Below are 105,106 nucleotides of genomic sequence, written 5' to 3'. Positions count from 1 at the left end.
CAGCTAAATGCTACTAGAAGTACAGATGTTTCAACATCAACTGTTCAGAGGAGATTGCGTGAAGCTGGCCTAAATGGAAGAATTGCTGCAAAGAAACCATTGTTAAGAGTGCAGAACAAGAGGAAGAGACTTGCCTGGGCCAAAAAACACAGAAACTGGACTTCTGAGGAGTGGAAGTCGGTCTTATGCACCGATGAGTCAAAATTTTAAATATTTGGGTCAAACCGCCAAGTATTTGTAAGACGAGAGAGGGTAAGTGCATGAGTTCTGCATGTGTGGTTCCCACTGTCAAGCATGGAGGAGGCAGTGTCATGGTCTGGGGTTGCTTTGATAGTGACAGAGTTGGTGATCTTTACCAAGTCCATGGCAAGCTCAACCAGCATGGCTACCATAGCATACTTCAAAGGCATGCCACTCCATCAGGATTACGGCTAGTTGGGCAGTCCTTCATTCTTCAGCAAGATAATGACCCGAAATGCACCTCAAAGTTGTGCAAGAACTATCTGGCAAAGAAGGAAAGTGAAGGACAACTCAATCTAATGACCTGGCCTGCCCAGTCTCCAGACCTCAATCCCACAGAATTTGTATGGGACGAACTGGACAGAAGAGTCAAAGCAAAGCTACCCACAAGTGCCCTACATCTCTGGGAATTGCTGAGAACAGCTGGGAAGATTTCCTGCTGAAAAATGTTTTCTTGAACATTGCTTTGAAACTCCTTATGTTTTGTTTTGTATATTGTAACATGTGTTTTCATTTTCAAGTATTTACAGAAACATTGTCAATTATGAAAAAAACCTAGTTTCCAGCAAGTGTACTCAAACTTTTGACTGGTACTGTATATATATATATATATATATATATATATATATATATATATATATATATATATATATATACACACACACACACACACACACACACACACACACACACATATACACACACACACACATATATATATATATATATATATATATATATATATATATATATACATATACACATATATATATATATATATATATATATATAGACACACACACACAGACACAGAGTAAACCTCGGTTAACTTAATTTAAAAAAAACATGAAGTAAAAATGAAGGGATTATGAATTTACATTTTCTATTGATTTTTTATTTTAGTTTTCACCATTAAATGTCAAAAATGTTTTATTTAAAAAGAGTGTGTTTTGAATCATGAAATATGGTCACTATATGGTATCATTAGGTTATGATGTGTGGTGGCACATCTTTGTAAAATTACTACCACTAATGTAGACAAATTAAAATATAGTTGTATATCAAACATAAAGCCAAAATATCAAAGTATTCGGCACTTTTTACCTGAAAAGTCACATGACCACAATACATGCATATTAGGTCAGAGGTCAAAGGGAAATTGTTTTCTATATGAGAAATGTAATACGTGGTTACAGAAAATATAACTCTGTGGTCTGTTTGTTATATAGTTTAGCCTTATACTTGTGTTTTTATACTAAGTGTTTTTTGTTGTTGTATGGGTAGAAAAATCCTCCTACATTGAAAACCGATTGCCACTTCACTTTGCGGTAATAACCTTACGAAATACACATGAAACTACACATTGAAATAGTTTCTGTTCTTCTAGAGAAAAGAGTGAAATCAATCACCTCTACCATCCACAATGTAGTTACGATAGCCAGACAGTAATAGCAATACCTTACATGTGCAGTCAGTGGGCAAACAGGAAATACCCCGGATTTTCAAGCCAGCACTGACAAAATCTTCACAATTACACATGGGCCCTCTCAGGATGCAACTATATAAATGTTGTACTTACTGCTTGTCTTTGGCTCGGTGTAGGTCGGGTTGTCTTCCACGGTGAAGAGTTGAGGCACACATGCAGCAGTGCCGAGGCCCTGGCCCAGGTAAGAGGCTGCAGAGTAGTACGAATGCATCCGGTACTGAGGTGTCATGTTGTGGCTGGACAAACAGCTCTCATTGTTTTGCATCTTCATAGAAAACAAGTGTAAGAAAGCAAAATCGTATTCATATTAGTTAACAATACATTTATTAACCATTCACTGCACGCACATTGACACTGCTCCTAAACCCACATGGACACATGCTTCTAAGAACCACTGCAGTGATCTGATGCATGACTCTGTTGGTTGGTGATACATCTAAGATGCAGTACAGTTGAATTATATTTTTATACTAAAACAGCTAACTGTTATATAAATAACATCCAGAAATGGGGTTGTGTTTGTGAACAAAAACAAACAGTTGATCCACAGATTATCCATCGCATCTATGCGCGGTGGAATCCATATTTTTCAGGCACACATTTTATGAGTCAGCCCCTGGGTTGAAAAGGTTTACGTTTAATGAAACTTAAAATTGATTCTATGCTAGCTGTGACTGAATTCACTCAAATGTTTAACTCACGTTTGCTGTTTGTTTCCCTGTAGGATTTATGTTACTAGTATGGTATTGTGTGTTGAGTATTTGATTATGTTATGTGCCGAAAAGATGACATTCCTAACAATTAGAATTGTATTAGCTACTGATAAGTTACAATGTGGAAATAACCTAAAATATATTTCTAATACATTTGTACAAGAAAATCATTTTACGTAGAAGTAAAAAAAAACATTTTATAACACCATCAATTGTTTACTGTTACTATATAATACTGACCTCAGGGACACAAAACTAATTAGATGAGACTTCTTTCTAAAGCCCTTTTCTAGAAACTTAAAAGAACCCCTATCAAACACAAAGCTATTGTTATAGACCTGAATGTATTTTTAATTCATGTTTTACAGAATTTACTTTCTGTCAGGCAATATGTCATCTTTTATTGTCTGTACGATCAATTCCCTTCATGACAGCTTTATAAAGTGTTATTTAACAAAACTGGCTTTTAATATTATTTATGTTAAGTGTAGTTGACATTTAAAACATTCCAACTAAATGAACATGAAACGATTTTCAGTCAACAAAATTAAATCCAAACTTTTTTGTTAGAATGAATAATTGACCTGATTGAAATCAAACCTACTGTACTGCAGGTGCCCAGGTCAGCATCAGTGCTCTAGTCTATTAACTCAACCTATTGGCTTGAGCCTACCCCAGATAATAGATTTACAATTTACAGGGATATGAGCCAGTTTAGGTTTTACTGCATGCTTACAATAATAGAGTAAGTCACACATTTTGGTTTGTCTCACTGACCTTCTTAAGGTTTTTTGTTCAGCAGTTGGTTATAATTTGTTTAGTCCTGACTGCAATTTTACCCTCTTTCTAACATATCAAGCTCATGTTGAGTGGACTGGTGCAATACACAACACCATGAAGGACGGTGATTAAACAAAACGTTTTTTTTCACATTTGTTTAAAGAAATGTATCAATAGCAAGCTTCTGAATGTTGCCTTTTCAAATAGATTTTTTTTTAATTAATTCGTTGAATTGCATTAACAGTGTGATCATAATACCTTTTATGTCTGGATTGGGATAAATCCAGTTTTACAGGTGAGTTCAAAATCAGGAGGTTGCTGTTGCTGGGATGCAGTTTTCCAGTAAATCACAGAGCAGGGAGATTCTGCATTACTTCCTACCTACCTGAAGGGTTCTTATCTGGCACCATCAGCTGTCTGGATTTTGTACACTACCCCTATATTTTCATTTTCTACCTGCATTCCACCAAGGTTCTTCAAAATGATTCTAAACGGTGGAAGATTTGTTCCAAGATACAGAGTTTATGCAACATGCGTGCAATGTAAACATTTAATATGGAATATTCATAACAAGATTTAAAAAAAAAAAACAAAAAAAACCTCTCAAATGATTAATAAAAATGAAGTATAAAAGGCGTAGTTAAATCTTCATTGTTTTATTTTGTGGTCCTGCCTCTCAGCATGAGGACACATCTACGTAAAGCTCTGTAATGTAATTTCCCACAGTAAACTGTTGTCTGGGGAAGATGCATACCCTCGTATATCCCAGTCTCTGGCCAATGACAGACTGTCCAGAGGTGTCCAAACCATGGCTCATAAGCCGCATGTGGCTCCCGGGCAGTTCAAGCGTGGCTCCCGGTGAAATACTGGGTGACACACACTTTGCAGTTCAAATGAACTGAAGAAAGAATAATAAATGAAATGAAAATAGAAGAGAGAAAAAGTATTATTCTTGTTCTCTGTATTCATTCATGTTTATTATTCTTTCTTGTCTCCCCTTCTCTACCATCAGTTTCTTTGAGCCTGCATGTATGCTGCAAGTACATTGGGTCACTTGATGACCTTTGACACCGTGCACTGGCACATGCATATTTCATGCACCTCGAGTGAAAGCCGGATGTCAGCTGAAAGTCAGTTTCATAATTTTGAATTAAGTGCTTGTTTGTTTTGTGGAGACAATGGCACTGAACAAACCATCCACAAATAATAAGCCAAAGTAAGAGGCTTTAAGCCAGAATGGGAGGAAATGTGCTTTCACTGAAAACAGTGGTAAACCTCTTTGTCTCACCTGCAACAAACCGCTTACAAACTGTAGTCTGTACAAGGCGTGCAACCTCAAACGTCATTATGAAACAAATCACAAAAAATTTTCATCTGAATATCCTCCTGGGTCAGACTTGAGGAGAAACAAGCTGTCCTCTTTAAAAGCACGCCTCAGCAGTCAGCAGATTCTCCTTTTGGTGTTCAATAAAGAAGCTGATGTAACCACTCAAGCAAGTTTTGTATGGCATGGAATATCGCTCTTACCAAACAACCTTATTCAGATGAATACATTTTGTTATATATTTTTATGTTGAGAATGCATGTTTAAATGTTATACTGCAGGTCTAAAATGTATTATTATATTTAGATATCTTACGTCTTGCAATGAGCAGGTACTGTAATCCCGTTCAAAATAAATCCAGTGCATTTGTCATCCACAAAGCTCTGAAAAATATTTAATACATCCAGCAGACAGAAAAAAAGCTATTTTTTTAAAGCGAGCATTCAGCTCTTCAAGGGAAGAGCTTGTCAAAAAAATCCTTACAAAAATGTGTCTTTCTATTGGTGTTTTTGGTGAAATCAGGAAGGTTATCATATTTTGCTACATAATAAATTAATTTTATTTAAAGTGCATAATACACACAGTATAAACAGAAATAATGGAAAAACGCCATAGTGTTACATTTTAAGTTTAATACACTGATCAATGAAAGTTACATAGAAACTGTAAGGTGCAATGTTCATGTGTATTTCTATGCCATGAAGATAACAAATACTGTACTACACAAAGTAAGTGCAAGGTTGGCCCTTATCACTAGGGGTGTCAAATTAAATGTGTACACACTGCATTTTTGTTTACAACAACTAAATGTTTAGCCACTCACTAAAAGTATGTTATTTATTTGCTTGATTCTTACTTGGAACAGCTTATACCATTGAACAGATGGTGTATTGCTTACAATTGGTCTCTTAATTCTGCATCTTTGTAAATTTGCCAATGCGTAAGTGTTTACTGCAGTTTAGAGCACACGCACGTTTACAGATATTTGTAAATATGGAAGGCTTACCATACAGATTCAGAGCATATTCACCTTGCTTCAACAAATGTACTGTGCCTAGGGACTGTTCAATTTGTCCACTCACCTATCTGGCTATCCATTGTTTTTGTAATAAGCATTTTGAAATTTATTATCAAGACAAACAATTGACTGCTAAACCTACAAATCACTATTGCTGCACAAAACGTATCACCATAAATCAATCTCTACAGTTTGTTATTAATTGAAGTGAAGAACTGAAATGTTAATTTGATTTTTTAAACAGTTTTCACATGCAAGCATTTTCTAGTTCAGTAAACAGCTAAGTGTAAAAGTTCTACTTCTACGACATAAATATGACAAATATCTGAAGCTTTTATTGTGTCCTCCTCCCTGACAGACAACATAATTAACCTTTGCAATTCTGTTCCAACCTGCTATTGTCTGAAAGGCAGTGACCCAAGAGAAAATATGTTACCATCAGAATCTCGACTGCTCTGACACCATGAGATATGGCCCTATCAGCACAATCGGAAAACAGAACATTTAGATTAGATCCTTGAAGAAATAAATAATTAATTTGTTTCACACATGAGCTCTCTGCTACAAGGGGATACCTTTTAACATAAATCTACAAAATTAATAACCTAAGATATGAGTACATATCTACCAATCTCAGGGCAGACAAAAAACAACCTATTGTATAGAAAACTTTTTTTATTTTATTTATCCTATGCATGCATTCTAAAGTCCTGTCACTACATTCTAGCTAGCCAAGAAGCACTACTTTAAATAGTTCACCAAGTAGCCAAAGTGAAATTAGACATTATATTCATTCTGTAAAAGTCACAATTTATGTTTGTATTACTTCAAATGAAAGAAAAATATTAACATAGGATTAGCGCAGTATGTCATTTTATTATAACCCAGGGGTGTGCGATTTTTGCAAAAAACTTCTTGTCCAAGATACAAAATGCTAGAAAAATCTAGCATTTCAGCATCTTAGGTTTCAGTATCGATTACTGTACATACCATGATTTTAAAGCACAGCATTACCTGAGAGCATACTAAATAGCTTTACATAAATAGCTTTACATATATATATATATATATATATATATATATATATATATATTTTTTTTTTTTTTTTTACAGAACATGCTGATGAATTGACACAGATCTATCTGATGGTGAACTTCTTCACGTTACACACCCGTCAAACCATTTAGTATAAAATCAAAACCAGACACAGGATTTATAAAATTCTTTCTGATCCTACTTCCTGAGAGTTGTGGCTATCACTGAAATGTTTACAGTTTGTAGGTAGGAGATCACTAAATTACAATTATGGAGATATTTCTAAAGTACATTTTAAAATGTATTTTTTACATTCAAACTAGGTAATCATATGGTATATTTCATCAGAGTGAAAATGTTATTCTCTTAATAATCTTCAGACACTAAGCTGTTTAGAAAGGTATAATACGGTACACTTTCGGTGGATATTTGTCTTTATACACAAGCCAAAAGTCACGTTATATCAGTCAGAGGTCAAACAGGTAGAATGTTCACCGAAGAAGAAGGGTTAAAGGATTGGTTTCTAAACTACATTACCCAGAAGACATAGAACATTGTAGTAAAATAAACAAGCACAGTAAATATTAGAAATGTACAGAAAAGCATTATACTAACCACTATAAACTATAGTAAATACAATGTCCCATAAAGTTCAGTCCTGTTAATAATGTTACTGTATTTTCTGCACTGGTACTGTGCACAACACATTATATATTTAATTCTAATAGTCCCTATTCACAAATCTTTAAATAATGTTTATTTAAGGACTGTTTTTGTTTACAAACATTGTATTAGGTTAAACAGTGTTTCACGAACCTCAAACTTGGTTTAATTAATCGGCTTTAAAAAAACAGTCCTAAACAAACATTTCTTAAAACAGTCCTTCAAATGTTTTGGGGCCCTATAGTGCATTTCTTAGTGGCCAAACACATCCTTTTTACCAGTCTATGACTCCCTATCTACACTTGAGCATGCTTTGCATGGAACTGATGTTGGGCGCTGCACTATAGCCTTTTGTATATGACTACTAAACACTGTAATCAGATTAAACATCTCATATTACAGCATCATGTCTTAGAAACTAACAAGAATGCATGTGACAGCTCTTAATCTACTATGTCCAAATTACCCAGATTGGATAAGGGTTACAGAACTCCCAGTGGCAGAATTAGTTACCGTTCTGCATGGAGAAATACTAAAAATGTAAACACTCTACAAGGGGTACCACACCATGAAGACACACCCACCTTTCCGCTGTGTTCGTCCAGTCAGTCGGAACGGTGGCATAACCGCCAACACGGTGCATTACCATTCTGTGAAAGGGAATCTGACCTTGCCAGTTAAAACAATCCTGCCAACCAAAACAATAAGGCTACAGATTGACATGAGCCACTATCAACAATTTGCCATTACATTTAATCATGATTTCAAATAAGAATTGTGCAACAGACCTGTGTGTGACCCATCATTGCCATCCTAGTAGTTGGCACACTGCTGATTTCACACGTACTGCAGTAGCTTTTACATCACAGTTACTACCACAAGAATCTTAACTTCCTTCTACTTGAATATAAACTTTATGGGATCCATAACTAGGTTCTATTAAAATAAAGTTAACAAAAACTACAAAAGTAACATGTCAACAACAGACAAACGTAACGCACTGACAAAGACTTCTTGTTGAAACGCTTTTCTAATTGCATAGTTAAGTTTCTTTTAGTTCTACAGTATCGCTTCATGGGATATATGTTTCACTAACCTGGCCACAAAAATAAAAATACAGAAATAATAAAACACATACACATTTAAGTATATGTATATCACCATACAAATGATTTCTTCTTTACAGATTAAATGTTGAAACCTATAACAAGCTATACTAATACGGTAAGTTATTTTTCAATCTATTGGTTTCTATAAGGAATCTCAAGATTAATTCGTTTAAAGACTGGCCTCACTGCGGAAAATACTATATGAATATTTAAATTTGCCTATAAAGTCTTTTTGAGACATCAGGAGCCACATTTTATTGAAACACTTGCTTCTCCCCGCTTGTTTAATTGGGCTTATTCCCAGCATTTTTTTGTGGGTTTCTGGAGCTTAACTACTGTATGTTCACACCCACCCAACTACTGCGCCTTAGCTACGTTTTTGCATATGCCACCCAGCTGTAGCAAATAATACTAATATTACAAGTTTAACATGTACCCTATGGTAATTTTACTTGCATATAATTAATAAGATTACTATAATAGACCAAAAATAACATATTGGTAGATCATAGAAAGCTTTGTAAGTAAAGGCATAAATCTACTAAAATGGTAATGGAGACATCTTGAACATAATCAAACATCCAAGTACTCCCTCTACTGTTTCACTTCATGAATGGCAGAATTAACGATTTACTTCAGTCTTACTCTGTTTTATTTTATTTCATAGTTTGTACTGAGTAATTAGTGATCTGCGTTTCCGGTTTATTCCGAATTTTACCAAAAAAATTAAGGATTTTTTTTTAAGTGGACGTTGGTTTTTACTGATTTATACCTGATTTTTCTGGTATATTTTCCTGGTACTATTTTCTACGAAATACACAATATTTTGATTAAAATGCTGTTTATTTTGACTCTGACATTGTAATAAGCAGCCCTCCACTGTATCCTAGGATACAGCAGATGTTTGATTATCAGATTATCAAATAACATTCAAATGTGGTTCTCTGTCACTTCACAAACACATTATCAACTGATAATGTTGGTCAATCAAAGTTTGTTTATTTTGGCAATTGCTGGGCGTAGTAACTATTAGCTTGATCAAAAACTAAACTGAAATTAGTGGACGAGGAATGGAGAGAAAACGTAAATCAGTTTATGAATAATCAAAAGAAAACAAATGTTTCAAAGTATGCAAAAAGCAAAAATAGCAGAAGTGGGTTAGATGAGACAGAGGATGCATAGCGTTGCAAATACTGCTGCACTGAGGTACATGTTCGCAATGACAATAAAAGAATATACTAAAAAATAAGCAAGACATTAAACTAAAACAAGAAAGTGAACTGAGAAACAAGCAATCCATGTATCTTCCTTTTACACACACTTTAATAAAAAGAAGGTGCAGAATGACTGTGTTAATGAGTTTGTCAGAGCACTGTGCTTTGCTGGACAGCCACTGTTTATTGCAGAAAGGTCTGTACTGGTGACTTCGTGCGACCATACTGTCTGTAGTAAATTCATCCTTTGTCCATTTTGTAGGAATATAAAAACAGGAACTCACATTGCGCACGAATATGAGAATATTCTGTGTCCAACTTGGAAAGCAATCTTTCTGTTAATGGTGATACATTTTAAATGTGCTTTTATTAATCATGGTACACGCTTAAATAACACTTAAATACACTGTGATTCTGAAGTGAAGCTAATTTTAACTCATTATTAGCCTACAGTATATTTAAATAATTATATCAGAGACCACAAAACTGTAAAGTATAAAAAAAAGCATTTTGAACTAATGGGAAGAGAAAGCTGAACTGAAGCTTTATGAAGAATATTTTTTTCTCAGCCATATTTTCCTAATATTTAACTAGTCTTCCCTCTTTATTTTGCTACCTGACTGTAACAGGGCGCAGTTACATTCGTGGGTCGTCACTGAATAATAATGAATCAGACACCGAAAGCGTTCCCTCTAAGCTTTTTAGATACTGAGAAACTTGCCATTTTACCAAAGGGTACATTATCAGTGCAAAACATTCGGCCACAGATTAACCATTTTAATATATTTATGTTGCATTATACAATTTTGAAACAATATTCCAACACAAGTATCTCAACAATTTAACAATTTACTTTAAACAAGACATTTATTGTGGCTCTGCCTCTGATTTTGAACCATCCTCTGATCCTATGCAGCCATGTTGGTTGTTATCATAGATACAGACTATATGCTTAACTGGTGGCCTGCATAAAATTGCTTTTACTACTGTATAAAACTGGCATCTGCACTGCCTTCAATTGTAACCATCTCTAGGGCTACTAACTGTACCATTCTTGGGAATACCAAATTTTGTTTTTCAAAATTGGCCAATTCCATTTGTTCCCACTTTATATCAATGTATTAATAAGTATAATAATAAGAAAATATAATGTCGGTAGTTTAAAATAAGTACATTTAATAAATATTACCACTTTTATTTTCAATCAGACTCTTGCTGCTATAATAATAGTAAAGCACCTGAAGACAATTCAAACCTGTCATAATGTTTATAGACATCACTTGGCTCATTGCTGGCATTAAATTAGGCAGGAAAACCTAAGAAGTACATTACAACAGTTCAGAAAACCAAATGTCCAGCACAGTTGTGAGAATCATATTTACCGTCTTCCACTAACACAGTAGCTCAGTCTACAAATAAATGTGTTTTGAAAAGACCTGTTTAGCTTATTGCTCTCATTTACAGTAACAATAAAAATTTGAAAGTTTAGTACCTGTCAAGCAATGTCATGTGAGAGTAATCCTATGAACAGTACTCCACAAATTAAGTTTAGCGTTTTACTGGCATTATAATAATAACCAGGATAAAATATGAAACACTGATAAAGGCAGGTTAACTGACTCGTTGCTCTAATACAGGTTCACTGCTATGTATTACCCGATTGTAATTTAAATAGCTTCCCTTTTAATGTAAATGCATAATTAATTCTGCAGTGTTATTTGCAAGATTTAAAAAGACGCATCTCCAGACAGAATGTCTTTATGAAACCAACGGTGTGTAGGGTACATCCTTTCTACAGCAAAGTTTCCTTTAAGGATTGCAGATTGTACAGCCGCCATGTTGAGTTTCATGGAGTGAAGTCACATGATGAATAAACTTGCAAAAAAAAAAAAAATTGGACATGGGATGTCATCTTCAATTACAATATACTTAAATGTATTTTCGACTAATATGCCGATTACATTTTTACTAGTTTCAAAGCACTTGAGATGATTTCTGAAATGGACATTTTTTAAAAGGGAAATAGAACAAAAACTGTCAGAGTGTGAGTATTGAGATCCTTATTTATGTTTACCGGAGTATTTATACTTCTAAATAATGCAGGAAGATTGTGCTTCATTGATTTTAGCACTCTATAGGCAGAATCGCCAGACGCCTGCTTCGCCCCCCTGTACCAGGAGAGTCGCTGGTGGCAAAGCGAGCTCTGCACTAATGTGACATGCATGTTTACAGAGGGAAATCAGAGAATCAGCTGCAAGACAGACACAAATATGCTTATGTTAATGCTTTGTAAGAATGGTCTCAAAATAATAGGGTTACCTCAAGAGGCTGGAGTCTTGAGGTTGATATTTATGATAATAACTTGCGAAAGTTAGTAAACTGAGTGCGAAAGTTATTGCAAGTTACTGCGAAAAAAGCGCACATTTTAGCCTGAGAGGGAACGGTGGACACAGAGCAGTGGATGCTGACATGCTACTGAAGAACCAGCGACAGAGTAGGTACTCCCTGTCACACTGACTTACACATCAGAAAAAAGTTAAATAGTGAAGGCCCTTACACAATAAATCAAATACAGTACTTGTAGCAAGGGTAACCAGAAATTAACCAAATTATTGAATGATCAAATGATGAAATATCAAGGGAGCACTTGATATTTCCTTTTTACTTACCTGTTTGATATCCTACTATGTGGTTTTCTATTGTTGTTTCAGCTTAGATCATATATCTGCTAGGGGTGAGACGACACACCAAGGTCACGATACGATACGTATCACGATACACAAACCACGATACTAATGAAAAACTAATCTCTACTTGACGGACTTGAAATTAATTAGAATTGAAAATAATTAAAATTTCAATTCTATAATCACAGATTCAGTTCAAAATAAATTATATTTATTTCCCACAAAGTACTAAAGCACTAGTTTGAATTTAAAGACAAAGCAGAATGTCAACTAGAGTTCCTGAGATATCCATTTCAGCTGAATTAACCAAATCTCATTTCCACATTTCTGAGAGGAAAAAAATACTAAGCAATGTGTTTGATAACTATTAAAGTACAAACTTCGTTCATGTGTTTCTTTAGAAAAATCTAAATATTAAGTTTTTTCAGCATTAAGTTGTGATGTCTAATCAATAACATTTTTTTTAACTACATCAGTGTTTTTGCTTGCATCCTGCTTAACTTTAACTCAATAAATTATTATTATTATTATTATTATTATTTTATTATTATTATTATTATTATTATTATACCATACATTTTAAACATTGTATTTTTGAAGTTAAGGTTGAGTATATTATTTTATTTTGTATACTATTCTACACTGTGCTGTTTTTAAATGTGGTTAGAAATAATTTTAATTATTAGATTAAAATGATTTATAAAATTAGAATTAAATAAGTGATTTTCATCAGGATTAACACATTTCTTTAAAGAAAGTAACATATTCAACCAAATCAAAGTTTAAGGGTTATTCAAGCAAATATACTGAGCATCAAAAGAAACTTATCACTTATATTTGGATAAAATTCACTAGATGTGATCGACCAATGACAAACTATGTTTTAAAGCAGACAGTGACTTTTTTGTCTTATTATTATTATTATTATTATTATTATTATTATTATTATTATTATTGTTTGTATCTAAGTTTTTTTTCCTCTATATTTCATATAACTTTTTATTATTGTAAGTAATTTACTTCACGTTTTTGTCAGTATCAGTTTTTGTTAACAACTGTAACCCTAAATTAAAATTAAGAACTCGCATTTGTTTCCTCTACTCACGCTTAAATTCCAGAAGCGTCTGGCCAGCTCATTTCACAATGGGATATGTCTAGGATCAAGTGGAGTTTACGTTCAAACAGCCAATCTTTCATGATTTACAGCTACTCATTTCAAGCTTGTATCACAAGGGGGCTCCCAAGTGACGCATCCAGTAAAGGCACTCCACGTGGATGGAATCCAGGCTATGTCACAGTCGACCATGACCGGGAGTTCCTAGGGGGCAGCGCACAATTGGCAGAGCGCTGCCCGGGTAGGGAGGGCTTAGGTCGGCAGGGGAATCCACGGTTCACCGCACATCAGCGACCCCTGTGGCCGACCGGGCACCTGTGGCTCTGCAGTGCAGCTGCCAGATCTGAGTTGTCCTCTGGCACTATAAGTCTGGTGGCATTGCTGTGGATCTGCACAGCGAAAAATGACGTATTGGCAGGAGCACGTTTCGGAGGACGCGCGCTCCAGCTGCCGTTTCCCGAGTCAGAGGGGGGATGGGATTTGCGAGCGGTGAGTCGAGAATACAGATAATAATTGGGCATACTAAATTGGGGAGAAAATCGGGGTAAAAAATTGGCGACAATTAAACTTATAAAAAAAAAACTGAAAAAAAAAACCCTTGTATCGTGTTGTAAAGTATTGTGATGCATCAACACACGACAAACGTCTCACCCCTATTATCTGCCATGTTTACCAGCATAAATTGCTTCTGAAAAGACCCTAGGCTGATGCAGGGGAAGTGAGGTGGGTAAGCATTGCAGAGTTATATGGGCTAATATGCTTCCCCACCTCACTTCCCTCGCAATCAACCTTGCAGTCTTTTCAGAAGCAATGGGCTTTTTTGAAAGCAGTCCCACCCAATGTAGTTCCCACACCCGCCCTTGGCACCTGGTACTGCTGGTAGTTGTACAGGTTGTTGTAGTAGGCCGGGTAGCAGGATGGCTGGTAGAAGTTGCTGTAGTAGGAGGAATCAACAATCAACTCAGGTGTGCTCTCAGTGTGCCCTCTACTGGTGGCAGATGGACTATCTTGCAGATTGGTACGGCTCTCTGTAACACAAAATGATGGAAAAGCCAGGCTGGTCAGTGGCTATTTCATCACACATCACCATGCTTTCAGTATATTGGCAAAACTGAAGTAAAAAACTGAACGGATCTGATGATGAATTCAGACCCCTTACAGGCAGAGTTTAGTACCAATCAAAAATACAGTATACCAAAGCAAAAGGATGTTATTGATAATATCTGCCGAGTTTAACCCTTTGTCAGGTGCGTCAGGTCCAATTTACTTTAACACGCGCTGTTTATTTTACAGGCGCTGTTTAAAATTTCTTTTTCAGCGTAAAATAGGTTTAAAAGGCATATAGACATGCATACTGATAGATCCTCTCCTGATCACTCGTTTTATCACCAAAACTTCTCAATAGGAGTTTTGGTAATATCCAAGCCATTATTTTATTACTATAACATCTCAAACAGCTCTGCAAATGTCTGTGATATTCTTTGAGCGCTGGATGCAGAAGCAGAATCTCCTTTGTTTATGTCCGTGTTATCCCTGTAGTGCACAGGGTTTTCTTTCGGCTTCATTTGGCTCCTACCAGTCTCACTCGGCCATGGAAAGGTTTTCTCTGCTTTTTCCGGAGAAAAAACGTAGAGACCTGTGCTTTGCGTCTTTTTGATGATGTCGGACAGGGTCCGACATCTTTGACCTGGAGCAGGCTGGATCCTGGCGGGTTCCCAAGAAAAAAGAACACACGGAACCTGGAAAAGCTAACCCAGAAATAATTGAGATGTTATAAATATCTTAATGACCAAGCAACAGAAATCCTTTAAAACAGCTGTTTACAGCTGTTTAATATCATTTACATTTGAAACTGATTTGGGACAAACTGACACAGTAAAACCGGCTACTCTGTGACCACAGTGAGAACACAGCAAAGTGTAATAAAGCACAGTGAAAGCATGGTAAAACTCAGGTAAACATTGTTAAGCCGAGAGAGGTATGGTAAAGCATATTAAAGAATAAATCATTTTAGAACTATGGTAAACTATTTGAAATGCATGACCTGTAAAAGCATGGGAAAACTGCAAAAGATCCCATGAAAATTTACTGTGGTAAACTTTTACTAGGGGAAAGATTTAATACAGTTTAGTTTTTTGTTTTTTTGTTTAAGTGCAACCTTGTTTTTATTATACCCGTCACATTCTACACAAACTTACATTCTGACTAGCAGTTACGAGTGTTTCTAAGTTTTACTGTAATCTTAGTTAGAACCATTTGAGTGTTTTGCCTCTGTATCTCCACTGTGACTAATTTAGCACGAATAGAATGGATCACACAGTATATTACAGCACAGTACATTATTACTCTGCTTCCTCCATTACCCACCACTTGAAATGTAATTCAGTTTAACTGTACAATACACAGTATACAAACAGAATGCGCCACAAATGTCAGAGTACTGCAGTTACATGAGTGTTTGACATACATACATACTAAACTAAACCTCTTCAAATTCTTGTTATTTGGTCACTGTTGCTCATGTAAACAACTATGGTACATGGTAGAAATGTGCAGACCACAGGCTATTATCATGAAAAGTTCTATAGAAACAAGTGAGGTTCCAGGTAATTATAGCGCAATTAGTTTACCTTCCATAACAAAATGGTGGAAGCAATATTAGGAGGTAAGCTTGAAGACTATCTGTATAGCAGCACTATAATAGGAGATAGCCGGCATGGATTCAGAAGAGGGAGGTCCTGCTTACAATAACTAACCCACCTGACCTGTCTGAGGATGTTTCAATTTACTTTTTTAAAATTTTTATTTAAAAAGCCTTTCAAAGTCCCACACAAAAGACTGATACATACATTAAAATCAGCAGAAATACAGGGAAGGCCATGTAATTGCTTGCAGAACTTGCTAAAAAAAGTCTGTAATTCTGAGAAGTCCAGTTTTGGTCACCCTGAGAAGGTACAGAGAAGGGCAATAAGACATGACCCACGAGGACTGGTTAAAATAATTAAATCTCTTCAGCCTAGAAAAAAGAAGGGAAGAGCGGACTTGGTTAAAGCTTATAAAACGGAATAGATCAAGACAATCCAAGTCACGACTTCACATTTAGCACAGAGAGAACAAGAGGTCAAAGATGGAAGCTGAAGGCAGGCAGCACCCTTTTATGCAGATTCTAGCCTATTCATTTAGAGGCCCCTAAAAGGGACAACGGAGTGCTAAGATGGGATGAGCCTTGACGGACAGAACATCCTCTTCTCATTCCCAAACCTTTCTTATGTTCAATAAGTTCTGCATAGTATTGCCTATATAAATACAATTCTACTCAGCACCAGAGCATTGCTTATTATAGAATGTGGAAAACCTACTAAATACTGAATCCAGTGAGCATTGGAAAGTACAATGTACAATTATAAAAACAAGACCAGCCTGCACAATTTTTTTCACCACTTGAAGGTGCTAATTCAAAATCAAAAACTTTCTTTTTTAAAATAACAAATTTAAATCATCCTTGATTTTACAGACAAAGCAAAACATAAAAACAATGTTGCAATCAGATTTTATTCATAATGCTAACAAACAAAACACCAGTAGCTCAAAATGTAGGCCTAATTCTTCTATTTTATACAGAAAAATTAAAGAAAAAAAATCCCATAGCCACACAAGAGCAACTAAAGCGCTCCACCTAGTGGTAATAATGATCAACTACAAATTTTAAAATAGAGATAACACACAAATAAACAGGTGACTGTGAATGCAGCACTAGGCTTTCTAAACTAAATAGTGTGCAACTGGACCCAGGTGTTGAAATTGTTACACACTGTTATACACATGCATGCAAAAAATATACAAATAATAATGTCCCTTCATTAAACTAATAATCCTTCTGAAAATGTGGTCTTCACAATTTATCTTAATTTGTTTTTTTTAAGATGAAGATGATTACTTTAAGACTAATAAACACAATCAGTAAAACAAATAAATAAATAAAGGAGTTTGAAATCTATTTCTGAAACAATAATTCAGATTACTACAAAGACTCCCCATTTCATTGTTAATTTGCAGCAACAATCAAACTTTTCATTTAGAAGAAATTAGGGTTGTTACTGTTATGTTGGCCTAGGTCCCTGCCAGCAAATTGCCATGATGAACTGCTTTGTACTATTCCATCAGCAGTTCACTATCACTGCTAGCTATTTTGGCCTGTCAGTGATTTTCTTTAAATCAGGAACACAGCCTTGACACGGTTGGCATCTCACCTCCCCAAGAGCACAATCAGGACAGCTAGAACAACATGTTTCTCCCAGCACAAAGGGAACTGATCAAAAGATGGGGAAGTCTGGCACCAGCACATGACCATTATGCTAACATACAGACAGCAAAATAAGTTGGTTTAAATCCGTCTTTCATTTTTTATCCATCCACTTAAACAATTTGTTACCAAACCTCCTCATCAGGTCCTGTACTGGAACACATAAAAATAATGACAGGGGGGGCTCAGGAGTGAGGCATCTGGTAAAGGCACTCTGAGTGAAGTGCAGAATGCGCCCTATAGCTTGGAGCTCGGCGGTTCGAGTCCAGGCTATTCTATTGCTGACCGTAGACAGGAGCTCCCAAGGGGCGGCGTTCAACTGGACGAGCGTCGCCCGGGAGAGGGGGGAGGGTTTAGGTCGGCCAGGGTGTCCTCGGCTCATCGAGCACCAGCGACCCCTATAGTCTGGACGGGCGCCTGCGGGCTTGTGTGGAAGCTGCCCAGAGCTGAGCTGTCCTCCGACACTGAGGTGGCTGCTCTGTGGGTCTGCAGTGTGAAAAAAAAGGTCAGCTGAGGTACATGCTTCGGAGGACAGTGTGCGTTCGTCTTTGCCGCTCCCGAGTCAGCGCAGGGGTGGTAGTGGTGAGCTGAGCTTAAAAATAACTGGATATAAAATAGGGGAAAAAAAATAAAAAAATAATGACAGCATATAACTGGTCTTCTAACAGAATATTATGGGATAACATATTAAAATGTGTTCTTCACAAAATATATTCAAATGGACCACGAGGGAATATTGCAATAGAATGAGGGTTGGGACACATTTTGGAATATTCAACAGGAGTGCATTCACAGGAAAAAATGACCTTATTCATGGGGAACATCTTAAAATCTCATCTCAAAGCTATCCCCCTGAAAAACTTCAGAATCATAAAATACAGCTGTGTGCCAAGTATGAAGTCAATATCTTGTGTTGCATTGTGTTTCCAGCTGTGCATTCTGAGCACAAAACTAATGGTACTGTACAACTACTACAGTACATCTGTTAAAACTAATATACAAAAAAGTAAATGAAAGACTCCTCAAAAATACTGTATAAAACCAAGTAAGAATGCATGTTTATTAAAAGCTAAAAAGATATTTCATTATTTATTTTTACTAGTTTGTCCATCATATAGCTAAATTAATTTTAAACAAAAAGCTGTGATGATACAATGTACATCACCTCACCTTGTGGTAAAACAAATGGGGTGCAAATGTAAAATTCACAAAGCCCTTTACACCAAAGATAAAGCTTTACCTGTGTTTTCAATATTCAAATACTGTGCCAATGAAATTTCAGAGGAAATGGACAGTACAATGCAAAAGAACAGTTTGGCAAGCTGAACTGGTGGATTCAAACCATTAACTACGTGAGGGCAACCCTTACTTGATTAATGTTAATTATATGGCCAGTGAAATATAAGTAAACACAGTATACACTCTGAAAACTCTGGAATACTTGGTGATCCATGGAAGCAAAGCAATTTACTGTATAAACAACAAACTTTAAATTAAAAGCCTATTCACATTTTTCAGCGCATGATGTATTTTGTTTTCTTCAAAACAAGCATAGTGTAACTGCATTAAAGCTGTACCCTTTTTATGTTGTTTTGATCCTTTCTGAGGGGTTCAGAAAGAGTGATGTGAAGTGTTCTAACTCAACGATAGAAAAAGAAAACCACTGTAGTAAACTGATGACAGGCACTTGAACTGCTGACAAGACAGTGCTAGCTGCTGTTTCTGACTAGACCAGGGCTTCTCAAACCTGGTCCTTGGGACCTCAGTTTCTCCTCGGGACCTAATTTCAACTCAGCTCTCAATTACTTAACTTTCATTTAACTAATATTTTGTTTAATTATGCCTTTTTTGTCTCTTGTTTTTTGCTGTTATAAATTTGCAAATTTCAAGTTACTTATACAATGTTATAGTTAACTTGAAATCTCCAACTGTTTAAGAGCTGAAAACAAGTAGAAAGACCACAATATCGCTATTAGGTCAGAGGTACCACAACATGTTTGACGTTACTCATTTTAGAGTTTAAAGCTACAGTATCCCACATCCATGTTTAATTTTTTAACATTTTTTGAATATTTGTAGTTGTCCTTGTGTTATTGTCTACAATACAGCGCAACAGTGAAGTGGTTAGCATAAATGTTTTAGTGCTGCCAAGTCACAGCACCAACCTAACACCTCAATGAGTAAAATAGGCCTGTGTGAGCAGAATCTTCACTGGCGTCAAAGCCAAGTCACCTTACTCTTTATTACACGATAGCCTCTTGAATCAGGAAACAATAATTGCTCATTCATTTTTGTATCTCTTATTCTAAGAATACTTATCAAAGAACCTTTCTAGCTAAACTCCCACATCTATTACACAGCGACCACAGAGAAAGTAGCCGTATTAGTCCTGACCAAGCAGTATTTGAAAATAAGTGGACAGAAGCCACATATTATACACAAAAAAAATGCATTTTATTTTCTGTCTTAACTGTTTTAAGAACTGAGACTGCAAATACATTATCTTACTTGTTGCATTGAAGAATAACAGATGTGACTATTTTTACTGTTCCTTGTGAAACACCCATAATTTCTGCAGTCTTGGATACAGAAGCACCTACCAACTGAGCTGTATGCCTTTTTTTTTAATTTGTATAATTTGTAAATTATAATTGGTTCCTTCAAAAACACACATGGGAAAAGGGAAAACCATTTAAAAAGCTTTTTATCTGTGTGTTCTCTGGACCAGATGTGGTATTTCAGGATGATTTCCCTGGTAAAACAATAAAATCAATCAATTAAAAAAAATAATAATAAACTTGCTTGACAAACCCTGAAACTGCAAAGATTAATTAATAATAAAACTAATAATCAAACACAAAGGTAAAACTTAAGTTTAGTTTGTTGTAGTTTTAAAATCCTGCTGGTCATAATCGGGTCATAATGCTTTGTTTTTAATTGCTGCTTGCAGGCAGGAAGATGTCAGGTTCACATAGAAAACCCTTGACCTCAGCAGGAGACATGTGCAGTTGAACCTTCAGCTATTGTTTCGTCTAAGACAAAGATATAAGGCTGGAAAACCTTGTTGTAGTTCAATTTACTGAAGAATATGCTGAGTTTTCTGTTCCAGGTGTTATTGACACCTTTCCCAAAATAATTTACTACTTTTTACAATTTCATGTGCCCTGCCTAGCCAAGGAATTCCTTTCCACACAGGACAAGCAATACAGCTTTATTTCAAGTCTTTAAAACCCATTTACGATTTTCATAGTAAGTTACGATTATTCAATGATAAACAACCCTAATTTCTTTAGGGAACTTGGGGGTGGAAATCTACTATAATTTCTGCAGTTCTGAATAAGAAAGAACCTGTCAAATATTAGCCCTATTAAAGACTGTCAGGTCCATTGTGACCAAAACTGAATTGCTACTTTTAATTTGATACGTTACAGTATACAATTGTGGCGGGGTGGCCCCGTCCCTGTGCGTATTTGGGTTATATGTTGTATGTGGTGTGTTATTGTCGCTGTAGGTATTGGTACAAAGAGTGTGGGTTATGTTGCACAGGTGTTGTAAAGTGTATAATTGTATTTAGGCACTGGGATTGCACAATCACTTCACGTGCAGATTAAAATGGGTAATAGTATGGAAGCATGGGGAGTACAATTAGTTAATGTGCAGATGTACCGAGATTCCAACTGAATGTCTGATTAGCAATCAAGCCTAGGTACAGCTGCATAAAAGGGTCAGTGCTTCAAGCACACGGGGTGTTGTCTGTTCGCGACTGGAGAACGGGAGGGAGAGAGAGAACATGAAAGTAATTACACTATGTAACACAATTTTTGTTCCTGGGTAGAAAGTGTTATTTCCTAATTGCTTTACAGTATAATCGTAAATCTCGAAAAACTACTCACTTCCAAATCTTTCGTAGTCATTTTTGTATTACTTTAGTATAAATACATGTTAATTTGTATTCATGTGTTGTTTTTTTCTGACTTTATGTGAACGAAAAGACACAAAAGCTCCCGTTTTCTCATTGGAAATAGTGATATTTCAAAATATCACTGTCCTGGTCACAAAAGCAAAGTTTGTGGGGAATAATAGCCATTTTCTATACTTTTGAGGCATAAGCAATTAGGAAATAACACTTACTACCCAGGAACAAAAAAAAAAAAAAAAAAAATTGTTACACGGTGTTATAAATAACAATTGCTATTTGTGCTTAAACAGCTGAGCACGATACTTGTTTGTTTAGTATTTGTCCGTTGTGTTTGTCTGTCTGTTGTGGTCACCGTGCCGTTTTCTTTTACACAAAGAGTTTTATTTTGTACCTGTTTATTTTGTATATATGTTTCTGTTCCAGGTCTGACGTCACCATGACAGCCATCCTGGAGACAACAATACATTGGTAAAATACAAGTGCTGGGGCAAATATCTGAATATTCAAATGAATATTTTTTGACATGCTTTCGGATACAAAAATCAGATGTTCATACTCACTAGAAATGACAAATATCACCTTACAGTACAATAATGGCCTGGGGAGAACCCTGATGATTGTACTTGACCTAAAGAATCAAAGAATACAGCTGTGTACCGAGTTTGAAGCTAATATCACAAAGCATTAGGTGTGTATCATCTGGAAAACTAATAGTCAGTGGTCAAGTAACATAAGGGTACCGTTAGATGTTGCCAGCGGAGTTTTCATAACATGAAAATATGAATCAGTTAAAACACTAACAGTCATATGAAGGACAGATAATTTATACCAAAATATGTGCTTTGTTTTTTAGGCCTTTCTGGTGTTTTATCAATCCCTTGAATATATGTATTTTGTATTTATTCAAACATTTTTAACAGGCTATAAGCACTTACCAGATTCTTAAGAATCTTGAATTTAGTTTTGATTTACCTGTAACTGAAGACGATGGTGCTGTGCTGGCTGAGGCTGAAGATGGGGACTCTCCCCCTGGAGCAAACAAGCAGTAGCCGTTTCCAGTGCCTTCGCTTTTGATGACCAGATCTGTGTTTGGAAGTGGAACAGGGTGGCAAATGCCCAGCTCCTCCTCCTGTGCCTGCTGCCTCCTCAGTGCTACCTAAACCCAAAAGGAATGGTGTACATGAAGGAGAGCTAACCAATTCCAAATATGTTTTGCTATGAGTCCTCGTCGTTTGGGTTTATTTACTAAAGTAACCTCCAATGGCAACACTACAAATATCTTCATTATTTGTATATGTGCTTAGAAGAAATTGCATAAATAGTACGCTATTTTATTTATTTATTTATTTTTCACATTTGGAATTAGACAAACGGGAACACAACACCATTACATAAAACAACACATCATTTAAAAGAAAAAAAAAAGCCTGTTCAATGCAGTAATAGATTTAGTCACTCCTAGGTCATTTTCATCTTGAAACCTGGTTGTTAGGGTTCTGTAAATAACCAGTCTTATGAGATCTACATAATCTGTTCAATAAAAAAGGTTAAAATCTAATTTAATTATAACCAGCTGTGGGGTTCAGTTTGTCAGATATTTAGAAATTGAACACTTCTATGTATTCTTTTTTTTAAATAATGCATAAATTTCAAAATATTTTTTCTGTAAAAGATTACCAAGTTCTATCTCTATACAGTAAAATGTATAGTTCCCAATATGTCGCGATTTACAGTGAAGTAAAACGGGTTATTTTACTCCACAGCTGGGGATAATAATAAAATTACACTGTTTACATTAAGTACTGTTGGTACTATTTTCAATGGCTGTGAAAATATTGATTTAATAAAAAAAAAAAAAAAAAAAAAAAAACTACGAATCACAAAATATACGTTAATCATTCAAACAATGCAAACCCATAATAGGCCTGTCAGTTTTTTTGGAACCCGTTTACCATTTCCTCCACGAGGCCTCAAAATACAGCATCTAATACTGGATGTAAGGCGGCATTCATTTTTATATTTGTAACTTATTTAAAAAATTGATGATCAACATACTAGCTTCTTTACTTTGATGATGTTACTGTGTCAACAGAAAACATAGATTACTGTACAGTCAGTAAGTATCTTGTATCGACATTTTTCTCTGGCCTGCCATCACTTAATGTGGAAAAATCTGTAAAATATTTGCATGCATCTTGCAATATGAAAAACTATGTTTGTTAGTAAGATTATATTTCTATAAAATCACAATGTGCCAAGTTTAGTGGGGGTGGGAGTATAAATGTATATATAGCCTACACTACAACAAAACATTACAATGCAGTCCTCGGGACCTACATCGCAATGAATCTGCCACGTGTTGACAGGCCATGACAACTGTCTAATATAAAATGTGGATAATAGTAATACGTTTTTGGTATATCGGATCAAAAAATGTAACAATTTCACTGTCACTTAAAAAAATGTTAGCAAAACAAACAAACAAAAACAACAAACATTTCCTCATCACAATTGAACTAGTTTGTCCCACACAATACCTGGGCCGCCATGACTCTCTGTCGTTCTGCAATCAGTTTACATTTCTGACACTGACAGTCTCTCCAGGTGCAGAATCTCTTGTGGCCCTTCAGAGGAGACACATAGCCGTGGTTCCTGCAGCGAGAACACTTCGGCATCCGAAGGGGCTTTTTGCCGGTTGGTGAAGCAGACAGACCCACACAATCCAGCAACTGCCCATCTTGCTCGCTATCACTGCCGTTGTGCATGTCGAGGTGACGCTTGGCCGCAGATTTGCTGTTCTCTCTATGTTTCCTTTTAGAGTTTAGGGGAAGATAGCAATCGGTGACCGTGTTCATTATCTCCAGGCCGATGTCACTTTACCTTTCCTGTACCAGCGGATTGTCTGTGAGGTTCTGTTGCTGCGATGTATTGTTGCAATACACCAATGAAACAAGCTTTCCTTTTATTTGCAAGCAGCACCCGTTTGAAAATGCCTGAACGTTTTGGCGCGATTGCTCACAGCATTCCAGGATCGCGTGGGAGACGTTTGGGAGCAAATGCCTCCTCCTTCCACCCTGTTCAGTTGTCTGTGACCTGCCAAATCCACCGACAGATTTAAGATTAGGGACTGACTGATGCATACAAAGTGTATCTATTACGGACAATCAATCGAGCTGCAAGCAGTTGCAAAAAAAAAAAATGTAATAACACTATAAATACAAACTCTGGTCCAACCTACAAATGTCTATGCAGGTTTATTTATATATATATATATATATATATATATATATATATATATATATATATATATATATATATATATATGTATGTCTAAGATATGGGAGGATGGGGGACGGAGTACGGGAATGGGAACGGGAGCTTGTTTAAATTAACTACTAACCTTGTTAAATGAACTACTAAACAACGCAAGTGACGTAAAGTGTGTATATTTCTTCTGTAGACAGATTTTTTTTTTTAATTCCTTCACCTTCCTTTGTGCATTGCACTTAGGCAAAAACAAAAACAGAATGGTATTTTCCTCAGCGGAATATTACCGGACAAAATATCACAAGTTCAAGGTAAAAATAGGTTTTAAAGTTTTTTTTTGTTTGTTTTTTTTTTAAAGAGAAAGTAAAGAAATAAATCATTTTCTAAAAAGCGATAGAGCCCTTTATGTAATTCACTTTTAAGCACTTCAACGTTCTAGCGGGCATCTATGCAAAATAGAAGCACGCTAGATCTGGAAGCTGATTGGCTGTTCGCTCTCAATCGTTTTTTTAATTTGATTTAGGTTGCTAACATCTACTTTTCAGCATTACACGTAAAATACCAAAATGGACAGCAAAGCAAAGTATATTGTAAGTATAATACAAAAGGCTACTACAGAGGCTGCTAAACAGAACGTAAAACAAACAACAGCCTTCAGAAAACAAACTGGAAAGTATTCCTGTCGGTTGTACCCAAGTTAAATCAGCACTACAGGTACTGTTTACTTTTTAAACGCAGTTAGAATATTAGACCCGAATAGGCACGTTTCCTTTGTTTTGACTCGGTACTGATAAAATAAATTCCTGGATGGGACCAATAATATGACAACGAACGTGCTTTGAATATGGACTTCATTAAAGAATATCAGATACCTTTGGGTAACCGAGTTTTGAGACCGTTTTTAATCGATTTCCACATCTGTATAACTTGGCAAAGCTTCGCCTTACACTTCCAAGCAATTCAGTGGATGCAGACGTGCCGTCTCAATGCATGATAAACTCCACTCTAGACAGAATGTCGGCAGCAACTGTTGGAAGATGTTGCTTGCCTTTTAACCAATGACAGCAGTCTGTTTTAGTAAGGAAGCAAGTACCACAATTTTTAGGCTTTTATAGTGCTATGAAATGTTATCTAGATGTAGTTAATGTTTAAACAAGAAATGTCAGTGAAACCTAAGTATAACCCCTAATCCGAACTGAATGACTTGGCCATGCGCATAATGCTTTTTTCCCATGACGTTTTGTAAAACTCCTTGCAGCGGATGGAAATTCATTTTTACTTTTGAGCTTCGATGACTCGCGCAAGCATCAATTCACCGTCACAACAACAACAACAACAACAACAACAACAACAACAACAATAATAATAATAATAATAATAATAATAATAATAATATAATAATAATCCCACTAATCAATTTATCGTGATGCTTCACATCCAACTCGCCAGATGACGCGCTCTTTTTTATTGTTATTTTTTTTTTATACAATTTACCAAATGCCATTGTAACACAGTCCAGGGCCGTATTAATGGGCGGGCCTACTGGGCACCTAGAAAACTAGGGGCCCCATAATTATGATCTTATATATTTAATTTTCCATTTGTTTTATTTACAGCCTTGAAATGCATATGTATCACGTGTACATCACCGTAAGACTAGTAAATACTGTTCACTTTTTTATGTATTTAATAACACTTGACACCCCCTCTCTTGAAAATGGCTTATGTGTTTTTGATACGCGACCTGCCTGTTTTTAGTGGAGCTATGTAAATTAATGTATTACCACTGTGTGCTGGTGTATTTTAAGTGCCGCTGATGTCAATTAGTAAATCATGAATTTGGCTACTAACCGTCGCTACTCGAGAGGGGGCGAATAACAGAAACATAAAGAAAGAAAAAAGGTTTAGTACAACAAAATCCAAAGTTTAGCTTGTTTTTACAAAAAAAAAAAAGACAACCCCCTACAATACAGCTGTGAAGTGGCTGAAAAAAACGACGAGGAGCAATATGGCCGATGAAGCTGGTAATGTTGACAAACTGCAGGCAAAAGAAAATGCGGTAGAAATGCAACAGCCGCATAACTACGTGTGAAGCTGCTCAACAAAAGGTCAATTTATCTAGAGTTCATAATCCAGCCCTGCACAGTCATATGATTGAATCCAGAGGGGTCCCCTGCCCCCTGTCTCCACTGCGTTCGACACTAACAGTCTTTTTTGCTTTTAAGTGCCAGGCTCGTCAACAACACCAGCCAACCTGACACTTCGTCAAACCAGACGCACTATGACTGCAGGTTAACGTGATCAGACAGCTGCATTGATGCAGTGCAAACAACTCACTCAAACACGCCCTAAACCAGTGTGCTGTTGCACCGCTAGACAGTACAGTAGCTACATATACGAAATTTCTTAACGAGAAAATAAAACATTCACATTTTACGCCTGGGTTTTCAACGTTTACTCTAAAAATCGGGACAAATAGCCTCCCGACAGTTCCTCGATAAGGACACGGGAAAAAGCGCGTAAAATCGGGACGTCTGGTCACCCTATCCACTGTTGACGGTAAAATTTAAAATAAGAGAATCGGTTTCTAGCTTTTTGCTGTGTGCAGATCTACCCTGTTTCCTTATGTTTTTATTTTGTTTTATTAGTATTTGCTAAGGTGAACAGTGAAACGAGAGACGATTTGATAAGTCCGGTTCACCCGGGGTAACGTGTGTTTTGTTTTTAGGCAGGTTACTTGGTTATAAAAATTGACGTAGTTGTTGTTTTGTTTGAAGTAAACTCTGAATTCTGGTCACCCATATGTGTTTGTTTTCTTTTTATAATGTTGGTCACTGTCTTGTGTCTGACTTTTATCTTTCATTATTGTCAACATTGTTTATTGTTATTTCGTCTTGGTTCTAACAACCAGAACAGAATATATGTGCATTTATATATGTTTAATAGAAGACTGTAAACTAACACTTCCTGACTGTAACCCTTTTATTAATTAATGTTTGGTTGTATTTAGTTTTTGTATTGAAACACTTATTTTCTGACTTCATTGTGTTTCATCAAACAGATGACTTAAACTTTACTGTTTATTTCAATAGGCATTGTTTGAGCCATTTTACCAGCTACTCAACCAGCATCAAGTCTCTTGAACTAGACTAGCTGAAAACTGACAAACTCCAAGCACAGAGCAGCATACACCAGGTTTCTAAAAGAGTGACATCACAGGTTTTATAAGGAAATGACTGCATAGGCATAACCACTGCTTTACCATTCAACATTCTGCCTCCTGAAAACTGCTCCATTGCCTCTGTGTACTCTGTTCTCATTTAACATGATACTTTATGGTTAATAGCGTGTACTGTACCATACCTGAGTCATATCTTTGGCACTCTTAATGCTATCCTAATTTGTGTGAGAAATCCTCTCAAACACTGAATCATGCAGAATCTGTTATTTTTGAGCCATAGTTTTTAGTTAATGCTGGTTCCATTGTAGTATTCTTGTCTGAATATATACAGTTGTAATAAATACATGTAGGGCTGTATGCAAGTGATAGAATATGTGAAGTACATTTACATGGAATCGAGCAAGATCTCTTAGCTTGGAGCTCATACCTGATAAAAATAATACTTACACCTCTTCATGGACAGGCTTAACATTTTCAAACACTAACCAAATGTTAAATCTCTGTTAAATTTTGATTGAAATGCAGAACTTTGTCTAGTCGGGTCTTGAAGGATCGCAGTGACTCGGCGGCAACGTGACCAGATTAATACATTTATACACTCGCCACTGTCGCTAAAACTGCCTCCTTTGTTGTAACTTAAGATCTAATTTAAAATGTCCTGGTTCATGTGTGTTGGCTTTAAAATTGACCAGGGTTAATTTCATTGACTGATTAGCATTTAACAAAACTTCGATAAAGTTTCCCCTAAGCCTTCTTTGTTGTAGTGCGAAAAGGTCTAGTTCCCACAATCTTTAAGCATGGGATTCCACAAGCATGCTAGTCCCTGAACTCTCTCCAAAGATATATTGTCATGTGCTGTATTATATGGAACAGAATTGAACACAGTATTCTGATTTGGACTAATGATTGGGCTTTAACCCTTACCTTTTGGTTTTTGCTAATACTTCTGGTGGCATCAATAATGAAGTTCAGTTCTCACTGTACTACAAATCCACAAGTTCATCAACTGTGTGTTCCAGTTTCCCTATGACTGTCGACTTGTAAACCTGAACAAAATGACAAATCTTACAAAGACATATAGTTTTATTACAATAGTGAAACTAATGTATTTAATGTAACTTTCATAGTATCGTATTTGTCTCTATTTGGTGTTTTAATTATTGAATATTTCAAAATGTCATTGTTATAGGAGGGCAAGCTGATATGCAGAATAAGACTGCTTATCCTGCCAACACAAGGTGGCACTGTTTTACAGTTCTGTTTTACAAAATTAGATTATTGCTTCAGAATGTGTGCTTCATGTGCCATTGTGATTGAGCAAACAAAACAGCTGTAGATATTGGTCCTAGTGGTTAGCCAAAAGAAATACATTGATTTTGCAGCAACCAATTGAGATACTGCAGAAGCATAATTTGTTTTTAACTTATGTTAAGCCAGTAAAATAGTAATCAATCAGGGGTGTGCAATTTTATGAAAAAAAAAAAAATTCTATCCAAGGGACAAAATTCTAAAAAAAATCGACTTGCCTCCTCCCTGTTGCACAAAACACACACAAAAAATGTGGGCCCAATTTTTTTGACAAAACTCATCTCTTAGGGAGCATTTCATCAATTGATATAGCTAATACATTACTGAAAGTTATTGTCATGGATTCACAATTATCAACAAGCAATTGAATTTTCTTAATTAAAACTTCATTAAAAATAGTCTGGTCTGCAGTCTTTTAGGTCTACACAGTGTTTTCCTCGACTTGGCTGTCTGAGACACTCCAATGTTGCTTTGGCCTTGTACTTGGGATCATTGTCCTGCTGAAAGGTGAATTTCCTCCCAAGCTTCAGTTTTTTAGCAGACTGAAGCAGATTCTCTTGCAGTATTTTCCTGTATTTCGCTCTATCCATTCTTCCTTCAATTGTAACAAGATGCCCAGTCCCTGCTGATGAGAAGCATCCCCACAGCATGATGCTGCCACCACCATACTTCACGGTAGAGATGGTGTGTCTTGAGGTATGGGCAGTGTTAGGTTTGCGCCACACATAGCGCTTTGAGTTTTGGCCAAAAAGCTCTATCTTGGTCTCATCTGACCACAAAACCTTTTCCCACATCGCAGCTGGGTCACTCATGCTTTCTGGCAAACTCCAGACGTGCTTTCAGATGGTACTTTTTGAGTAACAGCTTCTTTCTTGCCACCCTCCCATACAGGCCAGTGTTATGTAGAGCTCTTGATATGGCTGATTGGTGCACCGTTACTCCACTCCCAGCCACTGAACTCTGTAGCTCCTTCAAAGTAATTGTTGGCCTCTCTCTGGCTTCTCTCACAAGTCTCCTTGTTTGAGCGCTGAGTTTTGAGGGATGGCCTTTTCTTGGCAGTGCCTGGGTGGTGTGATGCAGCTTCCACTTCCTGATTATTGATCCAACTGTGCTCACTGGGATATCCTAACACTTAGATATTATTTTGTACCCTTTCCCTAATCTATGCATTTGTATTACTTTATCTCTAACTTCTGTAGAATGCTCTTTGGTCTTCATTTTCCTCCAGATTCACTGCCTTACCAATGATCCTTCAACAGTGGTGTTTTTATCCAGAAAATGTGACAGCAACTTTAATGGTTCACAGGTGGAGGCCAATATTAAGGTAATTGTGTCCTCGTTAGGGCAATTTCTTTCATCGGTGCAAACTGGGAGCTTCCACAGCATAGGGGTTGAATACTTATGCAAGCAAGATATTTTTAAGAAAAATAAAAAACTGAAATATTTCCCAACATAAAACCAATGTCACCTTACAATAATTGAGTCTGAGTTTCAGTGTTTAAAAATAAAATATCAAACAGAACAAAATTTCAATGTACGATTTGTAATTCAGTAATATGAGAGAATTGGTCAGGGGTCTGAATACTTTTGCAAGCCACTGTGTGTGTGTGCGTGTGGTAAATAGGAAAAAGGTTAGTAACACCAATAGTGTCTTGAAATGCTTCTAAACATCACAAGTACTGTATACGCTTGACCACATGACTCAAATAATTTTATAAATTACACAATTTTTTTTTCTAATCTGCTAATACCTTAGCGACTGTGGTTTTTTGTTGTTGTAAATTGCTGCATTTAAATGTCAGATTCATGCATTAAGCACTTATTTGCTAATTTACAAAAAACGTAAATAATACCATCAGTTTAAAAGATTATTCTGTGCTTTGTCAGAGGCTCTCATCAGCCATTTCTGGGTTTTTTTTTGTAACCACTAGATCAGCTTTTCCCACAGCTAGCCAATCAGAAGTGATAGGGGTGGGATGTAAACACTTTAAAATTGTTTGTGTTTAGGCGCTAGACTTCCGCAATTCAGTTTGCAGAAACTTGTGTGGCTCTCTAGAAATATACCCAAATGTCTTTATAGCAACAGAACGAACACAGGGAAAACAAATAAACAAATAAATAAAAACTACTTGTCCGATGGGCAAAGTATAACAGCAAATCTTTTTGTCCCGGGCATCAGGCGATACGAATTGCACACCCCTGTCAATGCATTACTCCCCTTAATACAGCTTGGATGGTAGCCATTTGGACAGGAAATCAAAACTAATTTCATGATCAAGAAGAAGATAAGAAACCCAGCTAGAGCCAGACTGCACTACTTTTAAGGGTATGTACAGTATGTGGCTGGTCTGTTGAGCAGAAATCCTGCTCTGGGGGTGTAAAATGAACACGAGAGAACAGCAAGCAAATTAGCACAAACCTTTTTATTCCAAAATATGGCAAGTCTAAGGCACTTCAAACATTAAAAATACAGGACACAACTAAAGTACCTTTAAATTTACTGGGATTTAAATGTACATAAGACAAGCTTACATGATTACAAATGTAGTACTAAAAATACCATAATATATATTCATATATACACAATGACAAATACAATATTTATAGGAATTAAACTATAGATTGATAGTAAATATTAATTTCATGTAAATGTTGTATTAATTGGGTTACATAATTCAATACTGAGACTCCATTTTTAAATAGATACAAATGATCTTTATATAAAAAGTTACAAGATATTCGTTCTGCGATCTTTCTATATAATAAATTTGGACCAAACAAATGGGTCACACTGATTTATTTAACCCTTTCACCTTCCCTGTTCATCTTTCCCCAGGATTATGCTAAAATGATTTAAAAGGAGGTCTTATCTCAAATTAAAAGGAAAGAGGTCAGAGGGTTAATGCTAAAAAAACAAGAAAAAAAAATGTAAAGCTAGATTAACAATATAAATATGCCATTGACAATATGGCTTGTTTGAGAATAACAGAATCTGTACTGGCAGATTACATAATACATAGATTATAGAGACAACATAATGCTAATGGCAGATTAAAATGTGGAAGAGACCTGACTGTTCAATGAAAAAACAAAGGCAGCATTTCTGAATACTGCTATTTACTTCTTGCAGTTTAATTGTTATTACTACCGGTAATTTTATTATATAACTTTTTTTATTGCTAAAATAAGATGGTGAGCTCAGGCATTTTTTTAATTTATTTACATTATTAAATTTATTCTACATTCAGTATCTGTCCAGGTTAACAAGAACCAATAGCAGCTTGGGGAGTGGGGTGGGGGGTTGACAAGTTTGGAATATTAGTCAAACATGCTTCTTCGTGTTGGGCTGGGAGACGTTTTCCTTCCAAGCCTCGGTGTGCCCTAAGAAAAGATAGGAAAAGAAAATTATGAGCAACCTTTACACGACATTAAAACAACACAGCAGTTACAACAATTAGCCACCAGGTGGCTAAAGCACTAGTTACTGTTAGAATATCATTAGAAAAGTAAATACATTTTTTACTGGTTCTATTTAATGCACTATGCCCTGTATTTCAATGCATTTTTGTATTTTAATGTATTATGCATTGTTCCTCACTATCTTGTAAAGCGCTTTGTGATGGTGGTCCACTATGAAAGGCACTATATAAAATAAATATCGATTGATTTGTAAGTTATTTTAATCACACTTTTCAGTAATCACGTAATCTCTGTACATTTTTTTTTTTTTTTTTTTTTATGCAAAGTGTTACTGCTCTTTTCTAATGATAGTCATTTTGTTATTTTAAATGGAAAGCCAGATAAACATCGTATGACATATGAGCAATATATACAGTACTCACTGGTGATTGGGCTTTGGAGAAGTTTACATGAGCATAAAGAAGAACTGCAATGTCCTTGTGTCCAGCTTCCATAGCTATTGATAATGCAGTACTCTCATCCTGAAAGATTAAAAAATAAACATTTAAGTAAATATTGCTTTAAAAATTATCTATAAAGGAATATTACACAGTTTTCTTTTCGGTGGTAACTTACGCTGTCAGTCAATGTAGCATCACATCCTGGCTGAGACAGCAGGAGTTTTACTATCTCCACATGACCATGTTCACTGGCGCACATCACAGCTGTGGACCCCTCATCATCCTGAATATTGACATCAGCAGAACATGCCAACAGAGCTTTCACCATATCCATTCGCCCATGGCTCACTGCTAACATTAATGCGGTTTGGCCAGCCTTAAAAAATAAATAAATAAAAATGCACTGTAATTGTACATCCTTCAAATGTTCCTTTTATATTAAACACATTTAAATGTGTGTTTTTGTTTAAGAACATCCCTGCGTCTATTACAGAACAGTGTTTAAGCATAACAAATTCTGATTGTGTATATTATACCTGAACTGTTTAAAATTGGTGAAACAAAGATTCTTTACGGCAACTTTAGGGCTTCCAATTTAAGCGCATTGGTTGTTAACGGCTTCATTACGTTACTGACATTACTTCATAGTCCTCTACCATTATACAAAGTTTCATAAGTCTACTGCATTGTGCCACTGACATATATATTATATATAATATATATATAATATATATATATATATATATATATATATATATATATATACACACACACACTGCAATATGTGCAAAAAGATCAATGCTGAAATCTCATTGGCCCTCACAGCCATGTTTTTTTACTGTAGCAACTTCCCTTGAACAAGAGTAAAAGAATCATACTTGGATCATGTATGCTCATTTTTGCTTCACTCGAATAAGCGGTTTCTGAGATGTTTGTTTGTTACTGATGTTACGCAACATGGCTGCCATACCACTCAACAGATCGGCTTCTGATGCACTGCCTCAATCTTGGACTATTCCTTAACATGTATAGCGAGTTTCAGAACTCTGCATGTTGTGTAACAACCATCTGCAATCAACAGGACGTTATAGCCAATTTTAAATTTGACCTTTAGCAGAGGTCACGGGCAATGACATTTTTTTTATAGGGCATATATGGGTTACTATACATGTTACATAACAACCATGCCCCTATCTGCAGTCAATAAGAAGTTATAGGCAGTTTTAGAGCCAGTTGCATATGCAGATTATGTCATCCAGTGTGGCCGCCATGATTTTCAGTTGCAACTTGAACAAGTGTAACATGACCAGACAGATGTTTTATTCCAATTTTTGTTTCAATCGGATAAGCGGTTTCAGAGAAGATGTTTGAATTTTGATGATTTTATATTTTTATGGTAATTTTATGACATTAAATCAATGTAGTTGCTAAACCACAGTATCAATCAGCTTCATATAAACAACAGTTAATCATGGGCTACCCCTCAACATGTATAGCAATTTTCAGAACTTTGCAGCAAGTAGTTTTTATACATAGTTGTTAATTCCTCAAAATCCAATATGGCTGCCAAACTATGTGACAAACAAATTTGCCGACTCTTGCCCATAGGCATCTATCAGCATACCGAATTTCGTGAGTTTGAGCAACTTTTGGAAGAAGAAAAAAAGAATAATCCCAACAAAAACAATAGGCCTCCCCAGCCTTTGGCTAGGAAGCCTAATAATCAGTTAATTTTCCAGCAGACAGGGTAACACCAGCAATCTATAAGCCCCTCACAGGGAAGCCTAATTTCCTGAACTAAACTACTTGTTTTGAAAGAATGCTGTGGTCTCAGTGTTACTCCAGTTTGGAATTCTGCTTCAACTGCAAGTCACAAATGTGTCAAGCAGGGGGCAGCAGTGCTTTTATTTCTTCCCAAATTTGTTATGTTATGAAGAACCATCGTGTGTCTTCTGGTTAAACAGCAGTCATCTGATCAAATACACACCGAATGCACCTTCATTTAATTCAAGTGACATGGCACAATAGGATATTTGACACAATAAAAGCACTACTGTATGAAATTCAAAATAACTGAGCTGTGGAAATGAAAATATTCAACCAATACTACCTTTTTTACTTTATAAATCGGCATTAGATAACTTATTTTGTTCATGTTTTAAAACTCACTGAAGGACCTACAGTTCCATGTTTTTTTTCAGTCTCTACACACATTCACACTGTGGTGGTGGTTACATGATTACATAGAACAGTTGGCTGGATTAATGCAACATGTGCAGAGCATATGACACTAATGCCAAAAATGCACCAAGTTAAAATCCTACCACAGGAAACATGTCACAAAATCCCATGTTTTATTACACAGTACTGCATTTGCTAATGTAATACAGACCTGGCTGGCTTTAGCATTCACATCCCCTTTACTGAAGAGTTCCTCAACTATCCGCATGTCTTTTTCTGTCTCCACTGCTGCAAGAGCAGCAAGCATAATGGGAGTATACCCAGCTTTGTTCTGCTGATTTACGTTACAGACATCTGCAATGAAACCATTACAATCAGTTTGGTCTGAAAATAGCACTTGTCAAGGTGAAGGTAACATAACACTTATTGGACAGTGAACACTTGAAGTGACATCTACTGTTGAGAGCATTTATATATAAATTTTATTTTTTGTGGGTTTTATTGGAAGAGTCTGAGCGTGCCATAATGAGTAAGACAACAATTAACAAGCTCCTTGTGCACAATGGATCTGTAGTTAAGCTATGTAAGTGGCATATACCACTGTGGAACAAGAAACAAAACAATGAGCCATTCTCTCAGGAGTGCCTGCACTTCATTACATTTGGCTCAGCATATACTAGACACCAACTTAATGCAAGCCTGCACAGAAGCTCTGTTAAACTGCATGGATTAGGTCAGTCGCTGTTACAATATTTCTATGTTAGGAATATTCTGACATAGCTACAGTAAGTGGCAAGCGTGCAGGCAAGTGTCAACTCAGGCCATGAAAACAGTACTCATCCGATGTCAGGAATAACCAACTGTTGTTTGAACCCAGCAACTCCCACTAGATCATACGTAGCTATCAGCCATGACAATGTTAGGAAGCCCCTTTGCAAGTGCCAGCCAATCACCTCTAGATTTTCTGCAGAATGTGAGGAAAGGGCTATAAATCCACTGTAACCAAATGTTTAAGTTTCAATAAAAAAAAAAAGACAAACCTGCATCTAAAAGCAACCTGACAATATCAAAATTGGAGTGAGACACACTGTAATGGAGGGCTGTGTTTCCATTGCCATCTGCCATGTTGACTATGTGTCGCAGGACTGCAGCAGACACCTCTCTGAAGGCAGAAAGAGAATCTTCCACCATAGCCGGGACTGCAGACTTCTGACTGGAGACACGAAACCACTCGTGCTGAATCGTGTTCAGACAAGCTCTCTGGTGAAATAGCAGCAAACTATTTTACATAATCTAAAACAGGTCATGGTACAAAAATATATAAATACCACTGTTTACAGATCAGTTTCTAGCAGTAATGGTAGTTTATAGGCCACGCGATCTCTGTTTATATATACATAGTTGTATACATAGCTTTTTTTTTTTTTCTCTTTTTCATTGTTCACCTTCTGGTGCATAGGAATATTAACGCCAGGATTTTTTTTTTTTAAATCTATTTTCTTAGGTTTGCCAGTGAATTAGAATTGGGAATTAGGAATTGATTTGAAAAAAAAAAAAAAAAAAATTGGAAATGGAATAGCAATTGAAAAAAAAAAAGGAATTAATCCCAACCCTGGCCCCATGCTACACTTCAATTGGGTGAGGTTTGCCAGTGATGCAGCCTTTTGCAGATTCAATTAACTACTGAAATACCGAATCAGCCCAATGCAGCATTGACACAAATTTGATTAATAAAAGACATAATGTGGCCAGGAAGTAAAGGGGGTGTTATAGCTTACTGTGCGTTTTTGTTTTTATGAAAACTGAAACAACTTGTTCAAAGTCTTTTTTTTTTTTTTTTTTTTTAAGATCAACTGTAGAACTTCACAACATAGTACAAAAGCGGTCTGAGGAAATTAAAAAAAAAAAAAAAAAAAAAAAATACAGCTTTCATTAAAAAACAATCATTGTTGGCCTTGTAAACCTGGTTTAGAGTGGACATGCCATGGTGACAAGGGATAGAGCTACAGTGGGGATAATTTAAAATGGGAAATGGAATTGCCATTTGTTCCTAATTATAATAAACTAAAACACAAACTGTATACACCCCTGGGAGGGTTGTGTTTATTTTATAACTCAGGAATCAAGTTTCAAATATAGATCTTGAATTAGGTTTAATTATACAACAGCCTAAAAAATGAGGACTTGTGTTTGTATGCGAGTGAGTGAGCAAGTAGAAGAGGATTTTGCTTACCACATCTTTGTTAGTCAAAACCTTGGAGTCATTCAGGTGATTTTTCAACACGTTACATGCTGACAACATCTTCTCACTCAGCTCATACCTGAGGTAAAGAAAATACCGCCATTACTGTGCTGCACATTGCTGAGGTAACTAATAGCTTTGTATGTATGTGATAGGACATACTGGGAATATATTGATGACTGTGGTGTGTATATTATATATATAATTACACACACACACAAACGCTGAGTAACTCTGTTCCTTTAAGTGTACATTACAAATACAGGCATGGGTACTTTGTCTTCTAGGGCCCTTAAGTTACGAAGAGATTAATATTTCCATTTTTAGAAACATTTCCAACTACCTCTCTCTAATCTCCACCTTCTCAGCATCTCCCTCTTCAGCCTCTCCTTTGACTTTCATCGCACCTTCATTGCAAAACTCCTCAGCTCTCCCAGCCACCCCTTCATTCAAATACTCATTCCTTTCACACTCATCCTCCGACTCAGACGAGCTGCTTTCCTCTGAACTTGAGTCGTCACTTGATGTGGTCTCATACCTGGTCAACAAAACAAAATGAGTGGTCATGTCAGGGTGGATAGTTGAGCACATCAAAGCTCTACTTCTAAGGTCAGGTATCTAGAGAGGCATTTCCTTTTCAAAGTGTAAACAGAACTTGAAAAACACATTGAAAACCAATTGTGAACATTTGTTACAAAGCATGAATCCATCTACAATCAATTATCATTCTTAAAGCGCTACAAAGCTGCCCCACGGAGAGATTGTTTGACTGTTGCCATTAGCCAGCTATAAACAGCTGTTACAAATTGTAGCAGTTTTTTCTTGCAGTTTATTCACCCCCCACCCCCACCCCCCACCAATGCTTATCATCGACATTACTACACAATTCCTTTAGGATGTACATAATTCATACACTAATGCAAGGTGGGGGGGGGGGGGGGGGGGTGTTGTTGTTTTTTTATGGACATTTCAATGTATTTTCTGCCCTGTTACACTTTTAAAACTTACCCTCCATTTACACCTACAAACTGCAAGTTCTTCTTTGTGCCATTTGAGTCTTGTCTGCCATCTTTCTTCTTCATAATAGACTTCAGAGTATTCGGACTACAAGACTTCCCTGTAATGATATTTATATTAAGATATATATTGGACTGGAATTGAAATGTACACTATAACAATGCTGCTTAAATGGAAGGATATCTCGCTACATCATTGAGCAAATCGATGACCCTGGGCTGAAAAGGAGGCTGCACTTTTGTGCCAGTACACAACACAAGGCATTGTTAGAAGCTGATGAATCAGGTACATTGCTACATTTTAACATGGCTCACAATTATGATCTTAGCAAATCTTAAGGGCAGTAAATGCACAATACAAGCTGAGTTTCACAACAATCCAAATATTATTTGTTTCTGCAAACTTCAAATGACGCTAAGAGGTTTTCACTTTAGCCCAAACAAGAGCTTGTCTTAAACTTTCCCTAGCTTTTTATTTCTACTCAAAAATATTTAAAAATTTTAAAAAAGTGTTGGTTAATTACTGGAAGAAATAATCTGTTTTTAAAATCTCTGGCAAACTAAAACTATGCAGTGGTAACTTGGATACAGAATGAGTCTGTCAACCTACAAAGAGTGTGGGCGGAAAGGAAGTGGCACTGCCCAGATTTCCTCTTTGTTTATTTTTCTTATGATTAAAGTCTTCCGCTTGGTCCACACAGGCCGTTCTTTTGTAAACACTTCCACTTTTACCTTATTAAACTCACTGAAGAAAAGCGCTGTCATTAAATATACTTTTTTACTTAAATATTCATTACGTTCCTTTATAGTACTGGAAGCATTTTACAAAAGCTCTTCCAAAATTTATCACTCTTCAAAGTAAAGTAAATGCAACTGTCCCAAAGCTGTATTGCCCTGAATAAACAGTATTCTATTCAATCCAGGCCAAACAGCGTGACAAAAACCAACCTCAACCACAGCCTCCACTGTTACTTCATACCAGCAGGACCTGTTGACGCACAGTGCCCAGCTTGTTTGAATACAACCATTATATTACTGCGATTCACCCTTGGTGGAGGAAATGACAATGTCATGTTTACACAGAGAACACTGAGCTGTGCTTTAACGATTAGCTAATGAATATGCAGGGTGCACTGAACAACCATAACACATTACTACTGATTTTATCCAAGAGCCCTGAATGGAGCACATTTAAAAAAAAAAAAAAAAAAGTATATTATATATAAAACATATTACAAAACAGAAAACTAAACAATTACCATGCAAAGCAAAAGTAATTTGCTGATCCGACAAATTCATTTGAGATGTCACATTCTCCTGGTGTGTATAGGTCTTGGATCCAGTGTTTAACTCGTTCACTGTAGACACAGATGTAACTTGCTCCACTTGTGTGGCCTCGACCTTCTGTTCGAGAATGACCGACTGCGTCATGGAAGACACATATGTGTTGGTAGTGCTGCTGAGCAAAGACTGATTGGTATCTGTCAGACACAAAATGCTACATTGAGATATACACACTCATTTGCTATGGCAGAGTTCAGACCAGATTTCAGCTGCTCTTATTCAATGCAGTTCTCTATACAAAATGCTTAACCCACTCACCATTCTGTTCTAAATGAGGGGATATACTTCATCAAATATGTATTCAACATTTTAAACCTTGTCTTTCATAGTACTGCTTCATCCTTCAGTATTAAATGGGTTAAGCTGTTTTTGGAAGGCGTCTGCCTTCAAACAAGGATATCTGCATGCCTTTATCAGGAATGGTTAATTACTCAGAATAAAAAAAAGATTGCTGCTGTACTTGGTGAAAGTTAAGATCGTATTGCAACATTACACTGGCTTTGTATTCTACTTAAGATTATACTCTAGCTTCCATGGATGCCCAACTGTGATAAAGGTTTTTCTTTAAATTTGCTTGAATATATCTACTGTACCAAACACTGAAAAAAATAACTTAGGACCTTATTTGTACAAATCTAAACAATAAAATAAATATTTAACATCATTTGTTTTAGTACAGTTTCTGTATATTTCTGCATTTTGTTAAATATTTGTTTTCAGAAGTCCCTTACTACCTGAAAACAACATTAAAAAAGGAAGGAAACCGTTAAGCGTCTCTGCTGCTAGCTGGTCTAGTAAAAGTTCTTTGAATTCCAAATCTGGAAATACTTAAATATTTGGCAAGCAAAACTACTAATAATTTACAGGATGTAATTTGTGTGATTTACAGCAGTTAAATCTGCAAAGTGCCAACTTGTTGACATTTTTCTCTGTCCAAGTTTGATCCAATGCAAGTACAAAAGTATAACTTTCCTATTTCTGACAGTCAGATTAAAAGGTGGTGTTAACTTTCATTATTCTTAAAATGTAAATCAATGTTTCCAGTTATTTAGCCACAAGTGAAGCAAGCCCAAAAAAGACGTTCCTTAGACTGTAGCTATCATAAAACCTATTTTTGTAATTTTGGAATACAGTACAACCATTGCTATACTCTCAACCTGATCATAGATGGTAAAAAAATAAATAAATAAAATTAAGTCCAAGAATACAAAGAAAATGCACATGTTTCGTGTCTGACTAACTGAATGCGGAAGCTTTATGAGAGAAGCCAAGGGTAATGTCAGAAATCTACTGCAATTAAACAGTCCTTCATCTTCCCACATGGGCTACTTCAAGAGATCAAGGAACCATGTTAATTACCAGATTCTATCTTCTCAAATCACCCCTTCACATTGTACTGTAGTTCTCCCACAAAAGTATTTTCAGATGATTTAGAAAACACCAGGAATAACTCTTAAATATGTGTCCTTCCACACAGTACTTGATGAAAAGGCAGCAAGACTCTAGCCCCATAGGTCATTAAAAGACCCTACAACAGTATGTGTTAAAAAAAAAAAAAAAAAAAAAAAAAAAAAAAAAGTGTGAGAACTAGGGTTTTAAAATCCATTTTATTACCTTGTACTAGCAACTACTGCCCCCAATGCATTTGAATACTATGTTTGGGTTAATGCACAAAAACATAGATGGGGGAGGATTGAGCTTCATTACGGTTTACAATTCAGCATCATTTATCGTTTAGTAGCAGCCAAACATTTTTCATTTAAAGTCCAAGCTTCTGGTATAAAAAAAAAAATTAGGTAACTGTTGGTAAGTTTCCAAAGCCCCAGTGCATTTTTCAGGGTCAGAGAACTGTCAAATCCTATCAGGTACTTCTTTAGACTAAATATTTACTCCTTTATGTTTCCAACAGAGTGGTACGAACAACACAGTAAAAATATAGCACTGGCAAGAGGCTGTTTGTTTTGGATACTAAAAAAAAGAAAATTCAATTTAAAATGGCAGTTTGTTGCAGTTATAAATATGTTTTTAGGGGTATATAAAATACCATAAAATATCTAAAGCACTCTACAGCTGGTTGAAAAAATAACATGCTAGCACAGCAGTGGTTCGTGGGAAAATCAATGAATGCTCTAGCCCATTACAGATTCTGTGAAATTCATGAGATTAAATCATGTTTAATTGTTTCTCTTTACCAGATTCCTTCTGAAAAAAGTAAATAGTCATTATACTGTAGATTGACATTAAGATATACATTTCTTTGCCCTAGCAGCTCTCCCCTATCTTGACAGTAAGGATCCTTCAGGAGTGATGTAATGCCAAGTAGGTTTGTAATGAGAAGAACCATTAGGAAACCCTAGAGAGAACATAACATACACCACACTAACATTTAGGTTAAAAAGTCTAGACAACCAAATTTCTCCATTAATTTTGAAGGAATCATAATTAACCATGAAGTGCTAATTTAAAAGTATATGTAAAAACAGCTTTGAAACAATTATGCATATGACATTTGTTTAAGAAAATGTCACCTCACCTGTTATGGCACTTGTAGTATCAGGGCAACGCTTCAAGATGTCCAAGCTTCTTAATTCCTCAGTGCTTGCACATTTCATAACTGTGTTTATAGATGATAATGTGTTAATTAGCTGGCAGTTGAGGGAACCAATCTGGGAATGAGGCTGCCCGAATGTATCTTCAAGTTCACTATAGTTCTCAGCCAGAAGCATCTGCTGCTCTTGCAAAAGTTTCTGTACCCGCTCAATATAGTGGTCCAAACCAAAGGCTATTTCCGGTTCAGACGGCTGCACCTGTCCTGTTACAGGAGCAACCTCGTTACCCAATGTGACACTCCTGGTGTGGGCAGGTGAAAGTGCCCGAGTTGAGGGTCCACAGGCAATGTTGCGCGTTTTCAGACCAACCAAAAAGTTTTCATTGACACTAACCTGCCCTACACCAAAATCTTTGGTCTTCATTCCATATGGCTTTTCCAAAATAGCATCACCACTGACCAAGGTTCCCACCCCAATGGAGCGAATTTTAACAGAATGAACATCTTTCACTCTACCATCTCCCACAGCAACAGTTCTAGTCTCAGTTGGTACTGTACTTGTCTGCTTATCGTAAGTGCTTAACACGGTATTTGTGCTGGAATTCACGAAAGTTGCTGTTTCTGTGTTGGTAAACCTGCTAATGGAATCTGTTAATGTATCTGTGTGTTGAGAAGATGTCTGAGGTATGGCCATGACACCTAACTCCACTCTCTTTACAAAATCTGTATTTGTGCCTAGAGACACAAGCTCTTTTATAGGGCAAACTATCACATCCACTGAACATTCCCCACATCCTATTGACCTAAACTCTTTAGCTTGTTCAAGCTTAGTTTTGCAAAGGGCTAAACTATCCACAGTTTCTTCTGTATTCACACCAGTTTCACAAACACTCAATTCCACTCCCACATTCTTGCTACACACTACAACCTGCTGCCCGGTACACTGATCCTGAGTCTCCACCCTTTCTCGGACAATCCATCGGTTCATTGGTATTTCTGGGCCCACAGCGACATTCTGGATTTCTGGTCGGCAGGTAAATCCAATAGTAGACGTCTGCAAATCTCTGCCGACACAAGAATCGGCGAAATCAATGTGATTTCCCACCGCTTGGCTTTGCATCTGCACCGATGCTTCTACAGAGGTGCTGCAAACCACTGGTCGAGCCATTGACCCCTTATCAGCTTTCTTTCTTGATCCCGCTGCCTGAAGCTCCATTTTCAACTTCCTCATTTCCATTTCATGGGTTGTTTCTTTCAACTGCACCTCCAACCTGTAAATTTTGTCTTTCAGTGCATCAATGGTCTGATTCTGCATCTCAATTTCTGTCTCTGCTTCTGTTGTCATGCCCAGCAAAGCCTCTGTTACACCAACACCAGCACTCCTCGTCTCAGTCTCAGTCCCCACTGCTACCTCCTGACACTGTCTAGATGACTTCCGATAAATCACAATGTCATTCATGTTTTGATCAGCCCCAACAGCAACAGATCGGTGTTCTTTCACACGCCGTTGCTGCCCCACATTTCGAGATAAGCCAGGTTGTAGATCATAGCTATTGTTCTGGATCTTTTTCTCCAAAGCCTCCATTTCAGCTGCGAGCTGCCTGAACTCTTCTATTCTTTGAGAGCTCTGCCCTAGACTTTCCATTTCATCCTCAGAATCAATATGTAGCTCCCCTCCCTTTCTAGTTTGGGAGAGCTGTTCAAAGTGATCAGCATTCCCAACACTGTAGGACCTTTTTCTGAAAGCACAGCCAGTACTCTGATTGGATGGTTTGTGGTTTTTCATCTGCTGGGTTAGCTGTCTCTTCTCCTCTTGCAGCACTGAGATTTTTACTTGCAGAATTGGGATAGTCTTGACCTGCTCCTCGAGCTCCTTCAGCCGCTTCAATGCCACCACCATCTGCTCCCGGATGTGCTGTAAGTGTGTGGGGCTAACGTTGGTGACTGGGGTAGTCATTCCTGAACTCATTGGGCTGTGACGGATAGAGCTTCCTATGGAGGAGGTAAAGTATGGATTGAATTCTCCATTGGCTTGATGTCCATTGTTAAGGTGCTGCTGGGGATTTGGGGAGATCTGATTGTGCCCACTGGGTCCGGCAAATGAAGAAAGATAACTAGTCGATCCCACTCCCCCCAAACTGGCAAGCCTAGGCCTGCGGGTCTCGTTGGCAGGGGCCTGCATTAGCAGTCTCTCTTGTTCCAACCGTCTTCGTGTCTCCATCAAGGTTTTTTCCACAAGAAAGTTGTGTCTGGGCAGCCTCGGGGAAAGAGGTGGCAGAAGCTTGCCCTCAGGGACACTCAGAAAGGCTGGGGAGGCCTCAAGTAAAGCAGCTGCCCTCACCGGAGGAAGAGTTGGTTGGCTTCTAGTGGCAAGGAAAGATGGGGACTGCCTACAGTCATCGCTGTTTGATGAAGACGACAACGACTCGGTCGATGTCCATTCACAGGTCTGCCCACCACCACTCCTGGGTGTGGTCACAGATTTTGCCACTTTAGGCTTTTTCTGGATGTTTAACTTCTTGATGGTGTTGCCCCTTTCAATATCATCCACATACTTCAGAAAGTCCAGGTCTAGCTGATAACCATAAGGAGTTTCCAAAAAGTAGGGGGCTGGTGAGTCCTTGTCATCTTCCACATTTAGACCTCCCTCTTTTTCTGTGGGGGAAAAACACAACAAAATGAGTACATCACTGTTACATAACCTAAAGTTTGTTTATCAAAAGTAATAGAACATCAGCCACTTAAATATTCTGAACAAAAACACACAAATAAACAATGATTTAATTTCTATTTGATTAATTATTTCCCCCCAAAAAGTAAAATACATCCTTCTGGTAGGTTTTGTAGGTATCATGGTAAATCTGCAATGTGTTTGAGCCTTCCTAAACTATATTGTGATGCTGTGATTTTTTTTGTGTGTTAATCCAAAAGAAAGATAAAAAATATAAGTGAATGCAGATCACGTGTGTTATGAACTCAATAATTACATTCAAATACAACAAAACCAATAATAAATCAATTAAATATTTAACATGCAGTATTTTGATCTACTGTAACAGTGGGGGGGGGGGGCGCAGAAGGGTAAACAAACTTGCAAAAATAGTTCTTCCTGTGACAGTTCATAATTCAAACTAACAGTGAAAACAGACCGAAAACAACAAGAGAAAAAAAAAGATTTGTTCCAAATCTCCGTTCCAAAAGCATATGCTTAAAATATGCAGTCCAACCAGTTTGCAACAGGATATAAATTCCACAGCTAAAAAGAGAAGATGACTACGAGTATCGAGTTAGAAGCTTCTACACTCGCTTAACAGACAAAAACAAGTTAACAGTTGTTCCAACATTTACTGTATCCTGAAAGTACAATTTCATCTTAATTGCTTCTGAAAGTTTACCCATCAATAACAAAAAATAAACAACAACGCCACACAACTTGCAAGCAAACACATTTTAAAATAGAGCAACCAAGAAACTTTCATGAACTTCCTGAACTTCACACTACCTCAGCCCCCAGCCCCAGGATTTAAAAAAAAATTAAAATAAGCCTCACTTACCTTGCTGCTAATAACACTGGCCATCAGATTTTAGTGATTGCCACACTGGCTTCATCTAATGAAAAGAAGCTGCTATCAAACTCTGCCTGTGCTTTCTCATTCTTCACCCCATAAGGGAAAAATCCACTATTAGTGTAAACTTAACCAAGAGCAGCTCCGTTGATCATAGGCTGTGTGCCTCCACCAATCACAGGATTCTTTCAGCCAGCTCCTTCTCCTACCCGAATGGAACCGTGTCTAAACTTGCCCTTTTCAAATTATTACTTTCCTATAATGAGGCTCTTAAAATTGTGTAATCCTTTATATTATATATATATATATATATATATATATATATATTTTTTTTTTTTTTTTTTTTTTTTTTTTTACATTTTTGTAAAAACACTTAACAATTGTAACATTGTTGAATTCAAGAAAAAAAAAATGTCCAATGGATAATGTTTTTCATAAAGTAACATAAAAAGCAAGCTACATGATTACCATACAGTACAGAAAGCTTTAGCAATTCAAATTATGTGCACTACAAATGTTACAGATTTGATTGGTCTTACAAAATTTTTATATATACATACAATATATAAAGTAATGCATTGCCCCAAAACAACTGCCTGTAGCTCAAGTGTAGGCATTCAGTAGAAATGATGCAGTTCGATTGTTGTTTGGGGGGTTGGTATTAATAAAAATAAATAAATAAATAGAAAAATAAATACATAAACTATTAAATATGAAAACGCAATATCTTCAAAAGACAATTCTTAGTGTGTCAAAAGCCATTTTGTACTGTACATGTGTCTGAAATCATAAAATACAAGTTCATGTTCAAATTAAATCTCTGTGCATCCAACACAAATAAAATGCATGGCTATGTAACACTTTCATACAGCTGTGTTTTTATCATAACAAGCAAACATTTGTTTTACATGGTGACTGGCATGTAGTTTCACAATAGGCATGTCCCAAAGATGTCATTCAATGGGTCAGTGTTTTCTGGTATCAGGCTGCACCATTATGAGAAATGGAATCCAGCTGTACTGTAGAACTGGAAGTATAAATCATGGCACACTGGAAGGCTGTCAGTACATACCCACCAACCAGGTTTAGAACTTAGACCAAAATTAACCAATTGTCATATGAAAGCTGGTTTACGCACACTTTGATGAGCACTTAGCTTACAATAGAAAATTAAATCAAGTTTGTCAGCTTTGTATCATTACACCTGTAAATTTACTGTGGTGCTGGGAGGTGCCGTATAATAGCTGGCAATATCAGTACAACCAAACTTGGGATTGGAAAGAACGCATTTAAATGACAATTACAAATAGGACAAAAAAAAAAAGGGAGGAATTGCCCATTACAGAAATGTACAACTGAAAACAGTGCAATTAAAAAATATGTACTAGGCAGTCTCCTTATGAAGTGTCTAATCATCCTGCAATCACAAGCCATGGGATCAAAGCAAGACACTGAAAGTTGTTATGCGGAGTGCGGCAGAACCGATTCTATTACACTTAACCCTTGACCAAATAATAATAATAATAATAATAATACTGTATTATGCTAGATATATACCCACTGACTAATTTTTTTTATTTTTTCATTTTTTTGTGTTTTTAGCTTATATTTTGGACTTGTATGGAATTAAACCAGTCCTGGAGAAAAACACTCAGAAAAAAGGATGAAATACAAAAATCAGTGCGGTTGCAGGCAGCTGATCTTTCAATACTGAAATTGTTTTAAAAAAACAAAAAAACACCTATCACATGAGTTATATGTGTAGTTTAAAAGTAACCCTCTGCCATCCTTAGTCTTTTAAAAACACAGTGAATCTCTGCAGGAACATCTAGTCTGGCTGGCAGTCACAGCAGCACATGATGTTTCTGTACTGCAGAAGACACAAAGCTAAAACAAACATTTACACTAGCTAGGTCAGTGACTGGGGTTTAATATTTTACTTTTTTCTGTATTCCACAATTTCAACAAAAATGAAAACCTTATCTGAACCTGTCAGTTCTTTAAAAACCAGCAATTCTGGTCATTCAATTTTATTACTTCACAGAAGCTCTTTTTAAAAAAAGTTGTTACCTTAATTTCACAGCCTTTATAAAACATGAACAGACTGTATTGTACATTTGCAGCATTTCATTTTGGGTCCAATTATGAGTAATGTGAGTTGACAGAGCAGAACTTTTCCACAAAAGGTATGCTTTCACACCAACTGGGCAAGAATTACAGAATTATTGTCTCAATAGACTTGTTGATCATTACAGACTCTGTGTTAAGGGATGTGTTGATTGCAGTCACCCAATACCAAGTCCCTTGTAGTCACCAAGACGACCATGCCCCTTGTGAAGTCTGCTTTCTCGCAACAGTGGCATCCAATTCAGGCATTCTCTCAATTTACTTGCATTATCTGATGTTTTGATGAGCCAGTGTAATTGTGTGCTCAGAATTACTGCACAAACTATAGGCTACATTCTAAAACTATGTTTGAAAAAAAATAAGTACACCACTGCAATACTCATTTTGGCTGTCACATGTATGTTTGTTCTTTTTCTTTAAAATTACAGAGCAATTGAAGTCTGTTGGAGAAATATTGGTTAGTGTAGGCTGACATGTGGCTATCCAGTTGTTGCCACAGGATACAAGACTAAGCCGTGTATACAGATTTAAATAGAATTCCTCAGAGAACCTCTCCGTTAACTCCAGGTTTCAGCAGTCAACACATTTGGGAGACAACTTTAGGAAAGGGTTTAACTAACTTGCTTGATTTTTTTTTTGTGGATGCAACATCGACAATGGATAATTGCAAAGCATATGACATGATTTCCAGAAAGCTTTTCACAAAATCCTGCATAAGATTAATTCTCAAACTGAATGCAGTAGGGATTTAAGGAATTGCATGCACATGGATTAGGGAGTGGTTAACATGCAGAAACCAGAAAGTATTAATTAGAGGAGAAACCTCAAAATGGAGTAAGGTAACCAGTGGAGTACCACAAGGATCAATATTAGGCCATCTGCTCTACCTAATCTACATTAATGACTTTGATTCTGGTATAGTAAGCAAACTTGTTAATTTGCAGACAACATAAAAACAGGAAAAACACTGTTGCAGCAGCAAAGGTCATTCAAAATAACCTAGACAGCATTCAGAACTGGGAAGACACAGCAAATGACATTTAATAGAGAAAAGTGCGAGGTACTGCACGCAGGCACTAAAAATGTCCATTATAAATACCATATGGGAGATACTGAAATTGAAGAAGGAATCTATGAAAAAGACTTAGGAGTTTATGTTGACTCAAATGTCTTCATCTAAACAATGAGGGGAAACTATAAAAAAGGCCAACGAAATGCTTGGATATATTGTGAAAAGTGTTGAATTTAAATCAAGCGAAGTAATGTTAAGACTTTACAATGTATTAGTAAGACCTCATCTAGAATATTGTGTTCAGTTCTGGTCACCTCGATACAAAAATTATATTGTTGCTCTAGAAAGACTGCAAAGAGGAGCAACCAGAATTATTCCGGGTTTAAAAGGCATTGCATATGCAGACAGGCTAAAAGAATCTGTTTACCGAATCTGTTTAATTTTATACGTTAAAATGTTCTAACAAACTGCAGCACCATGTCATTTTGAGCAAATAATAGATCTTAATACTGCTATATATAGTATAACTAGGGGACTACTTAAATTGTGGTAAAACCAAAACTAAATATTCTCATACATAGTAAGCACATTGTTTTTATTTGTACAGGAATAACAATTGAACTAAAAACAAAACAACCTATACAAACTTCAGAAGGACTGCTGTTCTGTACATAGTTTATCTTGTATTTTCTTTCAGAACTGTACTACCATAAAATAAAATGTGCTTACTATGTGAGTCTACTATGTAGACTTTAAAACTCAGAGGCAGTTAAAAACTTACAGTACAATAATAAAAACAAACAAGACCTGGATTTACCAAAGCCAAACAATACTTTCAGTTCTAGTGAACTAAAGGTCATGAAAAGACTGGCCTCTGCCTAACTGCCCAGACACATCTGCAGGCCCTGATTGCAGTAGAAGATTTTTCACACTCCTTTGGAATTTCCTGGCAAAATCTGCAAAGCACTGCCAGCCTGCTGGACTTCAAGTGAATCAATTAACTCAGCTGGAGTTTTGGTCAGGATTAGTTAATCATCAAAACAGAGGTGTTTTAGGACTTGCATAATAAAAAGCCAGACAATTTCAAGCCTAATGGGGAAAATGAAGCTTCCTTTTACATTCCGCAATAAATACTACAAAATCATAGAAGAAAAGAGATTTGCTATTCAAGGGGAAAATAACAACCAGACATCCTGATGTGGACAGAGTAAAACCAGCTTTAAAATCAGATAGATAGATAGATAGATAGATAGATAGATAGATAGATAGATAGATAGATAGATAGATAGATAGATAGATAGATAGATAGATAGATAGATAGATAGATAGAGAGATAGAGAGAGAGAGAGACAGATAGACAGACAGACAGACACACACACACAGAGAGAGAGAGAGTGGATGAGAGGAGTGTACAGACACATGAGGAACACATTCTATTGTGAGACACACTACCCCCTGGATCTCCTAATATTGAGTTGCACCCCCCTCTGCCCTCAGAACAGCCTCAATTTGTCGGGGCTAGAACTCTACAGGGTGTCGAAAGCGTTCCACAGGGGTGCTGGCCCACATTGACTCCAATGCCTCCCACAGTGTCAAGTTGGCTGGTAGTGGATCTCTACTCCGAATAGCTCGTTCCATCTCATCCCACAGATGCCCAATTGGATTGAGATCTGGTGATTGGGCAGGCCACTGCAGTAAGCTGAATTCACTGCCATGTTCGTGGAACCATTCCCGGACAATCCTAGCCTTGTGGCATGGGGCATTATCCGGATGAAAAAATCCATTAGCAGATGGATTCACTGCTGCCATGAAGGGATGCACCTGATTGGCAATGATGTTCAGATATCCTGTGGCATTCAAACGTTGCTCCATTTTTAGCAAGGGGTCCAATGTGTGCCATGAAAAAACACCATCACTACCGGTGTTTATTTTGATCTATTTAGTTTTATGTAAATATTTATTTTTTTGGAGCTTTCGTTTGGATACTGTTTGAAATTGTTGTTTTCGGTTACTTTCCAAAATGCTTGTCCATTTTTTTCTGTCATAATAGTAACTCGACAGACAACACTTGCACATTTAGTTGTACCTTCTTTCCTTTGCCGTCTTCCGCAACAAAATCCATACTGTCACGGGCACATTCTTCTGGTATTTTTGTGTGTCTAGTCATTTTCTTTTTACATTTCGCCACTATTTTCAATTCCGTTTGAAATTCTTACTATCTAAACTAACATAGCTTTAAATCCTGAGAACAAGCCTTCTGCTATACTTGTAATATCATTTTAAACCTCGCAAGTGGAATCTCCAATAGAAATGTAGAATGTGCTGTCACTCAGTAGTTGGGCGGGTTTAAAATATTCAGAACAAATCAATGATAGATACAAATCAGGAAAGAGGGACATTGCCCATCTGCACTGGAAAAGGTGGTTTTGTTTTAATTTTTTTGTACTGTAGTAAATGGGAAAGGAGTGAAGTTTACGTGAATTGAGTAACCATTTTTATACTGGGTGTTTTATCGGTTAAAATCAGAAGCCCTAATCTTAAGGTTATGTCAGTATTTTTTGTGATCACGCGACCCCCCCCTACAATAGCCTTGCGACCCCCTTTTGGTTCAATACCCATAGATTGAGAAATGCTAGATTATGTAATAAACACCAAGAAATTCAAAAATAGTTAGATTAGACTCAGATTAAGTAACACTCCTCTCACTTGCAGCTTGGAATCTAAAAGAAAATCACACTAGTGATCTGATCAACAGTGCTGTGGGTAGGGTGGGGGGAATGTGAGCCAACCTTGTTTGCAAAGGATACAGAAGTGCAACTGGAATTTTTTGTGTCATACTGTGAAAATACTTTAGTGGAAGGATCATAAGAGTTTGCTTATACACATTAATCTAAAAGCAATCCCTTTTTATTGGCTGTGATGCATTCCTCTGTATAAACAGGATTATTTCTCATCTATTTAGAACAGGCTACTCTATTGGAAAAGCTACATGGATTTAAGTTTTGCTGGTCTGAATGACAATACATGCCTCCATGATGGGTTTGACAAAAAATAGGTCAACAAGCAAGCAAATAAATTGAAATTTAACTTTAAAACACATGAAATATAACAAAATGTGGAAATGGCAATGTAAAACGAAAGGGGGGAAAAAAACTCACCATTTTGGTTCTCATTCATTACATTCCACATAAAGTTGCAACAAAAAATGTAACATTATACATAAAAATTATCTATATAAATTATTTATATATCTATATAAAAATTACTACATAACACTTCCAGGGCACTGTTTAAGCAAGGCATTTCAGAATGACGTGCTTGCCATTTTTCTGTCCCATGAGATCTATAGCAGCACAAAGTATTTGTTGATCCAAATGCCATGAGTGCGTGCGCATAATCAGTTTTTTTTTTCTTCATTTGCCATTTTATAAACTGTCGCGTAACTATTTTTGTAATTTAACAAATCCGAACACCTGATTTTTGTATCCGAATACATGACAAAAAATATTTGTTCAAACATTCAGGTATTTGTCCCAGCATTAATTTTTATATATATATATATATATATATATATATATATATATATATATATATATATATATATATATATATATATATATATATATATATACACACACATACACACTGTCACTCCAAGTATTTGTGTAGAACATTATACAGTTCTATACCTCAGTTGTACACCCAATGTATTTAAATTAGAAGCACACCAAAATCCCAAACTGGACCATGTTTTACACTGTAGTAGGGCCTAACTGAGCTGTATGGTTAAATTAATGTGTTCAGTAAAACTGGATATGCTGACTGGCCAAAAGAAACCATATACTACTGAATGATCCCAGTGTCCCTCAATTGAACACACAAATATTACCTGGCTCAATCTGCCTCACAGCTTAGGTTGCCGAGCAACCTTCAGTAGAAGCACAGAAAACAGGGTGCAGTTGTCTTCAAGGTATGTAGGAGTCCATTTACAATTTACTGCCTTCTAATAAACTAACTGTTCAAACCAGTAATATTTCTGGAAAGCAAGACGAATGGAGGTTTCAGTGAAAAAAAATAGTCTGTTTTGGGATACTGTCACAAACCTAAGCCATCTCCTTGTCAAAAAACATTTTATTTAACACTGCTTTTGAATGTATTCCCTGATTTCACTGTGTTTTTGTGAAAGACAAAAATGTTTATAATCTTTAAGCTGCAGCTCAAATCAATATTTATGGGTCCTGTTACTGTTCTGAGTCAAAATACAGTAAAGACAAAATCATGCTGTTGTAAAATTTACAAAAAGATAGAATGTCAAAAAACTACTGTGTAAACCACTTTGATTTTGTAATGCATTGTCTGGATGAAGTGCTCCATTCTGCAGAGGACAAGAGGGACACTGTTACCAAAAGCAGACCAAAACATTCCTTTATGTCCCCAATATGCAGGTTTGCACTAGAACCGCACCATCTTCCGATTGGAAGAGGAATAATTCTCAGGGGGTGATGGTGCAGTCCTGAGATTCATCGACCCCAGAAGTGTTTAACGGGAGTGATGGTCTGTTGAATAGTAACAGCACGTTGCCATCCACTGCACGAGGAATATTTTATCATTCTAATGCCAATGCCTGGTTTAATTAAAATCAAGATTTATCAAGATGTCGGGCATCAGTATTGTGAAGAAGTTGGAAATACGGCATGACTTCTTGTAACAAATGTCAATATCAAGAAAGAGCCGTCCCCAATAAGTAGGTGTTTATTTATGGACACTTTGCATGATCTAACGTGTAGAATCGTCACCCTACAGAACAGTTCCACTAATGCCATACCCATCAGTGCAGCTCAATCTGGTTCTCATGTGCCTTGATGCGAGAAAGGTTGCTTTCTCTGGGCGATACAATCTTTGCCTGCAGCGGATACTCTTACTGTTTGCACGTAAGCTTGTATTCTCTGCACCAAGGAAACAATGATCCAAACTGAGCCACTTGAGAGTGTTTTGCAGGGCACTCCTAACATGACACTGTTCATCTGCCCATAAAAAGGCCCGAGGCACCCACTGTTCTGCCCATCCTTCTTATAGAAATTAAAAGGTGAATGCTATATTTAACCAGGCAGAGTCTGGGTGTGAACCGTTGAACCTGCACACCATGCAAGAGAGCCAGGCTTACCTGCATTTGTGGTTATACAGCTTCATCTCATCTCAGAGGTGGGGGACAGAATCCGTAACATCAGTGCATCACACAACACTGCCTGTTACATATAGTTTCTGCCCTATTTTAAATGGTCAGTAAAATTTAACAAAAACAAAAAATTTAAATATTCAGGACATTTATTTATACATGCTCTGTCTAGACGTTACTCAAGCAGGGACAGCATAGAATTTTGAGCCATTGTAGGTTTTATTATTAGCTTATTTATAGATAGGAAACTTCAAAAGACAGCTTACTCTTCTACCCCATCCCATTTCTCCCCTCCATCTAACTAACCAGAGAGTTATTATACATTAAAAGCAAAGGAGTTGTTATAAAAATAAAAGCATAGTATATATTTTTAAACAGTCGACATTTTTCAAAAGTTATTTCTAAATTAGTTTGAGAAAGCCAGCCAGATTGTATTTTTTTTTAAAAAAGCATTAGAAAAGCACATTAAAATTACCTGAAACACTGCCATTAACCTGCACTGTTTGAGCCATGTCTGCATCAGTTCACTGACAAATCCACAAAGACATTGAATGGAGTCATGCAAGTGTCATGCATCAAGTCCAGCCTACCATGCAACCTGAAACAGGGAGAAAAAAAAAAAAAAAAGGTCAACATTATTAATACAATTCTTCTAACCAATGAAACATTGTAAAACACACATAGTAAGTGTTATCACTACTTTGAAAAACTTAGTCAAAAAAAGTTTTAAAAAATGCTTTGCAATCTTGCATCAGGTCACTTGACGCTGTGGATGAAATATTTGCACAGGAGTGCTAGGTGAACAAAAAACAAAGAAGTTTAATTGAAGTCTGTGCAGAGTTTTAAAGTTTTGTGGGATTGATGCAGAAAGAGGTAGACTTACTGCCACAGGGTTGTGAACTACAAAGTCTTCCAACTTGGGAATTTACACTAGAATTTTCTGGCTCCTAATCTTAACCACCATTGGGACATTATATAAATTTGTTTTGTTTAGAATAGTACTGTATTATCATATTCAGAGAATACTTGGCAACAGTGTACATACACTTTAAAAACTTGAAGGCGTTATGTAAAACATGTATACAGTACATTTAGCTATATATTAAATCTGCATGGACAAGTAAATACAGAAACTTTTTAAAAATGTTTTTGTCTTTTGACTATGCAGCGAGTGTTTACGGTGCTCTCTCACCTTACACAAACGAGGAACAGCTTAAACTTTAGGAATGCAGAGTTGAGAGATGAGACATTGACCCCAAGCTATCAGAAATTCCATTCTCTGATAAGACAAGGACTCCTTGATAATTTACAGCCTTCTACTTGGAATATATTTTCTATATAAAGTAACCACAAAAATCTCTCCACTGTACTCCGTGTTGAGAAGAGCTGAACATTTGATAAGCTAACTATTCACATCCCATTTAAAATGGGAAAAAAGTGTCATTAGGCTCTACAGGAAATCGAGGCATGCATCAAAACATTATGCAGATAGATGATTTCATCCCAGATTCATAATGTAATAATTGTTAAGAAAACAGAAAACACCATAAATAAAAGGATGCAAGGAGTCTGCCATGTTGAGACCAAAATAGAGGCTTTTTGGCCTCAACGCTAAACGATATGTTTGGCGCAAGCCTAACACCACACATCATCCTTTGAAGCACAGTGGTGGCAGCATCGTGCTGCAGGGATGCGTCTCTGCGTCAGGGCAAGGAAAGCCAGTGAAGATAGAGGGCAAAATGGATGCAGCAAAGTACAGAGAAATCCCGGAGGAAAACCTGCTGAAGTCTGCAAGAGACTTGGGACTTGGGAGAAGATTCATCTTCTAGCAGGACAATGTCCCCAAACATACAGCCAAACCCACAGGTTAATGTCCTGGAGTGGTCCAGTCAAAGCCCGGACCTCAATCCAATTGAGAATATGTGGAAAGAGTTGAATATTGCTGTTCAAAAGGTCCCCATCCAACTTGACGGAGCTTGAGCAATTTTGCAAAGAAGAATGGGCAAAAATTGCAGTGTCCAGATATGCAAAGCTGGTAGAGACTTATCCAAATAGACTCATGGTTGTAATTGCTGCAAAAGGTGCCTCTACCAAATATTGACTCAAGGGGGTGAATACTTATGCAATCAATTATTTTCTGTTTTGTATTTGTAATTAATTTAGAACAATTTGTAGATTTTATTCTTCACTTGGACATTATGGACTTTTTTTGTGTTGATGTGGCAAAAACTCCTAATTAAATCCATTTTGATTCCATGTTGTAACAATAAAAAGGGGGGTGAATACTTTGTAAACGTCCAACATTAAGGAATGTTTGCTGTTGTGATAATGCTAGTCCTTGCCTTAACTCATGTGACTATCTATGCCCTTCATTGGCTGCAGTTCATATCTTTGCGGCTACAATGAAAGCAACATTGAGGGAATCTTATGCATGTCGAAACTGGTTTCAAATATTTCTCACAGAGCAATCATGAGTTTGCATGTTTGATTTATTAAAACATCTCTCCCTATATTAATCCACAATTAAATACAATATATTTTCATTCATAACCAAGTGCAAATATTACGAATATTAAACAAATCATAAACCACCATGTAAATGATTCTTAAATGCCAGTCTGCATCATGCAGTTTTGTCTAGCTAGTTGCAAAGCTAGGTGCACTGTGGTATACAGTGTATACAGTACAACAGTACTTGCACAACCACAGTCGTGTCTTGTTTATCTAGTCACCACTACACCGGAAATGATCAAACCACCATGTAAAACACTGTCCGGTATGAGCTCAATGTTAAAGCTGCAGAAAAGCATTATAATCTCAAAGTTCAGAAAGTCACCCTGTAGCGAGGAACAAAACACAAAAGAGTATGCTCACATCTATTAGACTTGCCACATACTGAACTATAGTATACAATGCAGTACTTAATTGTATGATTAAGTATTGCCTGTGTTATATGATTGAACAGATCGCTTCATAAACCAATTATTAATTCTGCTCATCAAGAGAGAGAATTTACTAAGCAATTCAAATGCTGAAAAAAAGTTTGGTGCTGAATGTGAATGCCAAGCAATAGGAACACTATGAACAATGACATACAATTCATTTTCCTTTACAAATGTATATTATTAATTGGGTTTAAGATACCCCACAGAACATTTCTTAAACATGTGTTTTTTCTTTTGTTATGTTTTTTTTTTTTTTTTTTTTATCTTTGTTGTGTAAAGATAACTGTAGCCTTCAGCTGTGAAATCAAATTAAAATAGAAGGGCAGGTGCTGATAAAACTGATGAAGGACACAATGTTACTCACCTACCAAGGTTGAATTACAGCTGTAACTAGCCAAGACCAACTTGTTTTTAAAAGACTATACCATAAACATTACAAAGCTTACTCCATGTACAAACACAACCTTCAAAACACCTAAACCTCCAACCAAATGTCAACAATCTACAATCTCCTGTATCACTAACCAAGTCTGTACTAAAGGGCCACTTTGCAGAATGAGCAAGGCTACTGCAAGTGCAGTAGATACACTTAAAGCATCTGAAATAGAATAGACAGTGCAAGGGGTTTATAGCTCCACATACTGTACAAGTCTACAGAAATTGTTCAAAATTCCCTATACAATTTTTAGTAAAGTAGAGCATAGATTTTAGACTACAACCCCATACACTTACTACAGTATGTTTGTCTGGTTATTTTACTTTTTTAAGTACCACGTAAAATAGTAAAATAACAAAGCTCTTAAGAAATACATACAGCTACAATTGATTTAAAAAAGACAAAAAAACAAACAAAACACACACACACACACCACACTAAACAATACATATGCCCTTATACTAAAACACAGTCCCTGCAACTAGTTCCTGACATGCAGATTGACTGACCCACAATCAACAAGTTCTCGCCCTCCATAGACAGGTCTGACACTGTTAGTTACCTGCAGGAGAATGGGTGTAGAATAAAGTTAATCTCGTCATTCCTTTACAACAATATACCCATCAAGCAGTTAGAAAAATAAATAAATAAATAAATAAATAAATAAAAATCAAGATTTAAAACAATGGTTGCCTTTCACAAATCTTTTAGACATTTAAGATGTCTTAATGATCTAGGTAGGATATTGACTTAATGAGATTAATTCAACTTTTTTTTTTTTTTTAACCTAATTCTGTCTCTTTTTTTTAAATTATTTCTACAGTATTAGTAATCACAACTCATTAATTATCCAGACTAATCTGAGACTCCAGAATCATTTTAAAAAGGTTATATTCAGTTACAGTAAGCAAGGAAAATAAGTTAGTCAATAAAAACCTCTTCATGTACATGTCTTATGTTCCAGTGCGTCAAGGTCATACATTGCACTAGTACTGGTGCAGTCATATTTTTATCTTAATCCAGCATGACTATGGGCACGTGCTATGATAGCTACTGTTATAACAAAGTTGTTTTATATAAACACCTTTTCTAAAATTAGCAATACATAACATTTCACATTCTGTAACTTTAACATGAAACCCTGAGCTGAGACCGTTGCATTACAGCTGTACAGCTGTACAGCTACAGGCAAAAGTGTTGCATCACCCTACAGAACTAACTCATTGTGTTTCATAAAGGTCGAATGAAACCTGCTGAACAATGTTCCTTTAACATAGTGAATTACACACCGCTTTGTATCACACTTCCATATACTTGACAAAAAGTGAAAAATATGACATTTCAAAATCGAATATGAAACACTGCACTACTATTATGCCTTCCAGCTTCATATAGTTCATTCTAAAATTCTAGGGGATGCAAAACTATTGGCCTTAGCTGTAGATTAGAAACCATGTCTATTTCTAATGTATTATTTCTCTGTACATTTAACTTAATTTACAATCTCTTGTGTTTATTTCCAAATTACTGCATGAATTTGTCTGGTTTCAGACACTGTTGGTGTTCAGCAAGTACCGTTATAAGAAAAAGTTTTGAAATATCAAGTCGTGTATCATGTTACACTGCTAATTATATCAATGTTACACTGAAACCTTAAATTGACAAGAGATTTGTTACTAACATTAACTACTGTTCTTCAGACTTTTTATATACACTAAATGTGTCCTCTATACTAATAAAATAATTTATATTAAACCAACCTCATCATAATATATTAAAATAAAAGCAAAACAAGAACTACAAAAAACCTGCATTTCATGACAGACACATTTTAAAATTCATTACACAATTTCTAACCGTCCTCACTTATTTCTCTCCGCATGGTTAGACTTCTATACTTCCCTGCTGCACACCTGGAGTGAATATTTACATAGACATGCACATTGCATTTAAATTCAAGACAAAATGTGGATACTTTCATACTACTGTACATTGCTTTTTCCCCACTGCAGCATGAATACAAAAAGTCTTACCTGTTGCTCCCATACTAAACCCCACCAACACCACACAGGTAGCAGAAGTGACTGGACTTAGCAGTTGATGGGCTAGTCTAAAACTCTCCTAAAAATACTGAAAGGTGGTATTACTTACACCGCTAAGTTTAGATGACTTCCTCGAATGACAGACAAATGATACATGTCCTATAACAGGAACCAGGCCTTTTACATACAGTTGAAAGTGAAGAAAAACAGATGATGGGTCTTTCAGAGCAGCAGACTCCTGGGTAGCAGTGGGCTGCCCACAGGCTGTCAAACAGGAACAGTAAGTTACAAAAAGAGTGTCCTTACTTTCCTTGCTATGCTTAAAGGCCAATCTAATCAAACAGAGCGACTCCTTGGAGCACAGGCCCTCTGATTCTCTGTGCAATAAAAGGTTAATCAGTATTCTCTACACTTAAATGAACAGAAACCGGGCATGTGCAGCACTGCTTAACAATCACAAGTACCTGCTGCCCTTCAAGTGAAGCCACACCCCTACCCCACCTCTGCAATCTTCTGTTTCTTTAATGCTGCACATGCAGAGACTGCCTGCAGCAAACCAGCAAAAGCAAATGTTAAGACAAGTTAAAGCTAAATTAAACCATGGAAATAAAATATTATGAACAACTAATTTCAAATTTTCATGTACTTTAATAGTAGGCTAAATAGTTTACATTTCTGTACAATCTGCATTTGTTAATTTTTTATTTCATATTAAAAATCAACACATAAGCATGCCTTTTCAAGCATATAACAGTATTCTATAGTAGAGGTTTGTCTGACTGTACCAGTAATTAAATCATTTTTGACCACTAAAACCACCTGGAAAATTACAATTTGATATAGTTTAAAAAAATATAAAAAAATCATTTTTTACAGGAAACACAATATACGCTCAACCCTATATCAGTAACACATACCGACTGTACCAACAGTTAGTTAATACAATGCAACCCATTTTTAGAAGTTTCAGCAGTTCACAGTAAACCCCCTTTTTATTTTGATATGTCTTTCCTTTTGTGTGTGTGTGTGTGTGTGTGTGTGTGTGTGTGTGTGTGTGTGTGTGTGTGTGTGTATAAATGACATATATGTGAATAAAAGAACAGGCAGACTATCACCTGACTGAGTTAACTTGCCTAGGGCTAAACTTTGCAATCATTTACAGGTCTCTACAGTACACTTTAGCAACACACCCCGTATCAGCAATGAAAACAAAATCACTTGAGAAACTAACGTTACAGTAAAAGTGAAAAAAAAAAAAAAACACTTGGGGTCTTCTATGCTTGATTATCAGTCTTTGCTTAGAACAGTTACTAAACTGAACTGGTTGAATAAATGAAGCAGGCCCAGGACAAATAGTTTACTGAATGTCTCAAATGTAGTGTACACTGTACAGAAATGTTTTTTAAATATTCAATTAAAACAAAGGCAACATTGTCCAGTGCTGCATTCAATTTATTAATTCCCCTTAGTATCTGTTTACTATAGTCGTCCATAGTTTAAGATGTGCATTTACAAAATAGCTCTTAACATTTAGCTATTTTTGGAAGAAAAACATATTTCTATACCTGATTGATATTCAGTAACAATGAAAATAAATACGGTAGTTAAACGTGTCACATGACAGTTACTTGTGTGTACAGTAACGAGAATCACTACCAGAAACGTATACATTTTCTATAAAATAACAGTTCTCTGTAAAGAGCAGAACTGATCAATACATTTGAATATTTAAAGAAATGCATATTGTACCTAAAGTAGATAAAGCAATCCCATACATACATGCTTGTGGTGTACAGCACCATGGTAGTTTAAACGTTGACAGTGTGAATGGTTGTCTAAAGTACTAAAGATCAATATCATTGTATATATATATTCTAAAATGGGCCTTTTCAGTACTGAAACTACCAAATAAGAAGTGTGTTCAAACATATGTGACTGCAAGTATTTGTTTTCTAGTAACTACATGTGAAACTAGGATTTGCAGTACCAAGTCCTGACCTAACAGGTAGCATTATTAAAAAAATAACTAAAAAAAAAAAAAAACATGAACCAGTAGGGATATGTGACGGGGAACTGCCCCATCTATATGAATGTGTTTGGAACTGGCAGGGAGAGGGTTAAATTTCTCCCAGCCAGGAAGACATGTGAGAATGTGGCTGGAGCTCTAATTGAATGATTAGTAATTATTGATTAATTGGGCTCCAGCCACAGAAGATAAAAGCCAGGGGAGAGGCCCTGGCTGAGAGGTATTCTTTTGTTTGGGAGTTTGCTTTGTGTTGGTGAGTTTTGTGTTTAGAAGAGAGCAGCGTCTTGTTTTAAAAGACTTGGATCCTAACCGTTTACTTTGTAAGTTAATTTATTATTTCTGTTTGAATCTCTTTTCTGTTGGCCCTTGTGCCTATTTATTTGATTATTTTTTGTTTAATAAAGAACTTTATTTTTGCCTTTACACTGTCTCTGAGCCTCAGCCCTCTGTCATCCTGCCACAGGATACCAGTCACTGTCCCGTTTACAAATACAGACTACAAGAATGCATGACTCCAGTTTATAAATGCACCCTAACATAAGCAGCAGATAAACTTGAAGTTGAATTCAATCCCACAGGCTTCCAGAGAGAAAAGACAAAGTAATGCACTGCACCACATATTGTAGTCCCCACAACAGTGTTTCTGCCCTCCGCAATGTCTAATAGTACACCAAATAATATTTTTTAAAAAACACCCAAAAACTAACAAACTATGTACACAGGATATTGCTTAAGTAATGCTTGTTAACCTTTAAATGTAGATTTAAATTCTGTGCTACATCTCAGTTTGATTCGAAATCAGAAGAAATGCGTCGGAAATTTAAAGCTAGAGGATATGACGACTACACTTTAAAGTTAGTGATTCAAAAAGGTAAAGATACAGAACGTAATTCCATCCTTAGAAAGAAAACAAAGATTTAAAGAAAGAGACCAAATAATTTGTTTCTCTACTGAGTTCAATTATCTATCAAATGATGTTAGGGGGATCATTTTAAAACACTGGCACATTTTGAAGAGCAATCTTTCCCTTATCTTTCCCTTAAGGAGATTATACAGGATAGTCCACCATGTATTGCATTCAAACGTGCCAGGAATATTAGAGATATGTTAGTTAATTCGTTTAGCCCTAAAATTGATCAAACTAAATCGTTTACCTGATGGTAATTTTAAATGAGGGCATTGTATTCACTGTATTCATTGCTCTAATACAACTAACACCAAGTATTCTGTTCACCCCAGATCTGGCAGAAAAATTAAAATGAAAAGGTTTTAATAACTGCAATACCCCTGGTGTAATTTACATGCTGACATACCTGTGTGGACAGGTATATGTGGGCCAAACAAAAAGAGCTTTAAAATTGCGTATTGCTGAACATAAAGCGACAATTAGAAATAATAACCAAGATTATTCTATTTCAAAACATTATAGGAAAGTGGACATGGATCTTCTCCACATTCACTAAGATTTGTGGGTGTGGAGAGGGTCACTGTCCCTACTCGGGTGGCAATCTAGTTGACCCCCTTCTGCGACGAGAGGCATATTGGATACATTACAAGCGCTTTAACCATTTGGACTTAAAATCAGGAGTTGAACCTCTGTCACCTAATTTGAATCGCAATGACTATTTTATTTTATGTTATGTGATATCCAATGGAGCATACCAACTGAAAGATATTGGAAAGGAACAATTCTACTGTTACGTTACGGTAACGTGCTGAATGATTGGTGTTCCTTATTAAGAAATACGATTCTAATAACTGTTGTACATTTGTTAAATGAATAACTTGATTGCAGTCAGATTAATTGATTGGACATCTGTATTCCAAATGTTAGTCATTTTTGGATAAAATGAGGAATGCAATTTGATGCACTTGTACTCAATGTAAAAATAAATCAAATATATATATATAAAAAATATACACACACACACACACACGCCAGATGTGTTGTCCAGACTTCTGTTTCTATTGGGTGAATCAAATTAAAAGCATCACAGAGTTTTGAAAGCTATTAAAAGCATTTAAGGCAGGCATAGGATTTTAATGTTTCTTATGCATTTTCCAGAGGATTCTTATTATTCATTTATTTTTAATTTTTTCCAGGTACAGATACTGTAGATACAGCTGAAATAAACAAGCTTGCTGTGGCAAGCTTGCATCCTTTCTGCTCTAAAGGCATTTTTCAAAATGCGATTTAATTAAACCCTGTTGACAGCTTGTCATAATTCTGACATCTAGGCATGCTGAAGAAAAGGAGTTTTCCAAATACCTTGCAGATTAAAAAAACAGGATTTGCAAAAATATTATCACCTCCACACCATTAAGCATAGACTTTTAAAAATTATATTTTTATTTCATGCTGGCTACATCAAAACAGCTATGTATTCATACAACTTAAATCAGTGATGAACAGGGTTTTGTTTAAAGAAACAAATGTATGTCAGGACACACCTCCCTTGTCATGACCTGCATCTATGTTAGCGACGCATACAGTACAGACATACACCAACATAAGTCTTAAATTCTCAATAACTTGAGGATGTCCTAACCAAGTTTCCCATACATATATGACAGACCATGGTTGCATGTATATAGTAAGTAGGCTAAATTTATAAATACATATTTCTCGCTAATCCATTACAAATGAAAGAAACAGGCATATAAAAACAAGATGAGAAGGCTGTTTTTTTTGCAATTTGACGATAATTATTCAGGAACTCTCTTTCCATCTATCTACTAATCTGCCAAATTGAGATGTCATCATCCTCCCATATTTAATATACATGCATATTAACCATTTAATTACTTCCTCAGAGCACCAGTGTTTCACTACTTCATGGAAAACTCCAGTATATAATGCAGAATTTTCCATACTGAAACATTATAATACAGATACAATCCATAAAGGTTACTTGCTGTACATGTTTTATCGTTAGCCAGACAATGGTGCAGCACTTCATTTCTATGAAACGTGTTAATTTAAAAAAAGCAAACCATTACCCCACAATTTCTGTGTTTTTGAGTTGTATATAAAACTCAAATCCTATCCTAAAGCAGGGGTTAATTAGGTATATAACCCCTCTAGAACATTTAGTTTTCTTAAAATCAAGGATACTTTGGGAACCTCAGATTAGATCAGAAAAAATCTCAAATAACCAAATCCAGAATAATCTTATCAGTTCCCCACAAAACACTTTTAAATTGACAGTGAAGAGACTTTAGACCTTCAGACAAATGTACAAAAAAGTATGTGTGTTTGATGTATTAAAAGTTGTTGCATTTCTACAATAAATTGTATTTATAATTTCAGCAAATGAATATCTTTAGCTTCAAAAGCCGTTTTAATAGGTTTTGTTTTACATTACTTTTTTAAAATGATATTTGCAACAACTGAGGTGTTTTTGGTCTGTTGCTCCAATACTGAATTATTGTTATCTTTCTGGAGATTCTAACTGCAATCAATCTCCTTCTCAAAATCAGCCTCTTAATGCCAAGAGGAGGTAATGATATGAAAACTAAACTAGTCATTTGCAACCATAAAGATAGATAACAGCAAACCCAAAGCGATCCAAACTGCTCAAAACACTCCATTAAATGTTGTTTATTATGGGGAACGGACAAGCGTATTGCAACAGCACAGATCTCTCTAAATATATCCATGGTGCTCCAATACACAGTCATTTCATTTTCATTAAAAGTAGGAGGCTAGAAATCCTAAGTAGAAGGCAGGGGGGAATGGGGGTCCTCCAGCCAGCGCGGGTGCAGGGTACAACACCCCCATCAAAAATGAATTTCAGGGATTTGAAGGGTTCTAAAACTGACTATCCTGGGCCTAAATATGTGCCTAACAGGGAGCCAAAACTCAAAATAAGTGCATAACTTTGTTCATTTGTAATGATTTTAGGCATCCAGATTTAAAGAGATTTAAAAGTGTTACTTGTATGTGTCAATGAAAAGTAATTACAAAATAAATGTATCCATATTTGAATTTTAAAATCACAAACTTGTCTTAGCACACAGTAAATTTCACAGTCCACATAAGCAAATTGTTCGGTTTTGCAATAATTTACTACACAGAAAACAAGTGGTGGAAGATTGTTTGCTTTTGTGCCTGAAATATAATTTATCTGTTTCACTGGTGTTTCACAAAAACAAACAATGCCACATTGATACCATTATACCAAGTGAGACAGAAGAGAAATGAAGCAATTTCTAAATTAAGACATAAGATAAGCAGTACTAATTGGTAGTAAATTTGAATACAGAAAAGGGAAAGCCATAAGTTGTGTTTTGTTTTCTATTTTTTCATGTATTCGGTTTTTTTCCTTTTGCATTTTATACAAACAAACAATTTTAAGAATAAAATATTCATGGAACCAACCAATCCTTACATTTATTTTTAATCTTCCAAGATTCTGAGTATACATACGTTCCCATGATGCCGTTTCTCATTAACTACAGAGTCCGAGAATGCGCAAGTGCATTAATAAATGTGACTGGAAGAACTGCGATTTCGAACACTGTTTATTTTAGTTTTCAGAAGTTAGTTTCTGTTGCATTTTCTGTTCATCAATGCAATTTTTACAACTCTACAACTGTTGCTTGATTAAAGTAAATACCAATAACAATAAATAATGTACTGACATTTACTTGAGCAACATGGTTTGAAAGTAACAATCCATTACAAAAATATGAAACAATAGGTATACGAAATTGAAAAACAATGAAATGACTTCTCAAATGCAAGAGCGTAATGTTGAAACGGAAAATTACTTTACACAAATGGTTTTGGATATTTCTTGTTCATTTTATTAATACAGATTAGCACAGACAGACATTCCACTTCCTTAGGAGATTAGCATGAGCTACTGTAGGAAATCTGGAGCAGCTTCTCTTTTTGGTTGGTTCATGCAGTCTGATAAGACACTGCAGTATACTGCTTACTAGCTTTACCTTGTATTAAAGTAGGACTACTTACTGGAGAAACCACATTAATGTTTATGTAGGATCCTGGAAAAGGGTAAAAGTTAGTAACGTAGATTGTATACACTATGAGACTTTCAATGTAATACTGTTGCTCATTTTTGCAGAACGTGTCACCACAAGAGGCACTCAGATGGATGCGCCAACTATACAGCTGGTGAGTGCGTAGGAGTAAAAGGTTTCAAAGTTAAAGCAAATGCAGAGTTAACCCATTCATTAATGCCTACATTTGTATACTGTGTATCTGTGTTTGCACCATGCCTTTAGCACCCTAAAGGACTGGACACACCAGTGCTTCGCTTTTTTTATGCCAAGTAGATGGTGCCACAGCAGCGGGTCCATACCCAGGCATCAATTCCATTTCCCTGGTAAAAAAAAAATACTTTCCAGCATTACATTTAGTGCGAAAATACCCTCCCTCCCCCCACTGTTGCTCTTGCCTAATTTACTAAGAAAATATGGCTGTGTTTTGGGAAGACATGGAAAGTGTGACATCAACAGAAGAGACTTGTACTGTACATAGGTTTGAACAAATTTCCATCTGAACCTCTTAAAGGGAATTTTAGATCTTCTAAAATAAAGAACCTTTGTCTTCAATCACCTTTAGTACCATGCAATCACAGTATGTGTGTATCCGTACGTATGTTTTTGTGCATTTACTTTTTATCTGTATAAACAGTCAATACTAGCCTATTACTAGACCAGTTTTACAGCAACTGATTATGTAGCATAAGATCTCACTGGTACATCTTGTAGCTCATATGGTGTTATTTTTCATTTAATAAAAAGACTGAATCAGCAAAACACATAAATAAAATAATCAACAGCCATTTAATAAATTGTGCAATGCAAATATCGTTTCCTGAATTAACTGTATATGCTAGGTTTCAGATCGATCTTCTAAGTCACTGCACAAGACATTTTACAATGTTATAACACACTATTTCACACACAGAGTAAAAAAGACAATATTACACAGAAAAAATGTAGGCTGTTTGCTTCAACACTTTTTTATACAACTTCATAACTCTGCTACTGATTCAGGTTTGTACACTTTAGCCTTCATCACCAACATCTCATGTAAGCTCGAAACTGAATGGTCCATCGCGATTCACTGTGCCCATGGAAATATAACTCAGGGAAACAAAATGCCCTCAGAGAACTAATGTTTTACTCAACTTAGTGAATTTTTGTAATTGCAGTATTTTACCGGAAGAAAATAAACATTTTGAATACTACTCACTGGAATGTAAAACAGATTATACACAGAAAGAAGCTTGAGGGCAGGAGGGAAACAGGACCTGTACAGAAACAGATTATACACAGAAAACAAATGACAGTACAAATTAATTAACAGTTTAAATTAATGCAAATTAATCACGTCTATCTTGAGCAAACCCAATGTGATCAGTAGCAAAAATCACATTCTCCAAAACAAAATAACTTTTGTCCAAAAGTCTACTGGTTGAAGATCCAGCTTTATTAAGATTTTATTATTGAATGTTTAACTTTGAAACTTTTGAAGTGGTCGTAACAGTTAATTCTAGCAAAAGTTGTCTAATTTATATACTTTTGAATGTGACGCCTCCCACTTGCTCAGACAGACTGATTATACTTCAGAATTATTTCCAAAACCCATTTATTTTATCTGTCCAAGTAATGCCATTACCACAATTGGCTACGGTAGAGAACCACAAAAATCCAGACTTAGTACAATCAAATTTCCACAGTAAATGTTACAATTTAAAAGCAAAAACAAACCCTCAATTACTGAGGTCCTATTTTAAAATCCCACTTTTAATGAATACTATAAAAAAAAATAAAACCACCACTGGGGAAAACAACCAATTTTCCCTTTCGCCAAGTCTCAGGAATGCCAATGTTCTCAAAACACAAAAAGAACATAAATACTGTACACATTCTAAACAGGCAAGAGCTACTCAGAACTGTGGTTTACACAGACACGCCTGGATAGCAAGCTAGGAAACGTTCTCTATTTATCGGATGTATTGAGCCATGTGTTAAATTGCAGGAAGGTACTATGAAGAAATAACAATTTTAAAACGTGCTCTTCATAGTACACATTTTTGCATCTTTCATTTACCCAATTTCAAGTCTATTCAACGTGTCCATTTGGTAGCCGACTCAAATCTACCCGTTGAAAGTCCACAGTGACACAGAAAATGACTCACAGCCAGGTTTATATTACAATTTGAATTATAATTGACCTACTTAACCTTCCCTAACATAAGCAAGAAAGGACACACCAGATTGCAGATGCATCATTGTGCCAATAGCATCACTGCAAGAAACTGCTTTAGCATATAGTGTATCAACAGCCTTTTCAGTAGCTATACTTTTCAGATGTATTCATTTTTTTATTATACTGCCATCTAGTGGGCAACCCTGAATATGTCAGTTTACACTACTTATGGCAAAACACAATAGCTATTTTGTACATGTACTCAACATCGTAGCCAGAGCAGATATTCTACCCAGGTCAAACTTGGGTTTCAAGCTATAGCTGGCAGTATTTATATGACTGCTTAGTATCTGCTATTCAACCTCCAAATCTATGTTACACGGCAAACCAGAGAAAATTAAGAAGTCGTACTTTACCCGAATTTTTACATAAGCATTAGCATTGATGATGCAAAAAAACAACTGAGGACACGACCTCTGTGTCCTCATAGCTAGCTACGGCCAAGTATGTACTGTATTAGATACTTTTAAAGTGTGTTTTTAACTGTTGGATATATTATAGTTAACAATATAGAAACTAATCTCATTAGTTTGCCAAGTTACAATAACAGTTATGTTGTTAGTATTTCAAAGTCCCTCCATTCTGCTGAAACCGAGCCAGACAATGAGCTGGTTGGTTAGCAGGCGATCTGAGCTGACTGTGCATAGCATCAGTCATCACTAATGACACATCTGAGACAGTTATTCAATAACAAATTGTCGTCGAGAAATTCTTACAATGTTAAAAATGTTTACCTCTCTTGCTGTTACTGTACAGTATAAAAGCCTGAGGCTTCAAATTGTATTTCATAGAATGTTTATTACCTTTCCCTCACCCCAAATGTTTATAATTGAGTGTTTTGCAACATTTCATTTTTTTCTCCAACATTCAATTGTAAATAATCTTCGGCTCCCAAGCAAACCCTTCAGCACTCACTGTGGGTGAGGGAGCCAACATCCTGCAGCCCTGGTTTCAACTCAAAACACAACAACTCTACAGAGCCTCACCCTTCTAATGCAATGCATGACGCACTATCTGGTACAAGAACAAGCTACAGGCAAAATAAGAGAAAGCACTTTAAAAGAAGATTGACTTTATTAATGTTTTTAATAAAGGAATACATGGTTTAGAAATACTACACAAGTAAAAAGCAGTTTTTGTATGTTTTGTAAAGTAAAACAACTCCGGTTTCACAGGTTTAATAGGATTTAATTCTCCTAAACTATTCCCCACTTCAAAAAATACCCAACATTTCGGTATGTTTTAAGTACCTCTGTCAAAATCCCACACAGACGGAGCTATTTTTTTTCACTTGCCAATTTAGAAACTGTTGCATAAACCAGTGCAAGAAAAAAGTCTCTCTCATTTGTATCAACTGTGTCATTTCTGCCAGACACTTATTTATTTATTTATTTTTTTAAATTTGCTTTTGAATACATACATACAAAAATTGTTTTGGACTTTTAGATATTTATCCCAACACAAGCTTAAGATAAAATGATGCAAAAACTGTCAGAGAAGCACTTTTCTACTCAACCGTCATCGTGCCTTGATCTCACATACATGCAGGCAGACTTGTAGAAAACAAGCAAGACTGCCCAAATTGGATTACGCAACAGCTACAACTGGGTACAGTTTACTGCTGCAATGACAAACCCCCTAGTATAGCAATTTAGTTTTGTAACTATTGGAACTTAAGCAGTGACAAAAAATGTAAGCATCTTTTGAGTACAAACTCTACATCTCTATTGAACATTGAACAGAAAGGGAACCTGACAACACTTAAAGACCCAAAACCATCTAAAGAATTGAAAGCTAAGCATACATTTTCAGTCTTAATTAGAACTTTCTTCTAATGTATTCTGTTTGCAAACTGCTTGAGAGCCAGTGAGCAAACAATTGAGGTAATGAGTTAGTTGTGTTCTTTTTCCAGTTACACCAGTGAAATGTGTGGAGTGAGCAAACTCTCCCCCTGCTGCTCCAGCCTGGAGCCAATCAATGAAGAAACTTGTCAGGCCTTGACTAAGGCATGTCAGAGGTGGCTCCCAGTCCCATCATGTTAAGGGTCAATCCATTTCAGTTGCTTTAATCATTTCGTTTCTATGCAGAAGTCTGAATTAACGTGCATGGAGAAAGTGATTTGCCATTGCTGTTTGAATTTGTTTCTTTCTTTTTCTTTAGTCATCCTTAAGTGTGTGTGTGTATATATATATATATAATTGTTAAAGTTAAAGCTCAATAATTTTGCATGCTCATATATTACACACACACTTGCATATACAATGTCTGAAATCCAGTTTGCCTGGCTTATATTGTTGAACACTTTGCAAACACCCCATTAAGATATTGAAGGTTTAACAAAGAGCAGGTTAGCCCTCGTTAATCTGCCTTTTCTGTTTACTGCAAAATGATTTGTTCCAGAGCTCTCAGGAAATTAAAGCTCTAAAAGGGTCTGTTTGGAGCAGTCACTGAAGATGAGAAAGCCCCAAGCCATATGCTGGCACAAATGTCCTGCTGCAATACTTAGCACTCTACACCCTTTGTGTGCACTGTTTCCTCACTGTATTGAGGGATCTGCTATTCTCATAAGGACTAATAAAAGATCTGTCATTTGTGGGTTAGGAAGTATTCTGTAGCATGTAAATAAAGGGACATTTCAATTGCTTCCTGCTGGCTTTACAGCAGTAAACAAAGGAAGGAAATACTTGGCTGAACGAGTTCTGGTGTCAAATAGATAGTACAAAAAGGAAGAACGGGTCAGGGTTGTGTAATTTTTAAACAAAACTTCTTGTCCAAGGGACAAAATCCTAGAAAAACCTACTTGTCCTCCTGTCCAATGTCCCCGTCACAGTAGAATATAACTCATAGGATTTTGGTTTTATTTAATAATGAACACAATCAATCAACTGGAGATTAACATGGGCAGATCTAGCCATGGCAAGCAGGTGGTTAACAATGAAGCGCTCTCAGATTGACTGAACTTTCCATTGGAAATGAAGTTACTTATATTGTGAAAGTTCAAATTGTGCACGGTTATGATGCACAATAGTATTGGAGTAGGACATAAGGCGTTTTCATCATTTCCCAGTCATGTGTAGTCAGGGGAGACGAGGCAAGTCCCTCGCCACAGAAGTACTGCAGATACAAAATTAGAGCTTTCAAAGTATCATGATAGTAAAAATGTAAGTGTCATAAATACATGCAAGTAAAGATCCCAATGTCTTGTTCTTAACTAAAATTCTAAAGAATGTCCAATCTGAGTCAACCCAACTGAGCAAGCGGTTCTCTGTATATACTGTATGTGTGATGGGTAATGTATACATGGGCACCTGCACTATATCAATATGTAACCCCAGTGGGATAGAATTACAAAAACAATACATTTCAGCAAGTGGCTATCTTTCTTCAATCACTCTCTTATTCTCTGGGTCCCCCTGGTGCCCACTGCACAACACAACAGCTGAGGTCTAATATGGTCGTAATCAACCTGGTTTTGCTGAAACACACACACATGCTTGAGGAGACACATCTCACTTAGGAGAGTGGTTTACTTCATTTCAGCCCTTTAAAACAAACTTTCTGACAATAAAAATGACAATGTGTTTACTCGGGTACCTGGTCAGAAAGTATTTAAACACTACATTAGTTAATGTCTTTAAAAAACTAGAGTTCAAACAATCTGTTCAGGATGCCTACAATAAAACTTAGCATCTGCAGTATGTGGCGTTTCACCAACAAGCACGGGTTGAGGAAGAATGAACAGTATAACTGATGCCTTATGAAAGAAACGTAGAACATTAGTGTTCAGTGAGGGCTATTGGGCTACAAGCACAGTATGAGGTTTCTACTTATAAAACTGATTACGTCAGAGAAGAAAAAAATCTTATTATTTTCATGCATTTCTAATTTCACACACTGACTATACCGCATTCAACTCAAATACTTAACAGTTTGTTTCTCGGTCAGTGGTTTACAAAGAATGTTGTGCCTATTGTTTTCATTATTTGGCTCACTAAACCTGACTTAGCCAGTTAAAACACACCATCCCTCATTTTAATGCATAACGCAAGTCTACGTGAAAGCAAACATAAGCCAACCATCTGGCCGACTGGGAAGGCATGATTTTATTTATTTATCTAGGTTATGTTTTTTTTTCAGATGCTACACAAAAGGTAAAACAAATTGGAATAATTCATGTGGAGCAAGCAAGCTGTAGATATCTGGTCACAAGTTTCCGAAAAAAAACAACAAAAAAACACACACACCTCAAGACATATAATTAAAAAAGGCTTATGAAATGACCTATCACCCAAGGAATGCATGGGAATCAGGTCTGCAGCTATACCAAGCTTAACGAATTAATGAATACTGATGAAATTAGGTACTGCATTGTCCAAATAGCCACTCCCCACTTGCTACCCACGCCCAGAGCAGTCAGTTCATGTATGCACTCGTTTGTTTTTAGTAGAAGTCATAAAGGTCACTGATATACAGTACAAGTACTGTCAATGTACAGATATACATTTTAATACGTCTGTGGCACACAAACCCTGCCACCGTTGTAGATACAAAATTAGACCTATTAAAAGGTAGATCACCTACTGTACATTCTCCGTACTGTATGCACATGTAATAATCCAAGGGTGACAAAGAGAGGGATAGCTGCCATACAACCCATGATTATGATAGTCAGTAACGCGTGCTAAAGAATGAACTTAGCGCCACTCCAGTGTCCTAGTTGCAGAGGATAATTTGTGCTGCTTCTAGTGGGTGAAACAGATCTGACTTCAACTGCATTCTAATCTCTCTCTCAATTTTGTCACAATCATAATTTCATGGCTTGAAACGCTGAGATTCTGAGAATTGATCTTGCGACCAGCATAACTCTTTGAAATGTCACGATCGTGAAATTATTTTATGTTGTGATCAAATGTAACAAATTTCCATTTAATTTTTCCACTGTCCTTAATGATGCAACTGACCTTACTAGTCCATCTCCCCAATGCTTTTATTTTTTTTTTTTCCAGAAATCTTACCTCAAAATACGACCGGATGCTTTTGTGGCCCGAGTACTCCACTAATTAAGTTAAAAAAAAAAAAAAAAAAAAAAAAAAGTATAATAGCGTCTATTGCAAGCTAACAAATCTTTAAAAAGTAAAATTCATGACTAGCTTCAGAGCATGCAAATAAACAATGAAGTAGTGAGAATGAAGCAGTATGTGGCAGACAAATATTTGCAGTGCTTTGTGTTGTACATTGCAGAAGAATGTATGGTTCGCCGTAAGAAATTACTACTGTTGACATCAAACTGAATCTATGTCCAACGTTTCATCTGCTTTACTGCTTAGCAAGTGCATCAAACAAATGGATGCCATTCAAAGCCCTAGTGGTATTGATGTTTAAAATCTGTAGTTTAGGAGAGGTGCGTTTAGCTGTTTCAACTGAAATAAATGCATTCACTATTTGCACTATTAGGAGTACATTGTTTTTTGTTTGTTTTGTTTAAGACATGGTTGAAAGTAACAGTGTGAAAGGGAAATGAGGGAAATGTTATGTTTAAAATGATTCAAGGGTCTTATCCAGCCAGGGATGCTCAGAGAGGGCCATTCTATTTCAGGTGCACTTGTTCCAACTAGGGATGTTAGTCTGTAAAAAGTCCTAAAACTTTAACTTCAAAAGTTTAAACAAACATGTTAAAATTAAAATATTGTGTATGTGGGTAAGACTTTAAATATTGAATAATGAACTTTATACTGTACACTTATACTTACTGTATAAATACAGCTGACATCTACATTTGACATGCCTATCTGGTACAATGGTTAACATTTAAGAAAACTTCTAGACATTTAACTCATTTAAACCGATACAATATTTAAAACTTCAAAAAGTCGTAACACTTCAAAAAGTCTTACAAAACACCCACACACAGCACACAATTGCACCATCTATGCCGGCATAATACCGTCATAACCCTCACAAAGCCAAAGGGAAAATCTGTCAATCAACAGCTCATTCTTAAGACAATGGAAACCACTTGTTGACTCAGAAATATCTTCATCTGGACAATGTGGGGAAGCTATAAAAAAGGCCAATAAGATGCTTGGATATATTGTGAAATGTGTTGAATTTAAATCAAGGGAAGTAATGTTAAAACTGTACAATGCATTAGTAAGACCAGATCTTGAATATGTGTTCAGTTCTGGTCACCTCGCTACAAAAAAGAATATTTTTGCTCTAGAAAGAGTGCAAAGAAGAGTGACCAGAATTACTCCGGGTTTAAAAGGCATGTCAAGATTACGTGGCGACCTAATTCAAGCATTCAAAATTCTAAAAGGTATTGACAATGTCGATCCAAGGGACTTTTTCCACTTTTTTTTTTTTTTTTTTTTTAAGAGAATCGTGAGGGTCTGGAACCAACTCCCCAGTAACGTTGTTGAAGCTGACACCCTGGGATCTTTCAAGAAGCTGCATGATGAGATTCTGGGATCAATAAGCTAATAACAACCAAAACAAGCAAGATGGGCAGAATGGCCTGCTCTCGTTTGTAAACTTTCTTCTCACAAAGAAATGACACCGTCTGCTGCTAAAGATTTGGATTTGGCAGAGTTTTGTTTGCTTTCAATTTTCATTATTATGTAACAACCTGGTAAAGTGGCAAGAGCTTCATGCATACTTAGGTCTCGCATTGTACAACGAGAAATGCGATACAGTATCACAGAGATTCCAGCTGTGCAAGCAACAGCAGAGAGGGGAAATATCATGGCTATTCACTTTATGTAAAGGATCCTCAACTTGAGTAAGGGATTGAACACCAACACAGTGATGTATTTCTTTTTATACCACTGATGTTGCTAAATTTCCATGAGTTATTTTTATGGTATCTCATGAATGACAAGTGACCAGATCTGCACTGCAAATACACTATTGCTAAGCATACCTCATACTATTTAAAAACACCACTATTTACAAAACGCTAATAAAAAAAATCACAAAATACGAAATATTAGAAGTAAGCTTTGATCATATTTTTTATTTGGTTATTTTAATAGATGAATTTCAAAAATGACTTGCCGAAACACAAATTCTGAAGAATGCACTTAATACAAGTGCAACAACCTAGAGTCAATTTTAGAAGTACAGTAAACCACTTGAGTGTGACCTTCTTGTACCACTTTCCAAATGGTTAAAAGGCAACAGAGATCTTCTTCACACCACGTTGGGTGCTTACACAGCAGACTAAAATAAGTACTTAGATTCCTGGTAAGGGAACAACATAAAACTGCACTGGGTTAACTTCTAAATACTTCTCTTCTGAGACTACTGTACAGAGTGAAAATGAACTGAATGACTATTTCTTTGAGAGTTCAGTTCATTGAACTCCAGGTTTCCGCTCTAGGCCGGTGTCCAAGCTGTGCCACTTAGTTTAACTGTGGACGTGCAGCGGTGCAGGTGCCTCCGGGGGCAGTCTTTCCTAATCCCAAATACAAGCCATTCATTCCAGAGGTTGTTATGTTTGCTGCTGAATGCATTATGTTAAATGAAAAAATTCCAAGGCTTTCCTTTCATGAGATGAAGAACAAATGCTCTTTACAAAAACAAAGATCATTTATTTCCAACTAACGGCTGACCTTTAAGGCAAAATGATTTTAAACAATAGACCCAGGCCATCTTCCACTTCATTAACTGACTGGTAAATGGTTGGTGCTGCCTGTCAACATTACATAAGCTGTTGTCAATTAGTCAGGTTTTTCTCCTCATGAAATTGAATATTGCAAAAGATGATTCAGTGAAAGCCGATATAAAAAGAGTGTTCCTGGTGTTTGACTCATACATTTTTAGCTTTACTATAGTCTTCAGAACAGAGAAGAGAGTCAAAATATGTATAGGTGTCACAGGGAGTGCTTGTGTTCATTTTAAGTTCCTTTCAAAGACCATACTTGGTTCATTTGGGCAGTTTGTTTCTAACAGAAATAAAACTTAATTGGGTTCATATGGAAACTAACCTGACATATGAAAAGGCCCTGAAAGAAAATAGCTTTGTATCCAAGAAAATCATAAAGCTAAATTTATCACACCTTTAAAGTGCACTTTTCTGTCCTACGCTGTATCCTCAATGAATATCATATTACTCAAACCAGAAGTCCTACCTATGTAAAATGGCAAATGGAACACTTACACCTCCCAAAGTCCAAGACAGGACAGTAATTTGAAGTGATCACCCAACAGCCAAACTAGCTTCAGGTACATGGGCAAAAACTGCAATGCAAGCACACTTATGACCATAGAAATAAGCAACCAATGTAGACCCGTTTTTGTCCTATATGTCTACAAGGCTTTTATACAGGTTTCTTTAATTCTGTTGTACTATAAAACAAGTAAGAGCAAAAGGAATTTTAGAACCAAACTTTCCTTCACTAAATGCTACCACTTCCAGCCAAGTCTGCAGCAGGACCTTAACCTACCTGGGAAATGAACACCATCTGCTAGTATTTTCAGACACCTAAGCAACATACCGCTGGACTAAATATAATTAAATGTTTGGCATTTCATTTCTGACTTAAACACTGCTATATGTGTAAAATTAAAAACATTCTCAGTTCAAAGTGTAATTAAGAGCTCCAGTATGCTCAGCTAATTGAGAGCAACAGACTGTGCACTTATCTAGTTCTAGAATTGTTGTAATAAGCATGACCTTATTGTTTTGTATGAGACAAAAGTTTTAATCATTTGCTATATCAAGGCTATGATGTAATGCTCGCTACTGTACCTAGAGATCCCCCTGCTGACTTGTAAACCATCATCTTTAAAACTTTAATAGAAGACAAACACCAGCAGCTGTATGCCACTCACACAGCAGTGTTTTATTTTGGCACAAGGGGGCTGTGTACATGTGGCATGCAGTCATCTTTCTCTTCTCAGCTTCACTATGCAATATCAGTAGTTACTAATTGTCTTTCTCCAACACTGGTTCAGTGTCAAAAACACAAGCTAGGAATGCAGTGCTTCACTGCTTGAATAACCTCGACCGCAAAGCAACACAAAATGATCTGGCAGCCACTTCAGGCTGTATTAAAACAAAAACAGAACTGAACCAACAGAACCACAGTTACATCTGCCATGGGGAATGTTAAAAGCAATATGAAACCAGTCCTTTTAGTTTCCATCAGCAGCAGGGTTACATTACGAATCATTCAGACTTAGTTAAGATTGCACTGTAGCAGAATTCAGTCAATTCTACCTAATGTGCAACTAACTCGAGTTCTATCTAACGAGTGTTAACTGCTGGGGACAAAAATGTAGGTAGGTTAATTAATTTAGAACATTATACACATATGCAATATAGGGGAACTTTGACCTTTGTGTAACAAGATGGAACTGGCAACAGCCCCAGTGATATTGGAATAAGAAACAGATACAGAATGGTTTAGAGGAGACATTTCCTAGGACACTACAGATCAAATACAATATGAATCACCTGACTTGTCAATTCTTGCGTTAACTTAAATTTCACCACCATTTAAAACTAAAGTTACTGAAGTAGATATGTTGTACGCAATTAAGATACCGTAATAGATTATTGTTCCTTGATAAAATAAAAAGGTTTTCCAGATTTTTTTCTTCTTTTGCCAAAAGACAAGTTTGAAATGGGTTTGCTACAGATCATTGTGGTTTTAGTGCCCCTTAAACCTCAACTACCAGAGTAGAATTAACAAATTAATGACACAATGTCGATTATACGTATTTGTCTGAATGACCTATACTCCACCGCAGATGCACCCGTGTGCTCACTGTAAGCACTGTATCTGATGTAATTGAAGTACCTTATGTACTCCATTGCCATAGAAACAATGCCTCCTTATTTAACCAAGGGTGGACTTTGTGAAGAGCAGAAATTGACTTGAACAGATCTTCAAACCGACACAATGTACTGTAGGATGGGAATGTCTTAACAAAACATAGGCAGAAGCAGCACCAGAAGGGAAGAAAAAAAAAAAAAAAAAATAATTGTGCATGGCCCTGTGGCAAAGTGCCCCGCCCCTGGGCTATTTGTGTTGTATGTTGCGTGTAGTGTGTTAATGTTGGTGCACAGTAGTTGGTACACAGGATAAAATTTGGGTTATGAAAACGAGCGATTTAAAATGTATATTTGTATTTTAGCACGAGGATTGCACAGCACTTCACGTGCAGGTAAAATGTAATAATGTGAGCACGGGGAATTACACATTATTAATTAATGTGCAGTTGTACCGAGACTCCAATTAAATGACTGATTAGCAATCAAGTCTCGGTACAGCTGCATAAAAGCAGCATGTTTTCACTCACTCAGGGTTGTGTGTTCAGGGCGAAGGAACGGGTGTGGAGAAGGAGAATTAAAAATAGTAAAAAATCAATTGCTACGTCATGCTGGAGGATCAGCAAAGTATTTGATTGGTTTACTATTCGTCCCTGTGCGTCAGTGTGTTTCGTTTAGCATTAGTACATTTTGTTTGTGTCTTTGTTTTGGCTACCACTGCCGTGTCCCATGTTCTGTTTGTCTTTCAAACCTTTTATTTTATGTCTGTTCATTTATTAAATGCCGAGCGCAAGCAAGCGTTCAGCTTCACCAAACTCCACCTCTCTGTGTCTCTTCTGTGTTGGTCCCTGTTTCTGTTCTGACGTCACCCACTACAGCCGTCTTGGTGACAGACCCCCATCCCCTCCCTTTAATGACCGCCTGTTAAAGAAATGTTACCAAAACAAAGGAGGTCAGGTTTTTGATCCTGGACTTGAGATGCTTACTGCACCCTACTAGAAAATCCCAATACTAGTATAGAGCAGACAAATGCATAATCCTATATATAACCTCTTTGAATCAATGAGGCTGTTACAATAGCATTTATACTTTAAATCAGGGTGCCCATCCTATGGCCCTTGGGCCTAAAACGGCCCACCAAAGCATTTCATACAGCCCGTGACCTGCTTGCTGGCACTGCATAACTTACAGCGATTCACAAGTTTTATGTTATAATTTTCACGTTTCGCATACAGTACTTGCAATGTAGTATGCAGGCCACATAAACTGTTCAGTAATGAAAGCACACCAAGCTGTCCCCAAGAGTAGAAACAAACAGGCAGGCTACCTATGGTAACCATGGTAACTAATTGCAGAATTGTCAAGGTGGTTTTTTAAAGTTTATTTTAGCCATGGGTTTCAACTTTACACAAAACTCTTATAGAAGAAATACAAAAAATACAACACAGAGCTTTATATTTCCTGTAATCAACTGGACAGCATTTATTTCAACTTCTTAATATCTACATAGGCTACTGTAACTGCGCTGTAATATCTGCACAAGAAAGAATTAAAATAAAATCGAATGAAATTCTGTCCAGCACCGTGAAAAAAAAAAAGTGTATTACAGGAAATAAAGATCAAAAATAATAATAAAAAAAGCTGCTGACATTGTATTTTTTTTTCTTCCGTATGTTTTGTGTAAAATAAAGCTGAAAAAAAAAAAAAAAACACGACTAGCTAAAATAAACTTAAAAACTGAATCTTTAAGCTTCTGCAGATTTTACATCTGTTTGAAAACCCCTTTGTTGCCAAGGTGGATAATGTCCATGCTTCTCTTCAAATGGAATTTATTGATCTGCAGTGTAGCTCAGGTTTAAAAGATGTATTTCACGAGAAAAAATTGGTCGAGTTTCACTCCCTGCTTCCCAACGATCAATTCCAAAATCCCGTCCCGTTTGACAAACAACCACCTGCATGATGTACTATGAGTGTTTCCAACTTTGACCCAAACTTTGAGAAACTGGTAGCTTAGAAACAACCTCAAAGTTCTCACTAAGTCAGTGAGTATATTTCTTTTTTCGTAATTAGAGAGTTGTTTTTTACTGTTTTTTTTTCTTCTGTCTTTGGCAATCTGATGCTTGTTTTGACAGGTACAGTGTGTTGAGTGACATTTTAGCTCTGATTTATTTATTTTATTTTGAAACAGAGAGTCCTGTGCAAAGAAACAAGCATTTGCAATCTAATAACAAGCTAAACGCAAATAAATAAAATACAGCTGACTTTAAATTGGCAGACATTGAAAACTGGAACCTATATTCACAGTTCTTTTAAAATCTTATGGAAATATCTTGTTTGGCCCACACAAGATTGCCCTTAGGTCTATGTGGCCCACCCATGCAAAAAGGTTGGGCACCCCTGCTTTAAAAATCACCAATAACTGTATATTGAAAATGCTAACACATGCTAAAATCCAGCAGCTTGTATCTCTAAGCCCCAGATGTGGATTCTTGATCCAGAGTCAGCAGCCCATGGCTGTACCCTTATATACTTAATCCATAACTAGGAGTTCCAATTTTAGGAGTAGGGTAGAAAGTCTGATTTTTACCCGCAAGAATAAATAAGGGTTAAAAATTGTGTAAAAAAAAAAAAAAAAAAGTTTGTTAGTTAGTAACCTAAGTAACATATCAACGATACTGTCTTGAATAATAAATCATACAGTAGTTTTTGTTCAAACAAATACATTTCATTTGTTAATGTATAAAATGGAAGTGCTGCTGCTTTAATGTAACAAAAGCAAACTCACTGATGTGAACAGTATGTCAGGCCCTGCATTAACATGGAAACTTGTTGCCTAGGTGAGGCTCCTTCTCTACTTTGTAAAAACAGAAACCTGATATAGGTATTATCAGCTGTGCTCGATCAGACATGAATAACAAACCAGTGTGAATGTGCAGGTTACTACAGAATATAGCCTCTGATTCTGGGAATTAAGATAACATGTAGTTTTTTTTTTTTTTTTTTAATTCTGAATGGTTTTCAAGTACTTAATTACAACTGCTGTGCTCACATTTTCAAACTACAAAGTTTAATTGAACACATACAGTAATATGCTTCCTAAAGGGAAGAAAAAGAAAATAATGACCCCAAAGAGCTTGGCCAGTCAAGGTCAGGGTTCAAGAATGTCTACAGTGGGACAGTGTTCAGCAAACTAGGATCAGCATATAACAATGCGGTATTTGCCACCCAGTTAAAAGGTTTCATTCATTAGTGACATCAATCCATTGGTGTTTCAAAGCAACACATTCAACATAAAATTGGAAATGTCAAAATAGCAGCGATGTAGTACCAAACTTGTCTTAAGTTTATTTCAGTATTACTGAAGATCTATGATTATTGAGTGTTCACCATTTTCAACAGAAGCAGCAGCACACTTAATTCTTTTTCAATCCAATGCAATGTTAAAGATGTCAATTCTGAAAATAGGAGACAAGGCAGGTAGTAAATTGACTAATGTTATGTTTAGGTTCCATGGCAGGTACTGCACCGTGTGATACGATATAAATGGATACATCATCTGCTGATTCACGGCCAGAGAAGTTGCCACAAGAATTTACAAAGCACCTCAAGTCAGATCCACCTCTGCCAAACCACTTCAAAGCTTTTGGTTGAGGGCTAATTTGTTTTCTCCCCAAAACAAACAACTTTGCAGGCTTAGGTCAGCAGACTTTCTGTTTCAAGTTCCAGAGGATTCCTTGCACATTGCACCCACAAAACAAGGATTACAGTCAGCACTCAGTTATCCGTTACCCAGATACACGTCAATCGCGTTTTACCGCCCTTGTAGTAAGAATAAAATCAATTCCCATATATATATATAAATATATATATGTGTGTGTGTGTGTGTGTGTGTGTGGGTGTAATATATATATATATATATATATATATATATATATATATATATATATATATATAACAAATGAATGCACTTACCTGTCACACGTGATTTCCGACCTCATCACCAGTTTTCTGATATAAAGCCCATCTTGTCAAATTTACAGTTTATCTGAATATCTGCCACAGCCCACATTAAAAAAAAAAAACTCACCAATGACAAATCAGTCTGTCTTATATTGTGCAGTTACACAGAGTTTCCTCCAGTTTCACCTGAAGAAAATGCAGCCAAAACAAAGCAAACGAAACAAGCTAGGGTAATGCAACAATTAATCATTAAACAGTTTTAGATACTGTAATTTATTTATTTATTTTTTTATCTGTGATCTTTTGTTTCTTTTGTGCATTTTCATTTGCAAGTGAACTGTGACATAACGCCTTATCGAGCACTATATTCTGCAATTTTGAACACTGACCTTTTTTTTAATCTTTTGGTTTTGCTAAATTGCATTGCCTTTTACGTTTTACACAGTTCTGTGCATGGATAACATTTAGATTTCACTTTGCTGTTAGGTCGTTAATATGGCAACATACCGCTACAATACATATCGGATTTAAAAGTAGGTACTGTATTACAGTTAACTTGTCATCTCTAGTTTTGGCACGTGATATTTTCAGAATTATATAGTTCTGAATTAAAATACTACTGTTAAATATAGTACCATACCAACAAAACCAATGCCGTACATCAAAATGGAAGCCTACTTATTTTAAAACACAGTCCTTGATATGTATTTTTGATATTGTCTGTTGGAATGGGCCAAAATAAAATAATCAGATATGAGTCACACTCGTTTAACCGTCACTGAAGTCAAAATTTTATAGGGTCGGATATCTGAGTGCAGACTGTAGTTGGCATAACTATTCTGAAATGTAAATCATTAAAAAAAAATAATAATAATTAGCCTGGATAACAAGAGTTACATATAAACATGAATCTGCTCAAATTCAAAGTGGCCTCTTTTTGCACAAATGTCTAATAAACATTTAGGTTATTTGCCTTCTATGAAGCGGTTGCATTTAAAGTACACCAATAAAATTACAAACTAATGTACACATATATTAAGCACTTTTCATTTTATGGTAGTACAGTTCTGAAAGAAAATGCAAGATAAACTACGTACAGAACAGCAGTCCTTCTGAAGTTCTTATAGGTGGTTTTGTTTTTTGTTCAGTTGTAATTCCTGTACTCAATCCTGTACAAATAAAAACAATTTAGTTTCAGTTTCTCTTGCAGAGAAATTACAAACATAAAGTTACAGTGAGAAAAAAAATGAGTAGGATAGATTGTAGTTTTTATAGAAATCAGACTGATATTCTGAGGTAATTTTTGGTGCAGAAAAACATTACGTCTCACTCTTGGACTTAAACTGCCACACCAGCATTGTCCCGCCCCTTAACAACCAATACGCACTCCTGATTCGCTGGTACGGTACTCTCCTGACCTTCCAACTCCCACCAAATAGGCTCTCGGTAACTGTCACGATAAATGTACTGTAGTCAGAGTAGGTTAGCCACACACGCTGCTACATACAGGTAGACTACCGTATTACAGAAAATAAGAAACTGCAATACATCTAAAATGTCATAAATCATGTAATAAAATATTGCAGCATTTGAAAATCGTAGCATTATTAATAAAGGCCGCCCTCCAAGTGCCGCAGTCATTTTGATCAATTTAAAATAAACGCTGCAGCACCAAATTGAATACGATATATATATATATATATATATATATATATATATATATATATATATATATATATATATATATATATATATATATACACACACACACACATATATATATATATATATATATATATATATATATATATATATACATATATATATATATATATATATATATATATATATATATATATATATATATATAAATATTCTGTAAATGTGTGCCCCAATGTAACAAATATATATCTTGCCCAATGTACAGAACTAAAGACGATTAGTTTAAGATATGTCTTAAAAATAGTGAACGCCGCGCCAATTCTAACTAAGATGAGCAAGGCAAAAGGCTTAGTAGTGGGCCCTACTTTGAAGCAAGTGCAAAGGCACATTTTCAGAGAGGAATTTAATGCAATGTAACAGTACTCTAAACATCTAGAAAACTAGGATGAATAACTGTATTGCTCCCATTAATTTAAGCTGTGAGTTATATATATATATATATATTTTTTTTTTCTATCAGAGAATAAGGCTTTGCATTAAAACTCATGGCTAAGATACAGCACTGCCTGTTTAAAATATAATGCCTATTTAAAAACATGAGTTGTTTTACTAAGCATTTAAAAAGGATCATTTGACAAATATTGTATTTTCTAGAACTCTGAATAATCTATCCCTTAAAAAAAAAATCTAAGAAAAGAAATTACATTTACAACATTTGTGCTGCTGGAGTAAGATGTTTCCTATATGGCTTGTAAAGCAACAGCAGCAAGCAGGTTACTAGGGCCTAAACAACCATTCAGAAAACTACTGGTAAACTCAAGTGCTGAGCAGGCCAAATGAGGAAGAATGTACATCAATACTTTGAGTGTAAAACTGAACAGAATTGTGGTAAACTAGCTGTAACTTGGAAAAATGTTACCGTGAAATGTAACTCCCCTTAAAAAAAAAAAAAACAACACTTCGTAAAGTTGTGTTTTTGAAGAGGGTTTCTAATCTAGTTTAGACACTTCAAATAAGTGTGCAAATAGGTTGCACTTTCAATCCTAGATGCATGTGTTCGTTAATAATATTAAATGTAATTTTTTCATCACTCGAAAACAAGTTGCTAACAGCTGCTGAAAAGCCCTGACTGCCCTTGGAGACAGAAGCTCTACAGTTAGATAAAATTCCTACTTCATGGCAGCTCAGGTTCCCTAGTTTTGCCTACGAAGACAAATTATTCAGACATCTTTATTACCTTAAAACAAATATACTGTATGCTTCTCCCCACCCCCAATGAACTGCATGCACATTCCGAGCAGCCAATTCCCCAAATCACTGCCGGCAAGCATGCTTCTTTTACAGTGTAACTGTGAAAGAAATTGGCAAGAAGTCACATCAGCCTGGAATGTTTCTACCTGACCTGTTTAAGCAGATACTACTGACTTACCAGAGAAAAAAAAGTCTGTGCTAATTCCGAGGCGATTTGGTCATTTAGTACAGTAAACCGATTACCAGTCATCTCATGAGCTGCACAGTTAGAATTCTTTGTTATGAAACTGTTGCAATAATTAATTTAAAAAAAAACACAAATCTCTGTTGATCTCTAAGAAAAGCATATTTAATTCCGTCTATAACAAAAAATCCACAAACTACAATATACTATAAACATAATGTAATCACATGCCATTTAATTAAACATCCATACTTAAAACATGTAGCACTTCATCTAGAAGACAAACAAACCTGTACAAACTTGCAATGAAATCAAACTTTGATTTCTAAGCCATCTAAATAGCCAACTCTCCACCAATAAGCAGGTCATTGATCATTTTGCCAAAGCAGAAAAACTGGACTCACCAGGCTCCAAATCCAGGGTGACTCTCTCAGGCTTCAACTGCATCATCATCATCAGTGCGCACACACACAGACATACACAGGAGTAACTTGACCTTGCTGGGAAGGAGGATGGTATCATACAACTGAAATGTGAGGAAGCGATCAGCCAGTGGGCTGGGTGTTTCATGTGCACAATGCAGTGAATGCACTAAATATCAGTAGCTAACTTGATTGTGTAACTGGCATAGATTTTAAAAAAAATGTAATGCAGACCTACACAAATTACTTGATCTGTTCCTCTATATTAGGGATACCACACTGGGTTCCTGAAGGGCCGTAGTGTCTTCTGGCTTTCGTTGCACCTGATCTCAATTACTTAACTGGTCTAATTATTTGATTAACAAGATAAATTTAACACTTCTTTCCAGGCCTCAAAATGTTTCACAGGTAGTACCTTGAATCAAGTGCATATTTTTCATTTTTTAAATCATCAACTGTAAAATACCTTGAAAAACATTAAATATGTCAAATTGAATATTAGATCAATTAAATTAATTGAGAGCTTAAGTTAGAATGCAAAATCAGAAGACCCTGCAGCCCTCGAGGACTGGTTTGTCACCCCTGCCCTACATGAAGATAATTGGTAACCAACAGCAATGCTTGGTGTGGATTGGTTGATTGGCATTAAAAAAAAGGGAGGTTCTCCACCCATTTATCAGACAACATTTTTCTACCACATAGGAATGTAGGCTTAGCTACTTCCCAAGTGATATTTTTCTCCATTATTTTAATATTTTCACTTTAATTGATAGCGAACTTACTAGTCCAAGACAGCTACTGGATTTTGAACTTCTGAGAACAGCATTAGCTTCACAGATCCAGCTTAAGCGACTGTATCAGAGTTTGATGTTTGATATAAATGATATTAAATCAAGCAGACCCTGCTTTTTTAAACTTTCAATTTTACTATACAGAATTGTTAATGCTCTCTTAACAGTGATGCTGTCTACAGGAGCCTTCAGGATCTGGAAATCTTAAAAGCATCAGCTTGTACTTGGATCTTGTAAACGCATGCAAAGCAAAAACTGAGGAGATACATGAGCACTGCAGGACCAACTAAGAAAGCAACAGTAAAACACTGTCAACTTGTTAGGACAAATGAATGAATCCTTTGCAGTCTGTTTATTCAGCGCTCGTCAGTTCAATTTATTTTTAAAAGCGCTGTTTATTTTACATACGCTGTTTAAAATATCATCCCCCTCAGAGTAGAACAGGTTTAAAAGGCACTGAATCGCAAAAGGACACTCAGTACTGCATCTCCAGCCAAGCCCCACCCCTTGTTCACTGTATGTTTCACATACCTCTTCATAGTCGTGCATACTGATAAATCCTCTCCTAATGACTCGTTTTATCACTAAACTCCTCAATAATGCGACCCAAGTCATTATTTTATTACTATAACATCTCAAAAAGCTCTGCAAATGTCTGTGATATTCTTTGAGTGCTAGATGCAGAAGCAGCTATCTTCTTTGTTTATGTCCGGGTTATCTCTGTGGTGCAGGGGCTATGTGTATTGCTCAGACATTTTCAGCTTCTCTGTCTCATTCAACTAAAAACGACTATAGACCTGTGCTTGACATCTTTTTGATACTACTGTATAAAAATACACATAGCTTCTGATTTTAACCTTGGTTGGGTAAGATATTAGAAAATGGTGTGCTTTTAAAATGAACACTTGAGAGCAAGAAGCGGAGTTCCAAAAAATATAGCGTTACACGTCCCCACGTGTTGTTACAACTGTTTAATGTACCTGTAATTTTTCCTTTCATTGTTAATACCCTGACAACTTTTTACACTTATAACTGTTAGTATGTTTCAAAGCTCTTTTCAAAATGGCCACTCTAGTGCACTGGATTTAGATATCTGTCCTTTAACACTGCAGGAAGAGATTAAATAAAAAAAAAAAAAAACACATAAGTGCTCTGGCTTTTCTGTTCTGTGTCATATAATGGAGCATTATTGCTGTGTTACCTGTTTGACAATGTGGGCAATAATCCTTACACTATCAGTGCACTAGAGCCGACATTTTGAAAAGAGCTTTGAAACAGACTTTAAAATTTTCAGGATATTAATGAAAATTACAGGTACGTTATTTAAACAGCAACACACAGGGTGCGCAATGCTATATTTTCGGAATCCTCGTACTTCATCATGCATTTGTGTTTAATAATTCTATTTCATGTATTTTTTAATATTCTTACACCATGTTGCATATAAAATTAGGGTAATTATCTAGATAAAAATAAGTTGCACAGTAAATTATTTTTGACAGCAATAGGAGTTTCTGCTGCCAGTTTGTTTAAATACATCTGAACTGACTGTTAATGACTGAATGCTTGTTAATGATTCAACTAGTTTTTACAGCACTTCATTTTACAAAAATGAGTGTTATCATCAAAACACTTATTACTAACAAGCCCAGTCAAGCAGGTTATTCATTGGCAGACCTAATAGCACAACATTTTTACTGCATTAATAAATGGCCTATTCTATTCTTTGTGATGTGTGCATGTTGATTTGCTTAAGGAGACCCACACCATGTTTTGGATCCACGATGACAGCTAGCCGAGTGCAGACTGTTCAGGGATACTATTTGAGGCTCCCTAAATTAAACCAACTTGAACGCAAGAGACAAAGGTTGAAACCGAGGCCCTGTTCATGCCTTTAAACCGTATTTAGTTGCCTTTAAAACGGCTTAAAAGTGCTAAACATGGTTAGCGTCTACACTACCATACTCAAGAACTGGACCAGATGCCACCTCAGGGAGTAGTCTCAAGTCCAGTTCTAAATTAGGTCATATCAGGTAGTACAGTTTGTCAGAAGTGTGAATACAAATACTGAACTACATTTTGTGTATCCTCCAATATCCCAAAATGCTTTGATATGTTGTGGCACGTAGACATTACAAATACAGTACTCAGAACAGACGCCTTAAGGAGTTGGGAATGACTATCAAATACTGCTGTACCGTATACAATTTCTGAGCTTGTTGTAAAATGGTGGATCATGGAGCGGCATGATCAGATGGTGAAATCAAGGCACACTGATATCTGGAGCGATGAAAAATCGATCAAGGAGAACTTCAGTGTTCAAAATGAAAACACATGATAAAATGTACCTTGTGTTTTAACTAAATAAAGCCATAATGTTCACGCTAAGAAGCACTATGTCTTCCGCTGGCACAGGCTCCATATTTGCCGGGTTGTAAACATAAAATCCAGTGCATGGTGGGATAGAGTCATATTAAGTCGCAGAGTCCATTGCGCTGCTAGGAACTGTAACCAAATTATTTTAATAGTGTTTGTAAGCATTAAGCCCGACTAAACAAGAAATGGTACTTTAGTGTGGATGCCTTGAGCTGCATTAATTAAAACGTTTTTCAGTACGGTTATGTAGTGTGGAGAGGGCCTTAGAAACCATGGTGCTAGGATTTAATGAAGCATGCAATGGTGTTAACAGGCATACCAAAAACAAAAACTGATTAGGTGTTAGGCCTACTAACATTTGAAAAACTAAGGATCCAACTTGTGAGATGTTTGCATTTTCTTATTTTGAAAACTATCAGTAGAAGGAGATTAATAATGTTTCTAAATTCAGATTTAGCAAAAAAAAAAAAAGGGGTCATTAATGCTTAGTTCATTAAGATGTTTGAAGTACGCTACACTTAAGTCAAGCAGGCCTGTCACTATCATAAATAAATAACCACAGTTCTGCTTGTATAACATGTATACTAATATTTTTTTTTTAGAAAACCCAACATTTAAAACTGTATTGCCATTTACAATACACAAGATATCTGTGCAAAATATTTCCTGGATGTTTGGGAATAAAAAACATTATTGAACCAAACCCACAGGCATTAAATAAAATTTACAAATTTACATTGACATTAAAGGCTACAAACTATTAAAAAAAATGTGCAAAGACAGAATACAGAATGTAACCAAAGCAAGCAAACTTGACATAAGCACATGTAAAACAATTACCTTGCTTTGACTGAACAGCACCAAAAGCCCCAGACAACCAACAGATGCAAGTTTCTAATCTCACACCGATATGACAGATTTGTTTAGAGCACCTGGTGGCTAAAATGTTCCAGCCCTTTTGATCACCCCCCCAACCCCCCCATCTCCCCAAACTCAGGAGTCCCACTAAAACTTCAAGAGTCTTCTTTCCACGCTACAGAATATGTTCTTACAAAAGCAGGGGTCAGGGGTTTATACTTTCTTCATGCAGGCAAGGATAGTCATATTGGTGTAACCTCCTGTAAAAACTCTAACATAACATTTAACATTGTTACTTGACTAGTTCATTTAAGCATTTTCAATTAAGTGAACCTTATTTTGGGGGATTCCTCAATGAATTCTAACTTGGAATTTGAAACTAAAGAAACAGATATGCATTACGGTATAATAACACTGAGTCGACCTGCATTCATTCCTTTGTGGTATTTATACAGTTAGATATGGCCTAAATAATTCCAACAGGACTTCTGTACAAAATATGTTTACATGAACTGAAGCACAAGCATGCCCCTGTATTCAAGCTAACAGAAGCTTTCCCTTTTTTATTTCTTATTAATGTACAGTTTTAATCTGAAACTGGCTTTACAGTAGATACAAATACGAACAAACAATATTGAAGAGTCCAGATGTTATCGGGATAGAGAAACAACGCCCTTTTCAGGATTCTATTTACATGTCTATCTGTGGCAATGTTGTGTTCTTTACAATATGAACTGGTGATGAAAATAGAATCAGCTGGTAATGAAACTGTCAGGCAAAGACAGGTCAAAGAAAACCCTTTTCAGCTTGAACAGCCAGAATTTACTGTATTTGTTTTCTGATAGGACACGAGAAAAGCCACATATGGATGCTGTATGGATGATGCAGCAGGGACAGTAACCAACAGCAGGGACAAACATCAAATCACATACTGTACTACACCTGGAGGAGACCATTCAGATATCACATGGATGTCAAGTCTCAAGGTTTACTCATGAAACTCGGTTTTTCACAATTTTGAGAGTCTCACGGCCGTGCAATGGATTCTCACGTTTGTGCATCTAAATTTGGTATCGTTTGCAAGGCTGCGAAACCCTTTATGCATGATACAGCGGTAAATCCAATATAACTGTCCAAGTAGATTATTTCATATGGGGGGGGTTCACCATGAAGAGGTGTATATTACCATTCTCCTGTAGCTGCCACGCAAACTCCCCCTTTACTCCAAAGACAGAATTGTCTTGTTGTCTCAAACTGTCTACGCAAGCCTTCTATATTTCTGTGCACAACATGTCATTACTCGGAGTCGAAGGAGAGGCTGTCAAACTGTCACGCAGAAATGACCACAGAAATAAGAGAAACGGACAGAGAAATTAATTACTAAAGTCAAAAAACAATGTTCTTTATGATGCCAGTGTCAGTGGTTATAAAGACAATAAAAACAGATGTTAAGTGGTAAGAAATAACAGAAGAAATGGAAATTGATGGTATGTCCATCTCTTTATTTCACCTTAATTGTAGTCAAAGTGACAGGGAGCACCACACACTGGTTTTGTGTTTCTGAAAAAAAAAAAAAAAAGGCTTTGTTGTTTTAATAATGTTGGCCAATAATAATAACAACATTCACAAACTGAGAAGATTTTATTAAAACTTAAAATCAATAAAAGTATTAAACTAATTCTCAGTATTTACAAAGAACTGTCTACAGATGTATTATTTTTGAATAACTGACATGTTAAACCAGATCACATATAAACATTCACTGTTAAAATGTCTTTTTTTTTTAGTGTGTGGCATACACAGACTATTTCTTATTTTATTTTCATCTCCACAAAAGGAACAAAAGTAGATTGTATATTCTTTTCTTGACTAGGTACTAGTTTTTTTTTTTTTTTTTTTTAACTCATGCTGTATATGTATGTGTTGTTTGCTTTGCTCCTGATGTGCACAGCCCTTAAGTCTAGGTCAGTTGCATAGCTGTCAGTCAGCCATGTGCAAACATCTTGATTCGTCACAAGCACTCCCCCACACTTCACAACCTTTGTTTGAATTATAATTTACAAGTGCATTAAAACAGCCTAACCATTACACGTACATCAGGATACAGTAACGCACATAAAAATAAGAGCATAAAAAGCTACAATATGCAGCAATTGCAGTGTAGCATTCATATGTTCAAATCACCCCTAAAAAGGTGCCCTCAAACAAGCAACACATCAATGAAGTAGTAACCTATAGTAAGACCTACGCATATCTTTAAATAACTCAACATAAAGTCTACAATGTCTGCTTTATTCAGGATCTCTCAACACTCCAGAACAGTCCATCTGGAGAGATAATTAGTGTCTTCTTCAGATAAAATGTATGAACTACCATAAATTCCACACATACAATCATTTAAGTGAAACCCAGACAACAGTGATAAGGCCATATTTGAAGCGAAGGCTGTCTCCAACACAATTCAGCAAGAGGCCCACTGATATGACAAGGGCATTCAAGATGCTCATTTTAATCAAATATTAAGAAAATGCTCCTTAGACTTTTTCCCTAAACAATCATCCCCACAACCATTCAAACAAGTACCCTTGTCAACTAGTCAACCTCAACTTGAAAGTAATAAACTGCCTAATTAACAACCCCACAGAGTTACTTCTACATTTTAATGACACAGCCTCAAGACCATTGTAAGATTCTACAATGCTAGAAACTTCAAAAACAACAAATTAAAAACTTTACACTTTTATAACTGAAAACAAGTTTCAGTGTTTAATAATCAAACTGAACATGTAATACAATGGAATACAAAAAATCAGATTAAAAAGCCACATTTGGAGCTACAACCAGATAGGGATGTAAAGGATTCTTATAAATCTCCTTTTTACCCATCAGAAAGTCTGGTTGCCAAATACTGGCTTTGAAAAATGTTTGCCAGTAGCTAACAGCAGGGACCATTAAGAGATAAGAACTGCATTGTGCTGAAATCATATCTTGAGGGAGACCATGCAGATATCACCTAATAGAGTTTTCTTATGCAAAGATTCCTCCCACAATCCCATTCTTTGTTTTGACTAGAAATTTCCCGACCAAAGTGGATATATCCCTTTCTTACTGATAGACACTTATGGTTAAAATAATCCTCTAGCCAGTTCACTGCTTGCATCTATTCCAACTTGAATAGTTGATTTTGTTCAGCAACCTTTGCTTGAATTATAATTTACAAATACATTAAAAAACTACCAATGAAAAGCAAAACCATTAGATAAGTTGTGTAGGGAGTACTTTACCCCAGTGAATTAACTACCAAATAAACAGTGCCAAATAGCCGTTCAAGTTAAAAGTTGTTTTGTTTATTCATGAAATAAATAGTATATAAAGTTGAGAACACATTTGATTTATTTTCTTCATTTCTTGCCAGTGGCCATCGGCATGTTTTCATAAAGTAACAATGAGGTTTACTGGTGTCTTTCTGTAGCTGAACAAGCTAATTAAAACTGAAATTTAACTTTAATAAACACTTCAAACAAAACAAAACATGGAAATGACGTTGTAAAGTGAAAAAAAAAAATCACTGTTTTGGCTTTTTCATTTATTACATTCCACAAAGTCACAACAAAATATATAGGTCCTATATAATAAACAGTCTATATAAAAATCACTACACAACATTTTCAGGAAGTTGGGTACTGTTTAACGGTGGCATTTCAGTCCTGCGAGATTCTGACTCGCTCTAAAGCAGCACAATGCATTTTTATCCCAGATGGCTTTCCATAGAGATCACTATGCATGTGAGTGCATGATCTGGGTTGTTTACTTTTTGATGTCTAAAACTTTTAAAATAGAGGCTCAAGAACTGTGTGTGTGTGTGTGTAATTATATTTATATAATAAGTATATATATATGTATATATATTTATATATATATATATATATATATATATATATATATATATATATATATATATATATAATCCTCACATATCACAGAAAGCTCACAGAACTCTTTCTTTTGCCATGTTTTTCACTGTCGCACAAATTCTGGAGAGAATGTAAATAAATGCAAGGTATTTTTATCATTTGTAGCGAATACGAACATCTGATTTTTGTATCCGAATACAGGTAAAACAAAATACTTGTTTGAAAATTTGGATATTTGTCCTAGCACCAATGCTATAACCAGTGGGAAAACAATGATGACATGAAATGGTATAAACAGGTGAAAAGCAAAACCACCATGTAAAAAAGCATATGCCTTTAGTCTGTATTACTATTCAAGACATTTACAGTATGTAATGACCTTAAATTACTCCTTCAAAACTGACAGGTGAATACTGCTTGTATGGTAAAGTTTAAAAATATACATATTTGATATTAGTCATTTAAATCTCAAGCGTGTCAGTTTCTTTCAACAGGAATTTTAGGGAATTTTACAGAATTGGAAAAATGTTCTGTTTAAAATGGTTTACTAAGTCTTTACTAAGCTGTGGTCAGACAAGACATTCTTTTAGCGTGCCCGAGTTTTTATCTTCTTCCTAATCACTTCCTGGTATAAATTTGAACAGTGCACTGGAGGTCTGACTATGCACCAAGCAAATTGTCTACGCTGTACTAGAAATTATGCATGTTTTGCTACAAGGTGCAGAGATGGGCTATTGTTTTAATTTTCCAATCCATTGCTCATATATTCCAACATTTACTTTCTACAAGTCCAACTATCAAAGTAAACATTTGAAATACACTTTAAACAGGACAGATTTAATTGAGACACGTGCATACCCTACAATGCTCAAGTTAAATGAAAAGTAATTTCCTGCACACACTATTAAGATTTTTTATGTTTTGTATGTGCACATTAAAAGTGTGAATTTGTTCCCAGTTGCTTCTATTCTTCAGCATGTAACTCAGTGAAATCCTTCAATATCGCAGATTTAAATTGTTCTAAATAAAATGTGGCCTGGCATAGCCATGAAGTGTACCTTAAAGGCAATAAAACATACTACTGTACATCTGATTAATGGTCTTTTCTAAATAAAAGTAAAACATTATAAGCTTATTAAAAACGTTTTATTTAGATTCAGTCATTTCAATGTTATGCTTGGCATTAGTTACTGCTTTAAAAACAGCTGACATAATATCCATTGCCCCTTTTTCACACCAAAATTGTTCATTTCTTGGGTTGGCATAGGGATTATAAAGTCGAATTGATTGCAGTGGCACATTAGATGAGCAAACAGTTCCAACCGAGCAGTAAACTGGAAGTAATTTTCCCTAAAACACAGACCAATGAAGCTGTTTTAGAGCTGCTGGAGGTGACTTGGTCCCTCTGGTTTTAAAACGCTGCTTTGATCAAAGTCCATGGGCTTCTCATCAAGCTGAAATGATAAAGCTACAGCCACATAGGCCCTATCTTTAAGGCACTAAAAGCATGTGTAGTCATGAAACTTCTGTAAACCTACACAGAAGAATATATGCCACTTGTTACTTTTAACAACTTTTACTGTCAACAATTAGCTGCAGTTAAATACCTATTTGTCAAACAAGCCTGTACACTTAGCTTTAGAAAGCATGTAGTATCACAGAATACTGCACAAGCTTACACATGTGCAGATGGAGACATTTAATTAACCTGTTTTACATCTGTTAAACGATTTGAAATCTTATTTTCCATCAGCAAGCACGAGAACAAATTGGGTTTCACAGACATTTTTTTTTATTGGGGGGGGGGGTTACCAATTAGGTGCTGGAATTTTCTTTCTACCCAGTGAGCCTAATCCTGGTGTACAAAGTCATGTCTAGAGGTATCTGTCTGGCCTTATCTGGTGGCTTACTGTAAGGAACCAAGCACAGTGCTAAAGCACTTCCTGTGAGCCAAAACTGGCAACTCAGGGTCACTCGGATTTGAACCAGCAAGTTCCTGAACACATGCCCTCACTCCGCATGGCAGTACTTTTACCAGGTAAACCCCTGGGGCCTGGATTTATGGTGCAAAAAAAATAAACAGTTTGAAACAGCAAAGGTGCCTCAAACCAGGTCTCCCAGTCTCATGGAACCAGGTTTCAAGCCACTGATCCCTCAGCTTAAATCTAATGGTCACTGTACTTGAGATTTTCTTCTGAGATTTTCTTCAAGAAGAAAAAAGTAAATGACTTGGTCTCTTTGAGAAGTCTCCCACCCCCCCCCCCCCCCGCCCGCCCCCCGGGGTTTTTCTTTACGGTTGCCCAAAAACACCTGCCAATAGTTACACTTAGATCAATTAAATCCCTGTTTATTACTGGGAATATCGATGAAGTCTGAATGCCATTCAGTTCCAAGCACTGCTTTATCGGCACACTGTGGTTAACTTACTTAACCTAACATTGATTGCCTGCATCTCTGGTAAAATAAAATTTCACTGTAGTTGCTGAATAAATACAAACAATTACTTCCAGTTGAAAGACGTGTTTATGTGTACAGTGCTGTAAATCTGAGATGGATTCAGATCACATCAATTCATTACTCCCCACGGTGGACTATTTTACACAGATAACAAATTGCTGATGCTGACAGTTCTTTTCAGTCTCAAATAATGAGTCTTTTGTTGGCATTATATACACAAAACTTCAGACTACACCTTTTATCCATGCTCTGAAGAAACAATAACGAAGGCTAAAGGCTTATTCACATCAGGCAGGATGCGACAAGCGAACGTGTAGAACGACACGCTGCGCCACGACAAACAAAATAAAAACATGAAGTTTTGAAACAAACCACACACACTGCCTGCGATGCAACGGGCGACACTGAAGCGAGGAGAGAAAAATAGAATTGCTGTTTATTTGAGATTTGTCACGCAACAGCTAGGAACTGACCAATAAGAGGAGAGTTGCCTACCACACCACGTGCATGTCGCCCCTGCTGTGAAAGGGAGTGTCACAACATTATCGCAGGACAAGTCACATCCTGTCTGGTGTGATTAGCCAATTAGTCTTTATTAATATATGAATAGTTCTCCCCTGGAGGTTAAGCATGGCCTAATTTTTTCAAATAAGTATCACAAAAGCGCATACAATTTTGTAAATATATCATATTATATATACTATAGTATTATATATATATAGTATATCCTATATTATCTACTAATATATACTATATCTCATAGATATATCATCTTATAATACATATATACATATATATATTATTATATTATATATATATATATATATAATTTTAAATGAAATTCCAAATCAATTTTTCCAACACAAAAGTCTGTTAACTTTTTTTTTAGGTAAGTTATAATTCATTTTCAAACAATAACACATAGCAACATATTGCTTACATTAAAAATATATTAACTGTATAGTTCATCTCAACCTCACATCTTTCACATGTGTAACAGTTTTAGCCACAAAACACTGGAATTTAAGTCAAGACACTTGCCTTCTGTGGCATGACCCATTTAACCCCGACTGCCCAATTCCTGATATCATTTTAAAGCAGGTACTGTAGCTAATTAATGTTTCTTAATTCATGACCCGAAACAAAATACGGCTTTTTAATAAATACATAGCAATCACCTAAGCCCTAATTGATTTAATTCTAAACCTTTTCATGGTTTTAACAATACCAACATTTTCTTGTGCAAGTTTTCTGATACCGTGTGAGGAATTTAATTGATTTTTAATTATTTAAAAAGATGGAGATTGAATTTTGGGTAATATGATGCATCTTATTTGACCACTAAAGCAACTGAAGCGCACTGCTTCACACATCAATGAATCATTCTGTAAAAACAATACCAGCGACTCCCAGCTACCTCCATCCGTGGTCAAATGCATTCAAGGATACTTCGTATTTTTTTTTTTTTCTATTCACTACTCTTCTACGCATTTATTGTTTGATACAAATTCACTAATACTTAGGACTGTCCAAAAGTATATCTGCTGTACTCAAAATCAATTGACTTCATCTCCATGGTAGAGTTCTCCTTAAGATAATCAAGCTGGATTCTGTTATTTTTAACTATTTGGTTTATCAATAGTACATGCTGTGATTGGACCGTGTTTTCACCAAAACGCAAGTTATGTTTCCATTAATCCACGGTGGACTCAGCTGGGGTCTGTAATGGCCATTGATTAACCCATGTGAACCCATTTTCAAAACAGAAAACGGCTAGTTATTGTATTTCTTGATGCCAAAGTAAAAGTAAAAAAATGGCAAACACCAGACAGGAGGATAGTGAATTAACATATATCAACTAAGACTAACAATGCTGAGACCCTCAAAGCACACAGCGCTTCAATACACACGTGACATCTGCCTGGCGGATGACAAACACATTGCAGCCTTAGTTAAACAATGTGACTATTTATTTATTTTATTTTTTTAAAAAGCATTGATTATTGACCTTGGCTATTTGAGAGGTTACTTTTTATGTAACAACTTACACTACCGCAGTGTCATGTTCAAAACAATGCTCTAAACCAAGAGCTAGCTAGGGCGAAATACTACAAATTCAAGACACTGATGTACTGCTTTATATTAGACATGTTTTAAATTTACTTTTTTGCAACAACTAAAGTGACATTTACCAAAAGTGCAATTAACTTTCTAGTACTAAGAACTCTTTGCCGCCAACCCTTTGAAGTATAGCAGGTTTTGATGATGAAAGTGTTGACGCTTCGGATACAATTGAAAGTCTTAAGCCTTACGCAAAACAAACACATTCCATTTAAACGCTACAGATTTGCAGTTTAACTGAAATACAGTATTGTTGTTCTGTTTTAAAAGTCTGTTCGGTAAAACAATACCAGTAATTAAATAAAAAGTAGAACTTTTTTTTCATATAATATTAACACTTAATTTTCAGAATGAAATTTGTAATTTCAATAACAGTACCAAACATGCGACACGCTCAATGTAATTCACAACTGTGGAGAACTGCATTATGTTTCAGAAAATATATGAGCGTCCCAGCGCCTTATCAAACGACGTTTATTTATTTATTTATGTTTAATATTTAAGTTGACGAAAATCAATAGGAGTAGCGTATTTTAACATGAACTATAACTACACATACATAGACGCGCTCTGTTCACTGATACGTACACTCTTTCAAATACGACACGTTTATATAATTAACATCTTTATTGCTTAGAAAATAATAATATATTACGCAAAATAGTACTCACCTAGTCTTTATGCGACAAAAAACGCCACCGGCTAGTGCAAAGAAAACTGCCTCAAAAAAAGAACAAAACAAAGTTGCCGTTTCGTTTGTATGTATTTTCTTTTTAAATGTTTATACGGAGTTTGCCAAAGATGAATGCATGTGTTTCTAATTCTTTGAAAGAACGTACAACTAAACTTTGTATTTGAGCTCTTCTCCCTTCTGTCCTTCTCTTTGTAGTTGTCACTAAACATCACCACCAGCTCCCCGGTTTAGCACATGCGCAAACCATTAAACCACACTCGCTATTCCATACCTCAGAGCAGCACAAAGGGGTGTGTTTGTTTTGAGTGACGTTCCACCTGAGCTGGCTACACGGGTACTGAAGAATTCTCCCCGTGAAAAGCAGGAATACAATATCACTTATGTGGAGGATATTAAATGTACAATCCCTAAAGATTTTAAAACCAGTTACACTATCCTTTATTTCACTGTGCACATTTCAAGCAGCCCTCCTGCTTTGTTTGCTAGATAATGTCCCTTTCTCTTGGGATCAACAAAATAGACTCAATACTATGATACATAGTGATTTGCTAAGTGTACCTTACTGATGTCATATTCAATGTGCGAATTTCCCACTGGTGTGAAGGTTTTGTGAAAGACTTTATAACTGATTTGACTAATGAGTCAGAGTAAATGACAAGCTGAAGGGGGACTTCAGCACCAGAGTGTTACAAACCAGCGCAACCAAACGGAGCCCACAATGAAAAAGCTCATTGACCAGTAAGAAAACCACTTCCTCAGACTCCTAATTATTGCCATTATAAAAGGGCTAGTTTGTATTATGCTCGTCTGCTCCCGCTTCTTGGGTTACTTCACCTGTTTAATAAGTCCCTATCTGCCGGTTCCACATGACTGGATACATTCTTGGATTACTTGAGCATTTAAATCGGGTGACCCTTGTTTTAGTCTGGTAATCCATTTCCCTCCACCTTTTCTTCAGCCTACCACTTCTCCAAATACATCAGCCTAAGGCGTTAGACTCTTCTAAAACAGCAGACTGATGATCCCACACCAAATGATTTCAATTTTAAAATGAGGATATTACCCATTACGAAGGAGGCCTCAATTTTCAATAGGTCATTTTCATCGTGAACAGGCCACGTCAGCAGCTGCTAGTCGTCAGTTAAATCAATAACAGTTAATACGTGCTCAGCAATTCAAGAGTCCCACAACAGGTTTTTGCTAAATTGTACGACTTTGGTAAAAATGTACGAAAGCTCAGAAGCAAAGTGGAATAATGGTAAACCAGTGGTAGGTACTGTAATTGTAAAAAGTAAAACAAAACATAAAATAATAAATAAATAAATAAATACATAAATAAATAAATAAAACACCACCAAAGCCATGACAATGCACTGTAAAAGTGTGCTACGAGTAAACTGAACAATAACTGTGCACATTTAAAGGTTCCCTATATTTTCTACATAGTAAAAGAAAAAAAAAAAAGGTTTGTACATTGTATTACACCAGACCACAAACACACATATGTTAATACATCCAAAATACGTTTATTATATACGGTAAACAAGTAAATGTGGTTTTACAGAAACAAATGATGGTGCATTTGTGTTGTCACTGGGTAGTGAAACATGCAAGTGTGACAAGGGAGACATCTTGTGGTAGCACCTAGAAATATACTTTCTTTTATTCAACAAATTTGTCTTCACATTATGAATGGAGAGAAGATATAACCAATTTCCCCAAACATACCCACCCAATATAATTGTTCAAAAAATTGTATTCAAAATATTTGTAGTTTGTGATTTTAAAGAAAAACAGGTAAATATGTTGTTAAATAGGTTTCTTAATGTACACAAACATAAGAAGTAGAAGAACACCATGTGCCACATATTGTGGCACATATTGCTTTACTATCTGCAACAAATGCTAAATTCAGGTACTGTAGTATACTGCAGCGTTTCGCAAACGGTGGGTTCCGAAACCGCGTGATCACAAAACATACTGACATAACCTTAAAATTTGGGTTTCTGATTTTCAATTTTAAACCGATAAAACACCTAAATGAAAACACTGGCAATGTTTACTCAATTCACGTGGATGTAGCCAAAAAAAAAACGAAAACAAAACCACCTTTCCTAGTGCAGATGTCCATCCTTCCTGACTTGTATCTATCTTTGATTAGTTCTGAATATTTTAAACCCACCTAATTACTGAGTGGCAGCACAGTCTACATTTCTATTGGAGAGTCCACTTGTGAGATTTAAAACGGGATTACAATTACGGCAGAAGGCTTGATCGCGGGGTTTAAAACTGTGCTGTATCACAGTTAGTGCGAATTTAAAACAGAGCAGTAAATTGTGGCGAAACGTAAAAAGATGCGTAGATACACAAAACCCCCAGAGGAATGTGCCCTTTTTCGTTGTTGTTGACAGCAATGGAAAGAAGGTACAACTAAATGTACAAGTTTACTACTGCTATTGTGACAGCAAAAAACGCCTAAGCATTTTGTAAAGTAACCGAAAACAACAATGTCATACAGAATAGAAAACGAAAGCCTCGAAAAAAAAAGAGAAAAAGATTTACATAAAACTCGAAAACAGATTTAAAAATATAAGCACCGAAAAAAAAACAGAAGCCCTACTTAAGATCCTTAGCATTACAGTACAGCGCATATACACTTAATCCTTATAGTAAAGTGTAATATAAAGCCAGACCTCCTGTCATATTTAGTGTCCAGGTGTTTTGTTTGTTTGTGCAATGTCTTGAGAGAGCTCGCGGACCGCGAAGAAGAGACGTTCCAGCAGTGGGGTGACACGGGGGTGGGGGTGAGGGGGGAGTGGGATTGGGGGTGAGGGGAGTGGGATTGGGGGTGAGGGGCGGGGTGCTACGAGGTGATAAAAGACGGTTCCGCGTCGTCGCGTAGTGTAGCAACTGGAAGTGATAAATGAAATAAAACAATAATAAACAAACATTAAAAGCCAATTAATCGGATGAGAAAACATTAACATTAATCTGACATGAATGACATTCGAAGTGTACCAAATCTTAATCCAACATGCAAGAAGCCCAAACTGATATTTTACTCAAATATAAACCCGACATAATAAATTCATCAGATCAGATCAGTTTTTTTTTTTTTTTTTTTTTTTTTTTGCTGTTATTTCTTTAATCAATTTTGCTTTGCTGCATGGTTGCTGAATAAGCTAAAAAAAAAACGAGTTGTGACCCTTCTCCCGGTCATCTCCCTGGGTGGATTGCCTCCCGTATTTTAGGCAGAACTGTATTGTTAAACCCCCATATGCCAGCAAATCTTTGATGTCAGCAAAAGTCCTGGACGGTGCCCTTCTGTACCTAGCAGAAGCCCTGAGGAGCCCTGTTGGAGGCATTCAGCGCGGGAGGCAAATTCACACATCTGCACAGCCTGGAACATTTCCAAAGGGAGGCACAGCAAAAAAAATAAAATAAAATAAATAAATAGTTTGAGAACCCTTGATATAAATGTCAAATCACTGATTGACTGATTCTTTAAACCGATTCTTTAAACTAGAAACTTTCAATTATTTGAAAAGGCTGTGTATAAATAATAGTTAAAACAGTAGTAAAAGTAACATACCGTATCATTCTTTTTGGAAACTGCTTTAAGAAGCAAAACAGTATATTTATTACTGACTTATTCATTTCTCATCCAAGAACTTTAAACTAAGATAAGCTGTGTATGGTTTCAAACCAGGGACTGCTTATCCTGCAGTCTAGACACTCATTCACTGCTGTTGATTTAACTGAGGTGAGATAATATTGGGTACACTGCCAAAGTTCAAGCAGTATCCCTGGTTGTGAAATCCATTCTCAGAGGTTTTGTGCCCATGCCTCACAAATCAGTGTTTTGAAATCATGTTGCCTGAGTCTAACGACCCTGGCGAACCCCTGCCCATAGGTTAATAACTTGTTTTTCTTTATTATATATATATATATATATATATATATATATATATATATATATATATATATATATATATATATATATATATATATATATATATATATATATATATATATATATATATATAATATATATATATATATATATATTATTAATTTTTATGCATTAAAAAAAAAACAAAAACAAAAAAAAACAGTTATTTGGCCTGCACCTTGATCTAGAAAAATTGCCAAGAAGTTATATACTGTATAGCTAGCACTTTTACAAATACTCTAGCCCAAATGAAGCTGACATTTAAGTGGGGCAATTGTCTCTTTGCTGCGCAATACATTTTTTTACAGATTCAAATTCTACTCCCTTCTCCTAGATGTAGTAATTCTTCAGAGATGGATAACATGTTTTCTGATGTGCTTGATCATGTGTTTTTGAAAATGTAGTATTTGTTATAATTTGCATATTAAAACATGTGGAAAGGTGCCCAGCCATCCACAGGAGTCGCTGGTATGCAGTGAGCCAAGGAACCCCAGCCGACCTAACCCCTACTCCCATCCACAGTCGGCAGTGGCATAGCTTGGATTCAAACCGGCGAGCTCCAAGCTATAGGGAGCATCCTGCACTTTGGGCAGAGTGCCTTTAATGGATGCACCACTTGGGAGCCCATTAGCTATTGTTTTAAACATCCTTGGGACCATCCTTTGGCTTTGAATAAAGACATCTTTAAATGGTTGATCACATTAGCATGAAACTAGACATTAGTGTTTTTGTAAACAAACAAAAACAAGGTGTCCCAGTCGATACTGCAATGGAAATGACACATACTGTTGGATATGGTATTTGAAACAAATAGTAGTGCTTGTATGGAATAAGTAACGATATAAATAATATACCTGTCTGTTCCAAGCCTGGGCTCAAATCAATAAAGAAAAAGCCTGCTCTTTTTTGCACAGGCAATTACAGAGCTCAAAACTGACAGCAGCTCCTACAAAACCAACATCTGATATAATGAACATATTTGGATTTAAAAGCACTTTCAAGCATTAAAAAGTATACTGACATGGGCAGGAACAAAAATGTTTTCTATAAATATGTCTTGCTATATGAAAATAAAAATATACAATGCTTTGTCAGGCTGACTCCAAAATTTGCAAAGCATGATACAAAGCATGGTATGATTATTCAGAGACTTGGCAGGCCAGTGTTGAGGAGGAGAATAGAAAGCAGGCAGTTTTGCCAAATTCTTCTTCAGACTTGCAAAGGGAATAACCATCAATATCAAATAGATCTTTAAACAGTTAAGCTACTGTGTGTTAACTATTCAACCAAATAACATTCTCCAAAAGGGTATTTCGTTTACTCTGACACAAAATGAATATAGATTTACTGTAAGTTTTTGTTCCAATGCTAAGCACCTTTTTTTTTTCTTTAGAGGATAACATTTAGCAGATGTTTCAAATGTGTAATCAAAGAATTTAAATGTCGTTTTTTTGCTTCCAAACCTGTAACAGAGCACAATATGAACTGCATAACCTACTGCTGAAAAGTGACGCTTGTGTTGGGCTCCTGTAGTTGTACAAGTGGTTTAAATGTTAAAATT

The 105,106-nt window shown here is 36.1% G+C and overlaps 2 protein-coding genes across 4 annotated transcripts in view; both read right to left on the bottom strand.

Moving 5' to 3' along the window:
• Window positions 1-24,460, bottom strand: part of LOC121295263 (doublesex- and mab-3-related transcription factor 1-like) — a 40,601-nt gene extending 16,141 nt beyond the window's left edge. The window contains exons 1-4 of the mRNA XM_041219748.1: window positions 24,143-24,460; window positions 22,578-22,761; window positions 14,251-14,411; window positions 1,820-1,991 (exon numbers count right to left, since the gene is read on the bottom strand). Of these exons, the coding sequence (XP_041075682.1) occupies window positions 1,820-1,991; window positions 14,251-14,411; window positions 22,578-22,761; window positions 24,143-24,460 (835 nt within the window). The remainder of the gene's footprint in view (window positions 1-1,819; window positions 1,992-14,250; window positions 14,412-22,577; window positions 22,762-24,142) is intronic.
• A 7,309-nt stretch (window positions 24,461-31,769) lies between these two features.
• LOC121317246 (KN motif and ankyrin repeat domain-containing protein 1-like) lies at window positions 31,770-99,781 on the bottom strand. Of its 3 annotated transcripts, none has more exons than XM_041252973.1 (12): window positions 99,571-99,781; window positions 54,909-55,031; window positions 42,538-45,207; window positions 39,920-40,141; window positions 38,653-38,761; window positions 37,988-38,182; window positions 37,636-37,723; window positions 36,443-36,662; window positions 35,614-35,756; window positions 33,397-33,597; window positions 33,204-33,302; window positions 31,770-32,742 (listed from the first exon to the last, which is right to left on the bottom strand). In XM_041252973.1, exons 2-12 carry the CDS (start codon window positions 54,943-54,945, stop codon window positions 32,680-32,682), a joined length of 4,047 nt encoding a protein of 1,348 aa, XP_041108907.1. In that variant the 5' UTR covers window positions 54,946-55,031; window positions 99,571-99,781; the 3' UTR covers window positions 31,770-32,679. The 3 variants fall into 3 exon arrangements, with proteins under 3 accessions (XP_041108907.1, XP_041108899.1, XP_041108917.1); XM_041252965.1 differs by lacking the exon at window positions 99,571-99,781 and adding an exon at window positions 59,966-60,259; XM_041252983.1 differs by lacking the exons at window positions 39,920-40,141; window positions 99,571-99,781 and adding an exon at window positions 59,966-60,259.
• Window positions 99,782-105,106: the final 5,325 nt, after the last annotated feature.

Source organism: Polyodon spathula, chromosome 1 (genome assembly GCF_017654505.1).
Source record: "Polyodon spathula isolate WHYD16114869_AA chromosome 1, ASM1765450v1, whole genome shotgun sequence".
NCBI lineage: Eukaryota > Metazoa > Chordata > Actinopteri > Acipenseriformes > Polyodontidae > Polyodon > Polyodon spathula.
This window is presented reverse-complemented; position numbering and strand designations above follow the sequence as displayed.

Coding starts and splice junctions, on each gene's coding strand:
- LOC121317246 (XM_041252973.1), bottom strand. CDS start 54,945: ATGGCTCAAACAGTGCAGGTTAATGGCAGTGTTTCAG. Junction 45,208..54,908: donor GGTTAATGGCAGTGTTTCAG/GTAATTTTAATG, acceptor TTTCCCCCACAG/AAAAAGAGGGAGGTCTAAAT. Junction 35,757..36,442: donor CAGGTTGCTTTTAGATGCAG/GTTTGTCTTTTT, acceptor GTTTCATTGCAG/ATGTCTGTAACGTAAATCAG.